This window comes from Plecotus auritus, assembly GCF_963455305.1.
Source record: "Plecotus auritus genome assembly, chromosome: 14".
Lineage (NCBI taxonomy): Eukaryota > Metazoa > Chordata > Mammalia > Chiroptera > Vespertilionidae > Plecotus > Plecotus auritus.
This window is the reverse complement of record NC_137780.1, coordinates 8,493,262-8,615,157: the sequence shown is the minus strand read 5'-3', so window position 1 is coordinate 8,615,157 and position 121,896 is coordinate 8,493,262. Positions and strand designations below refer to the sequence as shown.

At 43.8% G+C, this 121,896-nt stretch overlaps 2 protein-coding genes across 2 annotated transcripts; one reads left to right on the top strand and one right to left on the bottom strand.

Annotated features, from left to right (window-relative positions):
• The first annotated feature begins 2,074 nt into the window (after positions 1-2,074).
• On the top strand, positions 2,075-39,573 carry IARS2 (isoleucyl-tRNA synthetase 2, mitochondrial). The gene is made up of 23 exons (XM_080650943.1): positions 2,075-2,442; positions 4,532-4,654; positions 5,817-5,976; positions 7,174-7,322; positions 7,405-7,454; positions 7,535-7,644; positions 7,727-7,817; positions 8,450-8,565; positions 10,124-10,293; positions 11,022-11,112; positions 12,019-12,170; positions 14,509-14,669; positions 23,791-23,893; positions 24,534-24,627; positions 28,084-28,192; positions 29,161-29,263; positions 30,114-30,239; positions 30,915-31,046; positions 32,044-32,150; positions 32,784-32,929; positions 33,557-33,747; positions 34,981-35,125; positions 36,117-39,573. The coding sequence occupies exons 1-23, from the start codon at positions 2,170-2,172 to the stop codon at positions 36,257-36,259; spliced, it is 3,045 nt and encodes a 1,014-aa protein (XP_080507069.1). The 5' UTR covers positions 2,075-2,169; the 3' UTR covers positions 36,260-39,573.
• Positions 39,230-93,546, bottom strand: RAB3GAP2 (RAB3 GTPase activating non-catalytic protein subunit 2). Its single transcript, XM_080650942.1, has 35 exons — positions 93,311-93,546; positions 81,379-81,449; positions 78,308-78,431; positions 77,378-77,459; positions 75,486-75,533; positions 75,332-75,407; positions 74,940-75,041; positions 72,794-72,893; positions 72,139-72,237; positions 69,419-69,567; positions 68,306-68,385; positions 68,090-68,179; positions 66,601-66,740; positions 64,650-64,866; positions 63,777-63,920; positions 63,226-63,308; positions 62,639-62,703; positions 59,458-59,548; positions 58,638-58,765; positions 55,970-56,183; positions 55,476-55,573; positions 54,064-54,169; positions 53,305-53,465; positions 52,077-52,305; positions 49,754-49,927; positions 49,563-49,669; positions 46,977-47,043; positions 45,476-45,546; positions 43,759-43,794; positions 42,589-42,663; positions 42,085-42,303; positions 41,233-41,322; positions 40,787-41,008; positions 39,996-40,154; positions 39,230-39,836 (listed from the first exon to the last, which is right to left on the bottom strand). Exons 1-35 carry the CDS (start codon positions 93,423-93,425, stop codon positions 39,681-39,683), a joined length of 4,188 nt encoding a protein of 1,395 aa, XP_080507068.1. The 5' UTR covers positions 93,426-93,546; the 3' UTR covers positions 39,230-39,680.
• Positions 93,547-121,896: the final 28,350 nt, after the last annotated feature.

The following is a 121,896-nucleotide window of genomic DNA, read 5'->3' as shown; positions in this document are numbered from 1 at the left end:
GCAAGTTTTGTTGACATGATAAAGGTACTACTTCATTTAAAAAATATATATATTTTATTGATTTTTTACAGAGAGGAAGGGAGAGGGAGAGAGAGTTAGAAACATGGATGAGAGAGAAACATCGATCAGCTGCCTCCTGCACACCCCCTACTGGGGATGTGCCCGCAGCCAAGGTACATGCCCTTGACCGGAATCGAACCTGGGACCCTTCAGTCCGCAGGCGGACGCTCTATCCACTGAGCCAAACCAGCTAGGGCTACTACTTCATTTTTAAACATTAAAAATTGTTTTAAAAAATATTTTACTGATTTCAGAGAGGAAGGGAGAGGTAGAGAGAGAGAGAAACATCAATGATGAGAAAGAGTCATTGGTTGGCTGTCTGCTGCACGCCCCCCATAAGGGATCGAGCTCACACTCGGGCATGTGCCCTAACAGGGAATCAAACCATGACCTCTTGGTTCATAGGCTGACATTCAACCACTGAGCCACAGCAGCCGAGCTGAAATGCATTTTACATAGGGATGGATGTTACCAAGTTGCCATTCAAAAAGGCGGTACAAATTTTACATTACCACCAGCAGTGTGAGAGGGGCCACTTAAACCCTGTAATCAAACTTCTTAATTTTTGTGCTAATGTATTGGACGAAAATGGTATCTTGGTTTAACTACCTCTCCTCAATGACTTCTGAAGTTGAGTATCTTTTTGTTTCCATTTCTGTCTATGAATTGCCGGTTCTTATCCCTTGCCCTTTTGTCTGTTGGGTTGTTTATATATTTTTGATTTGTAGCAGCTCTTTGTGCATTTTGGATATTAATTTTTGAAAATGCATTGCAGATGTTTTCTCCTACAAGTATACGTCATTTTATTGAGCTTAGTTTTACTGCTCTTCACAGGTGTTGCGTTGTTTTGTTTTACAAATGGAAGGCAAGACCATCCGCCAGTAAAAAGATTACGACTCAGTTCATTGCAACACTTGTTTTATTAGGGTGGTCTGGAACCGAACCCACAATATCTCTGAGGTACGTGTGCAGAGGGCAGGGAGGCAATATAACACAGTGATTAAGCAAATGGGCACTGGAGGCCAGCTTCCTGGATTTGAATTCCAGCTCTACTACTACCCAGGGGTGTGATCTTGGGAAAGTCATTTAACTCTGTGTGCTTCAGTCTCCTTACCTATAAAATAGGAATACTCAGAGTATCTACCCCACCTCACAGATGAAACACTGACACAGGTGCGTTCTCCTCTTTTCCACTTGCCTTCTCACTTTGGGGTGTCTTTTTCCAAATAACAGTTCCTTTTCATTTTTGTAGGAAACCTGTTTGTCTTTTCATTTCATCTTCTAGATGTTGTGTTTTATGATGAGGAAGGCCAGGCCCAAGAGGTAACAGGTGTGAACTACACTGACCAGGACAACCAAGTTACTAACCCAAATTGAGATGTGCTGTAAGCGTAAAATACATACCAAATTTCGAAGACAGCATGAAAAGAAAGAATGCGAAATATCTTACTTATATTTTTATATGAATTACATGTTGAAGTGATACTATCTTGGATACATTGGGTTAAATACAAATATATACATATTTTCTTTTATTATTATTTTTTAAGGGCAGGGCACTGTGATTGAAATCAAAGCCCCAGCCCTAGCTGGTTTGGCTCAGTGGATAGAACATCAGCCTGCGGACTGAAGGATCCCAGGTTCCATTCCGGCCAAGGGCGCATGCCTGGGTTGCGGGCTTGATCCCCAGTAGGGGGCGTGCAGGAGGCAGCTCACCAATGATTCCCTCTTATCATTGATGTTTCTATCTCTCTCTCCTCCCTTCCTCTCTGAAATCAATAAAGAAATATATTTAAAAAAAAAGAAAAAAAAGAAATCAAAGCTCCAACTGCGGCCACATCTGGCCCCGCCCCGCCCCGCCCCTCGGAGCCAGCCCCGCCCCTCGGAATCAGGCCTCCCACCCACTCCGCCCCTACCCCGGCGGCTGAAGCGAATACCCGGAGCTGGCCTATTCTCTCGGATCGGGAAGTCTGAGCGCCTTACCCTGCCGTGCCCCGCGCGCGTGCGCACTCCCGCTTGACTCGCGAGGTTTTGCTGGAGTCCCTGTTTCCCGGTCCTGGGTGGGAGCCGAGGCCCCGGCGATCCCCGGAAGCTTGGGGGCGGCCCGGCATGCGTTGGGGGCTGCGTCCTCGCGGGCCGGGGCCCGGGCCGGGGGCCCTGGCCGCCGCCTGGAACTTGTGGGGGCCGCCCCGCCTCCCCTGTCGCCCGGGGTGGCGAGGGGCCGCCCGGGGGCTGGTGGTGCGCTCGGTCGCCGGGGCCAGTAACCAGCTGAAGAACGCGAATGACGGCAAGTACCGGGACACGGTGCTGCTGCCGCAGACCAGCTTCCCCATGAAACTGCTGGGCCGCCAGCAGCCCGACACGGAGCTGGAGATCCAGCAGGTGCGCCCCGCCTCTGCGCCGCGCGGGGGACCGGGAGGGAGGCCGGACCGGCGGGTGCTGGGGAGACGGGCGGTCCCGGGCCGCGCTGGGCGGGGAGGGCGTGGGACAGGCCCGAGGGTACCAGGTCCCTTTGGGGGTGGGTGGGGGGTGGTGTGTGTGTGTGTGTGTGTGTGTGTGTGTGAGAGAGAGATCAGATGAGTGGAAACCATCCACTTCTTACGGGTTTTTTACCTGAAACTTAAGAACCTGGAGGTAAGTCCCTAAGTGGCAGCAGGTTCCCGAGCAGAATATTAAGGGGGAATCTAGCGGCGCTCAGATAGCAGCGCGGGTTGAACGTAAGTCCCAGTTTCAGCTTGGGCAAAACAGGTCAGTGTGGATACTTTCCCAGTGGCTTGTAAACAGTAAATTAATATGTACGCATATAAATAAAAATTTGGTTATTGCCTAGCCGGTATGCCTCAGTGGTTAACCCTCGACCTATGAACCCGGAGGTCACAGTTCTATTCCAGGTCAGGGCACATGCCTGGGTTTCGGGCTCGATCTCCAATAGGGGGCGTGCAGGAGAGCAACTAATGGATGATTCTCTCTCATCATTGATGTTTCTATCCCTCTTCCTCTGAAATAAGTAAAATTAAAAAAAAAAAATTTTGATTGTGAGGACAAGTGGAAGCTCACCTTTGTGGTGTTAATAGATCCCTAGTTGGAATAACGACTTGTTTGCAGGACAGAGTGGTGATACTTAACTTCCTCGGAGTTGCTTCCCAAACTATGTGCCTGCCACTTGTATTAAACAGAATATTCTAAGGGCAGAGACTCACATGTTAGTTTCTCCCATTCTAGAGTCTTTAAAGCCCGTGACACTCAGGATGTATTGGTTAAGCAAGTATCGGTTACCTTAAATATGACAGTTATCAGAGTTCTAGACTCATCGGCTTGTTCTGGCACCTAATTTTTGAAAGTGTTTTATCCAGTACCTTCTGTATTCTAGGAACTGTGACCGTTTCGGATGTTCTCTTATTTCATCCTCACACCAAGTGTATGTTAACGTTTTTTCAAAGAAGGAAACAGGCCCGTTAGGGCAAAGTTGAGTCGGCCAAGGTCACGTAGTAGATTGCACTGCGTGTTGTCTCAGACTTAGAGAGTAGCAAGGGCTTAGGTTTCATCAGAAGGCTGTGAGGGCGGCTGTTGAAAGGTTTGAAAAGAGTCCTCAGCTGTCAGAGGGGAAGGGGGTAAGGAGGCTGCTGAGAAACCTGAAAGGGTTCAGCAAAAAAAAACAAAACAAACCCAAACTCACCCTAGCCAGTTTGGCTCAGTGGATAGAGCGTGGGTCCTTGGACTGAAGGGTCTCGGGTTCGATTCCAGTCAAGGGCATGTACCTTAGTTGTAGGCTCCATCTGAGCCTCAAGTTAGGGGCGTGGGGGAGGCAGCCAATCAATGTGTCTCTCTCTCTCACATCGATGTTTCTTCGTCTCTCCCCCTTCCTTCCATTCTCTAAAAATCAATACGCATAGACACAGACAACAATATGATTGCCAGAAGGAAGGGGGTTAGGGGGAGGTAGAATAAAGGGGGGATAAACGGTGATGGAAGGAGACTTGACTTGGGGTGGTAAACACACAATACAATATACAGATGATGTATTATACCCAGTGGTCGGCAAACTCATTAGTCAACAGAGCCAAATATCAACAGTACAACGATTGAAATTTCTTTTGAGAGCCAAATTTTTTAAACTTAAACTTCTTCTAATGCCACTTCTTCAAAATAGACTCGCCCGGGCCATGGTATTTTGTGGAAGAGCCACACTCAAGGGGCCAAAGAGCCACATGTGGCTCGCGAGCTGCAGTTTGCCGACCACGGTATTATAGAATCGTACAAGTGAAACCTATATAATTTTGCTAACCACTCTCACCCTAACAAATTCAATAAAAAAACAGTACTCAGAGTGCATTTCAGAAACATCACGGTTTGTGTTTTAGAGCTGAAGACATTGGAATGAGATAAGAAATAAGTGCTGGCTGTTCCTCATGGTAAGATTCAGGAGTATGTGTTTATATGATGTTCAGACATTATCGCTCTTTTTAAACAGAAATGTGGATTTTCAGAACTTTATTCATGGCAGAGAGAAAGAAAAGTCAAGACAGAATTTTGTCTTCACGATGGACCTCCTTATGCAAATGGTGATCCTCATGTTGGACATGCTTTAAATAAGGTAATCATAATTAAGTCTATAAGACTTGGGGGGAAAATACTTAAATACACTTTACAAAAGAGTACTCGAATACTATGACAATTATGTAAATTTGCATCAACACATAAAATGAATGTCTTAACAGAAAGCAGCAATAAACCATTTCGGTCCTGCGTGAAGAATAACATCACTGGCATTTGCTTTGAGCTTGTTATTTTACGTTAGTAAATTTCATTTTAGTCAGTAAGTCATTATTAAGCACCTACTATGTGCCAGGCGTTGTTCTGGACTGGAAATAATCAGTGAACAAAATAAAGATAGGTCTTGTCCTTTGGAGCTTATTATGCTTTAGTCAGGGAAGACATAATAAGATAAATAAAATATGTTAGAGTTGCTATAGACTGAATACTTGTTTCTTATTCCAAATGCATATGTTGAAACCTAATCCCTAATGGGGTGGTATTTGGCAATCAAGGTTTTGGCTTCTATTGCTGTAGATTTTTTTTACCTATTCTAAAATTTCAGAGAGGCGGAATAAAAGCATATACTAGTATTTTTCGATGTCTGGTTTCTATCAACCATGCATGTAGTATTTCTGAAATTCGCTCATGTTGTTTTAGATATCAGTAATTGCTTCTTTTTTCATGGCTGAGTAGCATTCTGTTGAGAGAATATACCACAATTTGTTCATCAGGTTTTTTTGAGTTCTTTATTTTCACGTATACTTCTGTGGGAAACTGGGAGAGGGTGTGGCCTTGGCCATCTGTCTGTGCTTTCAAAACCAGGAATCTGGTCACTAAACAGGTCCAGACAGCTTAGAGCAGAGTTGCATTATAATATGGATTGTATATATTGTATTAGAAAAGTAAGTTGTGTTGAAAACTTTTAACATTTGAGATATGTTGTACATACTGCACATTCTACGGAGAACAAACTATGCTGCTTAATAGCTCATTTTTCCATTATTGCACATTTTACATCAGCCGGCCAAAAAGAAAAGCATAATTTCAAATATCTGTTATTCTTGTTATTATGTAGAACTTGAATTGGGAGATTTAATAGGTGACTTTATATAAATCCTTTTAAAATTGGGCTTTCTCCGTGTTTTAAAATATTAAGAAAATAAGGTAAATTGTTGGATACATGCTTCATGTACGAGTGATGATTAGCATTTTCTTTGCAGATTTTGAAAGACATAGCCAATCGATACCATATGATGAGAGGTTCCAAAATCCACTTTGTGCCGGGCTGGGATTGTCATGGGTTACCCATTGAAGTGAAAGTCTTATCAGAACTTGGTGGGAAAGCTCAGACTCTGTCAGCGATGGAAATTAGAGAGAAAGGTAAGTAACCTGTGTTTCTGTTTTGAGATGGTATTTGTCAACACGGGTTCTTTGGAAAAGTCTGGCCTTGATCAGAGGGACCTGTTTATTTTGTGTTTGTTTGTAGTTATAATGAGATCTGTTGGAAACCACTTTCTCACAGACAATTCAGATTTTTAAAAATTGACCTTTGTGAGAACTTATGTTCAGAGATTGAAGGAAAGATTTGTAAGCATTTCCAAGTACATCGTTCAGTTCTTTAGTCTCTCTCTCTCTCTCTCTCTCTCTCTCTCTCTCTATCTCTCTCTCTCTCTATATATATATATATATATATTTTTATATATATATATATATATATATATATATATATATATATATATATATAGTTAATCCTCACCTGAGGATATTTCCCCCTTGATTTTTAGAGAGAGTGGAAGGGAGGAGGAGACACAGAGAGAGCAACATTGATATGAGAGAGAGACATTGATTGGTTGCCTCCTGTCCGCCCCCTACCAGGGCCGGGGATCGAGCCTATAACCAAGGTACATGCCCTTGACCAGAATCGAACCTGGGACCCTTTAGTCAGAGTGTCGACGCTCTATCCACTGAGCCAAACTGGCTAGGCCTAGTCTCCATAGTTTGAGATTATTATTTTGACCAGTGTTTTTATTTCTTTTCCTTGCTAGGGCTGTTGACCTATTTCAGGTGATAAAACAAAAGTAAATTCTAAAATACAAATATATTTTAAATTAATCTTTTATTTGATTCTTCAGTAGATTGGGTTGGCAAGGAATCTTGTATTTGTATATTTAAGCTATTGTATATTGGATATGATTGCGAAGATTATTTACTTCCTTGTGAAACTTATCATCGACTCGATATACTGATTAATTTCTTTTGTATAATGAAATATATTCTCTGATCTTTTCTTAAATTCAGAAATTTGAGGAATTCTTCCAGTGCATTGTTTTCTAAATGTAATGTCATTCTGCAAAGTCTAGAAAATACAGAAGATGGTAACAAAACTCTAACTTTTGAAATTCTAGTTAATTTTAGGGTTTGAACACCTTTAACTTTCAAAGTAACTTTGCTATTAAGTAAACTTTATCATCTAAACTGTGTACAATACTTGCATTTAGAGAGATACATGCTGAGCCATTTTTAAGAATGGGCATTTACGGGTTTTTCAAAGTTTTTTCTTGTCTGTATTTTGTTCAGCTAGGTCATTTGCTAAAGCAGCAATTGAGAAACAGAGGTCGGCATTTATTCGTTGGGGAATTATGGCAGATTGGAACAATTGCTACTATACATTTGACAGCAGTTACGAGGCCAAACAGTTGAGAATTTTCTACCAAATGTATGACAAGGTAACGAAGTACTTTTTTCCTCCGCGAGTGTTAGAGTGTTACAGAATTCCAGCTTTTCATAGACTCTCTTTGTCTTTCATAGGGCCTGATTTACCGGTCTTACAAACCTGTGTTTTGGTCTCCCTCATCGAGGTATTTGTGTGTTTTTGCTCATTAAAGGAGAAATTTTGTGAGGCATCCAGATCCTTATGTCTAATATGTTTCAACCTTAGGACTGCCTTGGCTGAAGCGGAACTGGAGTATAACCCCCAGCATGTCAGTCGCTCAGTGTATGTAAAATTCCCTCTCTTGAAACCTGCTCCCATGTTGGCATCTCTCATAGGTACGATTTATTCAATGCTTGAGTTTATGACAGTTACGGAATTGGAACATTTGCTAACATATTTGAAACTCTGTTCTCACAGATGGTTCCTCTCCTGTTAGTATTTTAGTCTGGACCACACAGCCTTGGACAATTCCAGCCAATCAGGCTGTTTGTTATATGCCAGGTGCAAAGTAGGTATAACACTGCAGTTTTTGTTTGTTTAATCCACAAATAGGATCAGTTCTATCATTAGCATTATTTTGAACTTATTTCATCCTCATTATTCTCTTAAAAGTTAATGTGTTATAACTTAACTGTGTTCATATAGACTTTAAGATCTTATTTCCAGCTTTTTTAGAAAACAAAACAGATGTAAGGGATGAAGTCCTTTGAAAATAGTACTTTGGGCACTAGCCGGTTTGGCTCAGTGGATAGAGCATTGGCCTTCGAACTGAAAGGTCCCAGGTTCGATTCTGGTCAAGGGCACATGCCTGGGTTGTGGTCTCGATCCCCACTGGGGGACTTGCAAGAGGCAGCCAATCCATGATTCTCTCTCATCATGGATGTTTCTATCTCTCCCTCTTCTTTCCTCTTTGAAATCAATTAAAAAAAAAAAAAAATATATATATATATATATATATATATATATATATATATATATATATATAATCCCCACAAATGTATTATTTAAAAAAAGAACAGAAAATAGTACTTTTGGGATTTTGAAGTTAGTTTTTCTAAAATGGCAGTAACACATTTTAAATGTTACCTGTGGCTTTTCTTCCCTCACTGTTAGTAACTTTACCCTAAACTTTTATTTGAGGTATGCCATTGTGAAATGTTCCACATCTGGAGAGCTGTACATACTGGCTGCAGACAAAGTGACATTTGTGGCTTCTGCTTTGAAAACAACATTTGAGGTTATTTCAACATTTTCAGGTGAAGATTTATAGATATTCTGACTATCACAGTCATCAAAAGATTGGGTTGATTGAGGTACTTTGCTGAACGCTGCTCATTCTGAATCAAAACAGATGTGGCTTCTGCCTTTCTAGAATATATGGCACAGTGATTCCACTGAAGGAGACTATACATTAAACATGATAGGGGTATAGAAAAATGTGAACATTGACAGAGGCACAGAAGACAAAAAAAAATATTTCTGCCAAATATCCAGCGTAAAATTGGACAAGTGTCCTTTTTACGAGGTAGAATGTACAAAGATCTTTTCAACTTTTTATCCAAAATTAAATTGCTAAAAATCATTTTTATGTGATGTAATCAAAAGAGCACATCACAGGGAGGAAGTAAATATATTTATTTTTGGTACATGATTTTACAAAGGAAATTGAATAAATTCTGAAAATCAGTCCAAAGACAGTGCTTCAATCAAAACAGTCTTTAGTGGGCTTCAATTTGGGACTGGTTTTGAGATATAACTGTGGAAATCTAGGGAAGTTTTAAAATTACCTTTGGCCCGGCTGGTGTGGCTCAGTGAGTGTTGACTTGTGAACCAGGAGGTCATGGTTCGATTCCAGGTCAGGGCACCTGCTGGGATTGTGGGCTCCATGCTCAGTAGGGACTGTGCAGGGGACAGCTGATCAATGATTCTCTCTCATCCATTGATGTTTCTATCTCTCCTCCCTTCCTCTCTCTGAAATCAATAAAAATAAATAAATAAAATTACCTTTGATCCTTAGGAATGATATATCTTAGCGTTTTTTTTTTTTTTTAAATGTTTTTTAAATGAATGAGATATCCCCAAATGGAAAGATTGCCTAACTAATTGTGAAGCCCTCTACCTAAATGCATAGGTTCAGGTACAAGCCAGTTAGAAGTTTAAACAGTCTCAGCAAAAATAAAGAGGATTTTAAGGGAAAGGCAGGAAAGAAACTACAGAATGTTTATCACTTAATATCACTTGGTCCTTACTGGTGCAATAGGTAAGGAGGATCCAGTATGTTCTTACTCCATACGCCCCCTCTTCTCCTCCCCCGCCAACCCCCTGCCTGCATTTTAAGTGCAAAATGTCTACTCCACAAGTTAAATGTTGTTATGGAAGCTGAAGGGCATTCTCTCAAGGCTTTTGAAAGTGGTTATATTTAAGATCACTTTTCTAGATTATGTAATTGTTTCGAATTATTACTGGGCAGAGAATTATTGGGTTGCTATTTTGAGCCACCACATTTCCGAGCAGTAGATGTAACGCTCATGGCTGGCAAAATATGCTGGTGACAACTAGCTTATGACTGATTAGAGTAGTCAGAATGTTGAACAGCTAAAACGGAATAATTTGTACGGGGTAGATTTTCTTGGCAGAAAAAAAACATATTGTTTCTTATTAATCACTTAGAGCTCCCAGAGCAAGGGAAGGGGAGCTGGGCGTGGGCCAGTCTTGTGCCAGTCTGCTCCCTTGTCCGCTCTGGGGCTGCTCTTACGAGAGGTGGAAGAGATGCCATGAGAGGATTCTTTTCATTGTGCTTTTCTTTGCCTTCAGGTGCCGATTTGGAAAACGGTACTTGCACTCATCCTTTACTTCCTGATAAAGTCTCTCCTCTTCTACCTGCAAATCATGTGACCATGACCAAAGGGACGGGATTGGTTCACACAGCCCCCGCTCATGGTATGGAAGATTACAGTGTAGCTTCCCAGCACAACCTGTCCACGGTACTGGTCCTCTTCCTTCCTTTTTAATCGCTGCTTTCGTAGAATTAAAGTGATAAATCTAGTAACATCTTTCTTTTCTTATAATGAACAATCACTTTCATCATCATAATTGTGAAATTTGTGCAATACACTAGAGCTTCATTAATTCACCCTAATTGAGAAAGATTTCCCAGACAACACAAAATCAGCACAAAGTTAAAATTGAAGAATGTGTATTAAATGGGGGCAGCTTTTTCTTTCAAATATGAAGTCACATAGACGAATTACTTTCTCTGAAAATTGCCAAGTGGACTTTACTAGTTTTACTAGTTGAAAAGCACAGGTGTTTTTAAAACTATATAGTCCTCTCTAAATTAATTTTACACACACCAATTACTTAGCAAGTTTTTCCATTTAAAGGTGAATTTCAAAGTCATCACTATGTATGTACGTTGCCATAGATCCATAAGTTAATAGAGATCAAATTAAAAGTGATGTTCTACTTTTTAGTAAACATTAGGTCTCTGCTTTAATAAGACATTTAACCTTTAGTGATGTAAATGTATAAATTTACATTTCCTAGTCACTGAATAAGTCCTCAAAATTTAGACCTGGCATGTCAGACTCGCGGCTGGCGGGCCGCACACCTCATTTATTAGACTGAGATGTCTCATCTGTATTGTCTTGCCAGATACTGTCATAAGATAAAATGTCTCAATACTTTAATTTTTCAAAATGACACTTTGTAGGATTGTTTAGTGGATGAAGATGGCATTTTCACAGCAGCTGCAGGGCCTGAACTTCAAAACAAGGCCGTCCTTGATGAGGGGACGGATGTGGGTGAGTATTGTGTATGTTGATGTCATAAAACTGTATTTTCTGAAAAGTAGCCAGCAGGCACTTTGACTTATGCATTCATCTTATACTTTCAACAAAACAAAAAGCTAAAACTACATCTTATTTTGCCACATGGTTTAAAATAGAGTTTAGAGTTTTTCATCCCTTGCTTTGACGATGCCCAGTTTAAGCAAATCAAGGTGTGGGCAGGGCCGCGCTCCCTCTGAAAGATCTTTGGACGAATCCTTCCTTGCCCTTCCGTTTCCGGTGGCTCCTGGTAATTAATCCCTGGGTTAAACCAGTCCTTGGTGTAGAGCTGTTACTCCAGTCTCTGCCTCCAGTGTCACACGTCCTCTGCTCTGTGTTAATGTTCTTTCCTCTTGTGAGGACGGTGATTGGGTTAGGGCTCACTCTAGTCCTGTGACTTCATCTTAACTTGATCACATCTACGAAGACCCCATTTCCAGATAAGCTCACATTCACAGGGTCTGGGAGTGAGGACTTGAGTATCTCTTTTTGGGGAACAAAATTCACTTCACTGTACCTGGTATCCTTTTTTTTTTTTTTCACTGTACCTGGTTTCTTCCGGAATACATGGTCACCGTTTTAAGAACCTAGACATGTAAGATTGTGACTCTGAATTTCAAGTGAAGAGTTCGAAGTGTATCTTGTTCATCTTTCCTGTGAAGGGAAGGCAGTGGGATAATCCTGAGTCTGGTTAGGGTTTTACAGTCCCTGTGTGTTTTGCCAGGAGATCCCCAGGTTATGCCTGTGATACTTGCTAGGTGGCTACTCTTCCTGCACCTGCTGGTGCAGATTTACGGCTCGTGGGAGTTTAGAGAGTTACTAGGATTTTCATAGTACTTGTAAATGTGTCTAACGCAAATTGTTACTGACTTTTTTTTTAAGTTATAAAGATGCTTCAGGCTTCAAAGAATTTGTTGCTAGAGGAGAAATTGGTACACAGTTATCCCTACGACTGGAGGACTAAGAAGCCAGTGGTTATTCGTGCCAGCAAGCAGTGGTTTGTGAACATCACGGAGCTCAAGGCCACAGCCAAGGTAGGCAAGCGTCCTCCTGCAGGCTGGCTTTCACGTTCTCCGTGGGGGAGGGCTGCTGTTAGATTCTCAGTGTGAGGCGGGTGGGGGGGGGTGTGTGCCGCTGTTAGGGTTTGGGCTCATAAAACTGTAGAATTTCAGATCAGGAAGGACCTTGGATTTCCATTCCTCATTATACACGTGAGGAAAATCAGGCTGAGAGGGGTTAAGTAACTTGCCCAGATCCTGCCCAGTGCAGCGAAAGTGGCAGAGAATTGGGACAGAATGGAGCTTGGCAAATGGTTTAATCCAGCCGTGGGCAAACTACGGCCCGCGGGCCGGATCTGGCTGTTCTATCCGGTTCTCTTGCTCTCCCCTCCACTCCTTTACTTTGAATTTATATTAGTTCACACAAACACTCCATCCACGCTTTTGTTCCGGCCCTCCGGTCCAGTTTAAGAACCCATTGTGGCCCTCGAGTCAAAAAGTTTGCCCACCCCTGGTTTAATCTCTCAGAACCTCTGTTTCCTCATCTGTGTAAAGGTGATTATAACACCTTCCTCCTGTTCTAAAGTTTTATATGTATTTGAGCTCTTTCATTTAATAAAATGTTGGCATGGCAGTTTGGGGCCCTCGCCAAAGCTATGCGTAGCAATTTGCATTTTCTGAATTTGTGCTGAGGGGACAATTGTGACATAGACTGGTTTTGTTTGTGTGTGTGTGTGTTGTTTTTTGATATCCCATGAAGCCCTTACTTGTAAATGTTAAAATTTGTAACTTCCAGCTCTGCACAGACTTTTGGATACAGAACATCTTAGTCTGACGCAATATGCTGAAGCTGTTTTTAAAAAATGTCTTACATACAATTTTCAGTAGCTCTTTGCAGAGATAGAATAGAGTGATGTACTGCCATGCTTCTGTCGCCCAAGTTCAACAACAATCAGCTTATGACCAATTTTGTTTTTACCTAAACCTATCCCACCACTTACTTTTTGTTGTTAATCCTCACCCAAAGATATTTGCTCCATTGATTTTTAGAGTGGAATGGAGGGAGGGAGGGAGGGAAGGAGGAGAAAGAGCCAGAGAAAAAGAGTGGGAGAGAAAGAGAGAGAGAGAGAGAGAGAGAGAGAGAGAGAGAGAGAACCATTGATGTGAGAGAGACACATTGATTGGTTGCCTCCCGCATGCGCCCTGAATGGGACCAGGGATGGACCCTGCAACCGAGGTACATGCCCTAGACAGGCAACCAAACCCAAAACCCTTTGGTGGGTGGGCTGACCCTCCAACCACTGAGCCAAACCGGCCAGGGCTCACCACTCATTTTTTACTCCCTATCCATTGGATTGTTTGAAACAAATTTCAGGCATTCTTTCTTCCATAAACATTTCAGCATGTGAATCTGAAAGATAAAGACTCTTTAAAACATAATTCCAGTGGCATCATTACCACCTTAAATAAGTAATAGTTATTCTATAACAAAATCAAATATCAGCATTCACATTTCTTGGATTTTTAAACCAGATGTTAAATTGAATGGCGGGTTTTGTCATTCTGCCAGTAGGTGGTGCTACAAACGGCTTTGTGGGGAGAAGGCGGTTCAGGTTAGTGAGGAAACTAAACATGAAACTGAAAATATAAAAATGCTTTTATTCATGGGTAGGGATATTTTTAAAATGCAGTTAGCACACTTTGGCCTTGTTTGAGCTTATTACCAAACATTTTTGCTATATAATTTGTGTTTTTAGTAATTAACAAATGAAATGAAATCAGATGTTAGTAATTAGATGTTAGTTATTTGCAGCTCTTGCGTTGTGGGGTGAGGGGGCAAGGAGGGAGCGTTCTTGAGAGATGAGAGATAGTAAGTAAAGGGGAAGTCACTTATTTTGAGAACGTGTTTTTATGTTTTAACCATACTATATGTAAATTAGGTTAGTTTGCAATCCTTGTTTGTCAACCTATGACAGTTTTTCTCAAGCATTTAAAAAATGATTGAATTCAAGTTTGAATTGATTTTAACTGTAGTTTAATGAAGTATAATACTTCTATTAAAACTGTTACTGCTACCTGTTATTGCTAGTTTTGGTCTGGTGCTTAGAAATGGTATGAAACCTTTTATTTCATACTCAAGCTGCCGCCTGCTCTTAATGCTCTTTAGTAGTCCTTTGTGGCCCTGGGTCAACTGCCACATTTGCTCTGAAATGTGTAGTGTTTAAGTTAGTTTTTTGGGGAAATAGAGTTGGCAGGGGACATGTGAATGAGTATAAATATCTAAGGAAAAGAGCTGTATTAGGGTAAATAGTGACAGTTTTAGAAAACTTGTTCTGCTTTCTCTCACTGGACTTGATTTGTGAATCAATTGCAGGAATTGTTAAAAAAGGTGAAATTTATTCCTGGATCAGCCCAGAATGCCATGCTTGAAATGATGGACAGGCGGCCATATTGGTGTATTTCCAGGCAAAGAGTGTGGGGTGTTCCGATTCCTGTGTTCCATCATAAGACAAAAGACGAATTCTTGATCAACAGGTAGGACTTACTAAATATTTTCAATATATATATATTTTTAATATATTTTATTGATTTTTTACAGAGAGGAAGGGAGAGGGATAGAGAGTTAGAAACATCGATGGGAGAGAAACATCGATCAGCTGCCTCCTGCACACCTCCCACTGGGGATGTGCCCGCAACCAAGGTACATGCCCTTGACCGGAATCGAACCAGGGACCCTTCAGTCCGCAGGCCGACGCTCTATCCACTGAGCCAAACCGGTCAGGGCTATTTTCAATATTTTAAAGTGAGTTGTATTTTCCTCAGAAATGGAAAAATAGTGGATTATTGAGAACTCCTAATAGATGTTAAATAAAATATTCTAAAATAATTATCTTTTTTGGGGGGGATAAAATATAAATTTCAGCAGGATCCTTTCGATATGATTGAAATTGGAACAGCTGTGTTTTTCAGTGTTTATACATAGGAACAGAGGCTCCCATATATCTTTTTCTATGAGAATTCATTGTCCCTGTGTGCCAGGCCGTGTGCTAGAACAAGCTGTCGGGAATCCAGAGATGGACAGTGTTTGGTGGCGGAGTCCCAGTGTGTAATTTTTGTTTATGAATTAGAGTCACTCTCCTACTGAGTCTGCCCTCCCTTTCAGTGGGAAGAGTGCCATGTGATTGTGTAGATGCTTTAAAATTTAAGAAACGATAATACAGTTCAATGTATAAAATGACATTTGGTGTGGTGATTACATTCCCAATTGTATCTTATTTTTTTCTTAAGTTTTTTTTTCATTTGGAAAGATAACACATGGACATAGTAAGCAGCTTGGAGCAGAAAAGCTTATTCAGTGCAGAGGAGATGTTTTCCCAGGCCAGACACTTGACCCTTTGAGTTAGTGAACAAGACTCCCGTGGTCCCTGCTCAGATGAGATGATGGTCTAGGGGTCCTCAAACTTTTTAAACCGGGGGCCAGTTCACTGTCCCTCAGGCCGTTGGAGGGCCGGACTATAGTTTAAAAAAAAAACTATGAACAAATTCCTATGCGCACTGCGGGCCCGGGACGACTCGGCTGCTAAGCAGGACAGGCAGTGGCACCCGTGTGTGGCCCGCGGGCCGTAGTTTGAGGACGCCTGGTAGCTGTTTACCTCCTAGGAAGGTAGGGAGGCTTCCAGCCTTGTGTTATCCACACATGCGGGGAGGGGAACAGTGATCCCTCCCTTTAGGAAGAGCTTTTTACTTGTTTTGAGTAAATTTGTTTTAAGTTGGCTTATGGACTTTTTACTATATTGTTCTGTAAGACGAGTAAAGAGTGTGAGCATATTTTGGAGTCGTTTCACATTTCATTCGTGAGGATGAGCGGGGCTTGGAAGGCATGGAGGCCGTCAGGTGGAGGGGAGTCAGGAGCCTGCAGACGGAGGGGAATGGCCTACGTTGGGTTTGTCATTGTTTTTGTGAAAGTTCTCCTTTTTATCATCAACATTAACAGCAGATCTGTAGGTAGAGCTTTTATGAAAATATGTGTTTTAGAGTTTTAAAATGTTGATGAAAGTGGTTTTTTGTTTTGTTTTGTTTTAATCACTTATAGCCCACACATGAGGTGTGAAAGTTCCTTTTCCATCTGAAATATGCTTGTCGCTCCTTCACCTGTTGCTCCTTCACAGTGGTCTGACACAGTGGTCGGCAAACTCATTAGTCAACAGAGCCAAATATCAACAGTACGATTGAAATTTCTTTTAAGAGCCAAATTTTTTAAACTTAAACTATATAGGTAGGTACATTGTTATTAACTTAATTAGGGTACTCCTAAGCTGGCCTTTGCTAAAAACTCAAGGGGCCAAAGAGCCGCATGTGGCTCGCGAGCCGCAGTTTGCTGACCATGGGTCTGACACCTCTGGCCGCATGGCCCAGGCAGCACTAGAGGCTACCCCTGGGGCAAATATTGAACCACATGCCTGTTCATTTGCTTCTTTCACAGAGGATGTGGCGCTGGAGTAGGCCTCGCGGATGAGTTAGGCCAGTGGTCAGCAAACTCATTAGTCAATGAGCCAAATATCAACAGTACAATGATTGAAATTTCTTTGGAGAGCCAAATTTTTTAAACTTAAACTTCTTCTAACGCCACTTCTTCAAAATAGACTCGCCCAGGCCGTGGTATTTTGTGGAAGAGCCACACTCAAGGGGCCAAAGAGCCGCATGTGGCTCACGAGCCGCAGTTTGCCGACCACAGAGCTAGGACATCTGGGGAAGTATTGGGATGGGCAGGAGCCGAGGAGCTGGGGGGGGGAGTAGAACGGGTGTGTAGGAGCCATAATGTGCTGAGTGTGAGGGAATTTCAGAGAGATCATCTCTAGGAAACATTGGTTGGGGCAAATTGTAGTGAGTCTTGAGCACTAGGTTAAGGAATTTAATCTTTCAAGTAGGCATGAAGAGTGAGAGTATGTTTTAGGAAAAGAAACTAAATTCTGGAGACCAGGAAGTCATTATAAGGCTTTTTATTACAATTATAATTTTATTAAAATTTGGAGCTAAGACTCTTTGACCTAAATTATTGTGTTTTTTTTTTTAAATAATATTTTTTATTGATTTTTTACAGAGAGGAAGAGAGAGGGATAGAGAGTTAGAAACATCGATGAGAGAGAAACATCGATCAGCTGCCTCCTGCGCATCTCCTACTGGGGATGTGCCCGCAACCAAGGTACATGCCCTTGACCGGAATTGAACCTGGGACCTTTCAGTCCGCAGGCCAACGCTCTATCCACTGAGCCAAACCGGTCAGGGCTGTTATTGTTTTTTAATTGAGAGCTTGATCAGATATAAACTACTAATACTTTATTACCTCTATTAAGAATTAAAGTTGAGATAAATGCACACAAGTGAGAGAGAGACAGACAGACAGAGACAGACATTGATCAATTGCCTCCCATATGCCGCCCCGACTGGGGATCGAACCCGAAACCTTTGGGTGCACAGGATGATGCTTCAACCAACTGCGACCCGGCCAGTGCAGAACAAGTTTTTTAGGGAATTTTCTTGAATTGATTGAGGTAGACCCTGTGTATATATTAGTAAGCAGAGCAAACTGATTTAATCATGACAGTTTAATGGTACATAGGCTGATTGGTCAGTAAGCTGGGTGAAATAAATGTGAGCTTCCTCAGAAAAACACAAGCAGATATTCATCAGGTACCATTTATGTTTTATTTATAGTCAGTACGTTTACATGGTTGTTACAGATTCTTTTTTGTGTGTTGTTTGCATGGTCCCACTTGGTTTCTGATTCCGAAGTAGTAAAGTGTACAGAATATTGGCCTACAGAAATGACAGACACACTTAGCCACACTGTCTGTCAATTCATAGGTCATTTTCCTGTACACCATTTGTTGGTTCACAGCTTGGCCCCATGCACGGAGCGTTGGGAGGGACCGGAGGAAGAGGCAGCCCACTCCAGATTGGTAGGGGGCAGGTTGTGAGCCAGGGGACTTAGCCGAGATAAGTATCACAGCGACCGCGATCTGCTGTCTTTCTTGGATGTGCCTTTATATTGTAGCGAGTTGGTAACCATCAAAAGTAACAGCATCTCCACTGGAAATTGGTACACAGTCCACATGGAGTTGCTGTTACACTTGATAACTCCATTATGTGTATCAAAAGGTGCCATCAGCTTTTCTTGATGAAAGTCTATAAATAATCTCTTAAGTATACTTAATTTACAGAAGAAAATCTTCATGAATTCATATTCTAAATAAGTTTAGAGGCTGGCATATTTGAAACTCTGATGTTTAATTTTGATTTGAATTAATGTTCTCATCTGCACTTTATATTCATATTTGTAGAGTCGCAAATAATTCCGTTTCTGTCTATAATATCATCAGTCATTTTCTGAATCTGTAATTTAATGCCATTATAATTCAGGTGGAAATCTATTCCTAGTTAACAAAGATAAAGTATTTTTAGCATAAAAAAATAAACTATAGAAACACTTGCTACCTAGGAAGAAAAAGAAGTTGTTAAATTCCTTTCACAATTTCAGATGATTATAATTAATTGAACAGTATTAATGCAGTAGTTAAGCTATGCATTTAAGGAACTTAGTAGCTCCTCATTTCTGGAAATTATGAGAAATTTCCTAGAAACAGGCAAGGAATTTCTAGTTTACGTTGGGTGTAAGCTTTGGCTACCTCAAATTTTTACTCATGTTCATGGCCATTTGGTGAAAAATTACAATGTATATTAAACAAAGAAAAATTTCTCCAAATATGTTTCCTTCACCTTGCAAACATAAGCATAGCATTAAGTTAAAAAATAGCTTCCTTCTCTAATTTCAGTGTTCTAGAATTAAAATTAGTACATAAATAGGAAATATTTAGCCTCTTACCTTCATGTGGTAACTTACAGAAGAAGAAAAGTTCTTGTAGTCTTTAGTATTTTTTGCTTCTATGCAGACAAAATGCAGGAAGCACTGGGACAGCAACCGTTTCTTCATTACCTCGTAATCCTAATGCTGCTTAATTTCCAATAACACGCTAAATAAGCTTCCAGCCTCGTTGATGTCAAAGTCCAGGGGGATTGGTTAGTGCTGTAGTTGCTTTTACTGCCAGGGCATTTTCGCTGATTGAAACCTGCGGGGCACGTAGTGCATGTGTTTAGATAAGGCTCTTGCGTAAAGTACAAAGTTTTATGAGGGACTTATCGCTTTATGAAATACAGCGTTAAAATGAAAGCATATAGGTTATGTACTGATAAGCGGTTCCACCCGCTCTTGTCGACAGTAATTTACACTGATCTTCAGGTTATAAGTTAACTGTTAAATATAGGCTATTATTAACAAAATGGGGGAATTCTTAAATTTCCAAAAATAAATTTTGACTTCTTCCTTGTATTTTTTTCTGAAGAATGTTTGATATCACTAAAAAATGCCTATCAAATCGTTTCAAAATGTTTTAAAGCATGATCTCAGTTTCGTTAGAAATACAGTTGCACTTCTAAGTATTTATCTGAGGGACATAAGGGGACCAATGTCCTGTGCAATGATGTATATGTAAGGAGGTCCCATACAGTAGTTATTTATAAGAGAACATAATGGTGTAGGAAAGAGATAACTTAAGTCGATTTCAGAGACTGAATGCAGTCATTAAAAGTGGTAGCTCAGCTCTTAATGGGTGCCTCGTTCCCTGTGTGTGAAAACCAAATGAATGGAGCCATCCAGCATGTGGCAGTTTCTAGGGTTTGCTGCAGATCTCTGAGTGTCTTTCGATCAGTTGTGCAGCCTTTGCTTGTATTTTTTCCCCAAAATTATCTTACTGGATTTTATTTGAACATTAAATTTATTTTTATTTTGCAATCCAGCAAGCCTCAAGTCTGTAGGTTGAATGTGTGTGTTTATTTTTATTGCAAGTTTTGTTCTTAAAACTCTCTCCCAGAGTTTCTTAGGATCATTCAGACCGCCAGAGTCCAAGACAAGAGAAAATTTTCACTTTGTGACACCAATTCTGTGCACTTAAATTGTGATTTGTTTAGAATGCGAGGATGTTTTTCTCTTTGAAATCTCCATTCTTACGTATCAGAAATTTGGTTCAGTTTTTATCCTCTAACTCCAGAGTTGTCTTTAATTTATTTTTGTTTTAAAAATGTAAGTAATAGTTGTCTACGGTCTCAAAATGGAACGGAGAAAATGTAGCAATTAAACCATGACTTTTAGTTCATCTAGACGGGGTGGGTTTTTACAATCTCTTAGTAACATGCCAGCGACAAACTCAGAATCTTGCTTTGTTGTTTGGTATTTCTAGTTACCGACGAGGTAGAGGAATTGAGCATAGTTCAGTAATACTTATATTAAATCTTCACTGAGTTACCTGCTGTTTAGGGATGTAAAAAAGCGTTGACTTTGGCATTCTAAAATGGACATGTCAAAAAAAAGGGGACATGTCAGTGTCACCTGTAGTTGTAAGTTGCTTTTCCCAGTGTCATGGAGATTGGCGCTCAGGAGAGGAATATGCTGCACTCCTGTCAGGATCTACCGAGTCGCAGGTGGACTCTGGTCACTGGACTCGGGGCTCGTTCTGTCACTAATCTCCCAAGATGCCCTGGTGCCCCTCCTTCACCTGGTTCATGGCTAGTCCTTGTGCCCCTGCTTAGCAAACCTGAGAGATTAAACAAATATACAACAAATAAAATAAAAATAAAAAAATACAAAAGTAAAAGCAAATGTTTCAAATTTCATATTCACTTAGAAAATAGGATTGAAATGTTGGGATCAATATATTAATCAAAATAAACATTTATGTGTCCACCATACACATAATGTGTTTTTTGTGAATCAATTAGTGCTTAAAAGGGGCTTTGACAAGTATAGTGTATGGTGGACACATAAATGTTTATTTTGATTAATATATTGATCCCAACATTTCAACCCTACTTTCTAAGTGAATATGAAATTTGAACCATTTGCTTTTACTTTTGTATTTTTTTATTTTTATTTTATTTTTTTTGTATATTTATTTAATCTGTGTATTGCCAACATTTAAGACTGGTTTTCTATTTTATTTTACTGTTTACCTGAAATGGCAACTGATTTTTACAGCATATCTGCTGTACTTGTGTATAGAATAAGTGTACTTTTTCCAGTCTCTCTCTTATTTAGGTTTATTCGAATTTTCTTATTATAGTATATTCATATTTTCTTAACTGATAAAATGTTCTGTGCAAACTGCATAAAATAGTAATAAGTAACTAAATATTGTCATATAATTAGTTATTGCAGAGTGTTTTATGGTCTCATCACAAAAGTTTATCTTTACTGTTAAAGTCCATCTAAAATGTGTGACTTGCCCTAGCTGGTTTGGCTCAGTAGATAGAGTGTCAGCCTGTGGACTGAAGGGTCCCAGGTTCAATTCCGGTCAGGGGCACATGCCTGGGTTGCAGGCTCGATTCCCAGTAGGGAGCGTGCAGGAAGCAGCTGATCAATGATTCTCTCTCATCATTGATGTTTCTATATTTTTCTTCCTCTTTGAAATAAATAAAAAATATATTAAAAAAATAAATTGTGTTACTGTGTTAGATTTATGGACTTGTGCCCATTTTAATATTATTGCTTTTTATAATTTCTTTAAAATAGATGCTGGTAGCATTTATACTTTTTAACCCTTCATAGCATATTTTGCTTCATAGTGATATTTTGCTATTATAAGGTATTTAATTTATACTATCCATTTGATTTTTGCTTCCCACATTTTTTTAAAAATATTTTATTGATTTTTTTTTTTTTTTACAGAGAGGAAGGGAGAGGGATAGAGAGTTAGAAACATCGATGAGAGAGAAACATCGATCAGCTGCCTCCTGCACACCTCCTACTGGGGATGTGCCCGCAACCAAGGTACATGCCCTTGACCGGAATCCAACCTGGGACCCTTCAGTCCGCAGGCTGATGCTCTATCCACTGAGCCAAACCAGTTAGGGCTGCTTCCCACATTTTTTAATAAACATGTCATCTGTCGGTGAATGAACAGACCCAGAGAGGTGAAATGATTTGCGCCACACAGTCATGATTCATAAACAGTATTCCTACCCACTACTCTTTCCATTGTCATTGACTCTTGTGCACCTGTAGTTAATTCTTAGTTGATGGACTGTGGTAGAAAGAAGGATAACAGAAAAGTCGGCTTTAGTGTCTATATTTTAATTAATTTAACTATTAATGTGGGTATGTGTTTTGGTAACAAAATGAACTGTCTAAATTTACCCGACTTTCAGAGAATCGGTTTGAATAATAGCTACAGCTTCTCTACTTCTTACTAAGGGGTACAAGACATTGGTCCAGGCATTTTTATATATAAGCTTGATTAAGATCTGTAATAGCTTGCTTAATGATACCCTTATTATTTGCATTTCACAAACCAAGGTACAGAAACTTTTAAGTGCTTTCCCCAGGGTCACATGCTAGACAGTGATAGAACCAGGAATTAAACCAAAGCTGTCTGGGTCCAGGGTCCATGCTCTTGACCATTTATATACTGCGACTCAGTGGAAAGCAACTAGAGGAAGTTGTAAAGTCCATAAAGCTGTGGTAATAAATTAAAAATATGTTGTTCCTGTGAGAAAATTTAGTATAAATTTCCCCGAGTTTCATTTTTAAATAATTTATAACTGTATCTCCCCAAAGATGTGGTCAATTTCAGTTTCCATTTGATCTGCACTTACAGGCTTTCTGCTGGGTGTTAAGCACTGTGCTGGGTGTTCCATGGCTCAGCTCAGTCAGTGTGCAGTCTTCCTAAGGAAGTATGTAGGATCACTGAAATGTGAGGTCATTAGGGCAGGGATCTTACCTGCCTTAACTGCTTTGTCTCTGGTTGCTCAGAACACTGTCCAAGACATTGGAGGTGCTCAATAGATTTTGTAACACAGAGGACAACCAGGACTTAGAGGTGTGTTAGTACTTGGGCATGGTCTCTATAAAAAGTGGCAGAGTCAGGATAGCAGCCTGGGTATCTGTTGTCCAAGGGGACGTTCTGGTGTTGGGGGTGTTCTGGTGTGGCGCTGCCCGTGCACATGGACTTGGACTCAGGCCTGTGAGCTGTGACGGGCACTGGAAGTGTCTGAGGGGATTGGTGAGGCAGTTTCAGGAGAGTGGTTCTCTCAGAGATGTATCGTGACATTTAAGGGATGAGAACTGGGGGGAAGTCAGACCATTGCATCCATCTAGAATCGTGGCAGTGAGCTTGGACGAATTCAGTATTAGATCAAGAACAAGTTGGAGCAATGTTTCAAAGGTAGGACTGTTGGGATGTGTTGCTTTGGGGCAGAAATTGGGGGGGGGGGGCGATAATTAAGAGGTTTTGAATATAAGTAGTTGAACAGGAAATAGATGGATAGAAACAGGGAAATGAGTTCCTGAAATAGGAGACTTTTTTTCTTTTAAGTGATCTATATGATTTAATATTATTTTTGAGATATATTGATACTATTTATATTGAATTTAAAATGATAGCAGCAGCCGAGTGAACAAGTAATTGAAGAGAATACCACTAAAGTTTGGGGGAAGGATAGGAAAATATCCTGCAATAGGGAAAAATATTACTTTTTAAAACATTTAAAATGTTGGTATTAATCACAGTAGTTAATGGAACAACTCTGTCTTGTGCCCGTAAAACAGCCAGACCATTGAGCACATTGCTGAGCTGGTGGAGCAGCATGGCAGCGATGTCTGGTGGACTCTGCCCCCTGAGCAGCTCCTTCCTAAGGAAGTCTTATCGCAGGTAAAGTTCCCTTGTCAGTCCCCAGCCTCTGTGTGCATTGCATGACTTTCCAACCACAGAAGAGATTCTTGGGAGTTAAAAAAGGAGGTACATTATCACTTAAAGCAAGCATGTCAAACACGCTGCTGGCGAGCCACGAGTTTGACATGCTTGAAGTAAAGTGAATGAGTATTCACTATAAATAGAAGTTTGGTATTTAACATAGCTGAGAGTGTGAGGGTTTTTGTCATCTCATTGAGGGCCAAAGTTTTAACCGACTTGCTTAAGCAGCTATAATAGCTATAATTGCGAGAACAGGGCCTGACATCGGTACACCAGGACTTTGTAGGATCTGAATTAGGGGTAGCCAGTGGCATCATACACCAAATATCCGAATTGGAAGATAATCTTGAGAAAATAAAAACAAAAGCAAAATTACAAACAGTTTTATATTTGCATTAATGTGTAAATCAGGTGGCCATACCAATTTTAACATGCAAATGAGTGAGTTGTACGTAATTGTGAAATATTTTTAAGTGTTTTAAATTTAATCTGAAAATGGGAGTGTAATAGTTGCAAGCATTTCATGTACTTTGGACTTTGGGGGGATTTGTCGTGTGCATTCCCGGTGAAACGAAAGTGCTCTTACCTTTCTCCTCAGGTTGGTGGTCCCGACGCCTTGGAGTACGAGCCGGGCCGGGACATCCTGGACATCTGGTTTGACAGTGGAACCTCCTGGGCCTGTGTGCTTCCAGGTGATTTAAATCGTAGTCTACACACCACTCACGCAGTGTTGAGACTATGCCGACGTTACTTAGCCGAAATCTATCTCCAGGTTCCCTCTTGCTTTACTTGGAAGATCTGCTCTAATGTAATCTGAGATCGGAAGGACCCTTGGAGATCGTTGAATCGGAGGATTTGTAAACTTCGTTTTTGTTCTTCCAAATGAAATTTTATACAGAACCTCAGTAATGAGAGAGAAAAATGGGGGTTTTCTCCCTCCTTTAGCCTCCCCAGCCCACCTGGCAACCCCAAGGCACCAGTTCTATAAAAGAAAGTGTGGACAGCACTGAAACGGTCTGACCACCGCTTTTCAGAAGAGGCAGTGAGACTGCATGAGAGGCCAGTTAGGGGCTGGTCACATAGCCTAGAGCAGGGGTCCTCAAACTTTTTAAACAGGGGGCCAGTTCACTGTCCCTCAGACCATTGGAGGGCCAGACTATAGTTTAAAAAAAACTATGAACAAATTCCTATGCGCACTGCGCGGCCCAGGACGAGTCAGCTGCTAAGCAGGACAGGCAGCGGGACCCGGCGGGCCGGATCAATGTCCTCGGCGGGCCGCATGTGGCCCGCGGGCCGTAGTTTGAGGACGCCTGGTCTAGAGTCAGGCTCTGGGCTCAGTACCTGGTTTTCAGTTCTCCTTCTTCTCTACTACGTGCCCCTCCTCCCCGCCAATATGAACAACTGACTGATTTTACACTTACTCCTAGTTAGGGTGAGTCTGTGACTCACTGGCTAAAGGGAAAGCGATTGGGCAGGAACTAGGTGAGCAGGAGAAGGTGCACATCAGAGGACGTGTTCAGTTGCTGGGGGAGGAATGTCCTTGGGGATACTGAGTGGAAAGTTAGCGATAAAGCGAAGTATGCGGCTGGTCGTCCCTGTGAGGGAGGAGACGGGATGAGGTGCCAGGAAGCAGTGGCAGCTCAGACAGGTGCTTGCACTGCTCCGAAGGGCCGGCTTTGGCCCAAGAGGCCCTGTTTGCTTTCGGGAGCAAGGGAGTGCGGGGAAATGGCTTGTCTGTGCAGAGGCTGTTGTCCAAGGGATGGGCGGGGATTGTCCTCAGGTTTTCCCTGAGGCCTCAGAATGGGGCGGACAGCAGTATGGATCCCAGTAGGGGAACCATTCCGTCACTTGGCTTTTCAGCTTAGGAAATTTGAAAAGCAAAACGCATGTAAATTCATGTTTACTCTATATTATAGCTAAAATAGAGTAAAATGTCCAAGTATAAGTTATATTAATACAGTTTTATAATTTTTTATGTAGGAATTTTCAGGATTAGCATTTCATAAGTTTCTCCCACTGTATTTAAGAGAAAATATGTGACATAGTGCTCATGTAGTGCATTTCAGAGTTCACTAACTGCTTCGGCTTTGGCGAGAATTGCAGCTGCTAGTGTTGCTTTTCGATTTCTGAAGTGGTTTTACATTACATTACCAAGCGCAGCGCATGCCAGTTACACTTGGAGCCATCACCTGGGTTACAGAGCGTGGGGACGCCCTTAAGACCCCCAACCCCGTGTCGCTGTCCATGGTGCTGATGGTGTTCAGTCATTCTGTTTCTACTTTGTTCTTAGTCAAATATTAGTGGCAGAAATACTTTATTAAATGAAATTTGTGGTAAAAATGCACCTGGTTAGCAAACCATATTTTCCTTCCCTGTCACATTTGGGTAATTAATTCAAAGGAAGAAAATTAATTTATTTAAAGATGTATGTTGCATGCATAGGAGAATGCCAGAATATAAACTACCTTTATGATAATACATAAGTCTAATTTTAGACTATAGTTTTCTGCTTTTTCACTCAGATCTTATATTCTTCCTCCTCTACCTCCTCCTCAAAAAAAATTAGTAATCTCATAAGATTATTTTATTTACTTAATAAGAATTAGATTAATTGGTTTATATTTTACCTATTTTCTTCCCTTTTATTTTTTTATGACCAAAAAAACCCCAGAAACAACAAAAACCAAAACTTGAAGAGATAGGCATTACAAATGAAGTGGGACTCAAGATACTAGGTGAATTCATACTTCAAAAGGCCATAAAGTGAAGGTGACTTGCCTTAAAAAAAAACCACAAGAAGTCACCTACTTTTCCTGAGAAGGCTTGTTGGTATTCTCAAGTGGTTGGTATCAAGTCCAATGTGAAATGACTGATTGCCTATATCTGCATGTTTCCTTGAGAGGACATTATTGAAAAATAAAATCAGCCTGATTTTGAGCTAAATTTTAGCTACCAGACTTCGTCAGTACCTGCTAATGTTTAATGAGATAAATTTGGTGATTACATGGCATATGATTTTGCTTTCGCTGACAGATTTTATAGCAGTGAAAGAGATTTGGCTTATCAATTTTAACACCAGGTCAAGTGCGGGTTTCATTGTGAGTTCAGGGTCAATAGAACTTAAGAAATGGAAACTTGAAAACTTCCTGAAAGGGAGTAGTATTTTTAAGTGAATCATATATAGGTAATAAATCATACCTATATTTCTAAAACATTCTTTAAACATTTGCCAAATGCGTTAATTATTGCAGTGATTTTTTAAAAAATCCACCATGAATTATTTTTAAATTTTAAGTAGACTAATTTTTTGGAGCAGGTTCAGGTTCACCATAAGATGGAGTGAAGAGCACAGAGTCCTGTACCCTTTGTCCCCCCTTCCTCCTCCTGCCCCGTCAACATCCCCCACCCGATGGCACGTGTTACCATGTGTGATCTACATTTACACATCGTCACCACCCAGAGTCCACGGGTGACAGCAGGGTTACCTTTGCCGATGTAGATTCTGGGGTTTGAACAAATGTGTAATGATACGTGTCCATCATGATAGGGTCATACAGAGTATTTTCATTGCCCTAAAAATCCTCCGTGTTCTGCCATTCATCCCAACTCCCCACCCCCCACCTCCTACCCCAGCCCCTGGTTCATGTGGCTTTTTTATAGTTTGCCCATCTTTTTACCAGGCCATTGTCAAATTAGAAGTTAATAGTATGCCATTTATCAAGAGTTCTTTTTTTTTTATCTGATTAAATTTCTTGGTTGAGCACATGTACTCCAGATTGTCTAGGTTCAGGACCCTTATCTGTTGCTGCTGCTTATCTGCATGACCTTGTTCAAGTAATAAAACCTCTCAGGGTCTCACCCTCCTCATCTGTAAAATGGGGATGATAGCAATGCCTGCCTTACCAAGTTACCGTGCACATCAAATGAATTAACCTATAAAGGTAATTATCTGTAGTTTGGGAGTTCATAGGCAAGGTTTATTTTCTTCATCTGGATTAATATTGGCAGCGAGGCTAATAGCCATTGGTTACTGCATGGCACATGAAATAAACAGTGTGATCACTCTGTCCTTGCAGTGCTTGGATACAGATCCGTTTTCGTTTTCCCATTATAATTACATTTCTGTACTTGTCAATACTTGTTTTGAGGTACGGACCAAAGAGCAGATTTATACTTGGAAGGAAAAGACCAGCTTGGCGGTTGGTTTCAGTCTTCCTTGTTAACAAGTGTGGCAGCGAGGAAAAGAGCCCCTTTTAAGTGAGTATGACACCCGAACTGAACACTCTGCATGCTTTGCTTCGGCTGGGTCTTGCCAGGGTGGGAAGCCTGTGCTGAATTGTAATATGTGGCCAAACACCACCTTTCATGGGCTTGTAGTCTCCAGTCTAATGAGAGAAGTCAGAGTTTGAAGGGGGAGAGAGAGAGAAGGGGAGAGAGAGAGAAAGGAAGAGAGGAAGGAGGTAACAATGCAGAAAAGTCTGGCAGCGATGCGGGACCCGGCACTGACCGGAGAGGAGGGAAACCTGCGGAGAGCGAGGCCTCCCATGTGGTAGGACTCCACTCAGAGGGGGAGACAAGGGCGTCCTAGGCCGATCGAAGGCAGCCTGGGCTCAGATGTCCTTACATTCGTAATCTCCGGAAGTGGCTACTGCACTGAAAAATCCCATTAGTGCGGTTTATTAAATTAGGGATTCATAGTTATAGATAATTGCTTTTGTTTGTACAAATGTGTGTATAGAGGTTCTAATCAGAAATATTCTTAAAGAGCGTAACACTTTTGCTATCGTACTATGAAAACCATTCCAGAAAATGTAAAGGTTTGCTTCTTGTATAACATGCTTTTCTAAGCCAGTAGAACAGCAGGTATTTTTCTCTTAAATTGCCTGTTTCAAGATAATTGGAGGTGATAATCTGCTCTTTTTAAACATACTTTTTCCCTGTTAGTTTTAATGATCAAAACCAGCACATAGTAGATGCTCAGGAAATGCTTATTTAGGGAACGTAAACATCAAGGACGTTTCTGTGTATAAGTAGAGAGCTTACTACTTAACAATCCTGATAAATGAGCTGCTAAAATTAGACTTTCAAGAAAAGCTCTCCTACATAATGTCAAGAAAAACCCCATTTTTGTGTTAAACTAAAATATTCTTTTAAAGTGATAAGTCATCTTCAAAATGATCGTGATAGTTGTATTGGTTATTATAACAGCTGATCTGCCTTCTCAGGACAGTGGTGGTTCATGGCTTTACCCTTGGAGAAAAGGGAGAGAAGATGTCCAAGTCTCTAGGGAATGTCATTGATCCTGATGTTGTCATCAATGGAGGACAAGTAGGTGGCTTTTCAACATTCATTTTATATTGGTTTTAAGGCCCAAAACCCTTAATGTAGTCACTTCAATGGTAAAAAAAAACCCATCTTTTATATGAATAGCAGATGCCTTACCATGTCTTAAAACTAGACTCTTAAATAACACGATTTTAAAGAAAAAGGGAAGGGCTGGCATTGCGGCCCTTTAGACCCATTTCTGGTCTGAATCTCTAGGTAGGTCCTGAACCATGCTACCCCTTTTTAATTGTCTGAACTCTGAACTGTAATTTTACATTTAAATGGAAATGATGTAAGAAAAAAGAAATGAAATTGCAACTTCTCAACGCATGTTTCATTATTCTTGGAAATTCTACACTTTAAAGCACACCATTAATGAACTTGAAATCTGGGGTTGCTGATAATTTGGCTTATTTTGAAGTTGTTTGCATAAAAGAAATCACTGACTGTTGTTCCTTTGGCCTTTTACTGCCCCCCTAATGGCAGGAGTCATTTCCCTGTGTACAGAGTTGCTAGGGAACGTTGGGGGGGACAGCAGCCCCCCCTCCCTTCGCGGAGACATCCGGGCGTGGCCCTATGCCTGGGCAGCGGCTGCGATAGGGAGATGTGTGAGCCGTGAACGTGACCAGGGAGCGGTGGTGTCAGCACCTGCGTGGAGAATGGGGTGGCAGGGGACACGCCCCCTTTCCTGTGTTGTTTTAGGGGCAGCCTGACGCCCTCCTTTCATTCCAGTGCAGGTCTCTACGCTCACCTGTGTTTAGACCATAGGAATACCAGGAAGGTTTGTTCGCCTGCTTGGAACTGAAATGAAAGCCATGTTTATGTTTGTGTGTGTTTTTCCCTCAATGGAAAGGATCAGAGCAAAGAGCCTCCTTACGGTGCTGATGTCCTTCGCTGGTGGGTCGCCGAGTCCAATGTCTTCACTGAGGTGACACTGGGTCCCTCTGCACTGAATGCCGCCCAAGAGAACATCTCCAAGGTCAGAGCGCGTGCATCCTATTTCCCCATGAAACGTTTACCAGACCATTATTTTAAAAACAGGCACGTTTTGTGTGGCACTGCAAATGAGCATTTACAAATATCCTATATAATAAAAAATCAGTAATAATTTTATACACTGTCCTTTTATTATTAAATATATAGCATAATATGTGAAATTGTGCTAATATTTTTTGTGGAGGCTGCATTTTATTTGAAATTCCACCCATGTTTGCTAACAGGCATGTTAACATTGTAAACAAAAACAGAATCTGCCGAGACAATGCAGCGAGTATGCTAACCCTCCCATAGAGAATCCATTCCTGCAGCAAACAACCCACATGTTACGTAAGATAGCCTTACACAGGCACTGGTCACAGCGCCGTTTATTGCTTCGCTAAGGAGACTCTAGTCTGGACATTGAAGATACTATTTCCCCTTAATTAACAGGTTTATGCTGAGTGTTCCTTCGTGGTGGTTTCTGTATCTGGGCTCTTAAAATGAGTTTTATGTTTTTTGCATTTGTAGTCTTATTTAGGAATGTCTTCTAAAACTATCCCATTGAGAAAGGAACATGAGTTGGATAAAACCCAATTGTAGAGAAATAGAAATAAAAGAACTTTTCAGTAAAAGAAAAGAATGTAAAAGCCACAGACATTTTTATTGTTTTCAATAGCTTAGGAACACACTCCGCTTTCTTTTGGGAAATGTGGCTGGTTTCAACCCGGAGACAGATTCCATCCCCGTGAAGAAGATGTACGTCATAGACCAGTACGTGCTGCACTTACTGCAGGACTTGGCCGGCAAGGTGAGCGTTTGGGAAGTGGAAACACCAGCACTGCTACGTGCTGAAATCCGAGGCACATGCAAGGAAATGGCTAGAAATTGTAGCTCCAGCCCTGAGAACAGCTGCCCTTGATAAATCCCACACGCTCCTAGGGTTATTTTGAACCTATGGTCTTAAGTCTTACAATTTCTTTTTTTTTTTTTAATATATTTTATTGATTTTTTACAGAGAGGAAGGAAGAGGGATAGAGAGTTAGAAACATCGATGAGAGAGAAACATCGATCAGCTGCCTCCTGCACACCTCCTACTGGGGATGTGCCCGCAACCAAGTTACGTGCCCTTGACTGGAATCGAACCCGGGACCCTTCAGTCCGCAGGCTGACGCTCTATCCACTGAGCCAAACCAGTTTTGGCAAGTCTTACAATTTCTTTCCAATAGGCCCAGGCATCTCCTCAAACCACATTTTCTCCCCAGATCAGCGTTTCTATGACAGGAAGGAATAGACTTGCACTCTATTTACCTGTAGATACACCCCTCAAAGTCTAGAAATAACTGAAACGAATATTGCTGAGTCTCATAAGATATCGTATCATTTGTATATAAACAGATAGTTTGTGCTTAATCAGAAGCTGGAAATGTGGCTGCCTCCATGCACCCCGAGGTCAGATTTTTGCCCAGTTTCACTTTCAGGCATAAATGGGGCAGCAATGGTAACTGCACGCTGCTGTTTTAAGTGGTCTCACCATTTAAAACCGGGTCCTTCCCTTTGCTGAGTGTTCTGTCATTTCCAGAACAGACTGCTCAGTGTTTCTGAAGCCGTGGAGTTTGAACCAGAAGTGATGCTTGGGAGACCCTCATCCTCCCCCACCCCCACCCCCCAAGAGCTTCTGCATATCGCCCGTTTTGTATTTGTCTGCCTCTGAAACACATTTCCAGAAGGAACGCATTTTGCTAATGACCACTTGCACTTCCACTTGCTTATCCCAGCTTGCCAATGTTTCTGCCTTTGTTCCCTAGATCACCGACTCATATAAACAGTACGATTTCGGAAAAGTCATTCGGCTATTACAAGCCTTTTACACCAGAGAACTTTCTAACTTTTACTTCAGCATAATCAAAGACAGGTATGTACGGCTGAGCAGTCAAGTGCTCAAGCGTCGCTCATCTGTTCTGCTTGGCAAGTGCTGGGCGTCCCGGCGTGAGCAGGTGGGCAGCTGGGCAGTTACCAAGGTGGGTTCTAGAGTGAGGGCTGCCTCTTCCTAGCGTTGTGATCTGGGGCAGCCTGTCCCCGAATCTGTTTATCTAAAAGGGGGCGGCTGACGCCACCTCGGCGTGGTTATCGGCACTGTGTGGGATACAGCGCTCAGCAGTAGCTGCTGCTGTGAGGTCAGGAACACGATGCTCGTCTTTGGGGTTTGTAAAGCACAAGGACAGGCAGCCTTGTAGGGGTCACATTCAAAGATCCCAGGTAACTTACTAGTTCGGTTGTCCTTTAACGCAGCAGTCCAGGCTCTGTCGCCTGGAAAAGGGAGTTGGAGGTGGCAGAGCTGCCGAGAGGTTTTGAGGCGGTGGGCACACTGGGAGGAGGAGAGCACAGTGGAGGATGTTAGGGGAAACATGTAGGACAGAGGCTCTTACTCTTGAATTTGAAGGTGATTAGACCCTTGAATTAGCCGCTATAAGCATGAGCGGGACCTGGGGCAGGTCGTGATGGCAGCCACGGTGTGGGCAGCTGCCGAGTAAGCTGTCCTGTGCAGGCTCTATTGTGAAAAGGCGAGTGATCCCAAACGCCGCTCTTGCCAGACTGCGCTGGCGGAAATCCTGGATGTCATCGTCCGCTCCTTTGCGCCCATTCTTCCTCACCTGGCTGAAGAGGTGTTCCAGCACGTGCCTTACATGAAAGGTGAGGGCAGCGATTTGCTCCCTACTTGAGAAAGGTGCTGATGAGGGTGTGACTGCTGATGGTAGGCCCTTCATCTGAGGGCCCTGACCCCCCAAGTGAGTGATGGGGGGTGGCACACCTAGTCTCTCGGCACCTGTTGGGGAGGGATCGGGGGGGCTTCGGGGGGTCTGGACATGCTTTCTGAAATGTTAGCAGCTCAGTGACATTGAGAAATCACTTTCCCTTAAATATTTATAAAGGTCAGAAACACATTAAATTTTATCACAAAGTATAGTGCTTTTTCTAAGCTTTTTTCCTCTGATTGGATTAAACTTATAGAAAATCAGAAGTTATGGATCTGACTACCTCCCGAACAACTACTGTTGCTATTGGGATAGTTCTCTTTGCTTCTAGGCATCTTTTTTGCTTTGAGATCTCACTATGTATTTTATCCTTTATTTAGATTTAACATGATCTCCAAATGTGCATATAAATAAATGTTTGGTAAACATTTAGGATAGCGCCATAATATTTCCTCCCATGGTTACCTTAAATAACAGTCCTTATTTCCCATGAATAGTAAGTACTTAGTGGTTAGAGCTTTATAGATAGTTTAGAATAGATGCAAATTAGTGTGTGTTTGTTAAGAACCCAAGAGCGTTTTTCGCACGGGGTGGATCACCACCAGCTCTGTCTGGAAGAAGCCGGGGCTGGAGGAAGCGATGGAGAGCGCGTGTGCCATGAGGGACGCGTTCCTCGGGAGCATCCCGGGCAAGAACGCAGCCGAGTACCAGGTGACCATCGTCATCGAGCCTGGGCTGCTTTTCGAGATAATCGAGGTAAGCCGTCACTTGTAGCTTTTGAAATGGGGTTAGTATCAGTTTCACTAGAAATTTGTTTTTTAAAAATCTGTGTATTGGGACAAGGAAGGTATAATCAAGATTCACTTGAAATGCAGCCCTCAGGGCTATTGAGATGACAGATGACATGTAAACCCAGGGCAGTGGCATAAGAATACACAAAAATCGGGAGTTTTGTGTTAACGGTGTAGTTTTCTGAGAATTTTTGTCCATGTGGATCAGATTCAAAACAAATCCAAAATGATTTCCATTTTTTTCTTGAATTCTGGGAAAAAGATCATTTGTTCCAGCAGATTGTCATGTGATCTCAGAGTATTCACCCTATTTTTATCTCCAAAGTTCTGTCAAATTTTCTAAAAAATGACCACCTCATTTGGTTGGTAAGCTCAGTTTAAATTTTTAAAATTGTACTTGATCAGGAACTGAGGCTTGAAGTAGCTAGTAGATGAGACTGTCAGTAAGATAAGAGGATTGAGAATATACCCACATCCTCACATTCTATGGTTGGGAAGTTCTGGCTCCTTCATTTTACGAGTGAGGAGATGGGGCCGCTGATGCTGTGACCCGGCCGAGGCCACACAGCCTGGACTGGGTTTGTCCCTATGTGTCACGCGTCCTTTGATTCAGTAGCTCTGAGTAATAAGCTGAAAATACAGCTGGTTTGGATCATTTATATTGGAAAAAAACGTGAATATATTTCCCTTGGAAATTACACTAAGTAGCTGTCAGATGACGTCCTGGTTCTGTCAATTACTAACCGCATGATTTGTTAAAACCAAATTCATCTCTTTGAATCTCCTGTTTTCTCATGAGCTTTTTAAAAGGAATGTCTGTTAGCTCACAGGCATTTTGAAGATCAAAATCAGTGGGAAACGTGAAGTGGCATCATACACCCGTTAGTGTCCTCGTAGGCAGACGGTGCTGTGTCAGGTGGGGCCCTGACCACCCCTAACCCCGCGCCTATGGGCAGAAGCATGATGCAGGGTGAGGCGCCCGAGGGGCTGAGCGCTGGGCAGCTGGACTCGTGGAGCCTGCTTCCCCGTTTGGACGTGTCCAGTCAAACCTTGCACTCTAGTAAGAACTGACGTGTTTTAGTCGAGTAGCGTCAGGAGGCAACGGTACCAGAGGGTTTCTCATCAACACACGCAGTGTCTGTCCTCGGCTTACGGTGACACTGAGCTCAGACAGTGCCTCTCCCGTGCTCACTGCCAGATGCTGCAGGCGGAGGAGACGTCCAGCACCTCCCAGCTGAACGAGCTCATGATGGCCTCCCAGACCACGCTCCTCCCCCAGGACCCGCCCGCCATGCCTGCCGATGCCACTGAGCTGAAAGGGACGTTCCTCATCAACCTGGAAGGTGAGGAGGGAGGGGGGAGGAACTCGTGTGACCTGGAGCACGGACTGGCGGCCAGTGGTGCCTGTGCTCTGAAGGCAGCTGCCATGGAAACGGCAGGTTCCTAAACGGCTCTCGAAAGGGTCCCGCCCCTGAGCTTGGGGACGCAGTGCCAGGGATGGAAGGGGGTTCCTTCTTTCCTGTGACACAGTGGCTGTCAGCACCCTCACTCCCGTTTGGCTTCTGTGTCCCCCTGTCCTGTGACACCTGGAATCCGAGTGCTGCCGGCCCTTCCCACCCTTCCCAGCATTGACTCTCAGATGTGCGGGGTAGCCCCAAATTACACCACTGCTTAGCTGTCCTGAAGGAGTGAGGGAGTTCTGTGGAACCCACTCCCACGGGGTCTGTCAGCCTCACCCCTGCTCACCGATGGACGTGGAGACGGACGTCACAGAGAACGGGCAGACGTGCTGGGAAAGGCGGTGCCGCCCGTGTCTCCCCTCAGGGCTCAGGTCCCGCGGGACGTGCTGGCTTACAGGCAGCACTGACCGCGCAGTGACCCCTCTGCTCAGCTTGCTTTTCAAAACCCGACGTCCGTCTTTGCGATGACTGGAAACAATTTAGTTATCAGTCTGACGTCTAAGGGTATTCCTAGTGGAGACAGTGTCTGTCCTTTCGTCCAGACCACGAAAAGTGGGGACACTGCAGCTGTCTCTAATGTGGCTCTTTAAGATTCTTAAACTCACTGCCTTTCCAGCCACGGCATTCATCAGAACGACCCCAGATTGGGAGCCCAAAGGGCTGCCTGCCTGAATTCGGTATGGAACCCGGAGCCGAGCTGGGGAGCATTCAGTTAACCTCCCCTGTTCCCTTCAGCTGTGTGATTCTGTCTTGGCTACATACGTATGTCATGTGACAGGCTTTCCCAGGGCAGGAAGGAGAAAGCTCCACAAAGGAGCACCTGCAAAACCAACAAGGTGAATGGCCCGTCAAGCACGCGTGTTTCCCTCCACAGGTGGCGACATCCGAGAAGAGTCCGAGTACAAAGTAATCGTCACGCCCACGACCAAAGAAAAATGCCCTCGCTGCTGGAAGTACACAGCCGAGTCCTCGGACACACTCTGTCCCCGGTGCGCCGACGTCGTTGGGGGGAAGTAGTGCCTCGCGCTGCTGCGGACAGCTGCTCCCAGCACGACCCGGCAGGACCGGCTGCGGGTCGGGTGGACTGTTTACAACCCCGGGAAGAAACGCTAGGTAACGAGTGGAGGATGAGCGCCAGAGTAAGAAAGCTAAGGTTTTCCTATCACTGGATAAAAACAGTGTGTATACCTGCAGAAATCCTATGTGCAGATGGGTACTGGGGTATCCACGGTGGACTCGCTCAGAACACGGGCACTGAGTCCACTTACCTTCAAGTGTGCTGAGCAGGAAATGTTTTATATTTTACAAATCTTCCTGACTCAGTACTCAGGCTCTGCAATGTCGACAAATAAAGGCATTTTGGAAAAGGAGTGGTGTTGGTGCAGAACTTGTGCTGTGCACACTGTGGTTTGAGGGCACTGCGTTCTGCCTCACCAGTGCACGCTCACCTCTTAGAGGAGCTGGTTTGTGTGGCTGAATTGGGACGGAAACATCAGTGAATCTGTTCTTCTCACAGACGAGGGAAAAGCCTTAACGGTACGTACTTACGTTTGTGAATGCTGAGGAAACAACATGAAAGCTGGAAGTTTATTTCACTATCATACATAAATTCACAACAACGAGCGGACAGGAAACAGCGGTATATACAGAACTGCATATACATACTAGTACTTACAGCACATGGCGCAGGCCAGAGGGCTCCCACACCACTCGGCACTGGTCACACTTCCCAGGATGGCTAACTACTCAGCCAAATCTAACTTTTCTAAGTCCCGCAGATCCACTCCTGTCAGGCGGAGGGGCTTTCCCTGCTGCTGTCAGCACTTCAGAAACATTTCTCTTAACAGCCACATGAATCACAGCCATTTCTAACTGGATGTCTGTCATATTCCTATTAGTATTATACATCTGAGATTTTTGTGGTTTTAAATTGCAGTTAATCGTGTCTTTTTTTATAAAAAGAAAGCTAGTTAAACGTAACGGTGTTTACTTTGACCGAAGATGAATTTTTATAACAAAGGTGAAATGGAGAAGAGCCTGTTTGTTGTTTTTTATTTGTGCAAAGGAAGGAAGCATTTAGAAGCCTGATGTTTGCTGTTCCTCTTTATCTACAACGATCCCAGCTCTTGGGAGTCTACGTCTAAACACGCCTGTGATGTAGATGCTGTGATCACGTGAATGCTTGTTCTTTCAGCATCACAGTGAGACTTAACATGGGCCTGTTTCATGCCGTTGTGGCGGGGGGGGAGGAAGGCAGGCGTGTATCTAGGAAAATTGCTGGTTATTGGCTTCCATCAGTAACTGCAGTAAATGCAATAAGCCCTTGGTTTCAGAACCAGCCACTCGACATCAAACCTCACTCCTTGACTTGTGGCTCTTCCTTGTTACAGAGCGTGTGCAGGCAGACCTCGGCGACACTGGGTTCAGTCCAGGCCGCGACAGTAAAGCGGTTCGTGACCGATTTGCTGATGGTCTTGCTGTCAGTCTGCACACACTCGGGGTCTGTGAAGTGCAGGAGGGCAGGCCTGCCTGCACATAGCTATCCCTTTGCCTATCAGGTTTATTTGAAAAGCCCTTGATGAAATAGTAAACTGTGTAACTGTTTCTTAACCATACAACTCAGCACTCAACGTTACAATTCTGAGTGCGGATTTTAGGTTACACATCTAACTAGAGACTCGATTTGTTATGGTTCTACATGATGGCGTGTCTTTCTCAGAATAAGCTTAAGCAGTTTTATTAGCTTAAATGCTGATTAGGTATGTCTTCCCCCCAAAGTGATATGGAATCTTTAAAAATGCCTCTAATTCCAAGAGTTTTAACCAGCTTCCAAATGTATCACTACTTTCAGAATATGTAGGAAAATCACAGGGAGAACCAGTCTTAGACTAAACGTAACAGTGACTGACGCTGCCTATGCTCACAGGAAGCCATGTGAGTGGTCTGGATGGGGCAGCGGAGACCCAAGCAGAGGCTGGACTAGCTCCCGGGGCCACCCTGCAGCGGCGCCTCCTCAGGCTGACAGGCCCACACCCATGCCCAACAGCCTGCACAGCTCTTTTCCAAGGTTTCAATGGGGTGGTAGTTGCTAAGTTTTAGACAGGGGCGTTCCTATTGGGATGTGATCTGTGGTTCACGAGCATTTACACTGGGATGCCCTCACATCAGACGGTTTTCTTCATGCCCCGGAGGCACATACTCCTCAGCCCTGGGCAGCTGCTCCAGCGGCTTCTTACAAGGCAGGGAAGCACTGACCTCTATCACTATGAGCTACCCCGAATAACAGTGACCGTGACAGGTGCCACTAACTGCACTATATGGCTACTTTCCAAAGACACACCAGTGTAAACGCTCGGTATCTGTAGAGCTCAAAGCACTTTTTAGAGTTTGGGTTAATTTGGTTTTACTCAAATAGCTATTCAGCACTTGGACTGCTCGAGGCACTGTAGGGTACAAGATTAGTTGTATTTTATCCTCTCAACCAGCTCTGAGGTAGGTTTGCTAAAGCTGTAATGTCACGAAGCATTTTCTTACTGTTCCCAAGAACAGATAACATTACCAGCAGCACACATTTCTAAACATTTGTAAGAAAAATAAAGTTAGACTTAAATTTTTAGCATCTTTGCCCCTTTTTTTAAACATAAGTTTTATAAGATAATACATTTTTACAATTACCTGATGCAGATACGCTTTTGAATCTTGGCAGAAAGCAAGCCTTACCTTGTGTTATAATTAATTTTGGTGTGTGGCTCACATCTCAGATTCTCAATTTTGGCAAGTCCGGGCAGGTCCTTTGGTACCAGAACAGGGGTTCTATCTAATGTCTCTTCTGATGGATATGATGACCTTGAACGCATCACACTTTTGCAAGGTCGCCGTCCTCTGGGAAAGGAACCTGTCAGCTTCCAGAACTCAGGGTGGCAGTCCCATGACAGATTAAGGTTAACAAAAGCATCTTCCTAACAGTTGTGAAAGGAGAGTGAGTGGGACGTTTCTCTAATTTTACTGATGGGACTATATTTACATGACCATTGGAATTTACGTAGAACAATAACATTTGCATATGAAATATAGAATCTTATAATAAGAACATAATCTGTAAATTATAACCCATTTTAAATAGCAAAATTTAACAATAAAGCTACTTAAGTGCTTGAATTAGATATAAACAGTAAAACATCTGTATGAGTAGTTAAGAGTATCCTTGATATTTGTTCATATTTTGCCATAATTGATATTTATTTATATTTTACCTTCGGTATTAACCAAAGGAGTGGAACTGAGCCAGGACTGTATTTTTTAAAAGTAATATACATATTTTTAAATTTATTTTACAAAAGAAAAAAAAAAAAAAAAAAGACTCCCTCCATGAAATGCCCGCTCTGACTCTATGAAATAACCATGCACTACTTCACGTCCAGTCACACAGGCCAGCGGGTCACAGAGAGGGAATGGCGATGGCTTCCACAGCTTCGATGAGGTGTAAGGCGAGACTGTACTGCCCGTGGTTCTCTGGTAAAAGCTCAATGACTTTATTCACTAGTTTAGCTGTCGTGGCAATTGGCACTTCTGTGTTTTGAAGATCCTGGGGGTCCTACAAATAGGACACAAAAATAACCCATCAGTTATACACACCTGAATAAAAATGCTTTTCTTCAGAGCGAAGTCAACTAGTAATTAAGATTTTCTCCTGAGCTGGTATTGAAGGAAGCAGGCAGTGACCTTCCGGTGGTCTCCTTCCGAGTGTACTCACCATCGCTTTCAGCCAGGTGCAGAGAGTGGGTGACAGCCGGGCCAGCAGCTCCCTGCCTTCCCTCGCCTGGGTGTGGAGGAGCGCGTGAGCCAGCCTCTGCCCTGTCAGCACCAGCAGCTGAGAGGCAAGGACCTCTTTGTCATGAACCTGCAGGATGGCCTGCGGAGGGGAACACGGACAACCAGGGTAAGAGCTGGCAGGACTCTTGCTCAGTTCTGATCTGTGGCCGTGTGTACAGTTGACCCTTGAACAACATGGGAAATACATTCTCTACTCTGGCTCACTGTATGGTAAGAGCATAATACGTAATACATGTAACATACAGAATGTGTTCATCAGCTGTCTGTTGTTGGTAAGTCAACATTAGGCTACTGGTAGCTAAGTTTTGGGGAGTCAAAAGTAGACGCAGATTTTCAACTGTGTGGGGCCAGCTCCTCAACCCCACGTTGTCCAAGGGTCAGGTGTACAAGCAAAATATCATCCAAGTCAAACGTAGCATTTACAACCCAAATTTCCATTTTTCAATTTGGTACGACTGCAACTTGTGAGAGTCATTTTCAAGCTTCTGCCTGTTTTCTTGACTGCTAGGCCTGTGCAGAGAGCAGGCCTATACACTGGACTTCACTCAACATTCAGCAGGAGTTGTAATATTTTAATTTTCTGTTCTGTTTTGGTGCCTAGAAGCTCTAACAGAAGAATAAGCAAAAAGCTTTATGGAGACTTGACTGGTTCTTGACTCCAACCATCCACTTTCTCACTTGAGCCCAGTGAGCACCCCGAGGGTCTATTACCTCTTCCCCTAAGTGGTCCACTCCGTAGTTGTAGAGTTCCCCCACGTAATGCCTCCTCACAACGTCTTCACTAACTTGAAGGTGATGGGCCAAGTCCACGGCCAGCACTGGCCACTCCAGGTCTTTCCCAGGAGGAGTGGCTGGGGCCGTGTCTGAGCCGTCCTTCTCCCTGGCGCCCGCATGCTGAGCCTGGACAGCGGCACTGACAACCTTCAGCAAGAACTTGAAGGGAGACAGAGACACAGTGGTATCCTGTTAGTATGTTCCCGTGAAACATACCTGTGAGGGGCTTTTCCATGGAAACTGTGTACTTCTCAAGAAGCGACACAATGTAAAGGTAAACTAGCTCTCCAGAGTGCTGCGAAAGTGGTCAGCCTTTAAAGGCCAGCTAGGTTTCTGTTTTACTACCTTTTCCCAAGAAACAAAAAGCCCAATAACTAATTTACCTGTTGTCGTACAGATATGAAATTTGGATCCATTTCTCCACTGGGTAGTAACTGAATTGAAGTTAGGTCTTTGAAAAATGCATTTTTCCCCTAAAGAGAAAGAAGAGACCAAGAAAACATGAGTATGGATTAAAAGTCATTTAAGACTACCTTGTGATTAATGTCTTTCCTCCTCCAACAAGAACATTTATCTGGTAGGCGGCGCCCAGGGATCCCTCCTCCTGGCAGTCACTCATGTGGCTGGTGACTCGCTGCTAGGTAACTGGGCAGCCATGACAGCGTGTCCCTTCCCAAGTTAGGGTACAAAAGGACTGTGGCCTCGGTGTGCGTGCTCCTGTCCCTCACCTGCTCCGAGGTGAGCGAGCTGCCTGTGAAAGGCCCGGGGGGAGGAACTGAATCCTGCCTACATGTGAGCTTGGAAGCCCCCCAGCCCTGGCCGCCTGCCTAATGCAGACTCAGAGACTCTGAGCCAGAAACACACCCACATAGGAGAACCCAGATTCTCGGTTCACAAAAATGGTAATCAACTCTGGTTTTCAGCCACTCGGTTCTGGGATAATTTGTCACACAATAATAGGTAACTAATACATAGTATGTACTCTGAATCCTTTTAAAAACACCTTGCTCGAGAGCAGATGTGTGTCTGAAGAGCCAGAGCAGAATCCAGGGTTCATGTTCCTCGGAAGGAAATGTAACAGAGCAGAGTGGCCGCTGAACCGGCAGCCACGGGCTCTTGTCCCAGCCCACCCCTTCTGCCCAGGGAGTCTGATGGGAGGAGAGGACCCACCGGGCACGGTCCCGCTCACACCTGCTCCCCCAGCTCCCAGGCGGCTCTGGTCCCGAGGTACTTGCCTTACTGTCGAAAAGCGACAGCGGCTTCACAGCCCTCAGAGAGAACCGCATGACCGCGTACAAGATGGAGCACAGGACCGAGTGGTGCTCCACCAGCGGGTAGTGGATGGGCTTCTGCTCCAGGGCCAGTTCCACGATGGAGATGGGCCCTTCGACAGCGAGCCACACATCCTCCGTCTCCAGGTCAGGCGCCTGCATTTCATCCCTGCCAACATCTGCCTGTTTGAGAATGGAGAACCGTATTCAGAATTGGTGAAGTCAGAGCTTGCACATACCTCATTTAAAGAGCTCACCAGTAGCAAAGTGCAAACCTCGAGTTCTCCCCACCCCAAAATTATAATTTTAAAACTCCCCAAGTCTAATTCTAATAAGCCTAAAAATAGTGATATTTCTTAAGTCAAAACTTTGAATAAACGAAAATATTTCTCTAGTGCTTTTGTAAGTCCAGTGAGTTTCAAAATAATTAACAGCTCAGACAGTTTAGAGTGAAAATACACCTTTTACCTCCAATAAAGTCTGAAGGAGATCCAAGCAGGAGCCGAGGAAAGAGGTCATCGCCGTGTCGCTCATCCCCACATCCTGGTTTCAACAAGGAACAGATTTAGTTCCTGCAGCAAAACTGCTCCAGTTGCTCTCCGAGAAATAAAACGACCTTCCACAGTGAACAGACGGCACCAGCACATTTCAGTTCCTTCCTTAGAGTTCACTGGCTTTAAAGAAGATGGCACCACGGTTCATTTTTAGCAGCTGGTGTCCCGGGTGCACTGTACGGACACAGTGTCATCCGCCACCATGGACGGGCCACTGGTGCTCGCTGTCCCAGAGTCACAGGGGACAGCCATTCGACAGCCACTTCATTATGGTCCTGCGTGACAGTTCCGAGGAGACAGCCTGGCCTGGCCTCAGAGCACCTTTTAGGGACTGAACGGAACCCTCTGAACAAAACCCAAACCCTCAAGCCTGTGAACTAAATACCTGAGGATGCCGTGTGCAACGATCGTTCCTGCTGACGCCCTTAAAGGGCCTGGCCGAGGGGCCCCTGCAGTCACATGCTGTTTATTAAACCAGCAATCAGCACATCCCTAAGATGTTTAGAGAGAGAGTAAGTGCCATGAACTACAGTCACAGGGATGCTCGAGTGCATACCCGAATTCTTCAGCCATGGTGATTTCTGGGGACCGAGGGTCTGTAATAGCTGAGTTTGTCCCAATGTTTCTTTTATGTGCAATAATATTTCAAAGTTTGAGTAAAAGCCAGTGCCCATGGGCAGGAGTGTTATCTAACTCTCTGTACAAGTTATTACATGAAGGTAGATCAAACCGCTACTCCCGGGTCTACTGCCATTTGAAGTTCGATGTTTTGTGATCAAGTTCTCACTTGAACGACAGCAAAAACATGCAGCAGCAGCAACTTGTTACCCGCCTGTCCACAGTGCAAAGTTGCAGGCGTCTCGTGAAAGCCAGGCTGGCCCACGCTATCTGAGCATCATCTGCACAGGCAGATCGGGACCGGCCAGAGCTCAGAGCAGTTCCCCTCACAGTCCCACCTTCCCATTTCCTCATCTCCCGACATGCCATGAGCAGGTGAAAGGCAGAGCTCACCCCTGCGTTAGGGGGGTTCTAGTTCAAGTGCGGGATTAGCAACTACACATCTAGCTCAGGGCGATTCACTTACCCTCCGGCATAGCCTCTCCTTGGGTGCCTTTCCAACCTAAAACAAAGGACAGGAATGCTGTATTTATTTAGTAACTTCAACAAAAAGGCATCACACACACACACACACACAGGGCATCACTCTGGTGCGGGAAATAAAAAGTAACCAAATTCTAAAAGTACAGATACACTTACAAATGTGGCAACCATAACACAATGCAATTAATTGTGTGGTGGAATTCTGTAAAAGTACATTACGAAAAAAATATCACTCTGGGCTCACAAATAATCCTTTTCAAAAATACAGATTTTTGAAGTACTAAATAAGGAAGACTCTAAAAAGCTGGTTCTTACTTTGCATAATTAAATAACTAGGTTTCCTTGAGACTCAGAACCAAACTCCAGGCTACAAACGAGGAGCAGCTAAGAATTCTGCTGGCTGATGAAGACACAATGACTTTAAATGGCTGGAAAGGAGGGATAATCTAAAGCAGACAGAAGCCCCACTCTGGCTCGGAAAGCCAGCTGACTTCCGTGATACAGTGGATAATAAGACTGCCGTTCACTGCGTGCACAGGGTGGTGAGTGGCAGGTAACGTTACGTGACAGGACCACTCACAGGAGGCAGTGACGGTGGAAGAAGGGACTCCAGTACAAAGGACTCTGCCTCATTAGCTCCTGCTGAGGTGACAGCAATGGCTTTCGAACAAGCGAGCTCAGTCCACCCAACTCCAGTATGTCCCACCCTGTCGCCGGAATCATTTTCCAAAATGCAAACCCAAACGTATCATTCCTCTGCTTCAAGTTGCCCCAGTGTCTTCGAGATAAATGAAAAGCTGCCCCCCACTGAGCCCTCACCCCACAGCCAGGCCGGAGGGTAAGCGGCTGACACATATCACTAGAAAATCCCAAAGCCACACCAGCCTGCAGCTCGGCCTCCAGCAGCTGCAGATCAAGCTCGTCTTAACCACCAGTCTTCCTGAAGCGCGCAGACCGGCCCCCGCCGCTGTGCCTGAGGCCAGGAGGCTCCCGCTAGTGCTGACAGCTTCCGCTCCCCTAGCCCCGTGACATGCTTGCACGTTTAGTTCGTCCCCAAATCTACTTGCGCTGGTTGCACATACTGCAATTACCCAACTGAATTCAACTGATGAAAGGTGAACGATGAAAACAAGGCAGCTGTGCCTATGAATATGATGTTGACTGCTTTAAAAAGACCGATGGAGGGTAGCTGACGCCTAGGTCTACTGGGAGAGACACAGGAAGCAACTACAAAGATTGGGGCTCAGTTCTAAAACTCTGAAGGTTCTGCACTCAGACTGCACCATACCTTTCAGAAACAGGTCCTAGAACTCATGGGCAATGCATTATGGGTGAGGTTTATGCAGGAAAACCGAAGAACTACAATCGACCCCATTCCAAGAAGATGCCTGGGCTCCGCATCCAAAGCTGAGTGAGAGCACCTGTAGGCTTTCACTTAAAGCAGAGAGCAAGACCCTCCCAGCCCCGACCGCCAGTCCTGGTCTACGAGGTCCAGAGCCTTCACCGTGGAGGACTTTCCAGGACGTGGGCTCCTGCTCGAGTCACGGAATGCCAGCAATGGGACTACGTCTCACTGAGCAGGAGTGAAATGTAGTGTCCGATGAAACACAGTCTAGCAAGGCCAATGGAATAATCTTTCTAATAGCAACTCACTCAGGGGACCAATAAACAAGAAGCCAGGAGGTGAAATTTAGGGTTACCTTATCCAGCAAGTATGTGGCAGCAGAAAACCTTTTCACCAAGAACGTGTTCCACATCATCAGGGCGATGCCTGCAGCAAACGGAGGAAACGCAGTGAATTGGAGGTTCAGGTTTCCTCTCCCATCACATGGGACGAACTCGGCTTCCTGAAGCTTCTACCACTACACGGGCTGTGTGCTGAGATATCAGCTCTTATGCCTCAGGCAATACGTGTAAAATTAATAAAAACCTTCACTTAATAAAAATCAGAATGGGGCTGCAGAAGAGGATAGCCAAATGGCCAATAACTGTAAGAAAAGACATCTTTAGTTATCAGAGAAAGATGAACTAAAAGGACAGCGATATCACATAACCAACAGAAAGGCTGACTTCAAAATGACAATACCGAGTGTTGGCAAGGACGTGGAGACAACTGGAATGAGTGCTCATACCTTGCGGGAGGGATGTTAAATTGGTAAAGCACTTGGACAACTGGCAGTTATGAACTAAAGCTAAATAATAGCGTGTCTACCACACGACCCAGCGATTCCACTGCAGGAATGAGTATAGCTTCATTCATACAGCCAAACACTGGAAACAAACCCAATGTCCATCAACTGATGGTTCTCATATATAATCATCAAGTAAAGTGATAGGTAAAAAACATTAGAAACCAAAATACAGAAAATACAGTTAAAAAAACACACCCGGGCTTTATACTTGCACATTTAATATACTTGCATATTTAATCTACTTGCATATTTAATACGGCATTTAAATTAAAATTAATGAAACAGTTGTCAGAAACTGTCAGCGTAGCGTGACGGTCATGTGCAGTTACACCCATACAGCCGCTCCTGCGCGGAGCAGTGAGGCCCTGCGCAGGCTGAGAGAAGCCAGGAGGCTCAGGGAGCGCATGGGGTGCTGAGCCCTAACCTGAAGAAACACAGCCTGACGTCAGCAGGTAACGGTTTTATCAGTGAGGACACACGGCTCTGGGGACCATATTCCCGGATGAGTCACTTTAAATCTTATTTTCGTTTCTTGGAAGAAAGTATGACCTCAAACTAATAGTGAATAGTGAACTAATTTTCAAGCTCTCCTCATGTAAAACGAGGCCTTTGGAATTTCTGCAGTTTGACTTCATGCCACCTACAGGGAGGTGGTCCCGGAGGAGAAAGCAGCAGCTTCTCTAGACTTGATCACATGGACCGGCAGCGATACTTCCTCCTACCAGCCCCAAACCTCGTCTCGGACCTTCGGTGACCCACTAGCCAAGGCTCAGCTCCTCAACTCTTCTGGGAACTCACCTAAGTGGAACCAGCAACCTGTTTACCATTTCTCTACAGCTGCCAGCCCCTCCCTTTTCTGGACCGTATTCCTCTAAGAAAGCCAGTACTTTGTATAAACAATACACACTGAAGCTTTAGGTGGTAAGACCATCAAACAGAAACATAACAGGATGTGAATGTAAAGATTCTTGTTCTTGAGTCAGGTATGTTTTTACGCCTGTTCACTTACCGTTCTGAACATGTGCATTAAGGATGTGCTTCAAGTGTTCTATTGACCTCACAAAAAAACGTGCTTCCTTACATGAAGGGAGAAAGAAGAGAAAAAAGAATATAATTTAATAAGTGTTTCACATACAAATGGGGACTTCTTACATAAGCTTCCCCATAAAGCTACATAAGAATGCTGCAGTAAGAACATGGAAGTATTAGGTAAGAAGTAATTTCTCCTAAGATAATGTCATGCTCTCTTAGATCCACATCACCTATATAATGATTGATTCCTAGACACCCCCAGGTCATAGATGCTGATATCTGGGTTCAAGACTGTGATCTGTACATCATAGCAGCATTCTCCAATAAATGCTTGCATTTCACACAGATATGAAAACAGTGCATTTCCTGCTTTGCAGTATCATCCATTCATTATTCAACAAATATTTGTTGAGCAACTACTATGCACCAGGTTGTGTGAGGCACCAGGACCACTGTAGTGAACGAAACAGACCCAAATCCTTGTCCTCGCGGAGGTTGCACTCTCGTGAGGGGGCCAGATGAAATACGTAAATAAATTACACAGGATGTGAGTGATCAGTGCCAAGGAGAAAGCACTGACGCAGCGAAGGGAAACAGGAATTATTAGAGGGGATGCTTGAAATTCAACTCTTTCTAATCAAGGTAGTTTAAAACCCAAATACAGTTTGTAAAATGTTCCCCAGAAATTATCCAGATGCTTGCTGAGTAATTTTGTGGCCCGTACAAAGATTAAACAAACACATCACCTTGGTAATTTCAAGTGTTCTGAGCCTAACAAAGCTGTGTGCGCAAAATGGACCTGGGATGGGCTGCATGGGGCAGGGAGATAACTATTGAACAGGAAAAAACCCAAGCAAATAAGAAAAGCGGCCACTCATTTCAGATGTAAGCAGCTCCAATAGACCAGGATAAACTAGTCAAAATGTCAGGCACCATGCGAGCATCTTCTCCAGAAACCGCTACGACCCCGAGGCAGCTGCTGCTAGACCCTCATTTGCTTTAAGGAGAAAACAGGACAAAAGCTCAGAAGCATTCCCAAAGCTGTTAACTAGTGGTGGTGGTGGGGGGAGGGGGCGGGGGCTTGGACTCAGCGCTGCTTGCCTTTGGTTTGTAAGTGAATGCTTAAAACAGCGAGTCTCTTAAACATCACTTTCTCGGCCTGGCACCTGGAACTGACTCAGATTTTTGCAGTTATGATGCCCGTTTCGCCCTAGAATTCCCTTTCCACGTAGGAAAAGGACCCCATTTCCGTAGCGAGCCTACATGGGATTACCATTCAGCCTGGAGAGGGTGACTGGAGGGCTCTGGAAGGTCCCCTGTCCCTGATCTCTTCTTGGTCAAAGTTTAACAGATCAGACCACGCCTTTGTTGAGAGCACTGACATTTTAAAGCTCTTCCTTGAATATGTGAGTGATTACATATTAGACTCTTTTTGAGGAAGGAGAATATCATTATTATATTAGTGTGATTTAGTTCAGCAGGGAGATTTTCACTCAGAAGTGCAACCGACATGAGGACAGTAAAGGAAAGAATTCTAGCGGGAGAGGCAGAAGGCAGCAGGGCACCGACGAGGGAGGCCTGCGTGAACGACTGTGCCAGCAAAGGGGGCCGAACACGGCATCTGTACATCTTGCTCTATCCTGGCTTCAGTCCTGAAGGACTGGCACCATCATTACAAAAGGCGGAGGGAGAACCAACGGGCTGAGAGAGGCAGTGCCTCCAGGCGGGGGGCCCTTCTCCCTACACTTCCAGACCGTGGACGCCCGGAGAGAGCTGAGGCCGAGGCCGACGTGGCCTCGAGTCGCCCTGTGCACAGGGAGGCCGTCCTGCCTCTCCTGCTGAGGCCAACGCAGAAGGATGAGGGGAAGCAGACGCATCTGCAGAGTCAGCCCTGGGCGGGCATCCGGCTCCGACTCACTGTTATCACGGTGACCACGGTGTGAAGATGCAGGTAGGGAGGTGCTATCGCATGCAGGAATGCAAAAGGAAATAAAAAATATACTTATTTCCCGGCTGGCATGGCTCAGGGGTTGAGCCGGGACCCATGAACCAGGAGGTCAGCGGTTCGACCCCCAGTCAGGGCACATGCCCAGGTTGCGGACTTGATTCCCCAGTAAGGGCCAAGCAGGAGGCGGCCGATCAATGATCCTCTCTCATCATTGATGTTTCTTTCTCTCTCTCCCTCTCCCTTCCTCTCTGAAATCAATAAAAATATTAAAAAATACACACACACACACACACACACACACACACACACACGTTTACTTACAACATCTAACAGGGACTAGGCAAATCACACTGGTTTTAGATACAGAGGACCCGAGGCTAAATCCCAGCTTGGCAGTGTGTGCTTAGCAAGGAACGCGGCCTCTGTGGACCAAGAGTAGCGTGAGGCTGATGGCAATGCCGGCCCTGCACGGCTCCTGTGGGCGTGCGGACAATGCCCAGCTCCAGCACAGACATCCGCGCGGAGACTCCGTGTTCCTGTCAGTTCCTTAACTACACAGCCTGAGCACGCACAGGGTGAGCACAGAAAGACAGCCCCCGAGGTGCCGCGTCTCACCTCCGGGTCCTTGTTCCACTGCACCACGTACTCCCAGCAGCAGTGTGCGTGCAGCACGTCCAGCTCCAGGCTGCACGGGAACTGCTCGCGGGCCGCACGCAGCAGGTCTGCAAGGCAGAGGCAGGGGCTGTGACTGCCGCCACCGGTGGGCCCCCGCTCCCGGCGCCGATTGCCCCGCATTTGTGTGTTACCTGGTATGGCTCCCAAGTCCACGTCCACCTCTGACACCTCAGATAAACCTCGGCTGATACCTTCCTTGGGTTCGTCTGGGTTTTCTGCATCTCTTTCTTCATTAACCAGCTGTAATACTTCGGGGCTCAAGTCCTGTTTAAATACCCACTTGGCTACACTGTCTGCGATGCCCCCTGCCATGTGGAGACAAGAAAGAAAACGAAACGTTGCAGCACAGCGTCTGCGGACGGGAGCCATCGGGCAGGACCTGCGTTGCCAACCACGAGGAGTCTAAGTGCCGATGCTTAGTTTTCAGCCTAAAGTGACCCAAACCCAGGAGAGTCTCAGCAGTTACTGCCTACCACTCCGCCTGTGAGGGTAGGGCATTTGCTATCTAAGGGCATTTTTATTTTTTATTTTTTATTATTATTTTTTTTAATTTATTTTTTTTTTCTTTTCAAATTTTTATTAAGGTATTATATGTGTACATATCATACCATTGCCCCCCATCTAAGGGCATTTTTAGACTCACCTAGAATATTAGGCAAATATAAATGCATATGCATACATGTCTGGATACTGCATACCTTCTACATGCACAAATTCAAAATATACTTTACCAGACGGAGACGAAGGGATGAACACATCTTGGAAAAACACTTTCATTAAATGTAAGTGAAAACATGGATTAGCACGATACTGGTCTAGGCTTCTTAGGGCAATATATTACTTTTAAGCATCAACTAACTGCCTATATGGAATAATTAGGGGCAAAATTTAGCTATAGTTAATCTACAACATGATGCTATATGCCATGTTGCAATCAATTTGGTCCAAAAACTTATAAATGCAAACTGCAAAACATTCACAATGAAGAGTCCTGTTTATTACCCAAAACAAATTACACATCTTCTGTCATTTACTGAAATGTCTTCTCGGTCTTTCCTTCTATTTTGATTCAAATGTACACCTTTCCACAAAAAGAATGCCTCACAGTAAAATTACAATTATCAGGGAAATGGGAGAGCAGTGTGCTGGGCGATGTAATTTCATGTTTGGCTTCCAAATCACTTGCAAATTTTCCTTCCGGAATCAAGGCCCTGATGATACTGCTTCGGTTAATATTAAAATGGTGTTCCCACACTTGCCCCAGGTGGCAGCGTGGGGTGCTGTGAATTTATAATTAAAAAATTCACAAGTCTTATAAGGAATGAGAAAATGGGTTAACTAAATAAAAATCTATAAATACATGCATATTTATAAACCCAGACATAGTCATCCCAGCATCACAAGCCTGACGGAGCTGCTGGGAAGAAAAGAGGATGATCAAGGTCATCCAAGGTGTAAATGCTTATGGTCCTGCGATGGAAGCCGGGGACCGACTGACTCCAGGAGGCAGGACCCCATGTATCGGAAAAGAGGTACAGGATTCAGTGGAAATTAGCAGGAAGAAGAGAAGACCTGCAGTTCTGATCTTATGAGAGGCTTCTGGGAGGAGGTGGCACTTGAGCTGAGTAAGATGTAGAACTCAGGGTCCAGGAGAAGAAGAATGAGAAAGGGGGAGGCAGGGGGAGGGAAGAGTGCAGGCTCAGAGACAGGACCCCAGGGCTTCCCTGGCGCTGAAACCTAGCGACCAGCAGGAAGTGGAAAGGGGCTGGATTCAGTCAGCCGTGCCTGGAGAGCCAGCTGCTGAGTTCACTTTGTTCGGCGGCTTCTGAACTTCTTAGGCTCAGTCTTAGTCCCTAAACGCTTACACATATGGGCAGCCCAAAGACTTGAGCTTGTGGCTTATATGCATCAATAGCTATGGCATTAGAAATTAAAGTGCAGAAATTGTAAAAAATGTTGTTATAATTAATTTTAAAGTGAAAAAATAAACCCACCGCAGGTTAGTATTTTATGAAAATGACTATAAATCCCAAAGCCCAACAGGATGTCCAGGGAGGAGTGGTGCCACATTTTGCAAATCTCTCTCCCGCCTGGCTCGGTCTGGAGTCTCTGAGGAGCTCTCCTCCCGCCCACTGGGCTCCGCTGTGCTGGGTGAACTGCTCGGGGAAGGAAGCGATGCACCCAGGCATGGAGTTGGAAAAGGGGGGACGCTGGAGGCCCCCAACCATTCTTTAAAAACAGCTGCTTATTTTGGAAGGCTGGGGGGTGTGGGTGGGGTCCCTGAGCAGGGAATTGGCAGGATCAGACTCTGAGAAGAAGTGTGTGGTGGGCTATTAATCTCTTTTAAAATCTGAGCGTATTGCTCTTTCCTTATTCTTTCAGTCATTTCCATAACAAGCGCTTACACCACCACCACAGAGCTGCAGACACACATGGTCCCACAGACCCCGTTACCTCTCCCTCCTTCCAGGAGCTTCCTGACGGAGAGCCGGGGGAGCGGCTCGGCCGGCAGCGAGGGCGCCCTGGCGGGGCGCGTGTCCGCTCTGCTGTGCAGCAGCGTCTGCAGGATGAGGCAGTCCTGCAGCTGTTTCAGCAGCAGCTTCCAGTACTCGGTGTCCAGAGACAGGGCCTCCCAGGAGTCCATGAGGGCCTCCGCGTCCGCACCCAAAGCTGTTTGGGAAAACTAACAGACAATGCCCGGTGACGACCTGGTGGGGATCCGAATCACCATGAACTTGAATGAGCTTTGGACCTGCGGGCTGATGGACAGCCCGGGTACATCGCACAGATGTTATTACTCAGCTGGATGAAACACGAGCGTCAGGAGTGGGTGGGAGACTCGGGGCGAGGAGGATGGAGTGTGGACTTTACAGAGACCTGCGTGGCCCCCTCTCCCTCGGGCTGTCAGGGCCACGCGGGAGAAGGCCCGGCTTTCCTGTCAGCACCAGGATCCTGACCTCTCTTTAGAATGCACTCACCAACACAGAAAACGTGTCTCAAACGTCTCCTTCATTATTGCAAACCTCTCAAGCTGGTGATATTGACACTATGAACTACCGAGCCTGAGGATGTAAGTGACTCTCTGCAGACCTAGTTAAGTATCTCCTCCAGGTCAATGGGGCTTCCCGCCGGAAGAAATAATCTGAGCTACCGCAAGCTATGGGATGTTAGTCCCCCCCCTCCACACACACACCCTCCCCGGTTTTTTAAAGTGTCTCCAAGAGGCGAGGAGAAGCCACCCAGGAAAGGGTCAGCAGGGACCTTCTGAGTCGTTCGGTGCTGTGTGCCCCACACACCCTGTGCTCATACAAGGGAGGTCGAACACAGGCACTGCATTTCAGGAGCTGGAGCCAACCGGGGGAGCCACGTTGTCTAACCCTGGCCTCTTTCACATGGGAAACGGAGGCCACGGGACTCATCTTTAAGGGACTCACCACCGATCACTAGCCACTGGCAGAGCCAGAGCACGTGCAGCACTCGGGCCACGTGTGCTATGCTCACATGTGGGTGCCGTCTAATGCACAGACGGGGCAGCACCGCACCCTCACCCCCTCCTGACCCTAAGAAAGACAAGTAAGAATGCCGACACACATCTTAGACCCCCGATGCTGCACCACACGAGGACGTGCGGTCCCTCTGCAGATGGGACCGGCACAGACGGACGCTGCGCCCTGCCACTTACCCTCTTCTCGGTGGCGCTGTCCGAAATCTGCGCTGCGACCGAGTGCCCCACGTGCGCGGATAGCAGGGCAGCCCCATTGTTCTCAGACTGAACGCAGGCCGTGCGCATCTGCTGCCACCAAGGGGACACCGACTGGGAGTCCCACGTGTCGTCGAGGGCCACTGCAGCCAACGTCAGAAAGGAAGCTTAGTCTCCCAGTCCTGGGCCCGGTCCTCCAGATTAAACACAGTGTTAGAGCTAAACTCCCTGCGACAAGCCTGCCTGTTGCTGCATGAACTGGAAAATGGTCCACAGTCCAGTTGAGTCAGAACACGCCTATCCCACTTACTTTTGCTGTGTGGGTCACCTTGCTTCTGGACCAACTTTAAATCCCTGCTTGGAATAGTTCATCACTGCGGAAACCCACCATCGAACGTGTAATATGACAGATCATTGTTCTCAGCAGAACAAAAGTAAGAAAAATAATAACCTCCAGCAGAGACCATGAGATTTACCTTCGAGGTAAGCAAACGCACCATTCAGAAAACACTGTTTTTGGTGACAGCACAAAATGCGACTGTCACAAAGCCACGTCCTCGCAATGCACGAGGCGCGTTCTCTGGATCTGAGGCTCTAGGGAGCGAGACTTGGCAGCTGCCGTCTCCTGTCAGGACAGACGCTCCCCCTGCGGCTTCTCTAGCACTCCAAGCACTAAACGAGGCTTCCGAGAGCACAGGCCGCCGAGCCCGCGGCCGCGCGGCCCAGGCCCCAGCACTTTACCTTTCATCCGGCTCAGGAGGGTCAGCGTGGTGTGCAGACAGCGGACAGACTGCGGCCTCTCCAGGATGTCCTTCTCCTTAGAAAGCCACACGCTCAGGAGCAGAGACTGAAAGAGATGTAGATTCTCTTCAGTTTAGACAACAGTCCACTTAAACTCTCACACTTGTACACGTGATCCAGTGTTTCCGGGAAATGAGTGGGGGCTGGGACATCACGTGACAAGGACAGAACGAGGTGCCCTGTCTGCCCAAGGGATCCCTAGTCCTCTGTGGAGAGAGATCTACATTCCACCTCTCCCCCTCTTCTCTGGTCCACGCACTCGCTGCCTTCCAGCTGGAGCCTCTGTTGAGGTGCATGTCACACTAAGTCCTCAGCTAATGTCATCACCAGGGCCTGCGACTTTAAGAGAAATGATGTGTAACAAAACCCCAACTGTACTGTAGGCTCTCACACACATACGAGTTAAGTTCCCTTGGCACCTGACCATGTGTAACAAAGCCATGGCTAAGTCACACACATAAGAGGTAAGCTGTGGCATCTCCTCTGCTTTGCTTGGGCACTGGCTGTTCTGGGAACGAGCCAGACGTGAGCAGGACGCACGCTCACCGCGTGGCACTCAGACCCGCCCTGTAGGTTCCCTCAGCCAGAGGGCTCAGCAAGGGCCAGGTCGGCTGCCATGTCCCCTGATGGACGTGACCAAGCAGGGTTCTTTTTAAAAGCTCATCTTATTGTACATTCAATTTCTTATTTTAATCTTGGGCTCTGTTTTTTTTTTTTTTGGTTTGTTTTTTAGAGAAGTTTCCCCTCTTCCCATTCGCAGCTGTGAACTGTGAGCCAGGGCGTGCATCCATGTGCATGGGGGTGGTAAGAGAACAGCTTGTGACGGTGGGGTAACTGCCTTGCTCTGTAGAATGAGCAAACGTCAGTGCTGTCGTTTATCCACGGGATGAATCTTTTGTCTACATTTCCTACAGCACAGAGACCAAGGTCTAACATAGACTCTGTTTGGGAATGCCTGATCATCCTGCATTGCTGGGAGGAAGTTCATTCTGATATGAACACAGCTACTGATGGTCGCGGTCCACTGAGAAAGCACGCATGCATGTCAGATGATAAATTTCTTTTAGGCCAACCATGGACTATGCTGTTACAATCTACAGGGAATGAGAAAAAGAAAAGACTGTAACTAAATATGGGGCTTATAAATTTTTTGACCATTTTTAGAAGGTTTTCATGGATGTTCTATGATATGCTTTAGACCAACGGTCGCCAACCTTTCGGACTTCACGGACCACCAGTGGTTGGCGATCGCTGCTTCAGACAATGGTTAAAAAAAAAAAAAAAAAAAAAAAAGATGGGCAGTTCCGATGACGTGAGCAAGAGAGAACAGCATCAGCAACAAGAAGGCTCACCAGCAGCAGCTGCGGGCTGAGTCCTGCCGCCTCCAGCGTGTGGCACAGGTCCTCCGTGGAGCTCTCTCCGTGCAAACACCTCCAAAAGAAGAAGCTGCCTAGTGGGCGGAAACAAGACGCATTAACCAGTGACCGCTTCCCATTCGGACAAGCTTCCTAAACGGCACCCTGACCCCCAAAGAGCAACATAACATGCGAGGGGGAAACTGCTGGTTCAGTCTGCTTGGCTTCGTGGAGCAGAAGGCACCTCCTTACACGTCTAACGCCGTCTCTTAAGTACACTCAGTAATACAACACAACGGCTATGACCCAGTGCCTACACACCCAGGGCATCTTTAGTAAACTGACAAATGCTTCGGTTATTTCGAAATGAACCGAATCTCTCAGATGCTACAAGCTCGTCCAGGCTTCCTTCTAGAGCGGGCGGGATTCCAACGGGGCTCTGTGATCCCCCACCTCGGGCCAGTGCCTCTCACGTAGGCGAGTCCACCCACCTAGAGCCACGTGCTCCTCTTCACTCATCTTCTTGACGTTGATCACGTCTTTCTCATACTCTAAATATTCCAGGAAGGTTTTCACAGGCAGCACACCATCCTGATCCTCGGAAAAGCGGACAGCGGCCCTGCTGTTCCCCTGCTTATACTTCTCTATCAATGCCTGCAGCTTCACGAGTTCCTGTTCATCAAGCCTTAGCAATACAGCCAAGTCCTTAAAAAGAGGAAAAAATTCTGAACAGACCACGTTGCTCTGAGTCTGCCATGGGTGTCAACCCCGTGCCCTGCAGTGAAATGCAGCACCACAAGCCAAAGATGGATTTTTAATTAATGTGACTGCTCCAGTGAACTCTGCTGAGAGCCTAACTCTCAAATGACTCTGCGTAAAACTTGACCCACATTCATGAGGAGGTTATTTAAATAAAGTAAACTAAAAGTACCATTTTTAGAGCATTTCCTGAGATTATACTTGTCTAAAACTTTCAGATTTTAATGAATGTGTTACTGTGTAATAAAAAAAAATTTAACAGGGTGTCAACTGCCACTTGTGATTCTGAGGAAACTAAGGAACTCTTCAATAAGAAACTGACTCCTCATATTCAGCAGCATAAACGCTGGCAAATGTATTACATATGAATTCTCCATGTGGCTCTCGGGGGAAAGGAGATGGGAAGTCCCTGATACAGCCTGCAGCCTTTCGAACCACTCTTCTATACCAATGTGCAGGAACATCTCCTGATCCGATTGTTTTCCTAAATTAGGGAAAAGTACACACACACACTTGAAACACCATACTTGTGCCACAGCAAGCACATCTCGCTACCCCCATGTGACGTAAGGCTGCATCCTTAAACCAGAGCAGCTTTATCTATTTATTGACTAAGGCTGTTGTTTCTACAAACAAGCAGTAAACCACCAAGTGCTACCGAACACATGCCAGCAGTCCATACTATACTGAGTTTAAAAACGAGCTTATGGCCCATGTCCCAGAGGCAGCAAAATGAATTAATTCAGCCCTGAATTTCAGTTCTGTATGCACAAAATTAGCCAGTCAGCCTAGAGACTGAGTGTATGTTGTGTAAAGGATCTAAACAAGTCTACAGCAAATAAGGTTTTAATTCCTAAGAAGTGCTTTAAAAATAGAAAAAGAACAACCTGACAACTAATTTTTAAACATTTGTAATTGTTTTATCTTTGCATATTATGCTGGGCTATCAGGTGGAAACGCATGCTGAGAGCTTAGCAGAGCCATCTATGTAACTTCCTTTGGCAGGGCGTGAGACAGGTAGCTGGGAGCTCATGAAAACATGAGGCACTGAAGAATCTGAAATGCCTAGGCAATCCTGTGGACATAACTCAATCAACCTGAACCTTCCCGTTGCGTGAAATAATTTTACATGATTGGTGAAGTAGGCAGCAAAACAAAAGATCCTGGAAAATGGCTTTGCCATGTGCAATGGTAGTTAGAGAATACTATGAATATATTACTGCTCAAATGCTTTGTAAAATCCATCTATAATCCCAAAGATAAAAAAGATGCTAGAATGTGGGGGTTGTTTCCATTACAGAGAGAAAATCTTCTCTCATTTTTATGTGTAAGAAATTGTTATTCATGTACGCATGTTTCAAGTACATTTCAGATGCACCAGATAATTTTCTTAAAGGAACTACCAGTGACCTGACATCAGTAAAACCAGACAGCTGGCCACGGTCACACAGAAACCAGAGTGGGAGAGGGGACATACTTCTCTCTAGTCCTCACTGAAGGAACTTCACTTCTCTGTATGGAACATAAGGATTTTATATATACGCCTCAGAAATGAATGATACTGCACTGTAATAAATAAAGATTACCAGGTGGTGTCACTTTTGTTTTATGGAATAAAAGCATAGAACATTTACTATAATTATCGTAAACACTTGGATGCACAATAGACTCTTTTAAATATACATTTCTTTATGTGTACACAACAGATGAGCTGCATGAGTTTGCTGACAACACAGAAAATGTGGTCTCTCTGTTTGGCAGAATCATTTGGCTACTTCAGAAAACTGACACTATTTTTTTTGGTCCAGAAGTTGTATTTTAAGTAGTAACCTTAAAAAATGAGTTCAGCCCTGGCCGGGTGGCTCTGTTGGTTAGAGCATTGCTCCGTACACCAAAAAATGAGTTCAGACCCTGGCTGGTTTGCTCCGTGGGTAGAGTGTCGGCCCGTGGACTGAAGGATCTCAGTTTTGATTCCCAGTCAAGGACACATACCTGGGTTGCAGGCTCAATTCCCAGCCCTGATAGGGGCAAGTGTAGCAGGCAACCAATTGATGTCTCTCACATCGATGTTTCTCTCTCTCTCCCTCTTGTTCTGCCTTTCTACTCTTTCTAGAAAGCAAAGGAAAAAAATATCCTCAAGTGAGGATTTAAAAAAAAAATTATTCAGAAAAATTAGAAGCTTCCAGGGTAGTGTAAATGAATTCACAATAAAATTTAATTTTCTGGCATAAATAATATAAACTTAGCAGCAAGGCACAGAGAACCAGCAGGGGGTCTTGCAGAGAAACCACACCTGTATGCTTTATAAAAACTTTCCATTTTCTGCTTCTTTCCTACCAATTTGAAGAACTGAAAATAACCGAGGAGACGATTTTGTATAGTGGGAATGGGAGTACTCACGTTATCAGAGAAGGACGTGTCTGAAGGAGAACCAAGGGCATTTAACTGACTGACAGACTCGTAAAGATGGAGCAGCTTCAGCTTACTGGCACAGAACTGGAGCAGCCCTTCGTCAACAGACTCCACCTCTAAAAGGCAACATGCATTAAAGAGACGTTTCAGATTCATAAGAGGCTTTTCTTCATTAAGTCTCTTAATATTACAAAATTCCCTGCTCTAGTTTATTAAGTACTGGGAAGATTGCACTATAGAAGATAAGGCAAAAATAATTTTTCTATCATGGCCAAAATATTTAAATTTTTAAATGAAATAAGGTCCTCTAATAGTAAAAAGAAATAAGAAAGAAGAAATATCTTGGTGTAATATTCCAATTTAGATAAATGATCTGGAAACAGCTTTGAAAATGTCCTCTTCTCAGCCCATGACTCATCAGCTGCCTATTAGGCTCACTCACTGAAGATAACAAAATTAAAGCTGCTATCGTGTTGGTCACAGATATTACGATTCAACCAGAAACTGTGGATTGTGCCAGATGTATCCTCAAGAAAGGTTGGCAAAGAGACCAAAAGTAGAATTCCTGTCAATTAGGGTTTTTTCTAAGATTAAGAAAGCTCAGATGAAGAGCAACTCATACAAAGAACAGGGAATAAAAAAGTCCCCAAATCCTAAAGGTATGAAATAAGTTTCCTTTTATCTTATCTACTTCATTCCCACCTTAAAGTAATAGGAGAGCATCATAAGCCGTGGATAGCTTTCTACTTCTACGACCAGTTATAGAATGAAGTGAGACCATAACCACCAATCAGTACAATCTGATTACCTTGATTTTTCAAAGTGTCCATGAGAGTTTGGGTGACGTTTCTAAGGCAGGAAAATGGTAGACGTTCATTTGCCAAAATGCTTTCCAAAGCCTAGAAGAAAGATAGCAATCCAAGTCATCAGAAGGCAATTATTTGTTTATATTTGACATTGATGCCTCCACTTTCACTACACCACATTTCAAAGTGAAGCTCACATTTAAGCTGCATTAGTATATATACACCTGTGAGTGAGGGTGCATCGTAAGTAATATGTAATCAATTTCTTGTCATGCTGAACATGATAGGACAAAAAGTTCAGATGAGAATGAAATAACCAAAAGTGACTGGTGTTTAACAGAATAGCCAGGACCAATTAGAGAGTTAAGCTACTCACTAATAAGATGAGTTTGAATAAGTCTGTACTATGTAAATATCAATGAAAAGTAGAGGCTGTTGTAACAAAAGCTGACAACTTAATTACTGCTTAATTACTGCATATGGGCGGGCTGACTGAATCTAGGCCAATCTAGATATATAGGGTGTCCCCCAAAAATGTATACACACTTTGAATGACTATAAAGTTAGTGTTTATTAACATACAGTTCATTCTCAAAATTTAAAAGAACCTACGGAAATGAATAATTTTTTTTGTCAATGTGTTTTCACATTGATGACCGTTCTAGTCCAGGCTCTGCTGATAAAGTGAAGCAATGGAATCGCAAACATCAAGAATCATCTCATTGGGTATTTGTGGGCCCTCAATTCGTCAGCTGTTGATGGTTTTGTGCCATAAACTTTATCTTGTATGTATCCCCTTTAAAAAGTCTAGTGGATAAATTTTCTTTGTTCAAAGCTTAGCCTGGCTTCACCCAATATTTCAAATCAGTCAAACCTGAAAAGGAGTGAAAATTAAGTGAGTTATCAGCTGTTAAAGTGTGTATACATGTTTTTGGGGTACCGTATATATACTCCCCCCACCTCACTGCACCTGCCCCTTCCTTCTCCTGGTAGAAATGTAAGAGCCTTTAGCACCAGTTCCCAAATCTCTCTTCATGCCTAAAGAGGCAACCATCAGAATCCCCAATGGGTTGGCCACAGCAGTTACAGCTCATACTATCATTTCACATTAGCACATTAAATTGGATTTTTATTGATGAGGTGAGTACAGAAGGTTAGTCTGAGAAGTGGCATGAGACAAACACCAGCTGTGTGTTTGTGGGGGAAACGGGCTTAGCAGGTGGCTCGAGAGGCGGGCCTGGCCTATGATGACACAGCTACCAGGAGGCTATAAAGAAAGTGACCACCAGCGGCAAATACCCCGGGAGATGTCATCTGCATCTGCTCTGTCTACTCGGACACAAGCCGGCAGCTGGCTTGCTTTCTTCCCTGCTGTTCAGTCTTCCCAAGTCAAAACGAGTTTCTTTTCTCCCCTTAGTGTCAAAAACAACACGCAACTTTCACTATTAGGTTTTCTGGCATTTTTATAAAATTCATAACGTCATTCACAATTCAGTAGTATAGTAACAACAACAACAACAACAAGTCAAGATGACAGTTTGCACTATGCTCACGTTTCCCAGGATGTGAGAGAAGAATGATGGGGTCAAGACGAGAAGGCGTGTGTGGTTATGACCCCCCCTTTCTGCTACTGATTCCCTGAGCGGCCTGCCTAGATGCCCACCTTGTCATGAGAGTGTCATCCTTAAAAACCGAGACTCTGCCCTGAGGCAAGGAGAGCCCTCGGGCTCCGAGCCAACCAAGCCCCCTTAGGAGTAAATGCAAGAGGAACGCTTCTTCTACTTCTTGTTCTTTTTTTTGGAGAATTTTTATCAGAGATTTTTGAGCCAAGCTGTCAGTGGGATGGAAAACTCGACTGAAAGCCACAGGGACTTGCCTATTATACAGTAAAACAATACAACGTGTTTTAAAAAATAAAATGGCAAAAAGAAATCAGTAGTCATCGAATCTGCCCACGTATCAGACACTGGATCACAGAAATGACACATACAGTGAGGTCCCTATTGAAGGAGCTCCACACAGGGCCAGATGAAAAGGTGGGGAGCCATGGCTAGTATTAGCTACTGGGTTCGATGAGCAGTGGAGGAGGAGCTCGCTGCATCCACGGGCGGAAGCGTCTGGAAGGCTGTGGAGCTAAGACCTGAGCGGCATTACTAGGGGACTGACAGGAGTGTCGTGCAAGAAATCACGAGGCACCACATTAGAGCCCTGGCGTGGAGGCTGGGGAGCAGCGTGGTCCCTTACACAGTACGAGTGAGACATGAGTCAGGACAGGATTTCCAGAAGCAATTGACCACCAACCAGGGCAGCTGAAGAGGCTCCGTGCCTAGCAGTTCCCCTTGGGCATAGATGCTAGAGAAACGCTTCTTTTTTTTTTTTTGGAGAATTTTTAGAAAAGCTCTTTGAGTCAAGCTGACGACATATGCCAGGGAGCAAGACGTCCGATGCCACAGAGCAAGTCCTGCTCTCGGGCACCAGGAGACACACACACACAGCAGGAAGGTCACAGTGCACGGTTCCTAACAGCAGGACACGGGAAACGCCCTAAGTGTCCTCTGGCGGGAGGTGACTAAACTGCAGTCAGTGGAACCACAGGGCCCGTCCGCTGCAGCTCGTGCGTCAGTGTGGGGGAGGCCCAGACACATGGGGAAGGAGTGACGTCACAGAAGACGTGGGGCATGACTCCTTTTATACCCAGTCGAAGAGGCAGAGCGTGCATCCATATGCTTTAAAGGAGCCACATAAAAATAACGTAACTCGAAAGAAAAGCAACAGAGAAGCAACATTCTGAACACTGGTACCTGAGGGTTGGGAGAGGGGACGTAGTTGATGAGGGACATGGGGGGGCTCCTCAGAGCTCCTGGTGGTCAGCACGTGGGTTTATGTTATTATTCTTTAATCTCAATGGATGGTATTAAGGGGTGTGTGTGTGTGTGTGTGTGTGTGTGTGTGTGTAAAACACACGCACTTGCCTGTGTGGTAGAATTACTGACTTTTTCAAAAAAGAAAGGAAAAAAAGGATAGCAGGAACCGCCGTGTGGGAATATAAAAAAGGATGAACATGAATAAGAACACGAGAGGAAGCCTAGCCTTTCGTGCTTGCAGGGGAACAAAGAAAATAAGGATTTTCTCCGGAGGGAACTGGAATAGCTATTCAGCAGGAAACTTCACATATACACTCACCTGCTTTTTGGTTGCAGGGTACTTTATATCGAGAATTAATTCCTTTATTTCTGTTTCAACCGAATCTAGAAAGAGAAAATTAGGCAAAGTAGTATTTCCTCTTTTATTGCAGGCAAATTTTATTCTGAAAGAAAAAGGCATCTATGTGAACTGCCCGTCTGCTTAAGGGTTCCTGGTCTCTGGGTCACTGTTACAGATGTGAACCCGAGAGGGCAAGCCACTGGAAAGCACAGTGAGCACCCGCGCCTCACCCCCTTCTGAAGAGCAGCTGTCACAGCTCATGAACGCGGTCCAGTGTCTAACTGCCCCATTTAGATCAGGGTGGGGAGCCCTTTCCCTGCCAGGGGCCACATGGGTATTTACACATCATTCGCGGGCCACACAAAATTATCACCTTAAAAATTAGCCGGCTATATTTGGCCAAACATTGAACTAACTCACCCCTAATGCCTTGGGAAGGCCAGACCAGAGGATTTTGCGGGCCTTATATGGCCCATGGGCCGCACGTGCCCCACCCGACTTAGAGAATAATATTAATTTAAGGAATAACAGAGTATGCTTTAGTATTTTTACTACAAAACACCTACCAAGACTGGGAGATTTTGCTTTCAGTAAGGCTGCTAATTTCTTCATTAAGTGCATGTCCTTGGCCCGTTCACTCTTCTTGTCACTGAAACAGTAAACACAACACGTTCTTACAAATGTGACATTGCTTCCTTCTAATTATGACCCGCCAGCTGTGCCCCATCCTTTACACTCTTCCTACTTAACACACTGCGGGTCAGTAGTTTTATGGCTAGCTTTACCCAGTGGCCAGTAAGTCTCTACTGAAGAGTAGAAAAAACGTTTACATAAATGTTAAAGGCACGCTTTAAAATTAAATACCCATGGCATTTGGAAGTTGTTTATTACATGTTCTTATAAGCTAATATCTTTTTAAAGTATGATACTTTGTAAAACACTGTGTAATATGAAGTGAGAATTCTCGTGATCCGTCCGCAATGTGTTAAGTTTAAAGGTATCAGTCTCATAAGGAAAAAACACACACAGGAAAACAATAACTGCAAAACAACTCGCAGGATGCGGGAGGGACGAGTTAGCAGCGGGGCGCCACTGAGGGACCCCTGAGCAGCCTCACCTCAGCGCCAGGTGGAAAGGAACAGTCACCGTTTTCACACCTGCAGACACGGGATCCAGGAGGCAGATCTGGTAGGTCTGTGGCTGCCAACTCTGGCTGGTGACATTATTTAAGCCCATTATTTTATAGCCAGGATACAGGAGCCTGCATATATAAAGAAATCACAACATCAGAGAAAGGAATGCCACTCGGGGCTTCTATTATAGCCTGGGACCCCAACATTATCCTCAATTCAGAATCATCAATAAGGCATATCATACAAACGAATACCGAAACGGAAGTGAAGCGGGACTCAATTGGCAGAGTTCTGCCTGTTAAAATGTGCTAGAGCCCGGCCAGTGTGGCTCAGTGGTTGAGCATCGACCAACAAGCCAAGAGGTCACTGGTTTGATTCCAGGTCAGGGCACATGCCGGAGCTGCAGGCTCGACCCCCAGTAGGGGGAGTGCAGGAGGCAGCCAATGGATGTTTCTCTCGCAACTATATCTCAATCTCTCTATCCCTCTCCCTTCCTCTCTCTCTAAAAACCAACACAGACATATTTTTTAAAAATGTGCTAGAAAAGGAAATGAACACAGGCCCGTGTTGCAACGGCAAACGAAGCATCCGCCACATCTGACATGTGAAGGCATCTTCCCTCCGGAGCCTCCACGGTGTAGGAAAGGACGGGACTGAAGGCAGCACCAAAGCTAACTCCTTCAGTGGCACATCACGGCCTTTTTGAAAAGATTCCTTTGTTATCACATACTTGCAGGAAAAACCGTGATAAAGTACATGTCGGGTCTCAAACAACTTGCAAACGAAGACGCAGATTGAATCAAAGCTTTACTTGGCTGAGGCTCTGCTGCGCCAGGAAGAGGCGGCCTGCAGCTCACCTGCAGTGCTTCCCCACGTTGAAAGCGCCCACTCTGGGTCCCTGCTGCGTGCTCCACACCTCCAAAATCCCCCTCCTCGGCGCGTAGATCACCAGGAACTGAGCCACTCGACTGGGGCCCTGGGGACTCCCAAAGGGGGAGGCGTCCCCCTTTTCTGGGACTCTTTCGTGGAGGTCCTCTACAACCTGGACCCAGCCAACCTGGGCGTCCCGATACCCTGAAGACAGGAGAAAGGGATGATAATTGGTAAATTACTGTAAGTTGAACAGTAGCCTTCTCAAGCACTATGGGATTTTTTGGGGGGTGGGGAAGGAATTTAAGAAAAGCTATAAAACTTTGTTATTTTTAAATTATGAAATATCTTAAACAGAAACTATTAATAATTATAATAAATATAGCATCAACCATGAAGTCGTAGTAAATCTTGTATTTTGCTCAGTTTGCTTCAGATCGCTCTTTTTTCTTTAAAAAGAAAACAGGTGTCATTGAAGCCTCGTGAGCTTCCTGATTCCCTTCTCTCCCTCCCTTTAAAACACTCTGGGGAGATGATCAGGTTGGGTTTTGAAACGGAAGTCCATTTAAACTTTAAGGAAGAGATCAAACTGATTTCCTGTTACTCAAGTTCCTTCTGGTGGGCAGATGGAGGGAAAGTGTGGCCGCAGAGCGAAGGGAGGAGGCGCCTGCGTGAGAAGATGCCGCCGCGCATCTTCCTTCCTCGGGTGGGTAGCCGCTCTCACAGGCAATCGATGCCTCTCTTCCCAGCACAGGGAGGAGAACTGACGGCACTGGCGGCCGAGAGGTGAGCAGCAGGGCCAGCAACAAGCCCGCCACCAGGGATCTGGGCTGGCTGGCACACCGGCACCTTCTAGGTTCGGGGCAAGTCTTGCTGAGAGCACAGCCTTGATGTTGCTTCGGAAGACGAACACCACGGAGGAATGATGTGTCTGCAGCACTGAACCCTACCTCTGCAGGCACTGAGGCACGTGGCAGGGGAGCACTGCAGGAAGTCGTCGGCAAGGTGAGAACGGATTCAGCCTGGTCCAGAGCAGTTCAATGTCCTCGAGTCCATTATTCCAGGTGCAGACCGGATCGCACCATAACCGTGGTTTCCAACCTGTGCTCCCAGGCTATGATTCCGGGTGATTCCCAGTGATGCAGCCTCCACTTCTTCCTTCGTCAAAGACTTTTTATTTTGTTCGGGTCGACGATGTAACTTCATATTTTCAAGCCTTCCTAACAGTTAGGTAAGACCGTGTGACTAGCTTCTGGCTAATGTCTTATCGAAAAAGGTTGGAGGGGCTTCAGGAAATATCTTCAAAGTAGACTGACTCCTTTCCCCTTCTTCCTTCAGGGGGTACTGACAGGAGGGCTGGCGCTCCAGCAGCCTTTTGCACCAGGAGATAACCTTGGGGGGAAGCTACATGGAAGGAGACTGGGTTCCTGAGGACACTGTGGTGACTTCATACCAATCCTGTACTTGGGTCTCATATTAGCAGCCAAATGCAACTCCCAATTGACACAGTTACCAATAAAGTAAGTGAACTGGCCCAAGCATATGGATAGAGAAATCAAGTCAGCCAAGATGGATTTTGCTAGATTTTACTATCTTAAATCTGACAGACTCAGTATTCTAGATTTGGGGAGAACATCTGACTCAAACATGGCCTTGGTAGCAGGGGCAAAAAAAACCTGAGTTCAGGAATTGACAATGACAGTGAGAATTGAAAAGTACATAAAAAAAGAGGTAGAACAGGCCTATGAGTTCATCAAACTTAAAGACATATCAACTGGATTTCTGGAACAAGTTCTGATCCGAGTTCATGTTTTAAAAAAAAAAAGCATAAAGGATTAAACAGTGTTATCAACCAGAAGCTAAAGAATGATAAGGTTGCTCAACTATTGGGGTAAAAAACAAATTAAGCTTTTTTCCTGAATTTTTGTAAGGAAGTACCTTTCCACATGCGTATTGCAATTCCTCTGGCTACATCCAATAAAATAACTCTGCCAAAATCATCCGTTACTGCTGCCAGAGTGTTACAGGGAGACAGACAAATGCTCTCACCATGGCGTCTAGAATCTGGAAGCCCAAATCTGATATTTAAAAGAAAACAAAAAGCTCAAATCACATTTCAATCTAGAAATATATACCACAATAATGAAATGTGTAAAGGACATAGGATGAACCTGTTTTTACATAAAGAAATATGAACCTTGCACGGACTAATAATTACCCACATAGGAAAGTTCGCCCTGTAAGAAGTTTCCTCCATTATAAAATAAAAACATCTATTTCTTATTTTATAGGTTTTCTATATAAATACCCACAACCTTGTTTTTCAGAGAACATCAAGTACATCATAACCATCTCTCCTTGATTAAGCGATGTGTCATACCCTCACAACCAGCTCCATTCTAGAAAACTTGGCTCCTACAAAGGGATTTGCCGTCTAATTTAAGTTCTTATTCCTAACCTGTTTTCTCTTCGCTAGATCTCACATCCTGCTGATACCAATGTTAATTAGCTTGAAGGGAGCACTTCCCTTCTAAACATTTCTCTCTAAACTGCTCTTGGTCTATAACCAATCGTACTAGAGCTGTGAGTACAATAAGAGTAAAGAGGTACCGAGAAAGAACCAGGCGAGCTCACTCTGATGACAGTCCCTGAGACAAAGGGCTCAGATTTGCTACATCTGTTAGGGATGCATAGGGCCATTTGGTTTATGTCCTGATTCCCGAATGAATTAAAAAATGTGGCATATTGTAAAATAAGATTAAAAAAACCTTAGGAGATAAACTTCAATACGTTTTGATAACATAGTTACATCTCTTTAGGTGAAGAATATCTAAAAGGGGGAAGGGAGTGTTTCTAATTCCCTTCATGGTGGTACTTTATATTCGGTAATAAAAAATAATTTTAAAAAAAATCGAGCAAAAACCACCTCTTCTCCTCCCCAAACCTGACAGCACTAAGGATGGAGGTAAGCAAGGAGCCGAAGCCGGCATTCTGAAGAGGGCCTGAATGCAGGGGGCTCCTGTTTTCATTTTTTTTTTTAAAGAAATCACTAAGTTTTTAAAAATATATTTTTACAGCTTACTGACAAACCAAACTATTTTTAACAAGATCATCAGCTATCACAAAGTTGATGTTCCTGCAACTTAGAAGCTAAGTTTATAGGTGTCTGTAAAACAACAACACCACACACACACAAATACATATTGAGCCCCTGTGATGTCACAGGGAGACAGCAGTGAATGAAACAGGCAAGAACCGCTGTCCTCATGCAGTTTACATTCTACTGAAAAATCATCCCACACCAGTGACTTTTACAGGCTCCAAAGACTCATGAGATTAACCAATCAGCTAAGCTCATGGAAAGACCCTAAATCCCACAGAACGTTTCCAAAACGACCACAATTTGAGAAGAGCATGGCCGACTTGCCTTACAGCTAACGGGGTGGCTGGTTCCACCTTCGGCTTTTGCTTTTGGACAACTTCTTCCTCATGCCTACTTTTCCAACCAAGCCAACCACTGGAAAGAGAGAGTGTGAGAATGAAACCAGGGCTCGCAGAGTGTCCACGTGCAGACGATCACATTAGAAGCCCAAACCAAGCTAGACAAAGTAGATACGGCTTAATTTAACTGGTATGCAATTACCTGGCGGCATTAAACAGAGCAGAAGTGAGTTTGCTGGCAACGGCGAGGGCAACATGAGAGAGCAACGGCTGTGTGCTTCCCTGGAAGACAGAACACGTGCCAGCTGACCAAGGAACAGGGTACGCTTCCTAAACCTTTCTAAACGAGGCCTGCTATAAAGTTTGAAAAAGCTGTAAAGCCTGGATAGCAAGAACCTGTGCAGCCCTTTGAGGGGAGTACAGTAACTTTATTCCGGGAGGTCGCAGTATCACCGAAGTGTTACCTGTGCAGTGTCAACGTCAAAGCCACTGGCATTTTATCTTCAGGAGCTCCCTCTTCAAATTGTAACTGAGTTGAAATTCTTAAACTAGGATATTAAGATGGCATTACTGTAGCAGGGCTGTGGATTTCCCAACCATACACACCTGGCTCTTTGCCCACTTTAAAAAACATATGTATTTTACTAAAGTAAAAAGATAGGTTAGGCCCGTGGTCGGCAAACTGCGGCTCGCGAGCCACATGCGGCTCTTTGGCCCCTTGAGTGTGGCTCTTCCACAAAATACCACGGCCTGGGCGAGTCTATTTTGAAGAAGTGGCGTTAGAAGAAGTTTAAGTTTAAAAAATTTGGCTCTCAAAAGAGATTTCAATCGTTGTACTGTTGATATTTGGCTCTGTTGACTAACGAGTTTGCCGACCACTGGGTTAGGCAATTCTGAGAAGGCTGCTTTTCAAGCGAGAAGTAAGAGCTGCCAAATCTAACTGTCCCCCGTTTTAAGGAGCCATTTTCACCACGTGGATGATGACAGTGGGCAGCCAGTTCTGTCCTGACAATCCTCACTGACGCAAACCCGCGGGGGCTGGTCCACACCCCGAGCTTCTGACCACCGCACAGGAACTCGGGGTCCACGAACTCAGGCCATCAGAAACAAAGTTCAATTGTTTCACACTGACTTCAGTACCTTTCAGTTAATTTAAAGAATTTAGAAGAAAGCGAGCTGAGATTCATATGAGCTTAGACTGAAACTTAGCAATGTACACTGCTTAACCTTTGTAAGGCTCAGGTACCATATCCATTTTTAGACAAGTTGAAAACTCAGTCTGCAGCCTTCCCCATGATCGGGGGGAAGCTCTTACCTCTAAAGCATAGAAGAAGCCAGTGAACGGATTGGACCCCACAGTGATATACTGAGACATGGCAGGTGGGCTGTTCTTAATAGCCGCGTTGAATCCACCGATATTGGAGGCAGTCTTCATTTGATCGAAAGGGGACAGCGTCATAATACCTAATGATAAAGTGACAAGGTATGACCTGAGTGCACTGAAAGGACACAGTCAGTGTAGGCCATTGAATGTTTACTTGAATTCCATTCCAAGACACTAACCGCTCAATTTAACAGATAAAAGTCATTTTTAAAAGCTACAAAATTAATATCGTAATGTACTTGGAAGGTTGAAAGTGCACCCATAAGTCCTCTAAGCTATGAAACATTCCATCTCTTCGCTGCTCCCTCTGCTGAGAATGCTCTCCCAGCGCCTCTTCCCGGAGCTGGCTCCTCCTCACCCTCATGCCTCAGTCTGAATGCCACTTCCCTGGACAGGCCTTTCCTCACAGGTCCCCCTGGAGTACCCTCTTCCTTGATCACAACTCTGATGATTTATTCATGATGCGTCTAACTCTGATGTCACCATATTTAAAAAATTGGTTCAAAAGTTTACTGTTTATCTCCTTATCACCAGAATGTACACTTCACCCGTCCGCCTTTTATTTCTAGCACCAATATTAGCTGCTGGGACACAACAGGCACCTGTTCATTTATTTGCTGAATGAACTAATCAAACCTTTGCATAAAGTCCATTGCACTTTTCTTTCTTCATTTTGTAGGCTGGGAGATAAGTGAATAGAGTCAGATTTTTCTCCCCATTCATTTTTCCTAGCCCGTTTCACTGTTCCAAAGTTTAATTAACAGCACAGGGACGCTACCCTGAACTGAACTCAACACTTTGGAATTTTGTAGCAATTTTACTAGTATGTTAGCAAAAGAGTCAAGACAAACTGAATGTCTACCAGTAAGGTGTTAATACAGAGGATTCCATACAACCCTATGCAACAGTAAGCAGACCATCTGTCCAATATCTACTGTTTGGCCTCTAGATCACACTCCTGCCCTATCTCCCTGCTCACTCCCGGGGCCAGTGTGCAGATCCTGCGGACTTGCAGTTGGGGTCAGACAGCTGGGACGCCCCATCAGCAGGTCAAAGAAAGTAAGGAGAATGAAGCCAGGATACCTACTTCCCGTGACCACTGAACAAAAGCCCATCCCTTCTCAAGGGCAAAATACATCTCAACTCTGTTCACCTCTCTCCAGCTCCCCTGCCTGCACCCGAGACAGAGCCTGCTCTCAGGTGCTGAGCCAACTCATCATCTCCAAGTCCTGGCACTGCTCTGGGCCCTCATCTCTTAGGCCTGGGAGTGGGTAACAGCTGTGCTGTTAACCAGCCCGAGACCCTATCCCAAATGGGTGGGTCTCCCAGACCACACTTTATAGTTTCTCTGCAAATAAACCCCTTTCAATGACCTTATTTTAAGATGTCATCTGTCTTCTATTAGGACTCTGATAAAATGTTTATTTGGCAAAATTGATGTGAAAGCCTCTTTATAATATGTTGATAAGAGCTATAATAGTTTGTATGAATAATCCTAGTTTTGAAAGCCTGTCTACATAACATACATATGGTACATATACAACTCTGAACGAATGTTTACCAAAATGCCAATGATAAGTATTTCTAGGTGGTAGAACGTAAGGGGATATTTTTTCCTTTTCTCTTATCATATTTATGTATGACTTAATTTTTAACAAGCAAATATTACATTGATAAACAGAAAAAAATATTAATAGAATTTTCTTCATCTCCACCCCATTTCTACCACCTTAATTCAGGAGCCCATTACTTCTTACCAAGATTATTACAGCTTCCCTACTGTACTCATTTTCTAGTCTTGACCCTTACATCGCAGCCTCTGAACCACCGAAGTGACTGTCCTAACAGGCTGACATAGTGTCGTGCTCTTGCTCCCAGTTCCTCAGTGGCTCCCAGTGTGGCTGTGGGAAAGCTCCAAGTGCCTCTTGCATAGCACACCGGGCCCTTCAAAACCTGACTCCTGGTTCTATACTTGGCCTTGCTCTTGCCAGTTCTCCTGGGCATCCAACTGTTTTTCCAGGAGACAATGCACTTCCACCCTCATGCCTACATGGCAAGAATACCTTCTCTGGGTCTGTTCTCTGTGTCAAGTCCTTCTTCTTCCAGTCCCGGATTAAAGTCCACCCCTCCTCCCCACTCCCTCAGTGCCGGGGCCTCTCCCTGCTCCACTGCAGCAGCCCACTGTCCACTCCAACGACTGTTAGGCTGTGGTCCTGTTCCACAGGTTTCTGCCCACTACACTCACACTTCCTGGTAGCAGTGATCGTGTCTTCTCGGCTCTATTCCGATGCCCAGCACGGTGAGCCTTCAAATACTGGTTTCAAGGAGAAATCTGCTTTTCTCTATATTCTGCTGGCTTAAAGGTTACATTTTTAAAACACTAATCTATAGGGGAATTATATAGATTAAACTTGTCTGCAGAAAAATTAAATCAAATTGTGACAACACTGCACAGTACCACCACTGAGGTTAAAACTGTGGAAGACATAAGCCCATGACAATCCCTAAGTCTGAACCAACTTCCATGTGTCTCACTAAAAGCAATGCATTTTCTTTTCACATAAGAATAAATCTACAGTTCGAATCAATGAGATCCTGCAATCAAAAGGAATAAAAGGTAAATTTTGAAGAACTGAACCAGTAATGCTTACCAACACTAGCATGATCAACGATAGTGTCAACATCTTGTAGACCCCATTTCTTATAAGCTAATGGTGGTGGCTGTATGTTCTCATTGCCTGAAGCTGCAGCTGTCAAAGACAAAAATTAGACAAACCAAACTTCACTGTGATGAGTACCATGAAGTTTTATATTTTTTTAAAATCACAAAAAAAGTAATAACATTTTATGTTTTTATTGATTTCAGAGAGGGGAAGGTAGAGGGAGAGAGGGGTAGAAGCATCAATGATGAGAGAAAATCAGATGTCTCCTGCACGCCCCCTACAGGGGATCAAGCCTGCAACCTGGACATGTGCCCTGTGGGAATCAAACTGTGACCTGGTTCATAGGTCGACACTCAACCATTGAGCCACGCCAGTCGGGCTATAGTGACATTTTAAGTGTCCCCAAGACAGTAAGTTTATAGTGGGATAAATTTCAAAAACTATGAAATAGCTATAAAAATTCAACTGAATTCTGACTTAGTAGAAAAACGTGTCTATTAGAGATGCACATTTTACCAAATCCGTGAACAAGCCCGTTGTTCCTGTGCTGGTCACACTCGCCTCTGGCAACTGATAGGTTAAATAGGTTAAATGAAATTAGACAAACATCACCACAAGTTAGCTATTTCTTGCCAAAAATTACCTTTTGCTACCTGATTTCGACAAGCACGAAGAGACTGAAAAAGGCTAAATCCATCAATAGTCACAATGGCAGCAGGATATAAGATACTCAGCTCTTCATTCTAACAAAGAAAGAAGAAAATAATAAATCATCATTGCCAAATAAATGTATCCATTTTCCTATTAGAGCTGAATGTCATGACTAATGTAAAGTAAAAAATACTATGACAACAACTGTCAACCAACCAACACAAAAAACAAACAAAAAAACACACAATATAACGAGAGGAAAAAGTAAAAATAAATGAAAAATTAATTTCAGGATGTTTTTGGCCAAGGAATTAAGATTCTTCTCAAATACAAACTTTTGTTCATGGTGAATAATGCTTTCAGGATATAAGGTGAGATTAACAAAAAAGGTATATGTTTTATAAAAATAAAATACAGTCATTGTGCAAATACAAACATTATATAAAAGTAGAAAGAAAAAAGGAAAACTCACCTGAAATCCCTGACAGGTCTCAGTACACATCCTCACATATAATCATACACTTTTATGTGAGAACTAGAGGCCCGGTGCACAAAATTTGTGCACAGGGGTGTGTGTCCCTCAGCCCAGCCTGTACCCTCTCCAATCTGGGACCCCTCGAGGTATGTCTGACTGCCCGTTTAAACAGGCAGTCGGACATCCCTCTCACAATCCAGGACTACTGGCTCCCAACTGTTCGCCTGCCTGCCTTCCTGATTGCCCCTAACCGCTTCTGCCTGCCAGCCTGATCACCCCCTAACCCAGCCATGGGCAAACTACGGCCCGCGGGCCAGATCCGGCCCGTTCAGCTGTTCTATCGGGCCCGTGGAGCCGAAAGAGTGGAGGGTTCTCTTGCTCTCCCCTCCGCTCCTTTACTTTGAATTTATATTAGTTCACACAAACACTCCATCCATGCTTTTGTTCCGGCCCTCTGGTCCAGTTTAAGAACCCATTGTGGCCCTCGAGTCAAAAAGTTTGCCCACCCCTGCTAACCACTCCCCTGCCAGCCTGATTGATGGCTAACTGCTCCCCTGCCAGCCTGTTTGCCCCTAACTGCCCTCCCCTGCAGGCCTGGTCACCCCTAACTGCCCTCCCCTGCAGGCCTGGTTCCCCCGCAACTGCCCTTCCCTGCAGGCCCGGTTGCCCCCAACTTCCCTCCTCTGCTGGCCTGGTCACCCCTAACTGCCCTCCCCTGCAGGCTTGATCGCCCCTAACTGTCCTCCCTTGCAGGCCTGGTCCCTCCCAACTGCCCTCCCCTGCTGGCCATCTTGTGTCCACATGGGGGCAGCCATCTTGTGTGTTGGAGTGATGGTCAATTTGCATATTACTCTTTTATTAGATAGGATATACCACCTATATTATCCCATAACATGTTTTAATTACTCAATAATATGTCAATGATTTTCCATTTTGCTAAGTGAACAAATAGTTTTTCATTGTGGCTATACAGCAATTAACTAGGCATTGCTTTACATTACTAATTAACTCTTTCACAGGAATTAATGGGTATTTAGTCTTTCTTATAAGATTTATTTCTTCTATTGCTCCAGTCCTTATAACCCTAGTCCATCTATAATGCTAGTGAAGTCCCCACAGGCACACAATATATACACCTGTTAACTTCAAATCTTTTGGAAACAGGGTGGTACAAAGAAGGATCGAATATACGGGGTGTCCACCAAAATTATATACATAGTTTGAATAATTATTAATTCCAATGGGTTAAATCTGAAAAGAAAGAAACATCAACTGGGCTATCAGGAAAAAGTGTGTATACATTTTTTGGGGGACACCTTGCACATATATTTTGATACCTAAACCCAAATTAAAACTATATAAAGTTATATAATATCACATTTTTGTTTTAAGTCACTATTAAATTCTAAAAATAAGAAACCTTTCTTGGCCTCTAATTAAAGTATTTTATTTTACTGCAGAACAAACATGCAAAACTTCATTAAGTAAGTAATAGCACCGCTGGTATTCTCTTTGCTCAGCTGTAAATTGGTTGTATCTCAAGAATGTGACAGTCCAGCTAACCATGCCACCAGACAAAGACAGCTTTACCTCCCACCTGACACAGAGGGAAGACGCAACTTCAGGTAAAGCCACTGGTACTTGAATATGAACTCTCACATACCTGCTCAGTCACGCCCGGATGTCGTGGGATCTCATAAGTCCTGCATTTAAGCTGCAGCACAGGGTCCTCATTCAGAAGCTGTGCGAGCAACAGCACCCCGTTCTAGAAGGAAGCACAGAGAAGGGCCCGGCTTGATTTCTCACCAACATACCTGAGCAGGTGCAGCCTGGCAGGGAGTACCTTGTCCCCAACAAGTTCTCCACGGATACCAGGTCCTCGCTTCTCAGAAGAATACAGCTTCTCTTCTGTATCGCTTTCTACCACTGCCCCTCCCCTGCCCAGCCTCCACCCCCATAAAGCACCAACCAGCAGGAACGAGTCACAAACGAGTACAGTGGTGCCCAGCTAGGTGTCCAGTCACTGCTGTTTCCAGCCAGTGGGCCGGGGCTCACCTCCGTGTAGAAGCGCACGGAACCCGAAGTGAAGCCCAGCACGATGCAGGTCCAGTCAGGGCGGCCCGTGGAGCTCCTGCCACAAACGAAAGTCATGACCGGAACGGCCCAGCAATCACAGCAAAGCAAACAAACCCCTCCTGCCCATCCTCACCTCTTCTGGCTTGCCAGTGGGATGCACAGGGCACTGGTGACATGCTCCCTGAGAACACAAACAACAGCATGAGCTTATCTCCTGGATGAACTGCTTTTACTTCTCTCTAATGTGACGTTAAAGGGCGGTGAGAAATGAGCTCTGTGGACCAGTCTGATTCAGCGCCTCAGTAAAACTCCACCGTAAGCACTGGCTGGTTTGGCTCAGTGGATAGAGCGTTGGCCTGCAGACTGAAGGGTCCCAGGTTCAATTCTGGCCAAGGGCACATGCCCAGGTTGTGGGCTCCATCCCCACAGTGTGGCGCGTGCAGGAGGCAGCCGATCAATGATTCCCTGTCATCACTGATGTTTTTTCTCTCTCTCCCCTCCCTCTTCCTCTCTGAAATCAATAAAAATATATTTAAAACAAAAAAACTCCACTGTAAGTAGGACCACAGAATCCATTCCCATGAAAGGCAATGCCACATTCACTTGAGGTTAATTTAAAAGCCGTATTTTTCATTCTGTATTGTCATGAAAAGCATGAAATTAAAGAAAGCAAAACCTGTCGGCACACTCCGATTACGTACACAGAACTGAGACCGTATCGAAGCTCACCAGGCTGCCGCCTCAGCCCACTGCCCTCTCCTCCGCATCGGTGAGAACTTGGGCGAGGGCGGGAGGAGCCGTCGGTCACGGTTGTGCAGGTCTGCAGAGCCCATGCTCCAGGGACCTACTGTCCTCCAAGCAGTGGGCTGCTGCTTTCGGGTTTTGCAGAAACTGGCCCTGATAACCTACCTCTCAGCACAGGTGAGGGGGGATGGCCCCTAACGGTTCTTTTTTCTGACACGTAGGCTTGAAAAATTTGTCAGGAGCTCGGAGACCAAGCCTCAAAATTAAAATAACTTCTTGACTGACTATTATTTAACCAGTCAAACCCCAGGACTGTAAGGAGAAACTAGATTCCCATAAACCAGGGAATCACTGAACAAAATCAATCTTTTTGCTTGTTGTCTTTAAAGGAATTCAACCATTATGTTTGCTTTGCACTCATGACAGAACTGAAGTGTCTTTAAAATGCTTTAGACTAAATGACTTAAGGAGAAGTATTTTCATTTTTTGATAAGAGTATCTACAATGTGCAGGCATGTGCTATGGGCTTCCACTTGGTTTTCTTTCATCTGAATTCAAAGTCTAAAAAATCGTAGTCATTCTGATCAGAGAGCTTTGGGTCATAAAAACGTAATTAGAAACCGTTTTGGCTCCAGGTTGAGGCTAGCAGCTCCTTCATGTAACCATGTTAGAGATCTGGTTGTATGACTCTTACTGGGCCAGCAGGAAACCTTGAATTCACCAACTTGCTTTTTTGAAGTATTTGTGAGTTCTAAGAATTCATGTAGCCCTGGGGTGGTGAGCACACAAAACAATGTAGAGATGGCATGTTACAGAACTGCACACCTGAAACCTATGTAACTTTATTAGCCAATGTCACCCCAATAAATTCAATAAAAATAAAAACAGAAATGAAAAGAAAAAAAAGAATGACTGTAGCACTGTCCCCTTTAAGTACAAGTCCAATGCCAGCAAAGCAGAGAAGACAATTATTGCCCTTGACTTTCTGGCTGAATAAAATTAGCAATGAAAGACGGCGGAAAAGACAAAATGTAGAGAAGATGTTATAAAATTTTCTCTGACCTCTTCTTTAAATCCTCTCCAAACAGTTGTGTGTGTTTTTAAGTGATCACCTGATGAGTCAAATTAAAACTTGCTAACTGAGTCATGCTCTACCACCTCAAAGCTGGAATGAACATACACTTTCCAAAAATGAAACTTCTTAATAGATCAGCTTACAATTCAAACCATTTCATATACGCATTTAAGACACATAGAGGCAAAAAATTAACCGGTACCTACCCTTCTTCGACATTTAAAGAGCCACTCCAACCAACAGCAAATTGCATTTCTTCCTTTCCTTTATCACTATATTTCCATTTTGCTGAAAAAATTATCATATAAAATAACTGTAATATACTAAAACAGTAATTTATAAATTTCATTCTTTCCCTTTAGAAGGATGAGTACAAAATTTAATAGTTCTATATTAATAGATTTGGGTCATAAATATAAGAGAATGTTCAAAAATTTTAATAAGATATTTATAAAACTCTACCCTTCGTCTCTCCTTCCTCCAATTAAATCTATAATAAAGTTATTAATTCATATATACCCCCAAACTATTTTATGTATAAAACTACTTTTACCTTTAGATGACAAGAAAACTTCCTGTTAGATTTATGCTACTGGAGGGTAAATCTGCTTTATAAGATCATCCCACAGCCATTCAATATAGGATCTCATCTTGATCAGTGAGATTTTCCTATGCTCTGTATACCCAAACCATAATTTTAACCTTCAGCAGACATCATGAGCTGAAAACTTATGTCCCAAATAGGAAAATGCAGTACTGTGAGTTTTCAATTCCAGTTGACAATCTCCTCGCTCTCATTATTACTGAAAAGGGTCAGCGGCCCTCTGAACCCTGGCTGCCCTTGCAAGGCCTGGGCAATGCCCAGCAATGTCTCTGAAGTGCCACAGAGAGATGGCTAAAGTGTGTGCTGCCAAGAAAGAAAACTGAGAGGGGGAAAAAAACAAACAAACCAGAAAAGGAAAAAAGACAAAGAAATACAAAAAAGGAAATACAAAGTTTTATACAATATATAACATAAACTTTCGAATGCCACCATATAATGCACACAATAGAAATAACATCGTTTGTTTCTAATACATCTTCTGTTCTAGTCTATGCATTGAAATTAAGGCCACTGGGAAATAACAGATACTCACGCACTAGAAATACAGCTTTCTGCTCCCGGGCTATCACCATAAGATCATTGGTTGGCGATAAGGATAAAATGCAATCTTGAAGCCAGGAAGTTTTTTGTGTTTTGCAAGTATTTCCTTCTTCTTCCTGTGGGTAAAATTGCCAAGACTGTATATGCAAAAATATCGGGAGTATTTCAACTTAGCTTGTCCACCTTGAAGGGCGAGGGGGAAGAAAAAAGGGGAAAGAAATCTTCCCAATTATTTTATAAAGTCTCAGTAATAATTCTTATCAAAACATGTTAAAGATAACCAGCAAAATATCCACTACATACAAACCTCAGCTTTGAATATTAATGCAAAATTTTTTTTTAAATCAAAAATTTTTTAATGTAAACAAATATAAACTAGCAAGACATTAAAAGAATTTCACGTAGGGGTCTCTCCGAAAATGACTGAGGATTAGAAAATGCAATAATAATCCTATGCCAGAGACAGCCAGGCAGTCTGCAGCCAGAGAGCAAAAAGAAATGTCTGATGATTAAGGCTGTAGGATCTGTGAACTATTTGCTACATATGACACTTTTTTCTTTTTACTTGACCTGAAAGGTTTCTTCATTTTTTCAACTGAGAATTTATTCATGCGTAAGTAAATTCCCAGAGTGAAAAAAATCACCAGATCTTAAAAGGTCTGCTTTGGAAGGTCTCTCTCCTACTCCTGTACTCCAGCTGCCCTGCTCACTCTGGAGACAACCCACACAATCAGTTCAGGTTGTATTTCCAGGAAGGCTTTCTGCACATGCAAGTAAATACATTTACTACCCTTTCCCCCTTTTTCTAACACAGATGGCAGCACAGTATATACAGGCATTCACAGAAGTAGGTTACAGAAGACGACGAATAATACGCTAACTAATAAATAATACAAGAGTGTGGGTCTGTCCCACGTCAGATGTTTTAGATGTTTCGAGTCCAAGTCCAAGTAACACCACCAACGTCCTGGAACAGAAGAGATGAGGAAATCCCCTTGCCAGTCCGGGTCACAGTGAACTAGTGTTGAACTCATTTGCTTATATAATGAACAACAAAGCTGGATTTCCAACTTGCCAGAAAAGCTTAGGCTGGAGAGTGGGCTGGAAAGCCCTAAGGAGAATGTTCGGTGAGTACCAGCACACACTGGGCACCGCCAAGATGCAAGCTCATCGGTTTGTTGTGTACCATCAAGGTATCTGCCTACCAATTATGTTTTCTGAAAACTTCCCCCATAGTAATGGGACCCATAGTCATCAATACTGCTCCCTGGAAGGTACTGATTCTAAAACAACACCATCATTTGACAAGCTAGTTAATTTCCCAAGAGAAGTATGAAATTAAAAAAAAACAACAAAACAAAAACAGGACCAACCAGGACTACCTTGGCTTTCCACAAAGACTAGCCCCTACCAATACTAAAGTGAACATTAAATGCTCCCATTGGCTACAAGCATAACTCCTGTTGGGGCTTGGGGAGAGAATGTATACTTGTATTTAAATGTGGCCTAAACTTCAAGGACCTTTTTTCTTTGACTTGAGAGCAGTAAAACTTTTTTCTTAATGTGAGCAAATATGGATTATGAAACATAGATTATAAGAAGGAATTCATTCTAAATAACTAGGGCTATCTTTTGATTTTAAGCCCACAAATTTGTCAAGTGATTATTTTTTCACAATGAAGCAGATGGTAAAAATTGCAGTGATTTAACCAGCCTTTCAATTAGAGCTAGCCACACCGGGGCTGGTAAATTACCCCTCTGTAAACAGACTGGCACACGGTTTTGGTACCTCAGCTGCGGGGATGACGAGATTGCCACTGAAGTAGCTGAAATAGTTTTTCAAAGTTGTCAACTTTAGTATAATGAGTCCACGACTTGCAATTTACATTGTCACTGTCACTGTGCTTTCACAGACATTTGCATACTGCAGTGGAGAATCCAGTATAATTAAGGGGCTGTCAGCAGATTCCCTGTAATTCGCACCAGTTTCCCATCTAAATCATAGAAATAAAATAGTCGTCTACACTTTCTAAACCAAGAGATGTAAGGGCTTCAGCAATACTGCAACACAAAAAGTAAATAATGCTAAATAAGTAGGCTTGTCTCCTCCCGCCCACCCAGTCCGCTATCAACATATGTAATGTCCGATATATCTCAACATGTTTTTTTTGTTGTTGGTGTTTTAGGTAGCAGGACTTTTCATTCCCACACAAAATTCTATGCAACAGACTAATATATGAGACAGATAAAAGCAGAGCTGAGGACAATACAGCAGCTCTGTGGAGCTCTAGCGCTCTAACAAGTATGACAAGTCCTGGTCTAGGCCATCTTCCACGCTAGAAACTACAATTCTCAGATGCAAGGTCTGAGGTCTTTTCAAAAATTAAAGTAGGGCAAGGCAAGAGGCTCTTTCTAAATTTCATTACTAACCTGATTACAGGTGACCCAACAAACAAAATTTACAAACAAAATTAGTCACATAAACCTACAATTTCAATTTTTAAAACAACTTTTCTGCCTAACTTTAAAGCAAGTTAATGATAATTCAGTAACTCTTACAGTTTTACTTCCATTGGCAATTCAAGTAGGATCGATTCTATTATTATTTATTTTTAAATTGTATGCATACTATGATCCCATTTTAACAGAATTCTGTTTGCTCATTCATTCAGTCACTCAACCAGCATAAAGCTATAGCAAAATGCCTACCTTTATAAGCCCTTAAAGTCAATAACGAGACATGCAGGGAAGGTAGGTGTTGAGTTTGCTGTTTCCATTCTGATTAGGAGGCTACATCTTGGCTACAGCATATACTTTTGCGTTTCATACATCGGCCAAAATTTGCTCTTATTCTCGTTCTGTCTTTGGAGCTGGCTACGCCTTTGGAATGGTTCATAGTCACAGACAGTAGTGGAAATAACACGTATCTACTTCGTACTATTAAGCACAAAAATGCTCTTGACAAAGATTTTAAAATGTCAACCTAACACTGCAATGTGTCACCATCATTACAAAAGGAAAGTGCCATTATCCAAGAGCATGCACACACTGATAAAGACTCACGGGTTCTTGAAGAGCGGGCTCTGCTTCCTCCCATGCTCCCCACCCATCATCTTCCCAGTTCGGTGATCTACCTATTTTAAAACAGATGGAAAGTACTTACAGGAAGTACAGAGCTTAAAGTATTTTAAAACATTTTCTCTAAACATAATAAAGCCAAGCCCTGATATACAGTAAACATTATATAGGTGTACAGTATATAAATATAATGCTGACGTTAGGGGAGAAAATAATGGTAAACTATATTATATCAGGATGTTGCTTATGTAATAATAACCAGGAAACATATGTCCTAAATTTCCAAATCTATGTCATAATATAACTGTGCACGTTATTTGGATCTTAAGATACTGGACGTCAAGTTTCTCCACATTTAAACCAAACTGCAATGGTGACTTTAAAAAAAAAAAATCTCAAAATGACAGCATTTGTTACTTAAGACATTAGACAAGTTAAATATACACAGTGACAAAAACACCTAAAATTTTACATAGATGTCTTAAAAAGTGAGTTATTTTTTGATAAGACAAGGTATCAATGAAAACTAAACATTGAAATGACAGATCTACTATTTCCCACCTTTTTCTGATATTCTGTGATTTCTGACACATGAGAACATTTTTGTGGGTTAAAATAAAATGTTCAACAAACACTGTCACAAGGAATTAAAAATCCCATATAGGTTTGGAGAGTATAATTCCTTACATTGTTCATGTTACATGTTTTTATATAATATTTTTGAATTTACCTCTTATGGTATCCCATCAGAAAGAAGGAATAAAACGATCATTTTTTTAATCATCTACTCTGAGTCAAACAATAGATGAATTGTAAGTTTAGGCCCCAGAATCAGATTGCCTAGGTTCTTAGCCTGGATCCAGCATTTGCCAGTTCTGTGACCTAGAGCAAGTTACCCACATCGATAAGCTTCAGTTCTTTCACAGCAAAAGCTTGGAAAATAACAGTACCTACATCTAGTAGGGCTGTTATATGATGTAAACCAGGTCGCATACTAAAGTCCTCAATGCCCAACATGTAAGCTGGCAGTGTTAGTCCTCAAGATTTAGCCATTACAACACTATAAAATATGAACAAAATACTGTATTTAAACCAACTAGCTTTAAGAATCTGAAGGGAAGAATCAATAAAAAAAGATGGACTGAACCTGATATCTAGTATGCCTACGGTAGGAAGGAAATAGATCTTTCCCATCTATGAGGTTTTACAAGTTGCTAAAATCGATTAGGTCTAGATGGCAAAAAATGTTACAGTCTAGTATTTGGAATCATTGTTCAATTAGCTTCACGGTAATAATATTCTCTTAAATCTCTGGGATTTAAATACCAAGTAACTGGTTCTGAATACACATTGCTAGGTATATATTAAGTCCTCAAGGAGCACTATATTCTGATTAACACTATACAATTTACAAAAGGTTTCCAAATACATGTTCATTAAACAGGTCAACAAATGTTCTGCTAAATACCATGGGCAGCAGGAGCAGAGCCAAATACAAACATACTCCTTAAAGAATTTGTAGTGTCGTTAGTGTAGGGGACAAACATATAATTATAATACATGCTGAGTATTGTAACTGACTACTATGGGAATTCAGACGAGGCAGTGAGAGAGATGAAAAAACATCTTAAACTAAGTCCTTAGAAAGTGGCCAGGAACCTGGCAAATATACTTGAGAAAAAGGTCAGCACGAGCAAAGGCAAACAGACAGGCTGATGCATCGCGCATACAGGGGTTATCAGGTAACAACTGACACGTGTGCAGCGTTTCTATGTCCCTAAGTGCTTTCTAGACACTAGTTCACTTAAAGCTCCACAAGGATCCTGTATCACCCTCCCTTTTACAATGAGAAAAACAGATCACTTAGTTTACACAGCTTAACCTACATCACAGGCGATTACGTGGTGGACTGGGGTTTGAATCCAGGTGGCCTGAGTTCCAAAGCCCATGCCTGCAAGTATTCTGCTCTACTCATTCTCCTATGGCTTATGAAGAAGGATACCATTAAGAAACAGTGGGGCTTACAGTTAAGGTTGGAAGTAAGAATGGTTATTATTTTAATATAGAAACACTTCCTGGAGATTGAGATTTGGAGTTTTTTTGTGCGTACCTTGGAAAATTACAGTTTGTTCTCTGGCAACCTAATTCGGTTAGGTAATCTCTTTATTCTGCTAATTTTTCCATTGCACCAAAAACAACTGCCTTATTGTGGGGCTAGTGGCAACTAGGCCATCCATTTACACAGTTTTAGAAAACTCACTGGCTCTGGTATGAGAAAGCAAAGTAACTAGCAAAGTTCATCTCTCTAAAATCCAATTTTTAAATTGTTGTAAAAATAATGTATTTATCAAATTACCACAATCTTTGAAAACCATGCAGAATTTACAGCACTTCATGAAGGTCAGCTAGCCATTCATTCATCCATACATCCATCCATTCATCCATCCAAGAAACATAGCATCTTTTCTGTCTTGAGCACTGAGCTAAATGCTGGAGATACAAAAGCAAATAAGCCTTCAAACAGATTAGTCTGTGCACATTACCTCTGTTGAATGATGTACAAAACCAAACCATGAAGATTGTGTTATTTCTCCTCCATCCTGGCATAAAAAGTACCTGACTCAATTCACAGATGACTCATCCGATCAAACAGAAGACAGCAATTTGGACTTCCTGCCCCTGCAGAGACCCAGTATCTCTATATGCCACAATTCAACACAACCAGGAAGAGGAAAACCTTGGAAAAAATGCTTTCTTTTATACAAGCTATCTGTGTTTATGACAGCTTAGCCAGTTCTCCATGCCCCTGACAGGGGAGTTTCTATTAAGAAGGGGGAAAGAATTTAATCAGGCATCTCCCACTATCACAGGAATACATTTTCCAAGGAAGCCACGGTACAAACAGAGGTTAAAGGAAGGTGAAACAAAGCTATTACTCGGGCAGCTTAGAGATGTTTTTGAAGGCTAGTCTAGAATCCCAAGCCTCTTTATAATACGATAAGAAAATGCACTCCAAATTCTAGTCGTCTTAACAATGGGAAACATTTTAAAACAACCGTCTGCAAACTGTGCACTACCTTTGTGGCTATTTCTGTGCAGTGCCAGGGAAAGGATGTCTGCAGCCTCCTGACTTGTGTTAAGATCATTTGACACTGTTTTGCAGGCTGCTGAAGTCCAAATCAACAGAGCTGAGCAGAAAATTAAGAAAATGGCATTCACATTCACTGCCTTCATATAGCCAGAGCTGGTCTCTTCTGCTGATCCCCCTCCTTCTCCAGGTAGCCCTAAAATCTCGGCAAGGACGAGATTAAAGTAATGAATTAGGGATGACTGAAGTTTGAGGGTTGGACCCACCCACAAATCTGAGGCAGATCACTAGCTTCAAAGATAAACTTGAATACCAATAAAATCTGATCCTAAACATCCTTTTCCTACCATCCATCACCCTTCTTTCTTTCTCTCCAGTGGGACTCTTCCCTCACTGGTGGGCAGGCAGGCGTAGCAGCACCAGCCAAGAAAAATACCACGTGAGCCACACAAGTAATTTAAAATTACTAGCAGCTATATTTGAAAACTAGGTGAAATTAATTGTAATCATATTTTATGTAACATAATAGTCAAAGTATTACTGTTTCAATATGCAATCTATGTTCACTGACTCATGATATTATTTTATTGTGTTTTTTGTGTTTTCCACACTCAGGCTTCGTAGTCTGATGTGTATTTTACACTTAGAGCACACCTCAGTTTGGGCTAGTCACATTTCAAGGGCTTGCCAGCACAGTGGTGGTGGCTACAGTGTGAGACAGCCCCAGTTCTTACCCTTATCACGTTAACTATTAGGTCTCTGGCTACCTGGCTTGGATAACCACCTTCACCCCTAAGGCAGTGGCCAGCAAACTGCAGCTCTCGAGCCACATGCGGCTCTTTGGCCCCTTGAGTGTGGCTCTTCCACAAAATTCCACAGCCTAGGCGAGTCTATTTTGAAGAAGTGGCATTAAAAGAAGTTTAAGTTTAAAAAATTTGGCTCTCAAAAGAAATTTCAATCGTTGTATTGTTGATATTTGGCTCTGTTGACTAATGAGTTTGCCGACCACTGCCCTAAGGAGTTATATGACTTTGGGCCATTTAATTAATCTCGTACTGCCTTGGCTTCCTCTTTAGCAAAACGGAGTTAGTAATTCTATCTACTCATATATATATAGTTAACATATGCAAAGCACTCAGAACAGTGCTTGGCACGGAGACACCCTTAAGTGCTGATAAAATTATCATTCTCCAAATACAACATCCTCAATTCCTCCTTCTTGCTCTCTGCCTCTGCCTCACACACACTGTCTCTACCTCTCCAGATTCAGCTTTTACTCAAGGGCTCAGAGGAATCCTTTAGCAAGTTTGCTTGCATCCACCAATGATCTTTCTCTCTTGTGAAACCACAGCATTTGGCTGTATTTTATTTCAGAACTTAATTACAAACTGTGTGGGTCATCTGTTGAATTGTCAACTTGTCTGATTTTTCATAAATATAGATACCTTTGTCTATACAACTAATGATTAAGCCTTGGAGGGCAGGGAGTGGGCATACTGTGTGTGTGCCAACACTTATACACACACATACCTATTCTTTTCACATTCTTAGCCATCTTTCCTTAAAATTCACCAAAAATCAAGGATGTATTGAAGATTCATTTAAAGTATTAACTGTCCGCTTAAAATATTTTGTTAGTCTACCTCCTTTGCTGAATACCCTTCTCTCTGATGTTATACCACATCTTGAATCATACTTGCTCTCTTTCTGAATAAAATTCATATAGAGAATTAACAAAAAGCAACTAACTACCTCCTCACTGACTAGTAACTTGACTTTTCAGTCCTTAACTTTTTTATTCCCAGCACTAAAGAAGACTAGAATAATTGGTAACATAAGCATAAACCCTTGTTCTTACCCTTATCAAGTTAAATGTTTTGCCTGGATAAATGAAACCAATGACTTCAAAATATAAAATGTAACTACAACTCCTGCTGGAGAGAAGTTTTTCCCTGAGGAGATCAGATTATACTAGTATGAAAAAACTGTTCAGTCTCTCACTTGATGATATACTCGCTGAACCCTTCACACCAATGAGAAAACACATTTTATCAACCATCAAAAAAATTACAGATGTCTTTTTTAGGGTTATTTCCAAGGAATGAGTTATTCTACCAACAAAAGCTTAAATGAGAAATTCAACTTCTGCTTTCTATAGCGCTATTTAATTCCAAAAATACATTATTCTGATTTGCTTCTGAACAGTCTGTCCTCATAAAACTCATAAACTGCCTGTATGTTTTTCATATAATAAGAACCTGAAGCTGGAAAGGAAATTGAATTCTAGAAGTGGGCAATTAATTTGACAGCATTTGCTTTTTCCAATATGAGTATGTCAAGATCAAGAACTAAATGAGACGCTGAAATCATTAAATGTTAGGAAAAGAAAAATTTAATTTAATCCCTATGGCCTAATGAAAGAGTTTATTAGCACAGAAGCAAATTCATTTCCGTTCTTCCGAGACAAGAAAAAGAGAGATTATGCACTTGTTTCTATAAAGAGGAAGAACCTCTAGAAGCTATGACTTGTAAATAATTCAGGGGATCCAACAAAATTTAGTTGGGCCTTCCAGGCCATGACAAGGAAAGTATCATGTAGCAATACAAAGTTTTAAAAAAAAATAGACTAAATCATGGAGAATCTGCTTCTGGATTGCCTATGCCTCCGAATTATTATTTTTCTATTTCTAGGGAGATGGAAATGGGAAACTAAATTTCATATTAGCATTTTCTTTCAGCACAGAAAAATGTGCAGCAGTCTAAAATGAGGAGGCCATCCCATTTTCAACAGCAGGGGTTTAGCGCTTTCAAATCCCATGATTAAATCAGACTGGATCTTTAAGGTCCCTTTCGGTTCTAGAATTCTAATGACTCATATTGTCAAATAGGTGACCTCCTACATCACATAAGAGCACATGTTCTGATAGCCAATTCACAAAGTGACAGAATTGAAAATATCTTTAGGCAGAAAGAGGTTTATTAATGCTCCCTTTGACCAAAAACGTAAGAAATCTTCTGACCCAACTTAACAAAAACAATAAAAGAGACTTGAAGAAATTTAATATGCCCTCTTCTCTGTTGTATTGTGTGGTTTTCAAAGTAAGGGCAATAATTTGTTAGAAAGAACTTACATATCTTTTATAATTGTTTCCTACAAGTTCATACTTACGTTACTAATTTATTGCATCCGAAGCAGCAATTCAGGCGAGGGAGGGTGTGCCATTATGAAATGTAGCTGAAGATGTGTGAATACTGCCAGCTAAGGCTAATTCTGAATATTCGAAAGAAGCCAATTCGACATCTTCCTTATTAAATTCATCCTAATATTCAACTACTTTCCCTATGAGAAAGCTTTCCTTAAATCCTTCCAATACCAGCTTAATCTTGCTATTACTTGCTGCTTTAAAACACACACACACACAAAATATATACAATGATCTTAATACCATTGTGCATAAGAGAACCATTTTTCATTTGTTAGAGGAGCAAAAGTCAGAGAAATTGATAACATAGTAGGATGACAAATACGTATGTGAAGAGGCACTTCTGTTCGCCAAGGTTAGGAATGCAATTTTGAGTTAATTTTTGTACATGCTGTAAGATCATTCCTTTGCACATGGATATGCAGTTTTCCCAACACATGTGCTGCTAAGACTGTCCCTTCCCCATTGAGTGGTCTGGCGCCCCTGTCAAAGATCATTTGACCACATAAGCAAGGCTTTATTTCTGGGCTATTTACTGCACCGTTCTACTCGTCTGTCTTTAATGCCAGCACCATACATGTTTGATTACTGTAGCTTTATAATATGTTCTGAAATCAGGAAATATGAATCCCCAACATTTTTCTTCTTTTTCAGGGTCCATGTCTCATTTTTTATGCATGCTATGATGCAAAAGAAAAAGTTTGGGAATGACTGAGCCCTATAAAAAATGTCTTCACACTCTTCGCTTATATATAGTCCCTAAGAGTTTTCCCTAGTATGTATCCTTTGCACACACAAAAAGTGTAATTTCTGATATATTGTAAACATGGGCACTTAAATTTTAATATAAATTTATATCATCCTTTTAAACTTATTCAGTGGATTCTAAATACTATAGGGAAATGATACTTACCAACATCCCTTAAAAAGTATGATGACCTTCTCTAAGAGTAATTTTATAAGCCCTTATTTCTCCTTGAGTTCTGTTTTGCACTCCATTTCCTCCACAGAATACTATTCTAATGTAATGTATTATTTATTTATTTACTGCCCAACTCAGTTACAAATATCAGAAAGCTCCGGTCAAGAAACCCAGCCTCACTGGAAATCATGCCACTGTAGGTGAAGCAGGGACCCATACCATCACCCGTCTCTGAAATTTCAAAGTCTGAGACATTTTACTATCTGCTTAGTAGCTATTAAATTTTGATTTAGTAGAAGCAATTATGATGGGTTATCACTAATGTAAACCACTGGGAAACAGTAGGGTTCGATGTCTCCTTTAAAGTGACAGAGGACAGCCTCATTCTATAACTGAAGATAAAAAGTAACCAAGTCATGCTGCTATTCTCTGACAACTCAGATACCCAGGTACCAGCTAGCGCTATGTCTATGGCAGCTGCTCACATTAAAATAAAAGAATTATTAACCCAATTGATAAGCCTCCCAAATTATCACTTATCTAGGACAAATAGTTCATGACAAGTAAGTTTTCTTTCTTTTGGTTTTCCGTATACTCTAGACATTAGCTGGGATAAGAAATTAAAACTATATGAGCTAGGAAAAGAAATAATCTCATGATTTCTGCTTCCCAATAAAGTAATCATTTATAACACTAATAGAGTGAAGAAAAGCAAAGTCAAACACCATCAGCAATTTAAGGCAGATACTATGTTTTTAAAATGTATTTTTTATTGATTTCAGAAAGGAAGGGAGAGGGATAGAGAGAAACATCAAAGATGAGAGAGAATCACTGATCGACTGCCACCTGCACGATCTTGGGGAATGAGCCCGCAACTCAGACCGGAATCGAACCCGGGACCTTTCATTCCGCAGGCCGACGCTCTATCCACTGAGCCAAATCAGCCAGAGCAAGACAGGTACTATTTACCCCACTCAACTAACTTCATTTTCACTCTATAGATTTCACCCTCACAAAAATTTAGGTTCAGTTTTTTTTACATAAAGAGCTCTTTACAAAACCTGATGTTTTGCAAACGATGGCTCGGAGGGATTACTGCAATCCATGGCCCTAGCCTTTCCCAGAATTCCAAGTAAACTACCCGCAGCAGGGCAAGCTATTTTCCTGATTTTCATTTGTAAATTAAAGCACCATTTAAACTATAAAATATAGTCTTCGCAAAGGGGCTCACTGGGTAAGAGGTTCTTTCTCCACTTACTTTCTACCTGAACTGATGTTAGCCATAATAATACCAACAAACATAAACCTAAGAATTTGATTTAAAAGGGTAATAAATTAAATATCTTCAAACTCATAGGCATATTGCAAATTAACCTAGATGTGTGGGGTATGATTATATCCCCAACTACCTGGATTGAGTTTTAAGGCTACCCTTCGCTGTGTGACCTTGGACCACTATTCAAATTGTATGTGCCTAACTTTTAGCACCTATAACTGTGCCATGCAGTATGGCAGCCAACAGCCACATGGGGCTATGTAAACGAAATTAAATTAAAAATTCAGTTCCTTGGTGGCACGTGCCACGTTTCAAAGGCTCAACAGCCCGATGTGGCTAGAGACTGCCACACTCGACAGTGCAGACATGGTGATGAAAATAAACAAGATGACATGATTGAGAGCAGCAAATGAGACCGAGGGAGCAGGAGTGACTACTTTAGATTCAATGGTGGAAAGGGCCTCACGGAGATGTTGACATTTGAGCTGAGACTTGCATGACAAGATGCAGCTGGCATGCAAAGACCTGCACAGAGCATCCAAGGCAGAGAAAAGGGCAAGGGCAGAGGCCTCTGGGGCCAATGCGCTCGGCTGGTTTAACAACACAAAGTATGTTTGAAGCATAAGAAATAAGGGAGAGGAGCATGAGGCGCAGGAAGTAGCAGGAGGCAGGGCCTCAGGGGTCTTGTAAGCCATGCAAGAATGTTGGATTTTATATGTAAGTGCAATTGGAAGCACAGAGACTTCTAAAGAGGGGAACTTGACCATCTAAACTATGTCTAAGAACTCACTCTGACCGCCTTTGGAAACTAGTTACAAGAAACCAAGAGTGCAAGCAGGAAAATCTGGTAGAAGACAGGTGCCACTGCCCAGGTGAGAGCAGATGGTGGCGTGGACTAGGAGAGTGAGATACAGAGACTGTGTTCTTTTTCTCTGCGTCCCATCAATAGTCCCGTGTCTACTATCCTTCACACCCTGGCTTCTTGAAGTAGTCAACTTCCTTTTTAACTCCTCATTATCCTGCAAATATACTTTCTGCCACCACCTTCCCACCGAAACTGTCCTAAACCCCAGTCACCTCCCCCTTCCCAAAACCAACAAGCACTTCTCTATCCTTACCTTAGCTCACCTCTGCTGCATTTGCAACAGCTGACCACTTTGACTTCTCATCAATTTCTCTCCTCCATCAGCTGCTGGGACATTCAGCTCACCTACTTTCCCTCTCTCTTACTCTTGCTCAGTCTTCTTCCAATTAACCCCCACCTGACTCAAACTTCAGTACTCAGTTCAAGTCAACTATGCAGCCACCCACTGCAAAAGATGTTTCCGTCAATGATGGACCGCATATACGATGGTGGCCTATAAGATTATAACAGAGCTGAAGAATTCTCACTGTCTAGTGACTCTGTGGCCATCTTAACCTCACAGTACAACGCATTACTCAGTGTTGGTGGTGGTGCTGGTGTAAACAAGCCTACGGCGCTGCCAGTCCTATAAAGTATGGCACATACAGTTACAGCAGCAGGCTGGACCACCCAGGTGTGTGTAAGTGCACTCTATGCTGTTCACACAACGACGCGGCCACCTAACGGGACATGACCGTATGCATAATCCCTCAAACTCATCGGACACTGATGACTCTCAACATCTCTGACCCAGGAATCCTTACTAAGTTTTTGACCTCTATATCTGGTGTTGGACTGGACTCCCTACTTGGGCATACCACAACATTTAAAATGCAAAAGGTCCAAAACTTATCTCCTTCCTTCTCTCATTATACTCCCTGGCTCAAGTCAAAAGCCCAGAGGCATCCTCAACTCCCTCTCACTCATCAGCTATAACCCCATCACCAGGTCCTGCCGATTCTACCTCCTCAATGCTCTCTAATCTAGCCCTTCCTCTCAAGTCCAGCTCAGGCTGCTTTGGTTCAAGCTCACATCACTTCTTGCATGGATTATTGGAAGAGTCTCCCAACCAACTTACCTGCTTCCTACCTCTCCTGCCCGTGGCTGCGGAAGTACGTAATCGCGATTCAAAAACGTCACTGACTACATTAAGTTCAAATCTGACCATCCACGTCGCTTCTCTGCTTAAAGCCTTTCGGAGGCATCCCACTACTTTCCCGAGGCTTCTCATGATCCAGCTCCCTCCCTGTTACCTTCACAGCCCCCCAAACCCCCCACTCAGTCCCTCACATTCTCCTCTTTCGGGTTTTCTTAGTTCTCTATACCCTGTCATTTCAGCCATCCTTCCTCTGCACATGTTATTACTTCTCCCTTAGTCATCGAACTACTACATCAAAGGTAGGCTTACATAGTACCACCTCAGGAAGTGTCCCAAGTGCCTCATAAAAATACAGTGTATGTGCATTTATAAATATATTCATACATGTACATATCTCACTCACACTGCATGGTAGCTGCTAATTTATTTGTCCCAGTAAATTATAAGTGCCAAGAGGGCAGAGACCACCAACCTTGTTTGATTTGTAGCACTAGAATAAATATTCAGACAGTTTTGATTTGATATCCTGGAAATTTAAAAAACAAACAAACAGGGTGGAGCTTATTTGGTGGGCTTTTTATCACCATCCCAGCACAGCCCAAAGTGACAGCTCGGTGCTACAAAGCCTAAGGTGATTCCGGTTGGAAATGTGAGGAAAACAAAACAAAACACACGCCCTTTCCATAGGAGGCACTAGGACACTGAGGAGCCAGGCGGTGACTAATAAACCTGACTTAGGACCTTACACTACGTGGGCAAAGGCTGCGCACTCTTTGATGATAATAACTGGTGGAAGGCCTCCCATCCCAATGAACTTACATGTAAATGTCACGCTACATGCAATTTTAGTTCTTGCTATGGATTCTCGCTCCCTTCCTGACAGGTTATTACCCTTACTTAGGAGACGCTTACTCACACCTTAGGAGTCACTCACTTGTCAATCAGCCATTTGGTCTCTACATCTGAAGGGGGGGTGCTGGGAGAAGAGGGCGCGAGGGCAAAGATAAACACTTCTGGAAGGGGGGGGTAGCAGAAGGCCAGGGACCCAGGGAGGGGGGAGCCGGCCCCAGGGTGGAGGAGCCGGGGGGAAAGGCGGTATCGGGTTGTAGCGCCGACAGCTGTCAAGGCACGGGGAACACCGGGTGGGAAGGCAGGCGGGGGAGATGGAGAGGACACTCGCGCAGAGAGCCAGGGGTGGGGGCTGGGGGCTGGGACGGACGGAGACCCGAGGAGGCAGGACGAGGCTTAGGGCAGACGACGAGGTGTTCAGGAGAAAGCCAGGCGAGAGGCAGGCGACACCCACGCTGCCGGGCGGAGGGGACTTTCGGACGCGCAGGGCAGGGGGTCCCCGCGGGGAGAAGAGGGCAGGCGCACGGGGAAGAGGGAGCCCCGGGGGCAGGGCGCGGCGAGGCGGGGGGCACTTACTGGGGTCCCTCCGCAGGGCGCCGAGCGGGGTCTCCTCCCGCAGCTGAGGGAAGAGGAAGTCGCGGGCGGCCTGCAGGTCCTGAAAGTAGCAGAACTGGACCACGGAGCAGGCCATGGCTCCCGGCAGCCCCGCCGGGCACTCACCTGACCCGACCACGCCCTGCCCCCCGCCACCCCACGGTGGCCGCCACCGAGCCCGAGAGCTTCTGCCTCGCAGGGGCGGGGACACCACACCGGAAGCTGTCAGCGCACGCGGCTCTCCCGCCCCTCGAGCACTGCGCAGGCGCAGAACGGCCCGGCAGGCTTGTCCGCGTCACGTGACCAGCGGCGGCCGTGGGGTCCCACGCCGACGTGGGGGCCTGGGACCGACTCCAGTGCCAGTTCTGCGCCTCCTCCCGGGAACGAACCCCTTTATTCATTCTGGCTTTTAGCCGGAGGTGATCTCTGGCTGTTGTCCGTGTGGACCCCTGTCATTGAAGCGATCTTATGGGTGCCTTGCTATAGGCAAGATCCTGACAGTGCAGAGAACAATCCCTGTTAAACCAGAGGCAGGCCAGTGGGGGACGGTAGCATGCAAGCGTCTGAGTTTGCAAAGATTAATTTCTCTTCCGTCAAAGCTAGCTTGAAATGCGCCTCCTTCAAATTCCCAGGGTGCTATGCACACCCCATACAGTACTACGCGTTACACTGTTACTCGCTTACGCTTGGGACCTGCATTGGATTTCCCATTCATTCACCCATCCACCCATTCAACAACTGTGCATTGCTCCTCGTTTCTATTCCAGACACGCGAGGCGTGGAGTACAGAGCAGAGAATAAAAGAGATTAAGTACTTGTTCCCATTTAAAATTCTAGCAACTGGCTCAGGTAGTAAGCAATTCATTACTTAACTATTTAACCGAAATGGAAAAAACCCCCACGATTTAACTGATAATGCTAAAGAAAGAATTACTCAGTGCTGTGACAGAACGTAACAGGGAACCTTGCCTAGTTTTTTGCTGTTTTGTTGGGGGTGGGCGTGGATGGTTGCCAGGCTCAGGTACAGACTTTGTTGTGAACTCCTGGAGTTGGGGCCTCATTTGATGCCACTTTATGTCCACAGTGTCTAGCATAGGACCCGGCACATACTGCTTAACAAATATTTGCTGGAGGAATAAATGGAATAGAATGTGTACATAAAGTAAACAAAAGGAGCCATTTCTTTACAAAGCACTTTATATTTTTTAAAGTACTTTTCTATACATTGTCCAATTGGGTAGTCACAATGTCATCTAGAAAGTGTGTCTTAGCCTAATTTTTAAATGAAGAAATGTAAGTAAGTGTCTTTGAACAGACTCTTGAAGTTCATTTCAATTATTTTTCTAAAAAGCAAAAACTGAAGAAGGAATTACTTTAAAGTTAACACAAAGCACTGTAGATACTCATAAGCTTCCCCAAAGAAACCTAAAGTGGTTGTCCACTCTGTATGACAGAAAATGGGATGGAAATAAATTGAAGGCACATAGGTAAAGTCCAGAACACTGATCTCTGTCGGGGCTGTTACACACTTCGTCCTGATAATATAACTGCTCTTTAGTGCCAGGTTCCTCCTCCATTAATTCCTGTGTCTAGAGCAGGACGGAGGATTTCACAAAACAGGCTAGATAATGCCTATGTTATCAGGTTGACAGAGAGCAGTTCTTCATCCATAAAACACCTGGCTGGATGAGATGTGCTGTAGGTTCCGTAAGACCTGTAATTCTACCTTCAAGGCTTGCAGAAAAGGCAAGCCTTCAGTGCTCCCTTTTTTCCATGTGGAAAAAAAGAAAGCAGTGCTTCCTCAGATCACCCAGTCCTGATGATTCAACCCCAAAATACAACCCCAAAGTAGAATAAAATTTAAATCTAGACTCTTAGCTTTATAGGATGAATAAAGGACACATGACACTTTTTGGAAGCGTACTTGTCACTACTTGGAAACCATTCAAGTTCCTATTCAGGTAAATGCATTTTGTGGAAGTAACTGCTCTTGGCCGATTCTGCTGGCCTTTGTTCTGCCCTCAGGCATTCATATATCTCTGTGCTGGGGCCATTGAGTTTCATTACTGCTGTTTCGATGGTGAAGTTCCTGACTTCCGTCCAAGCTGTATTGAAAAGGCTCATTCATGAATGTTTTTAAGGACTTTAGATACCCTTCACAGAAATTACAGCACATTCATGAACTGCACTCTTCCCCCCAGGAAGTTGTAAAGCTGCCGGGATGACCCTGGAGTTCTGCTGCCATGGTTTCTGGTAGGCGTGCCTTTTCTGCAGGCTTTGAATATAGAATTAGACAGTGAATATCGCTCACTGCCCAGTCCTAAGAAAGCCCATTGCAGAAAACGTACAGGCTTTACACAGCCCAGCCCAGACAGGGTCGCTTGCCGAAGTGTGATTTCGGGGGCTAACTAAAGTGGTGTGACGAACATAATCACGAGAGGATGCTAACATGAACTCTCTCCAGCGCCTCTCCCTGTGAGTTAGGACCCTGATCACTGTGGCTAAGAGAAAGATGCTTACTCAGCATGAGTAGCAGTAGGTCCTTGCCACTCTTAACCAGCAGCCGGAGGCAGAAGGTGTTCAGATCCAGGATGGACAGCAGCGTGTGAGAGAAAGAGCAATGGACATGGAGGCAGGAGACCTAAGGTCTGTCTCAGCTAGGCCGCTAAGATAGTCCATGAACTTGGGCAATGCATGTCCCCTTCCTGGACCTTTAGTGTCTCGGTCTAGAAAATGAAGAAATTGAACTCTAAAGTCCATCCCAGGAATGTGTAGGTTTTGATAAGACACTGGGAAGGAAAAGGTCTGGGAGTTGGAGTTGCTCAAAAGGGAGTGGGGGGGGGGGTCTAGGTAGGCACCTGAGGAAGAGGCTGGGTGGGCAGGAGTGAACTTGAGGACACTGAGCATCTCCAAGTGAATCAAATGAGAGGCTGACATGATAACTGTGCTGCGGGCCATCCTGGACGTCAGAATTGAAATGTGAGCAGAAGCAAGGTCCATAAACAGCTAGTTTTATTTGCCAAACACCCATGGAGGCTAAGTACCATCTGCTTATTGAACGAGAGGTGCTGTGGTGAGCTCAGAGAGGGGAGAAGGACTAGCCCACCAGAGATACTGCCTCACTGGGAAACAGACAAACACCGAGAACTCTGACAAAAGCAGAGGCCTGGGTGCCCGTTGGTCCTCCTATAGAGGTTCGCTGGGAACATTCTACAATACTGATTACTGAGCATCTGCCTTTGAAATCCTTCAGCACTCAGCTCCAACATCACCTCCTTGGTGAAGGACCTGACGTTCCCAGGCAAAATTAGCTCTTTACTATGTAACTGTTCTAAAACTTAGCACCCTGATGACAGCGTACCCACATTTCTGTCTCCCCCACTAGATGGTGATGTCCTCAAGGGCAGGGATTGCGACCTGTTTACCTTTTTGACATCTATTCATGCATTTATTCATTCATTGAATATATATTTTTAAAAAGCCTACGAGGTACCAGGAGCTAAATATATACATGGCTCATACCCAGTACACAAAAGAAACACATATTTGTACTAACAGATAATAGATTGCAATGACACACAGAGGTGAATAGGCAGTTATAACTCCGTTTTGAAAGTGCAGTGTTGGGCAGAGTACAAGGGAGTGCGTAAGGGCACCTCACTCTGGGGATCAGGGAGGGCTTCCTGGCACTAGCATCATCTCAGCTGAGACCAGAAGGACCGAGTAGGTGTTAGTCAGATATAAACCAGATGGAGGATGTCATGGGAGCAGAGAGGGTCAGTATTCTCAGACACAGAGGAAAGAGAGGACAGAGTTTATTTAGAGGGCTGAGTATCCTTCGACCTTTCTAGAGCTCAAAGAAAGTGTTACAGTGAAGCAGGAAAGGTAAGGAGGGGCGAAATCATACAAGAACCCTAGGGCAGGGACTATGGCGTATACAAATTTGTCTTTCTCCAGTGTCTAGCAAAGTGCTTGACAAACAGGTGGCTGGCTAGTAAATGTTTGTGGAAGGGAGGAAAGAAGAAAAGAATGAAGGAATGTATATAAATGACATGGAACATGGATTGTGCCTGTCCTTGAGGTCATTGGACAGACAAGACAGCTGTCAAAGTATGGAAATTAAAACAGGTCCCATTTGATTAAATATCAGGAGAGAGCAGCGCAGGCAGACGTGGTGAGGTCTGGAGAGATCGCTGCGACCAGAGTTGTCACAGAAGGCTGCCTACATTGCATCTGAAGATGAGTAGGGTTTACTAGGAAGAAAAGAAAAAGGACATTCTGAGCCTTACCAGGCAGAGGTGAGGGCATGGAGAGAGAGGTAAGGTGAAGGAGAAAGTGAATCCTTTCTAAACTTTCCCTTTTCCAGTCACCTTCTGCTTAATTCAGCTGTTTGGAGGACACCAAGGTGTTCACTGAAAGGCCCCATCTCATAAGGCACGGGATTCTGCCCGGGAAGGTCTATTCATAGAATCAAGAGTTAAGAGACTCAGGTTCATATACTTGACCTGAACAAATTTCAAAGCTAACTGAAGCAATGAGTCTATTCTGAAAGCCATTTATTCTGAATAAATGTTGTGCTTGAAAAAACAAAAGGTTGGATAATCATTTGTAAGCAGGAAAATAAAAACACTTGTTGCAGAATTTGAAAAACCAACAGTGTGGCTTTTATTTATGTTTTTAAAATATGTTTTATTTATTATTATTATTATTATTATTATTATTATTATTTAGAGAGAGAGGGAGGGAGGGAGAGGGAGAGAGTGAAACATCAATTAGCTACCTCCTGCATGCCCAATATTGGGGACTGAGCCCACAACCCAGGATGGAAAAGGTGACCTCTAGGTAGGTGAGACGATGCTCAAGCAACTGAGCCACACCAGCCATGGCCGATGCTGTGACTTTTAAATTGTCCAGTCATTTCCTTTGCATCTCTAATCTTTCAAATAGTGGCTATGAAACAGTATTGCTATTACCACCAATTGCTTAAAGAGCGATGATTTATATAGACAAGGAATAAAAACAAAAAAGTTTATTATTTACTTCATGCTTTATGTAACTCTAGGAATCTCACACACCAAGTGCCCTTAACCTTTGAGATGAGGAAATGATCAGCCAGCCTTCATTTAATTAAAAAACAGACTCTGACTGTGTGGTATGCATAACTGTCGATTTAGAAAATCCCTGTCATTAATGATGGTATGAGACCAATCTAGAGTTTGAATGGAAATGAGCCGCCCACATTTATTTTTTTAACATCTTACATTTATTAACTAACGTAGTCACATACTATTAATCCTTAAGCATCCATCTGTATTCTATTTGCATTTGTCTGTTCTCTTCCTCTTCCCTCCTCTCCCCATCATCACTACATCTTTGCACACTGACTGTATATCTGTGAGCAGACTTGGTAAAGCTCAGCCATTCTAGCTAAATGAGATTTCCTAAAAACACATACCTTTTGGAGAACAAGTTTTTTGACATTAAGCCCTGTATACCTGGCAAAATCCACTTAGAGATTATTTTTCCTAAAGAAATTGAAGTTCGAAAGTGCTGAGATGTTAAGCAATGAATAAAACAAGGGAATAAATAATTCACTCATGTATTAATAAATATTTCAGGGCTGAGTGGAGTCCTGGTTAATGCATGTTAATATCTTAGTAAATGAAACTCTTTGAATGCTTTATGTTACAACTTCAACTATTTAGCATGACTGAGCATGGATCTATAGATAAAATATGTAACAAAAGTCAGTAATGAATATGAAAAGAGCACTTTAAGGATGTTTTGATAAATAAACTCATTAATAGTGCAAAACATTCCAAGGCAAACATATGCACTTATCATACCCTAGACCTGATTTCACTGTACTTGTTAGGACTCTTCTCTTAAAGTAGACTGCCAAGGTGAATTCTGAACACAGACATTAGTTAAGAGGGTCACTGCCATTTACTAAACTCAGAGTCTCTCTTTATGTCGCATATATGTCACTGAAATGCAGCCCAAGTTGAAGGCCTAATCCCCGGAACAGTTTTGGGGGTGCTCCAGCCAGAGGTCAGAGGGAACTTGGAGCCATTTTTGAGGTTAATTCTTTGGCTTGGGGTGGCATTAGATTCCCACGGAGAACCAGGACAACTCAGACAAGCTCTGTGGTTCCCAGCTATGCTGGAAGGGGCACTGCTTTCTGCTTTTGCTCAGGGGCAGCTCGTAGAATCCGAGTTGTAGGAAGGACATCCTCAGTTTGAAATGAGCCCTGGGCATCGCTGTCATTTCCCATATAGACACTAAAGCCGCTCTGGTCACCAACACTGGCACTGCCCGCTGCCCCTGCAAGCTTACTTCTCAGGTTTTTGGGTTTTCCTTTCATTTCTAGCTCCTGCAATTCCCTTGTTCTCATGCCCTTAGCTATGATTTAAAAGCATATTTGTTCTATTTTACCTAGCCCGTCAAGGTTGCTTGTAGCTGAGAGTGTCAGGTATTTCTAGTGGCTGGATCCAGAACTCTCTCAAATTCTTCCTAAGACCTTTAAATTCGGCTTTTACTCAAAACAAAGCTTGGCGGCATTTTTTTTTTCCTGTTGTGAAGAAAAAAATATAACGAAAGAGCCAAGCAAGAAGACCTGAATGGAAATGAAACCTGCGCATGCTTTTACAAGGCTTAGCTCCTCGGCCTGCTTGCCGTATTAAGTAGTTTGCTCTTCTAAGTGCTCAGGGAGGCACCTAATGCAGCTGAAGAAAATGGATTTCTGCCTTCTGGCTTTGCATCTTTGCCCTTCCTCTCAGCCTCTAGTTAACAAAGGGATGTGTAATTTACCCGCTGAGAGCCTTCTTTTTCACCCGATTCATTATCCTGAACTGGTTCTTCAACCCTACTTGTGATTCTGTGACACATCTATCATTTAGTGAATTCCCATTTTCCTTAAAGCAGTTTGAGTTATTTTTGATTATTTACAACAGAGAATTCTTACTGATATAGGATGGTGACTTCTTTAAAAACTTTTCTTTTAAATTACCTGAAGTTTGTTTTCAGCACCAAAGTGTAGCCTAAAATGTCAACCACATTTTAAGAAAACCCAACGTGGAAGTCTACACACAAAGAGTTAGAAAATCTTAATTTTGAAAAAAAGGAATATTAGTCTTCCTTTATTTTTTTTCTTTCAAAACAGAACTTTTTTAAAAAAAATGTATTTTATTGATTTTACAGAGAGGAAAGGAGATAGAGAGTTAGAAACATCGATGAGAGAGACACATCGATCAGTTGCCTCCTGCATGCCCCCTACTGGGGATGTGCCTGCAACCAAGGTCCATGCCCTTGACCGGAATCGAACCCGGGACCCTTCAGTCCCCAGGCCTACGCTCTATCCACTGAGCCACACCGGTTAGGGCAAAACAGAATTTTTTAATAACATTCATTTCATTTAAAAACAAAAGCTTTTTGGGGGGTTCTTTTATTTGTATTTATTTACTTATTAAATTTATTGGGGTGACATTGGGTAATAAGATTATATAGGTTCCAAGTGTACAGTTCTATGATACATCATCTGTATATTGCACTGTGTGCCCACCACCTAAAGTCAAATTATCTGTCACCATATATTTGACCCCCTTTACTCTTTATTACCCCCTCACCCCACTTCCTTCTGGCAACCACGATACTGCTGTGTTTATGAATTTTTGTTTGTTTTATTTGTTCATTTGTTGCTTCCAGTTTTATATCCCACATATGAGTGAAATCATACAGGTTTTGACTTTTTCTGTGTAACTAATTTCACTTAGCATCATATTCTCAAGATCCATCCATGTTGTTGAAAATGGCAGTATGTCATCTTTTCTTTTCTTTTTTATATATTTTATTGATTTTTTACAGAGAGGAAGAGAGAGGGATAGAAACATCGATGAGAGAGAGACATCGATCAGCTGTCTCCTGCACACCCCCTACTGGGGATGTGCCTGCAACCCAGGTACATGCCCTTGACCGGAATCGAACCTGGGACCCTTCAGTCCGCAGGCCAACGCTCTATCCATCGAGCCAAACCGGTTAGGGCTGTCATCTTTTCTTGAGGCTAGGTAGTATCCCACAGTATATATGTGCCACATCTTCTTTATCCAATTATCTGTCGAAGGACACTTGAGCTGTTTCCATATGTTGGCCACCGTGAATAATAAGTCTTCCTTTAAATGATGAGACCTCTAGTGTGTTTAAAATGATCTCATTTCCAACACACTCTCTGTCTGAGACTTTGATAAATGTCCCGATTCAGTTCAGTCTGGGCTGCTTGTTCACTCATTCATCCAACCATGTCTTCCTTCAACACTTCCCAAGAACCTGCTCTGTGCCAGGCATTGATCTGGCACAGCTTCCTCCCTTCCTCCCATCTCCATATCCCAGCGCACTACACATTCTGAACAACAGCCACGGATTGGGCTGGAGAGGCTTAGGAAGCAACTTCATCCACTTATTCATCGTCTCTGAGCGCAGGGTGTGCCCTGCTGGGGGTGCGGCACTGAGAAGCAGCAAGTGTTCGAGGCCACAGGCTGTCTCGCTTCCTCCTTAGCTCCGGCAGGAGGCTCACTATCAAATGCAGGGCTAGAAAAGTCTACGTTCCTAAAGTGTGGCGGCCATTAAGGCACATTTTGCCTTTTATGTCTTCCACATTTCTATTAAAACCATAATTACCCTTGATTCGTAACCACAGGCTTCTGGAAATCCGGCTACTATGGGCTCCAAACCCTCTCCTCTGTCCTCCACAGACTGATTTCTGTGAGAACAAGAAGATTGTATTTTATTCATCTTTGCCTCCTAAGAGCAAAGAATGGAGGAACCATTTGAATCATGTTTTAGAATTTTAAATATTTCTCACAAAAAAATGTTGCTTTCTGTTGCCTGCTTACTAGCAACCATACACAACTGACCTGGTGCCTGCAGGTACTCTCAACTCAGCTTACTTTCCTCAGCAAGACTTTCTCCAAGGCCAAAGGCAAGCTCTGGACTCCCTGTGATGAGCTCGGAGAAGAGCCTAGGTTTCCACTGTATGGCACCTCCTTGTGTTTAGGCAGCGCTAGTGTTCTCTGTTAGAACAGAAACTCCGGGAGGGCTGGGCTGCTATAAATCAGAAGCAGTGCCTCGCACACAGCAGATGCTCAATAAACATTTCTGGAATAAGTAAGTTTTGATCAATAGCATTTGTAAGACTAACCTTTCTCTCCTTTTCATCCTCTCTTGTCTGCAGCTGTTTAACACTCTTCTGCAGGTGTGTGTGTTTTTTCTATCAGTTTTCTATTTCTACTGGATGGATGCACGGTATCTTGATGAATCCATGTCAGGGTGGCTACAACATTTCCATGCGGGAGAGGCCTCTATTTTTGCACTTCTCCAGGGCTTGTATTGACACGGCAGTGGTGTCCTTCTGTCCCCCAAACTTTGCCTTTTAACCTTGTTCCATGGGAATGTGCCAGTAGGGATCCCTGGAGAAAGTTGTTCCTCTAGTTCGAAACTGAGATACTCTGATCGCTTTTCCTACTTCAACCACTAGAGGGGGCAGTGACATGCTCTGTTGCTGTACCTGAGTTGCACCTGCAGGATATTAGAGCGAGCTGGACCTCAGTGGTCTCCTGGGCCAACTCCTCCCCTTTCACAAACAAACTCACAGATGAAGGGACTGGCCTATGGTTATGGAGTTGGCCAGTGACAAAACCCAGATCTCTTGCTTTTTCTTCCAGAATGCTTCACTGCAGTGCGTGGTCCCCAGCCTGGCAGCCCCTGGAGGATCCTTGCAGGGTCCGCTGACAAGGATCAGTTTTGACAATGCTGAGTCACTTGCCAAGAATTCCTTGGCCTGCCAATGTCCTCATCCAAGTTTATTTATTGGTGGTCCGTATCTACGCATGTGGGCTGGAGGGAGGGGTAGCATGAGGTAATGGCAGTTGTGCTGAATTCCAGCCCTTGCAGAAAACAAGATGTAGTGGATGGTTCTGATGCTAGCTATGGCCTTTTGGTTACACACGCAAGCTTTCCTATTGCCCCTTATTCATTTAACTGTCCCCCCTTCTGCCTCCCCCTTCACAGAGGCACAGGCCAGTAACACCAGTCTGCCTAATCACAGCTTCCTGTTCTCCCCAGTCACAGCGATGGTTCAGGAGAGGGCACGATGTCCAGTTGTGTCTATTTGAGTCCTGCCCTGGAATTTCTGAGTTGAAAATTGGAGGAACAACGAACTATCTTGCCTCAGGGCTCACGGTGCTGGAAGGATGTGAAGTTAAATGACTGTGGCCATCGTTCTAAGCAAATGGAGAAAGCTTGTTCCTGGAAGAGGTGAGAGGTAAGCACAGAACCAGAGAAAAAAGCCAGGTGGAGGACTGCATCCCAAGTCCACTCCTTCAGCCATGGCTCCTACAGCTTCTCACGTTCTGAGTCACCCAGTTCTTATTCCTGGCCATCTGAGCTTACCCATTCCTTTGTTTTGTTTGGTCTAAAGGCAACTTGAGTTAGATTTGTGTCACAGTGAAGGATTTTGACTAGTACAGGGACCGCTCACCCTTGGTGTAGGGTAATATCACCTTTCCTCTGACCCTAAACCAAGGGTCCAGCCAACAGTCCATCTTTTAATACCAGATTCGTGGGTGAATAGTAATTCAATTTTTTATTATATCCTCACTGTTGTCTGTCCTGGTTAGTTCAACCAGAAAGAACATGTTGCTAGTGAGGCCAAGAGCACAGGTCACATGGTTCAGTTAGTTCTGCTCTGTCTATAACAAAACCTGTCCCTAAAAACATCCAGCTGTTTTTTAACAGGTGACCTTGGCCATGATGTGAACCAGCGAGGCCCAGTGCATCTCTGCACTGACTCTAGAAGGGAGCAAGGGTTATGGAAGCAGCACTGGTCTGAGCCTTGGGCCATAGCATTCTAGTCCCACCTCCATCTTTTCCTTGTTGGTAGACCCCCAAGTGAGTCAATTATCTTCTTTGGACCTCCATTTATCAGCTTACAAAAAATATGATAGTTGGGCAACATGATCCTAAGATACAGTCTGGTTCTAAAATGACATTACTCTCAAAGACCAGCTGAAGTGATCCTCCATGAATGGCGAGTCAGTCCTACTGTTTTTGTACCAAAAAGATACGATTAACCCAACTGTGTTCTCATCAGTCCTTAGGGCAAGCTGGGTAAGGAATCACTAAGCATATTATAAATAGTTATCTTTGCTTTTAGCCCCAAAGTGCAGTCCTGCCCTCCTTGGCAAATGATATGTTCCCCTCAGGGCTCAGTCATAAATATGCCAGGGAAAGCGAATCCTTTCTAAGTATTAACGATTGGGGAGCAGCAATTCTTGTCTTCAGGGGCTGGGGGTGAAGAGCTTCCCTCCGTTCTCACCTCTGCAGCCCAGGCTCCCTTTAACACCTCCCCCTCCCAAACTGAAGAGCTCAGGGTTGCTAGGAGACAGGGCTGAGGTGGCAGGAGGTGATCGGCTCACTGGGGAAGCCAGGAGGAGGAATCCAACCCTTGAGGAAGTAGAAAAGCAAATACTTCCTAGACTCCTGATCTAGTTTTAAAAATAGAGTTAAAGTGCAAGTGGGGATAGGTTGGGGAAGGGAAAGGAGCAAGCTTTGCGGAAGGCGTATAGATGAGAGGCAGAGAATCCAGAGGAGGCACTACATGAGGCTCTGTAGAAGGCTCAGAAATGATAGGCTTATTGCTCAGAGATGATAAATGCACAAGTCATTTTGATTGACACTCCTGGTGAATTAGACTGGGACCTTACATGGTGGCTGAATGCCTGCAGGACAGCTAAGAGCCACGTGGCTGGGGCTGTCCTTCCTTGGCCTGAACTTGTCTGTGGGAAGCACTCAAGCTGGTCCAAGTGCAGCTGTATCTGAATTGCTCTGGATGGCGAGAGGCTGATCCAATAGAGCTCAGTGTTACTATTAGGGGGACAAAGGTCAACTGGACCGTGTTGGGTGCTGCCTAGGACACCAGGTTAAGACCACAGTAGGCGAAGGGTGGCTGCTTAGGTGGTCATGCTGTTAGCAAGGCCATGAGCTTGCCTGACACATGGTAATAGCACTTGGCCCACGGTAAGAGCTCAATAAATGATTGTCATTTCTATTGTTCTAGTTATAATTATCCTTACAGATGGGTATTGAGTATTCATCTTCTCCTTGCACCCCTGGGTTTTGCCTCTATAACTATTTGGAGGTGATTATGGATCCCAAACGTCCTTACAGTGGACCGTGTCTGCTTTTAATGTCCCTTTAAGGGCTTCTTATCCTATTCCCATCCGCACGTGAGTTACACACTCAGAGTGAGTTCCTTAGTCAATCAACAGTGATGATTCACCCCAGCCTCTGTCCACATAACTCAGACCTGACAGACCAAAACACCTGACTCCACAAAACGCCAACCACATGCTACTACGTCTTGCCAGGAAAAAGCCACCTTCCTTTCATTTCTGACCTTCAATTGCGGAATGTTTTATGCATGTTGAAAGTGTTGTATGGCCTGCCCCAGAAGTCACCGCGTTTTGGTCAGAGAGCAATACCACCCTCAGGAGAGTCTGCTCCTTCCTGGCTCCACTGCTGACCTGCACAGAGCGGCCTTTGTCTGAGGTCCTGGCTTGCTGCTTGGAGTGGCACAGGGACAGCGAGCTGAATTGGAAATCACACCCTGCCCTGATGTAATGCTTCCCAACGCATGGTGGTTGGGTCACATGAGGTCTGACATCATCTGGAGGTGGGAGCTTCCGGGAATGCTGCCACCAGCAACTTTGCCTGGCAGATACCGGATCTCAGCTATGTGCCAGCTTCAAAAATCTGAGGAGTCAAATCACCAGGGAGAAGAAAGGGCGTTGTAATACTTAGTCCAGAGACTCAGCATTCAATCTCACTGATAACCAAGAGGACCTTGGGAGGCTTATCGAGTTCAACCATCTGCCTCTAAGGAACATTATATCTGGAACTTCAAAGCATGTAAAACTCTCCAGGGGAATGATGGTGCATAACCTGCTTTGACAGGTGGCTCGAATGTCATTTCCCTTAGAGCAGTGGCTCTCAGGTGGATGAGCTAGATGTCCAGGAGGAGTGGCGAAGGGGGAAGGTTTGGGCTCATACCCCCAGCAGAGATTCTTCTGTGTGCTAAGTGGGTGGAGAGACAGGATCTTGGGGAGAGGAAAGTGGGGTTCAGTAATGAAACGTCTGCAAACTCCCTGTATAAGCTAAAGACAATATTTTAAGAATACAAAGCTTCATCTTTGTTAGTCATGAGGATATTTTTAATTACAAAAATTTCTAATATATAAAGAAATTACAGAACACTAAAAGAAATGCCCATATATATCCTTCACCTAGATTCACCAATTAATAACCTTTTTCCATCTCTGTTTCATTTTTGTCTCTTTTTACACACACACACACACGCACACACACACACGGATACACACATGCTACACTAAGGATTTTGTAGCCTAAGGATCAAGGATTCTGGAACATGGATGACGTAGTGACAGAAGCAGTGTTTCCCAAACGTGACGGAGAACAGGATCACTATTAAGTGGAACTGTATGCAGATGAGCACGAAACAACATGGAATCATGCACACCAAATTTCAATCATTATTCCTACCCATTTTTCTTCTCTGCAGAAATGACCAGGTTGCTTAATGCACAAGTAGCCCCAGCTAATTACAGCCTCCACCTTCGAGGTAAAAGCAACATAAAGTCCATTCTTTTCATAAATCAAAATGAAATACTATAGCATTGTTTTGATAATACAGAAAAATATACAGTAGACAATAAAGAAAAAAAAACGTATTGACATTTTCTGCTTACTAGTCACAGCACCAGGAGAGATGGGAAGAGAGGGGGTAGGATGAAAAATAACTTTTTCTATGACCTTATTATGTTCATTATAATGTCCTTGTACTATGAGGGAGCAACACAAAAGAGATCGCCGCTATTCCAGTTCCAAGAAAATGATTTTGTCAAAGATAATCCCGCTTCCCAGTACTGAATTATAAAAATGAGATCCTTTTGCCTCATAAACCTGGCTGCTCTTTCCAAGTTCCTCCCACCCACCTCTTCTCCTGCCTCCTAAGGCTTTTGAAAATAACTGAGCTGAGACATGTCACCCATCTCTCCTGGTCTCTATGTGACTTTCATATCTAGTGCTTCACCCCAGGCCCCGGGGAATGGAGTGTTCCACCCCTCAACAGATTTGATGAAATGGCAAGAGGTTTTCAGGGAAATACTGAAAAATCTAATTGCTAGCAACAGGAACAACGATTCAACTTCGAGTTCTCCAGATGTGGGTGAATTCTGTCCACACAGATAGCATTTAAAATTTAATTAGAAATCCTTTGAGTTCTTCAGAAGAAGATCTTTAATGAACTGTGGGAGCGGATGACAATTTTAATTATTCACAATATCCTTTCCTTAGTAAGGCAGCTAGTTGCAGCTAGAGCGGAACAAGACAAACGCTGCTGATCCCAACTCCCTCTTCTTTTAAAATTAGACTTGATTTTTTATTTTATTTTTTAAAAATATATTTTTATTGATTTCAGAGAGGAAGGGAGAGATATAAACATCAATGATAAGAGAGCATCATTATTTGGCTGCCTCCTGCATGCCCCCCACTGGGGATCAAGCCCACAACCTGGGCATGTGCCCTGACCGGGAATCAAACCAGTGACCTCTTGGTTCCTGGGTCGACACTCAACTGCTGAGCTACACCCGGCTGGGCTAGACTTGATTTTTTAGAGCAGTTGTAGGTTCACAGCAAAACTGAGCAGCAAGTTCAGGGTTCCCAAAGCCACCTGCCCCAGTGCAGCCTTCCCCACCATCAACAGGGCCCCCAGAGTGGGACATTCGTTACATATTCTGACATGTCATCACCACCCAGACTCCACAGTTTGCAGTGGGGGTCACTGTCACCTTATTTTTCGTGTGGGGTCTAAAGGGCAAGTTCAACACCATTATCCACACGGGGCAGCCTCCTGGGTTTCCCCACGTCTTTGAGAAGCCCTTCTGCTGGCTGGCAGTCCCTTCCTTCAGCGCCTGTGACCAGTGCTGTCAGACTGTCAGGGCAAGGCCACTGCCTGGGCTTCCCCAGCTCCCTCCCCACATCACAACTTTAATTATGTCTTATTTCCCTGGGAAGAAGTTCGGTGCTTCTCAAGGTCGTATGGAGTTATTTATACACAAATGTGAGCTAAGGTGCTAATGAGTGATACTGGAGGCAAGAGGATGCTATAGGAGGCAATGCTGACCCAGAGGAAGGACGTTCAAATCCTGTGAATTTCAAGAAGTGGCAGACTCAGGCAAGCCGGAGGGCCGACAGTTCTGGGCTGCCACTTTGGAGTGCGTCTCAAATCATAGCAGGTAGGGGGCTGCCCACACCTTGATTTCAGCCCAGTGGTACTTGATTCTGGGCTTCTGGCCTCCAGAATTGCGAGAACATAAATGTCTGTTGTTTTAAAAAAATAATAATCATCCTAGGTAGGAGGCCACCTGCTCTACCTGTGCAAAGAGAGAGCCCTGTATTTTCCTGTCTATCATTTCTCCACAGCTTTAGATTTGAAACGCAACGAGAAGGATTGTCTAGAATAACCCTTCCCTTCCCTCGCTCTCTCCCTCTCCCTCCCTCCATCCTCTCCCTCCATTCCTTCCTTCCTTCTTTCTTTCATTTTACAGGTGGGAAAAAGAACAGATGACTCACCTCAGGTCTCCTAGGGTGACGGACCTTGTGCAGTGGTGTGCTGGTAATGTTTAACAACTGGCTGTCTGGAAAAAAAGGAAATTTGTGAGTTTAGTGTGAATTTTATTGCTATAAAGGAAGTGTGGAATACAATTTGCAAATAATAAAATATACAACACCCTTTATTGTAATTTTCACATAGCCAGTTGACCCTCACAAAATCCTTTTGCTGATTTTTGCTGAATTCATGCATTGAGCCTATAGTTGTGATTCAGTCATGCATGATATGACAAATAGAGTTGCATCCCATCTGCTTTTCCCAATAAGTTACATCTGCTGTGTAATCTTCAGTTTATTTACTATTTATCAGCCTCAAACAAAGGACAGTTGGCTGTTGAACAATGCAGGAGTTAGAGGTACCAACCGCTGCACAGACGAAAATCCACATATAACTTTTGACTCTCCAAAAACTACTAATAGGCTACTTTTGACCAGAAGCCTTGCCGATAACAGTCAATGAACACATAGTTCAATTTAAGTATTATATACTGCATTCTTACAATAAAGTAAGCTAGAGAAAAAAAGTTATTAAGAAACTCATGCCAAAACCGGTTTGGCTCAGTGGATAGAGCGTCGGCCTGCGGACTGAAGGGGTCCCGGGTTCGATTCCGGTCAAGGGCATGTACCTTGGTTGCGGGCACATCCCCAGTGGGGGGTGTGCAGGAGGCAGCTGATCGATGTTTCTCTCTCATCGATGTTTCTAGCTCTCTATCCCTCTCCCTTCCTCTCTGTAAAATATCAATAAAATATATTAAAAAAAAAGAAATTCATAAGGAAAACATATTTATCATAGTGCAATTCAGACCCATGTTGTTCCAGAGTCAAATGTATAACCATTAAACTGAGAGCTCTCTCAGCTCTAGTAATGTTTGTACTATATTTTTTTAAAATAATGCTTTTGCTTAAGAACTGGCTTGCAAAATTCCTAGAAATTGAACCACTGGCCCTCATGAGCCAAACTGGCTCCAGCACCCCTCTGTCTTAGGGGCTGCGGCCACCTGGCTGGACTGTCTTCGCATCCTCAAAGCAGGGCTAGGATGCAGGACTCAACAGTCAGAAACCAAGTTGTTTGCTTTCTGTGGTGCTGGGCCAGGGAGAGGCTGCTGACACCTCACTGAGTTTACATCTGGAATGCTTAGACCACCCATCAGAGCAGCCTGGGCCTCTGGAGAAGGTATGAGCCTCTGTAGGAAGTGACACCCCTTTATCTCCGGGCTCAGGCAGAGATGCTAACCGCCCCCCCGCCCAAACCCCCCTGAGGAGAAAGCATGCTGAGGGGGGAAGGGAGGGCAGGAATTGAATGCAAGTGTTTTTCAATGTTTTCTTCAAGCCTCATGCCTTTCTACCCCCCTGAGTCTGTGACAGGGACAGGGTGGCTGTCCAGGGATCAGCGGGACAATCACAGTCCAGCACCAGCTCCCTTACTGCCCTCTAGGCCCTCTGTTCTCCACTGGAGTCTGATTGGCCACAAAAGCTAGTTCTGGGAGTAAGGAGGTAAGAAAAAAAAATCAAATCTATAACGCCAATGTGCATTTGGGGAGTGGGGGTGGGGGGGTAAGAAAAAAGACCCAGGTATGCTTCTTTGCTCTTTGTTTAGTAATCTCCCGTCCAAGCACCTGGGGGACTATGTCTGCTCTAGTGGAAGCGTGGTGTCCCCTGAGACTTGTCTAAAAAGCACATGATTTCCTCTTTCAGATTTTCTATTGATTTGGCAGTCAGTCGACTGCCCTGAAGTTGAGTTGTGTGTTTTTGCCAGTCTGGCTGCAGCGAGCAGCATTTAATTACTAATGCTACCATTATTAATACTCTAACTTCAGGAAGGAGGAGGAGCAGACAGCAGGAGATGTGGGGCAAGGAAGGCGACAGCTAATATTAAGTTACTTTTTGAAAAATCAGAATATTTTTAAATTGAGGTAGAATGCATTTATTTATTTATTATTTATCTATTTGTAGAATGCATTTAAAAGTCAGCATTTTAACGTGCATAAATCGGTGGAGTTTGTACATTACATTCACAATGTCACACCATCGTCATCATAATCTACTTGCAGAACATTTTCATCTTCCCAAAAGGCAGCCCTGTGCTCAGTAGGCAGAAGGCGCTTGTCCGCCTCTCTCTCCCCCGCCCCTGGCCACCACTAATCTGCTCTCTCTCTATGGATTTGCCTAGTCTGGACACTTCACATAAATGGAATTATACGAAATGTGGCCTTCTGTGTCTTGCTTCTTTCACTTAGCTTAATGTTTTCAAGTGTCATCCATGTTGTAGTGTGTAATGCATAAGTTATGTTTGGATAAAAAAGGAGAAAAGTCGCAGACCCTCTTCACCTGGCTGGGTACCCCTTCCCCCCAGTTTTACGTGGCGGCCCATGAGAGGAAATACTGCCAGGGCAACCCTCTGATTTTGTGCCTTATCCAGGTCCCCAGGAAACGGGAAAAGAGGGTGAAAAGAAACGAAGTCTAGCTATCCCAAGTGGATAGGTCAACTATTTTTTTAAAGTTTTGGTCATATTTTGATTTATAGTTATGTCTACTTAAAGAGCTTTGTGTTAGAACTGACTTAGCATACTGTTTCTTCGTTTTATTTTTAATAGCCCTGAGGAAGTAAAAGATAAAACCATGGCAACGTATAAACCAAGGTAATAAACAAAAACCTACGAGCTGATCACAGAGGAAAATGGGTGGCATCTCAAAGACTTCATCACTGTCAAACACGCTCTCAACTCCCGGCAGTTCCGACAAAGGGATGCTGCTCTGAGAATCTTTGCGGAAACGTTTCCTTGTGGCTCTGGAAAACAGAGTCACGTCTAGGTCCCTGTTTATCCCCCTGTTGTCACTTTTTCGCTAAGCTTCTTCATGGATTGTAACTCTTTCTGATTCATGTTTCTATAACCTGAATTTCTGGTCGTTCAAAGGAATCTCGTCTGTGTTATAGTAGGGCTTCAGACACCTCTTTGTGTTTCTGTGTTAGAGTAATTAATGTTAGCTGCACTAGCAAAACCACCTTGAAATCTCAGTGGTTTCACACAATAAATGTTTCTTCTTCACATCACAACTCAAAACCGGTCTGACAGCTCTCCTCTCGGCGATGACTTAGGGATTCAGGCTCCTTCTGTGTTTTGGGTTGCTGTCCTCGATGGCCCTCTTGGAGTCCTGGCCATAGCATGTGAACTGAGCTGACCAGCAAGCAAGGAGAGATCAAGCAGAGGATACCATGGAGATTTTAGGGTCCAGACCTGAGAGGGGCCTACATCACATTCAGTCATGTTCCGTTGGCTGCTGCAAAGGGTCTAGGGAATGTAGTCTTCTGTGTACTCAGGAGCTAGGAACAGTATTGTTGAGCACCTAGCCAGCCTCTGCCATAATCCTTCCTAACCCTCTAGCATGCTTGAAAAGAGGCCAGTGGTGGAAGGTTGCCTCATGTTGGTTCCCTGGTCAGTCATGCCACACCTGTGCCTCTGCTTTGCATGATTCTGGGAGGGCAAACTCCACGCTGTATCACTGATCACCATTCCCTTCCCTGCTGGACACTTTCTGCAGTTCTAGAACCTACTATCTCCCTTCAATCACCTCAGGATGAGAAAGTCTGATGCCGCTTTACCATTCCACACCGATCCTTCCCTTACTTATAGCCAAGAGAGGCCGGACTGTAACAACAAAACCTTACTGAAGGGTTCATAGAAGGAAGTTACAAGAGGGAGTTGTGGGGACCCCCACTTGTAGCCAGTTGGTCATAAGCACAGATGACAACCTGGACCTGTGGATGGATGGCTGAAGTGTTGGGGGGACAGAATCTGACACTGTCTCCAGATAGATAGTGTCAGAACTGAGGTGACTTTCAAGACACCCACTGGTGTCTGAGAATTGCTCAGTGGTGTGGGGGGAAAATCCTCATCAGAATTGGTATCAGAATCACAAGTGGCCATGTCCTTGATAACTGAGGTTTCTAGAGCAAAAGAATTCTCATCCTAAGATGATTTTATTTTCTATTTGCTAAAACACAGAAAATTGCTCAAAAGTTTGATATGAGCTCTTTTTGGATTTAATCCTCTTCATCAAGATGTCCAGCCAGGATAATAGGTTCAAGTATGGGTCAAAGCTCAGATTACCTGACATCCATCCCTGTCTCTTGCAGGGATTCCTGTAGGGAGGAAAAGTCTGCCAAGTGCAGAGCCTGAGGGCTCAGTCCTGAGAAGACAGCCAGAAAAGATCTATGTTCCCCTGCACATGGAGCGCCAGGTGTCTTGGTCCTTTTTCTGTCATTCTTGCGTCTACCATGAGTTCAGGGCAGTTCTTTATACATAGTCACCCGTCAGCTAATACTCATTGAATGAATGGATCACCAGGTCATTTGAACCGAGGGCTGTTCCATTTTCGGCTTCCAGAAGAACTGCAGGTGATAATGTCCGAGCCAACTCCTGTGGTTGCTCAAGTCACCGAAGCTGCTGAAGAAGTTGTTGGCACAGAAGGTTTGCGAGCTCAGCGTCTCTCAGAGCTGATGGATAAGGAGCTCTTGTGGTTTCCACTTGCTCTTCTGCTGCAGCCCCCCAGGCAGAAGATTCAGGCTGGGCCAGTGAGGACAGAGCAGGAGGGCCCTGAGGGACAGACAGCCACCTGCAGGCCAGTCATGGGATGACTCCACACCAGGTCCTTTGTCAAACGTGTTTGCCTTAGAAGTCTCTTTCCTGAAGAGTCTGTTTCCAGAAGGTTCCTCTGTCCCTTACATAAATAAATTCCTGTTGAACAACCCCCCAACTCTCCATCCTTCGACATGCCTTGACATGCCCGATTCCTCCAGTGAACCCCGCTTAGGCTCATGCTGGGTTCCCTGCATGAGTAAGGAATGACCTAGGAGGGGCTTACCCAAAATAATCCAGTAGCTTAATTAAACTAGTAAGAGCAACCTTCACTGGGCGGATATAAAGAGGGCCCCGTTTCTTGGATTAGTTTCCATTCTTCCTCCAACTTCAGCTTGGATTTAATATTTAGCCCCAACGAAAGCAGCATCCTTCAATAGTCACACCTAGAAATCTTGCGAGTGCAATCATAATTTAAGGAATTTTTAGGACAAGGTTTTGTTGGGGATTTGAATAAACAAAGCTTGTTGGGGAGTTCCAGATCTTTCTGCATATTGTTTTGCTCACTGGAAGAGTCTCACTTCCGTTTTTATTTAGACACAAATGTACAAATGATCTGTGTTTCTCTGAATTCCCTGGCAAAGGTGCTTATTGAAATAACTGAGGGGCTGCCGGCAGTAAGGAGGAAGATAAAACTTCCTGGCTTGATTTTAAAAAAACTATTAATAATCATGACTGTGTTGTCACAGCACAGGTAATAATTCTTGCTTGCTATCCTGGGGCTGACCAACTAATCTAACCAGCTCCTCTTCCACACACAGCATCTTCCCTCAATTTTGGGTGAAGCCCATCATTTCTGAGAATTTGGGGGGAGTTTCTGGCACTGTTGATTCACTGGCTATTTTAGCTGAAGCCACCACCCGTGCGTACCTGTCTCGGGCGCAGGTGCAAAGCTAGGTGGCCCGATGCTACCTTAGGTAATTGGAGCATCACTCCTGGAAGTGAGAAGCTGCCTCTAAATTATTCAGTGAGCCACCTTCCAGTCCACGGGCCTTTCACAACAGTCGGGAAAGCAGCAGCGAAGTACCGTGATGGTCTCCACACAGCAGGATTTAATGGGAAGGAAAAAAATAGGGGAGGAGGAAACATCAGTTGGAAGATGCCAAGGAGGGCAGAGCGAGTTGGAAGCCCAGGACAGTTCTCCTCTTTTCCAGGTGGGAATGTGGGAAGTGGGAAGGGTGAAGTGGTTCTCAGCCAGGGTTACTGCACCTTTGGGGGTATTTTTTAATGTGTGTGTTAACATGTGTATTGTTCACAACACCCATTTCCTGCTGGGCATCTTGCAGGGCAGGGGTCTGGCATTTCATTTCACTGTGATATGCCCTGCCCTGGCACTTAGCTGGCTCTAGATAAATATATGATGAATGAGATGTGCTCTGTTTGAACTTCTTTTAGCTCATTTTGCCTGCTAAAAAACAAGCAAATCACAAAATAAGTTTATTTCTTTGCCTAAACTTCCAGTCCTTCACATAGTTGAGGTCGGGCTTCTTTTGTCTAGGCCAGTGGTCAGCAAACTCATTAGTCAACAGAGCCAAATATCAACAGTACAACAATTGAAATTTCTTTTGAGAGCCAAATTTTTTAAACTTGAAGTTCTTCTAACGCCACTTCTTCAAAATAGACTTGCCCAGGCCGTGGTATTTTGTGGAAGAGCCACACTCAAGGGGCCAAAGAGCCGCATGTGGCTTGCGAGCCGCAGTTTGCCGACCCTGGGTCTAGGTTGAATGGCCATGTCAGGTGCCTTGTACTTTCAAAGGAATTAATTGCTTGGAGGATAAGTCTTTAAATATTTTGAGATTCAAGCACTCCCAAGTTTTATAGCCACCACTTAAGTGCTTCTGGGCACTACACATCAACATTCTTCCTACAGTAGGACAGATATTTACAGTTAGATATCTTATATAATAAAGAGGTAAGATGCAAATTGACCATCACTCCAACACACAAGATGGGCACCCCCATGTGGACACAAGATGGCCACTACAAGATGGCCACCACAAGATGGCCAGCAGGGGAGGGCAGTTGGGGGCAACCAGGCCTGAAGTGGAGGACAGTTGGGAGGGACCAGGCCTGCAGGGGAGGGAAGTTAGGGGCAACCAGGTCTGCAGGGGAGGGCCGTTGGGGCGGGGGGACCAGGCCCGAAGGGGAGGGCAGTTGTGGGTGATCAGGCCAGCAGGGAGGGCAGTTAGGGGTGACCGGGCCAACAGAGGAGGGCAGTTGGGGGGAACCAGGCCTGCAGGGGAGGGCAGTTGGGGGCAACCAGGCCTGCAGGGGAGGGCAGTTGGGGGGAACAGTCCTGCAGGGGAGGGCAGTTGGGAGGGACAAGGCCTTAAGAGGAGGGCAGTTGGAGGGACCAGGCCTACAGGGGAGGGCAGTTAGGGGCAATCGGGCCAGCAGGGGAGCAGATAGATGTCAATCAGGCTGGCAGGAGATTGGTTAGGGGGTGATCAGGCTGGCAGGCAGAAGCAGTTAGGGGCAATCAGGCAGGCAGGCAGGCGAGCAGTTGGGAGCCAGCAGTCCTGGATTGTGAGAGGGATTCCAGATTGGAGAGGGTGCAGGCTGGGCTGAGAGACACCCTCCTCCCCCGTGCATGAATTTTGTGCACTGGGCCTCTAGTTTGTTTATATGATCAATACACTTTGGAAGCAACAATGCTTATTTCTATAGATCCAGAGCTACTCTAGTGTCCTTGGGCTGCTTCATTGGATGGAGTCCTTCCTATGTATCTATGTACTAGGAAGATCATTTACTTTCTTTTGTGACAGACAGCTAATAGGCCAGCTCCATTCCACATACCTCAGCATGCAGGATGGCATGAAGAGGAAAGAAGGCATGCATGGCAAGTTACGGGTGTGGAGAACTCCATATGGCTGGAGTGTTAAGTATAACCTGAGCTTAGGAAGAGCTAATGGTCAAAGCTGGATAGAATGGATATTTATTGCTTATTTTAGAATCCATCCCTTCTCCATTTCATTCCTTGTGGTCTAGGTGGGACTCCTGTTCTGGGAGTGGACACTGGATTGAGGCCTAAGCCAACTGGTATACCATATTCTATTGGAACAAGGGTGGGAATGCCATCTAGACTGTTCTAACCAGTGTCAATGGAAGTTGAGTCACGGTACAGAAAAAAGGGTCCTGGAGATATCATTTGGGCCCCTGCACCAGGATGATTCTGAAATTTCTAGTACATGAGCCAATACATTTCTGGTTTGGTTTAGGCCAGTTTGAATACTCTTGTTACCAGCAACTGAAAAAATCCCAATGTATACACTGGATTAGCCAAATTCTGTCGTCAAGTCCAAAGGCTGAGCACAGGGTGAAGGTAGGAGGACACTGGAAAGGTCTACGGAGTACGAACAATACCTGCCATGAAGCGAGAGGGTCTGTGATGATGCCCCTAAATGAGGATGTACACGTGGCTGGGTTGGCAGCTGAAATCCTACTTATCTTACAATCCTTTTTCTTTTTAAGGTCAGGTTTTGGATTAGTTTCAAATATTCTTATTTAAAACATAGCTTTAGTAATCTAAATATGGGATATAAAGCTTCCCAAGGCTAAACAACCTTCTGAGAAATATTTGAACCATAAAACCCAAAAATAAACCAAGTCCTTTTCTAAAAGTTTCAACCATCTGAAAATCAAAAAGGGGCATAGATTCCTATAGCTGCATTCACTCCAAATTTTGGCTCCCAAGAGCAAGGAATAGTTATTTTACACAGAGTTCTCTGACACTGTTCTCTTTCTTCATATTCTTCTTCACAAGTGGGTAGAAAATCTGTAGTAACATCTCACAGTGTGAGTATGAGATTATTTTAGATAGTCACAGACACAAGATAAATTAACTGTCAACCCCTAACAACTGCTCAGCTTCTATGGCCTCAATTCCATTATTATTTCCCACCCCTACTGATCAGAACCCAAGAGTAGCCATACCCCATCATGGAAAGAGCCACCTTTGCTTTTTCATTGACCTCCGTTAATGTGATTTTGACCCTCCTTCTTATGAAATAATAGCCCTGGTTCATTTACCTTGTTTTCATTACAGAGGCCCTCACATTAACTGCAAATGCCTCTATTTGGTCTCTCTGGGGTGAACAGCACCATGTTCTATATGGTATCTCTTGGAATCTTGAATTTCTCCCCTTAAAATTGTGTTGCAGATGGAGTGAGGTGAGGAGAAGCAGGCAGGATTTTGTTTATTCCTGACAGGAATATCCTTGAAAAAAGGAGATAGGCGTGGAGGAATCAGGTTGGAATGTCCTTCCCTACTGATTTTATTTTGATTAGATCCAAGAATCCTAGCAGGATAATATGGCATAGGACAAGGGCCATAAAAAGGACACAGGCATATCAACCAAACATGGACAAGTATAATGTGTAGTGTAGGTGTACACCTAGAATCACACCACTGACTAAATAAACCATTGTGTGGATATAATAGAAGTCTCAAAATAATTTCCCCAAAATGTGGTTTGTACTTCCAAGTTATTTCTAACTGTGAGAAAATATTTTAGACCTGATATCTTCCCAAGAGGTGTTAGAATCTTACTATTTGATGTAAGCAGGGCTATACCTCCTTCCTTCCCTCTTTCCATCTTTCCTTCCTTTCTTCCCTCATTTCATCTTTTCTTCCAAGTATTTTCTGAGCATTTTCTGTGTGCCTGATACCCTATTAGAGCTGGGGATGTTACAGTGACCAAGAAACAAAATCCCTGTCCTCAGGTGTTCACACTCTAAAAACCTTGACACGTTTTAATAAACCTTGACTGTATGTAAAGAGTATTATGTGGCTACTGTGTAGACTACAACTAATCAGCCACTATCTTGATAATCCATCCCCTGACTTTACCAACCACGTCACAACACCCCAACCTTCTACCCCTGGATTTTGCTGCCAAGAGCAAGCAAAATCCAAAATATGTCATTTCAAACTAGAGGCAGCAGTCAGAAAAATCATAAATCATCTCCCTACCTCCTTTTAGGTGAATAGGTTTGCTACGTTTTCAGCAGCAAAGTAAACCTGACCTCCTGATTGTTTTTTGTTAGTTTCATTTCATCAGCTTTATTATTAATAAAAATATCTGAGGCTTTTTGCAACAGCATGATTGTGAGTCCTAGTCTTAAGAGGCAATGTGAGATTTTACCTTTTAAGTATTTACTAGGCATTTAGAGGTATCTGAGAGAGGTTATGGTGGGGCTGTGACTTAGGTGCCATTATAAATGAAATTAATATATTTTGTTTAACTTTTATTCTTAAATTATAGTATTAAAACAAGTTAAAATCAAGAACATTTTCCAATTGGCACTTTAACTGACTCTAGTTCAGTGAAAGTTTATAATAACAATTCTAAAGTACTTTGCCATAATAAAAAAAGGTCAAATTCTACTCAGTAGAATTTTTGTACACATTTTATCTTCTTCCAATTATCTAGAAACTAGAGGTCCTATGCATGAAATTCGTGCAAGAGTAGGCCTTCCTTCCCCGGGCTGCTGGCACCGGCTTCCCTCTGGCACCCGGGTCCCGGGCTTCCCTCATAGCCCTGGCTTCATCCAGAAGGTCGTCCGGAAGGATGTCTAGTCTAATTAGCATATTACATTTTTATTATTATAGATTAGTAATCTCAATAGAAAACAAATGACATCTTTCTGTTGACAGGTTATAGCACACTTACTGCATTTTATTTTAATAATAGTCATAGTAAGAATAAGGAATAATTCTATCTACCAAATTACTTCATAGTGAATTAATGACAAAACTGAAGTGACATATTGATCATTCATTAAGAAACTCATTTTGTTCAGTAAAGTGAGAGGGCTAGTTTCTTTGTGTTTTTAGGAATTCACTAATTTATATGTTATCATTAAGGACACTCATTGTTGCAGCTCAAGACAAAGCCCAGAAATAGATGACAGAAATCTTGCCCCAACACCCCATTCCACTTAATCTAATCCGACACATTTTTACTCCGTCTTCTCTGGCCAAAGTTTTGACCCATGATGATTTGAAAGTTTAAAAAATCTTACTTTCTCCTTTCGGAGAGACTTAGGAGATCTAGATTTAGTTAATTTGATAGAGTGTGTTCAAAGACATAGAGGGGATCCCAGAAGCAATGAGTCAAATCCAGTGGATTGATCACACATCAAAAAGGCTTTGGGTTAGAAGCTCTTCTATCTTAGATCTGCCTTCTGCGTAGAGTAAACTATAAAGTGGACCTGAGACACAAATCACAACATCGCAGTTGTTCTTGCAGTGACTACGTCACAACACGTGAGCCAAAACATTCCTTCTTGAACCCTGCCACTCCTCAGACATAGCACACACTAAGCTCTGGCCACCTGACGTTTGGGGCAGCTGTCCCACTTGTCTGGAGGTGCCTGTTGGACAGGCATCCCATCTGGCCGTTATTGAGGTCTGTGCAAAGCCAAAGAGCAGGCAAGGTGTGAGGTCTGCAGGGTCAGGGGACAGAAAGAAAATGGGTGGAGCCTACGCCTTTTGCCTTTGAGATGCTAACTTGGAGCTGGGTACCAGAACACAATCTCCATGTCAACAAGCCAGAGTTCTCTAAATGTGGGGTGAGATCCAAGAGAGGGAAGAGCTGAAGTTTTGCTGTAAATACTGGCCCTTAACAAGACACCTTTTGCAATTATTTCCTATGGAAGACCAAAGGCAAACAATAGGAAAGTGTGCCTTCCTTTCCTTAGGTAAAATGATCTTCTTAAGGATGCTGTGTGGCACCTGAGGTAATACCTGTTCGCGGAGCTGTCCCCCAAACATGAAGGTGTTCAGGCCAGCGTTTGTCAAGAAGCAAGAGTTTCATGGAGGGTGAGATTCACCACGGAGACAGCCAGGTGTGTACATCCATGACTCTGCTTTCCACTGGCCCTCAGCTTCCTCGTTCTGCTCTGCTCAAGGCCCCTATAGCCTAGACCAGTGGTCGGCAAACTGCGGCTCGCAAGCCACATGCGGCTCTTTGGCCTCTTGAGTGTGTCTCTTCCACAAAATACCATGGCCTGGGCGAGTCTATTTTGAAGAAGTGGCCTTAGAAGAAGTTTAAGTTTAAAAAATTTGGCTCTCAAAAGAAATTTCAATCGTTGTGCTGTTGTCATTTGCCTCTGTTGACTGAGTTTGCCGACCACTGGCCTAGACTCTCAACCACTGTCTCTCCCTTCCCTTTCCTGACTCTGACCTTTGCTCTGACCTTGATGCCAGGAAGGGAACCTAAGCCCTTTTTGTGTTGCTAACCTCACTGATCTGTATAAATATCGTTCTGTATTCACCTGGCTCTTCCTCTACCAGGCAACCAGATCCTTTAGCATCCTTCATGGTCAAGTCTAGACGCTCCTGACCTTGAGGCACACTTAGGTTTAATGAGTCACAGCCCGCTCTCCCAAAAGGGTTTTAGCTTTCTCCTTTAGCAAAAAGTTTAGCTTATTTGGGGTTGACTCGAGAGTCTCTACAGCAGTGGTTCTCGTTCTGTTTTTGTTGACTCAACACAACTGAGGGATATGAGCAATATCATCGATAATAGCGTCTCCTCAATATAGTGACTCTCAACAGAGGAGAATGTTGACTAAGCCCCCAGGAGGGTATTCAAATTCTCCCAGCTTGGGAGGAAAGTCTTGCTGTAAAAACATCCCCCTCCTTTGCTAGATGCTTCTGATGTACTCCAGGGCAGCCAGCCTTCTATCCAATACCTGTTCCTCTTTTAGGCAACGCTGCTAAGTAAGGGCTCAAGGAAAGACACCTTTCAATGGAGCTGGCCATCGTTTCACATTCCCCCACAGTAGCCAGAAAGGAAAGAAACCGGGGCACACGCCACATTTCAGGTTGATCAAATTCTATCTGCAACGATTCATTTTCTACAGCGAAGCTTATCTTATGTGACTCTTGGGTCAACCAGCTGGGTTTGCACACCACAAGCTATTCTTTTTGCAACCCTGTCTGCTCCTACCCCCTTCCCTGTGCTTCTCCCAAATTCCTACCCACAATTATAAATCAGATGCCCAAGTAGGTTTTGTCTAAGCCGCATTTCCCAAACAAGGGAAAACATTACCCCACGAGCCGTTAGTCAATGTGTTGTGAAGACAGTATGCTGTGCTGTAAACAATATGGAAAATTGTTGGATTAAATTGAGGGAAATTGTTCACTTACTCCAGGTCTTCTTACGATCTGCAATATAGTTTATTTTT

What these genes read in the sequence shown, in the direction of transcription:
- IARS2 (XM_080650943.1), top strand. Translation starts at nt 2,170, where the DNA reads ATGCGTTGGGGGCTGCGTCCTCGCGGGCCGGGGCCCGGGCCGGGGGCC. An exon ending in AGCTCAAGGCCACAGCCAAG is followed by an intron (nt 12,171 to 14,508) that starts GTAGGCAAGCGT and finishes AATCAATTGCAG; the next exon opens with GAATTGTTAAAAAAGGTGAA. An exon ending in GTTCCTCATCAACCTGGAAG is followed by an intron (nt 35,126 to 36,116) that starts GTGAGGAGGGAG and finishes TTCCCTCCACAG; the next exon opens with GTGGCGACATCCGAGAAGAG.
- RAB3GAP2 (XM_080650942.1), bottom strand. Translation starts at nt 93,425, where the DNA reads ATGGCCTGCTCCGTGGTCCAGTTCTGCTACTTTCAGGACCTGCAGGCC. An exon ending in TCTTTAAATGTCGAAGAAGG is followed by an intron (nt 75,534 to 77,377) that starts GTAGGTACCGGT and finishes TTGTGTTCTCAG; the next exon opens with GGAGCATGTCACCAGTGCCC. An exon ending in CCTTTCCACCTGGCGCTGAG is followed by an intron (nt 63,309 to 63,776) that starts GTGAGGCTGCTC and finishes TTACTGTTTCAG; the next exon opens with TGACAAGAAGAGTGAACGGG.